The following is a 144,179-nucleotide window of genomic DNA, read 5'->3' as shown; positions in this document are numbered from 1 at the left end:
CACAGAACTGAAGCTAAATGCAATGATTCAGTTTCTAATGAACTAAGGCCATTTCTGAGACTTTAATAAGTCTAATTATATCAGGTGCTGATGCAGATGACCTTTTATTCCACACTCTGTAATGAGCTCAATCTAATAAATGAACTCGTAGGTGAAGCCATTATCCAGGATTTGCTGCTTCAGAATATTATATCGGATTAAAATTTATTACGTTCATACCTCTAAATCAGCATTGCCTAATTCTAATATTGACTTGTCTGACTTGCATATTTATAATTTGAAATTTCAGCATGCATTGTGGCGTAAAAGCCACAGGGGCCGCTTTTGGCAGTGAAGAATTGCCAGAGTGCATCATGGGGTATTTCAAATCAGTTCACATGGAACAGTTAATTATACCTGAAAGCCATTTCAAAAACAACCTGCACTGCACTGCTTTTTCCCATATGTCCATTACTGAGAAATTGGAAACTCAGCAGGAAGAGCTAGCTCATTAAGTGAGCTTCTGAATACGAAGGCCCTAGCTGAATATGCTGTTCACACCCTTTCAGTGTTGCACATGGTGCAGCACAGTAACCTTTGTTTGGTAATGCAAAATACTTTTTTAAAAAGCCATTTGTTTTGCACAACTGCAGCATGAGAATGTGCTTTAACATGCTGTGACAGGGTAACATCACGGCCAAGCTGTTATCAGCAGGAAGAGGAAGCTCACTGTTAAGCCATTGGCACAATTTACTCCCCTTGTTTCTCTAGAATGTCTAATTACTTTCCCTCATCACAGCAATGTGGGCATCCTCCCATTGCCTCTTTACACCCAGGTATGACAAGCACCATAGAGAAGTGTTCTATTCACTGACTGTTCCCTAATGACATCAATTTAAAATAATTTCCAAACCATTAGATAAGACACTCAAAATTATAATAATGTACAGTAGCTATCTCGGTTAACGCGGACAAGCTCATCACACAGGGCGAGGCAATCCACACACAGGCGAAGGGCGGGCATGAACCCAGGACCTCTCGTACTAAAGGATAGTGCCGATGGCAGCTTCTTTGTATGGAGATTATAGAGATTATGTCTTTGTGTGTGATTACGACATCTACTAGCCCTGCTGCTGCCTTCCCCTGTGCATGCTATAATATAGTCATATTTCTAATTTAAAATACTTTTCCAAATCTTAAAGCAAAATTGGTATTTTCAAAGATGTCAGCTTATTTTCATAAAGATAGTGGCCATAGAATACAAAAGTATATTAATAAAAGTACAAAGACAATCATTTCGAGAGTCAAAATGTTATTGAAGCTTAAAAATCGTATATTTCTATTTCTAAAATCTGCATTCAGAAGAAATACAATAAATATTTATGTTCTTCAATACAAATTGATTTTTGTAACCCTTTTGCCTATGCAATGGTGCTCCCTGTGACCCATTACAAAGTCATTATAGTCCAGGCTGTGCAGTCAACATCAGCCGTTTCCTATTTCCACACACTTTACTTTTGGTGCAGTTTTTGTGAAATAACATATTGAAGTGTCAACCCATGCATTTTCAATGTGACTCAAGCCAGCAATTATCAGTATTTTTTCTATAGGGAATAAACAGAAGTGCTATGTAGTTCCTGTTTTCTGTTAATATGTTGCAGATGGCTGCAACATGAAGTATATAATTATTGCAAATAAACTAGCTGTGTTTTAGCATTTGATCTATTTGTGAAATTACAGAATAATGTGAAAGTAACTCATCAGTATGAGAAAGGAGAATAAAGAGTATATTTAAAAAAAAATGATACAGAGCTTTTCAAAAGCAATCAAATATATTTATTAAGTATTTTGCATTCCCATTATGTTTGTGAGAATATTTGATTTCACATTAGACTTCAATCTTGAATGTTAAAACTGAAACAACATTTCTCAGATGCATATTAATTATGATATAAAAACAGTTATCTAGTGTCACTCAGTTCCTCAAATACCATCAAAAATAAAGTGCAAGTAAACCACTTTAGTCAGGGTTAAAAGTTCACATGCTGCAGGTTCTCGTTCTTTATGGTTCTTAAACAACCTCAATAGCGGTGTTAAACACAACTGACTGTAAAGACTGATCCTGATGTAGAATCTGATTGATTATTTTTTCGATTCAGAAATGATTAATCTTGGGGTTGCTGGCAATCCCTTTTATATTTATGATGGCAGGTATTTTAAACCATGGTGATATTTAGAACAAAGGGAAAAGATAGATTACTGATGTAACACTGGTTCCATGAAAGAGAAGACAACCAACCTCAATACTTTTGGGATATGCCTACCACAGGTCAGGTATTTATTGAGCATTTTATGTCAGAGCTGATAATAGACCCCTCCAAGGAGTGACGTCCTCATCCCGCCAAACGAGGGAATAAGTAATCACTCTACGGAGATCACATTCTCTGTTTTGCATCGAACCCGCTAATGCGAGTGATGCAACCTTGGTTTGTTGGTCATCTTCTCCTTCAGGGAACCGGGGTTACATCTGTAACCTATCGTTTCCCTTTCAATTCGAAGATGACCAACAACAATACTTTTGGAAAAATATATCAAAGCCGTCTCAAGGGAGCATGAGCGGAGACAGCAGACGAGTGACATTTGTGGTGTAAGCGTAAAACTTCAAGGACCTAACGAAGGCACTGAGGAATCTACCACGTTGAGTTGGTAGAACGTGTTGAATGTATGCAGAGTAGCCCAGCTAGCTGCAGTACAAATCAGTCAATGATGCTCTAAAGAGGGCCCATGATATAGCCACACCTCTGGTAGAGTGTGCGGCCAGCCTCCCAGTTGGAGGTAGACCGGCATTGGTATATGCAGTCGAGACTGTGTCCACAATCCAGTGGGACAGTCATTGCTTTGAGAGGGCTTCACCCAGGGTCCTTTCACCATGACAGACGAAGAGCTAGTCAGACTGAACAGCGCTCTTGTCCTATCCACATAACCTCTTAATGCCCAATCTCTGATCCTCCTCCGAAGAAAAAGGAGGGGGATGGAAAGCCTCTAATTCCACTGATTTGGTTTAAGTGGAAAGCTGTAACCACCAGAGGGAGGAAAGCGGGATTCGTCCCTAACGATACCCTGTTTCCATCATCCCAAATATGTATACAGGCACTGTGCACTGACAGAGCCTGTAACTCACTAACCCACTTAGTGGAGGTGATGGCTAATAAAAAGGCTGTCTTCATACAGTGATATTTCAACTTTTTGGAATGTATAGGCTCAAACAGGGCCTTAGTGAGAGCCTCCAGTACCACGTCCAGACTCCACTCGGGACGAACTTCCTTTCTAGGAGGATGTAACCACTGAGCACCCTTCAAAAAACGTGCTGCCAGAAAATGAGCACCTGGGGACATTGAGTCAATGTGGACATGGCATGCAGATATTGCTGCTAGGTACACTTTCAGCATAGAAGGGGATCTATCCTCCTCTAGCAGGTGTTGCAGAAACTGTAAAATGATTGCTATAGGGCAATAAATAGGGTCATGACCTCTGGCCACACACCAATTTTGAAAATAATCCCACTTATAAGCATACAATGACCTTGTGGAGGGAGCCCTAGCATTCTGCAGTGTACAGACAACTGTGTTAAGGTGGACAGATGGTCTCACTTAGGGGCCAGTTTTTGAAGGAACTCAGCAGGTAGGTTGGCCCAAACATCTTGGTGAACTATCCACAGTTCTTCTGTGGATTTAGGCAGCCTCTCTCTTCATGTAATCCCAGACAGACTTGATGATGTTGAGATCAGGGCTCTATGAGGGCCATACCATCACTTCCAGGACTCCTTGTTCTTTACGCTGAAGATAGTTCTTAATTAATTTCGTTGTATGTTTGTGGTCGTTGTCATGCTGCAGAATAAATTTGGGGCCAATCAGATGCCTCCCTGATGGTATTGCATGATGGATAAGTATCTGCCTGTACTTCTCACAATTGAGGAGACCATTAATTTTGACCAAATCCCCAACTTCATTAGCAGAAATGCAGCCCCAGACTTGCAAGGAACCTCCACTATGCTTCACTGTTGCCTGAAGACACTCATTCGTGTATCGCTCACCAGCCCTTCGGCGAACAAACTGCCTTCTGCTACAGCCAAATATTTCACATTTTTACTCATCAGTCTAGAGCACCTGCTGCCATTTTTCTGCATCCCAGTTCCTGTGTTTTAATGCATGGTGTATGACTTTTGACAGTAAACTGTCTTCCGCAACCTCACCTTGTTAGCTGAGTTTGGCTGTTCCTCACCCAGTTTTATTCCTCCTACACAGCTGTTTCTGTTTCAGTTAATGATTGTGTTTCAACCTACATATTGAACTGATGATCATTAGCACCTGTTTGGTATAATTGTTTAATCATACACCTGACGATATGCCTACTAAATCCATGACTTTGTGCAAGTGTACCTAGAAGAATTTATGCTGTTTTGAAGGCAAAGGGTGGTCACACCAAATATAGATTTGATTTAGATTTTTCTTCTGTTCACTCACTTTGCATTTAGTTAATTGATAAATATAATCTATTAACATGTCTATTATTGAAAGCATTCTTACTTTTTTCACACCTGCCTAAAACTTTTGCACAGTACTGTGTATATATATATATATATATATATATATATATATATATATATATATATATATATACACACACACACACACACACACACACTGAGTGACAAAACATTAGAAACACCTGCTCTTTCCATGAAATAGACTGACGAGGTGAATCCAGGTGAAAGCTATGATCCCTTATTGATGTAACCTGTTAAATCCACTTCAATCAGTGTAGATGAAGGGTTTTTAAGCCTTGACACAATGGGCAAGACAAAAGATTTAAGTGCCTTTGAAGGGGGTATGGTAGTAGGTGCCAGGTGCGTTGGTTTGTGTGTCAAGAACTGCAACGCTGCTGGGTTTTTCATGCTCAACAGTTTCCTGTGTGTATCAAGGATGGTCCACCACCCAAAGGACATCCAGCCAACGGCAGGCCAGTGGTTGAAAACAGCTCATTGATGAAAGAGGCCAAAGGAGGTCGACACGAAGTGTGCAGAGCAACAGACGGACTACAGTAGTCAACTTACAGTCCAGTACAACATTGGTGCCGAAAGACCCATAAAAGAATGCACAACTCATCGTACCTTGACACGAATGGGGTATTGCAGCCGTCAACCTAACAGAGTTCCACTTCTTTCAGCAAAACACAAGAAACTGCATTGCAGTGGGCTAAGGAACGAAAACACTGGACACTGGAGGATTGGAAAAACATTGCCTGGTCCGATAAATCATGGTTCTTGCTGTTTCACGCTGATGGGAGGAGTAGGGTATGGAGAAAACCACATGAGTACATACATCCATCATGCCTCGTGTCAACATTGCAGGCTGGTGGTGGTGGTGTAATGGTGTGGGATGTGTTTTCATGGCATACATTAGGCCCCTTGATTAAAATGGAGCAACGTTTGAATGCCACAGGATATCTGAACATCATTGCCAATCAGATGCATTCCTTCATGCAGCAGTGTATCCATCTACTAATGGAATTTTTCAGCAGGATAATGCCCCATGCCACAAGGTTAGGATTGTCCAGAAATGGTTCCACGAACATGACAGTGAATTCAGATTACTGCAGTGGCCTGCCCAGTCGCCAGATCTCAATCCAATTGAGCATCTGTGGGATGAAATGGAACTAGCTAATCGGAGTAAAGATCCACTACCAGCCAACTTGATACAACTGTGGGAAGCATTGGAGTCAATATGAGCCAGAATCCCCCGAAGAACTGAGGCTGTTCTGAGGGCAAAAGGGGGTGCAACGCAATATTAGGAAGGTAATCCTACTGTTTTGTACACTCAGTGTATATATATATATATATATATATATATATATATATATATATATATATATATATATAGATGGATAGATAGATAGATAGATATATAGATAGATATAGATAGATAGAATTTAGAAAAATAATTGAAAATATTTTTATAACACGATTTTAGCTTAATTTCAGTGTTAAGAATAATAAATACGTAACTCGCCTGCCTGTCTTTCCTACACACATCTGGACTGCATGCAGTCGTTGCTTCTTTAGAGCGATGTTTCTGCGCATGCGCCCCCGAACAGGACAGTGCTAGGGAAATAGCATTTTTCATAATAATTACATATTCGTCATAATTTGCTAATGTTGCTATTTTCTTCAAAAAGCCTTGGGCAAATGTGAAATCTACTTCAAAAGTTTGATCCATTTTTTTTAACATGGCAAATACCAGCACAAACCAGCAAAATTTATTATCTCCATTGACTCTTCATAGAATAAATTCTGCCGAACTCTCTATATACTGCAATGCTTTGCCCGCAGTGAGACAGAAGTCTCCATAGAAAATCAGTGGAGTCGAGTATCCTGTTAAATAGAATGTCTTTGATTAAATCACAGACCAAGGATAATCGACCCGGAAGGGAAACGACGTGGCAGCCATAGATTGGAGTAGTGGTTGCACTAGTTAACCAAGGGATCATTTAAAAAAAATAAATAAATCATAAACACAAAAATATACCAAGAATATAAAACAAGAGGATTTATTTTATAACATATATAAATAAATTACATCAACTTGATATATTGCCAGGGATATTGCATTCTGACTTTTTGAATTAATCAGAAATACCAGATGTTTTTTTTTTGCTTTGCCATTTTTAATGGTCTTGATGGTGCTGATATAATCTTCCATCTCTATTTTAAACAGATTAAAATTTGATTTATGGCCTGACCATGTCACTTGATGAATATGATACCTCCCAAATATTAATAAAAGATCAATTATATATACCACATTCGGTTCAAAATGTGTTTTTTCTATATATTTTTTTTTTTTTTATAAAATAATATAGTGTCACAACCAAACTGTACAGTTTCACATTGTGTTCTTTTAATATAATGCTAATATAACATAACTTTGTATAAATACATTTATAAAATAAATTACAGTTTCTCATTCCATATTACAAAACACAGAATTCTGATCTATTTCAAGTTTAAATCTAGCCAGGACATGTTTTACAGGATAAATCCTATGAACAATTTTAATAACATATCTCTTTAACTTTGTTGATGAGACAATATCTATTGGTGACCTTCCATACTTTCTTCCAATTTTTATGCTCAAATAATGCATTCCAGTAAAATCTTGAATGAGGAATCTTACTATCTTTACTTAAATTCCTAATTGTGTTTATTGTTACAATTATTAATTAATATATTTATACCGCCTACAAACATGGCAGACATCAATTCTACACAACACACTATTTTGTAGCTTCTTGGAGTAATAAAGCCTTTCTGGGAATTGCACCAAAGACTATTGCAAACTCTCTGGTAGTAATTGGAATTTAAAAAAAAAAAAACTCAGTATAATTAAACAGTTGTCCACCTTCTTTAAGTAATTGATTCACCAACAAAATATTATCATACAAATTTTGAAAAAATAGAGTTTTATTTATATCTTATATTATTCCAAATGATGTATCTATGTGGGGAAAAATTATGATTTTATATTAGTGTCCAACCTAATAGTACTTGCTTATGAAAATTAGCCAGTTTAATAGAGATTTTATTCACATCAAAGTTACAGCTCAGTAAGAATTCAAAACCACCAACCCCCTGAAAAAATATTCCAAATACTATCCTTATTTTTAATATAGTTCTTTATCCAGCTTACTTTAAACATAATATTTGAAGTCTTAAAATCCAAGACATTAATACTGCCTTATTCTGTGTGTTACAAAGTATTTCCTTCTTTAAATAACAAGGTTTGTTTTTCCAAATGAAATTATATAAAACTTTATCAAGCTCCTTTATGACATATTGAGGTAATCTAATGAAAGTGATGCATAAACTGATCTGGATAATCCTGGATAAAACATGTCCAGACAGCCAACATACATCCCTCGACAGCCAAGAATTAAATCGTTTTTTTGTTTTTTTGTTTTTTTTTTTCTATAATGGTACTAAAGTTGAACCTACTTCATTCTTCTTGATCTTTACTTAATCTTAATCCCAAGATATGCATTTTTTATTGGAATATCACATATTTCCCTCAACTCACATTTTTTTTAAAGCAAATAACATTTTTTTTTTTTTTTATATATTTAAAGTCAATCCAGATACAGAAGATAACCTCTCTATACTCTCTATGCAATACATCTCTATAGAACCTTTACAACTTCCCCTTTATCTCACAAAAAGATGGTGGTATCATCTGCTAACTGACATATCTTCAGTTATTTTCCCAATATATCTGCTGCCTTGGGATGTATTTTTATTAATATAATGAGCCAAAGTTTGTGTGACCAACAAAAAGAGGAAAGGAGAGATGCCGAATCCCTGCCGAATCCCTCTAACAATATGAAATTTTGGGGTAGTTCCATTTGGTATTTTAATAGAACTACTACAACCATTATAAATAGTCTTAATAACATTCTGAAAATTACCAAAACCAAAAAAATTGTAGAGTCTTAAATATGAACTCCTGTTCAACAGTGTCAAAGGCTTTGTAAAAATCCACAAATCAAATCAAATCAAAATTATAAACCATATTAACAATATGGTCACTGTCATTAACCTGTTCATGATTAATGGTACAAAAGGGGTTGTAGCAAAGTGATCTGTTCCTTCGTATGGTTAGAGCTTAACTGGAAAGAGACCATGTATTGTAATCGTGAGTGTTTTTTTGTTTTGTCGTGTCTAAAGATTTACTGTTTGTTAGTATTAGACGGCTGAACACGATCCGGAGCTGTTGCCAAAGGCAAGCACTAAAACTGGACAACACTGCACTTTGTTTCACAAAGAACTGTATCTGCACCACGAGCATGAGAGCACGCACTCTGGACTGGTGATTGTGTCTTTGTTACATGTGGGTGTAAAATGATCAGGACTGTTATTATTTCAGGACCAAGCCGTGAATTACAACGAAGCAATACATGCCACTGTATTGCTTGTTACCATTATTATTAACTATGTTTTGTGTCATCAGACCATTGGATATACAAATAAAATATCGTTGCACCTGGATTATTGTTGTCTGTCTGTTCATTGATCACTGGTGCATTCCTGCACCTGCACACTGTTAACCACTTTGCCACAGTCACTAAAAAAATAAATAAATACATCTCCCTATTAAAAAACACTCAGTCATGACAATATGATTTATTAAATGTGATATTGCAGACTTTTTCTTGGGAGTTCTTGGCTGACAGATGTTTCTTGAATCTTTTCTTATGAACATATTTTGCTGCAGATTTCCACCCAAACCTGGCTGCTGTTTTTACTTTGGTAGCATTCCCAGCATCGGTCAAACTCAAATATGAATATTTATGTGTACTGGTGGATTCTGAAATTGTATTACATTTAATTTCTACACTCCTGCCTCAGTCACCAAGTTGCTAGTTTCCATGGCAACTCACAGATTTGGTACCACCCATTTAATTCACAAGGTAGGCATAGCACATAGAAGCAAATAAACAAGGATTATTCCAAATTTACATTTTATCATATACATCCTGCAGATTTTTTTTTAACAGAAAGTAAAGATTTGGATTTCTAATCCCTTCAAGATTGTTTCTATATTTGCACACGGGAAGACTTCAGTAGAACAGACACATCATACAATGTAGTAACGTGTAATGTACACATACAGACTGTATGAACACCAAAATGACAATCACATATAATATCACATATCAATCAAAATGCTACATTTTATGCTAAACATTCATGCTCTTCATCCTCCTATTTATTTCAAATTCTAACATCCCTTAAACAACCACTGTTTATTCTGATAGCTACTTTATTTGTAATAATATATGGTACTGTATTATAAGCGAGAATCCTGTAAGATCTCAATTGTGTTCACCTTGGTATGTGGAATAATATTCAAACCCAATCCAGAAGTGTTGTTCATATTTTCTTGGAAGACACTGCGGTTAGTTAATCTTTGTGATTACCATGGAAACATAAAGACTTGGTGTAGCAAGATTTACACTATAATTGTCATGTGAAAAAGTCCAAACATTTGAAAATGTTTGACAGATAAAACTAATTTCGTTACAATGCGTATGCTAAATATTTGGCAATACATGATGTTCCCAAATGCTATGTGACAAATATGTTCTCATAATTGCAGGCAATACCTTTTTTTTTCTTATCCTATGTAATGTGTATAATATACAGATGTTGACTTGATGTTGATGTCAAAATTAAGCTTTCTTGTCCTAGGATCTTAATGCTCATGGAGACAGCACCAACGGAAATATTTATATTGAGGTCAAAATCTTGATAATAATTTAACCATGAGCCAAAACATACATTTTATGAGATCAGTTGACAAAGCCTTATGCACCCTTACACATAATAGAATCAGGATAATTGTGAACTCTTAGACCAGTTGTTCTTCCATTACTTATACAGTTAAACATTACCCTTGCCTAACAGGATATGACAGCCTCTTAAGGAACAGTACATGCAAACCACAGCAACAGAAACTGCTCTTTTGAAGACAAACAAACTCCATCTCTATTAAAAAAAAAACTGTCTTACCATTGAGTGACAGTACAAGTTACCTTCTATCTTATGAATAATTGTTGCTTATCATAGCAAATAGATACCTTACTAAGAAGACATAATTTTACAAAAAATATATGTTCTATTTCCTGAAACTGGTAATATTATAGAACAGGGACCACAAGTGTCAAGAGCTGTGAGATCTGTTGAGAAAACCTCTTTAGCATTACAAAGCCCTTCCGCCCCAAACTTATTTTCATTTATTCGGTGCTCTGTTTATACTACATGGTAGTAAATTTAAATCCTGTATGCCTTTTTATTTTCATAAGACATCTTAATGACAAACAGCTTATTAACTAAGAAAACATCATTTCGCAGTGCAATCATTTTTTTTCTTTTTTTTTTTTGGAATGGCTGCCAGCTATTCAGTCGCATTTCCCCCACATCCTCCCACTTTCTTTTGTCTAAATGCATTCTTATAAAGGGGTTATGACTGCACTTGTTTTTGTTATGTCAGTTTACGAGGTATAGATTTAAAAGCAGTCCATGTTATGGTGGAGATGATTTTATTTTTATTTTTTTATTGTGGTGAACAGATTCAGATGTGTTCTGTTGTGGAACCGGAACAGATTTTAGCCTTTTCACAAAATCAGTTTGATGGATCTAGCATCTTGGCTGACAGTGATTTGGGGATGTGACATATTTTACACTGTTTTAACATTTATGGTCAGAATAAAACCAAATAGCGTGTTATTGAGAAGTAGCTATAAATATAAATTATAGATACCTAATATTACAGATATCTTATGTACTAAACTATAATATTATGGTTCAAAATATAAAATTTTCCATTATACCAGTACAATTTGTCATTTATTTTTAATGTTAGAATATAGAGGATCTGCAGTGCATGTTTGGACATTTTAAATTGCTCGTCAAGCGGGCCGGACTGTTCAATCTAACAAGCAGAACACACAGGGGGGTGGAATAGTTTCACCAAATCAGATTTTTCCGCTCCCTTTGTCATCTAGTTGCCTTGTACTAAGGTTCAAAATGAACGAACGTTGTAGATGCAGGTAATTTTAGCATTAACATGATTTTAGTAACTCTCAACACGAAAATGTAAAATATGAATAATCTAAATTTCTACATCATTTTAGAGGCAGAGAGGACAGAGTGGTCACAAGCAGATTAACTCCTTAAAGATTGTTGCTAGCTTACTCACAACAATCAGAAGATTGCGTGGTGGGGGCAAAGACAAACCCACTTACCATAGGGATAATTGGCATACACATTAACCTATAGAAAACAGAAACCATCCTTCTACACTTGTACCAAACAGAAAATATCCATTGTTGAATGTTGACTATAATATTACATATTATACAGATTGCAGCTCACAGTTTCAGATTAAAACTAGATTTATATGTGTGCCAATAATCTCCAAAGTAAGTGCCCAAGAGTATGTTATTGTTTTAGTTATGCATGCTAAACAGTTTTGCTTTAGTCCTTTAGTTGCTATGGCAACAACAGGGGTAGGGCTGTTTTTTTTTTTTTTTTTTTTATGAAAGGTAATAGGCAGTGGATCGCTGCGCCTGGTTATTTGTGGGAAGACGACAAGAGCCTTTTTGCAGTGATTTAAAAAAAAAAAAAAAAAGTGAGCTAGCTTTAAATAATAATAATAATAATAATAATAATAATAATAATAATAATAATAATAATAAATAATGTGCCTGACACCACATTTACAAAATTCAAGTGGTGTCACAGTTTCATACTGGTGATGTAATTTTTATTAAACTACTGACCTTGGTAACTCACTTTCTGTATCCTTCTTACATTTCCCTAACACAAAGAACCATGTAGTCCTCCAGACAGGGCAGCACGTGAGAGATTGCTCTTATGATTTTTACTTACTCTACCATCTCTTCAGTGGGTTCCCAGGTGGTTTTGTTACACATGAGCTCAGATAAGAAAGGGCTTTCATGTGAAATAAATGACTTACAACATCAGAGCAAATAAACATTTTTCATAACAACTCAGTTCAAAGGAATACCCCAAAAGTTGTGCTATACTAGTTTGGGCTTTAAGGATGATGGTTTGCTCTAAAAAGAAAAAAAAAAAGCACTTTGAAAGGATTTAGACTTGAAATGTGGAAAAATAAATGTGAAGTTAATTACTGTCAGCAAGCAAATGTAAAGCAATTAAAAGGAAAACAAAATGTTGGTTATGTAGTCAAAAGTGTAAAGTAGTGCATTATGAAGGTTATGAAGAGGTTGTATTATACACTCAAAACACTGTGTTATATTTTTGTCCTATAATTCCAAGTTTCATCTGGCAAACATGACCCTATACTTGAGTAGCTGTATATTGGAGTTCCTACACAGGCTGAGTTATGTTTTGGGGGTTTATAAATATGTAAATTCAGCTGCATCTTGAAACAACTTAAGATAATGTAGCATTTTAAATGCAATTGTCCACATATATCCAAATTACCATTGAAATTACAGTATGTATTTTTCAAAAGTATTTATGATTTCAAGATTGTGCTGATTGTTATTTTACTGCCATGTCTTGTATCGTTATTCTCTCCATCTAACCAAGTAACTAAATCATACTATCTCTGAAATACACCAGCACTATTGCAGCTGCACAAGCTGTAATTAAAAAAAAAAAAAAAAAAAGGAATAATTATAATTTGTTACCATGTATTGTATTATTTAAAAACAATAAAACATATTGTTTAGTGAACGGGCATAATCTGGCTACATATTATTGGTAATTCTGTAATAAACTTAATCATAGATGAAAACATGTTGGATTTTATTATTATTATTATTATTATTATTATTATTATTATTATTATTATTATTAGAATAATTATTATAATAATATTACTTGACTTAACTTGACAGCTACTGGTTAAAGTTTTACATCATCTAGAATTGTTAGATATAATAATAATAATTGTTAGAATTAGATATAAGTCGCTCGTGTCAATTCAACTCGCAAGCCCCATTTGTTCTCGTTTGCTTTTAATGCTCTTTAAGCCTGGTATCTGTTATTAACTGTTGTCTAAATTGCTATTTCAGGTTTTTCACTCCCTCTTATTCGTATGATTCTGTATGACACACGCATCTGCAATGTTTAGAATTCACATGTTAGCTTTGTACTTAATGTAATATGCCTATATTTAATGTATTTGCATTGTAATATGTTGTATTTAATGTATTTGCATTGTTTTTTAATGTTTGTATTTAATGTACTATGCCCTGTATTTCATTGTATTTAATGCATTATGCATTGTTCCGCACTATCTTGTAAAACACTTTGTGATGGTGGTCCACTATGAAAGGCGCTATATAAAATAAAGATTGATTGATTCATTGATTGACATTAAATGGTACATTTTCAAAGGTGACTAAGCTTTAGATGGATGTAACTCAGCTTTTTAGAGATTTGGACTGGTCTGGTGTAATAGCAATTTTCTAAAGCATCATATATTTGGACTTTATACACTTAGGTGTCTGTTGGCTTCTTTTTTTAATGTATGCAGGGGAAGGGTAGACCCCATTAACATTTTAATTAGCAGTTTATACATGAAAAGTTACACCTGCTTCAAAGCAGTAGGCACAATGACGGATTTATTACTAGAAATGGCTGCCATATGAGCTACATGAAGAAAAGCTAGTAGAAGAACGAGGGCATATAGTGAAAGGATCTACAATCACCATCATTGACATTTCTGAGCTTACCAGAAGATGAAATCATCAGTAGTTTCTGTCTCAATAAGCAAGCAAATTCAGATTTATGTAAAGAGTTAGCTACAGATTTGGAGAGCCTCACGAGACAGAGCCATGCTATTCCTGTGACTGTGAAGCTTAGCGTCGCCCTAGGATTTGATGCCTCAAGAGGTTTTCAGAGGTTGATCAGGGACATATGTGGTATAAGCACCCCCAGAAGAGTCAGGAGAGCAGGTCAATATATTTGTTTTCCTACAACGCCACAGCAACTAAACAAAACACAGCAACGATTTTATGACATTGAAGGATTTCTAAACATTGTGGGTGCTATAGATTGCATACATATTTCATTATGTACCCCAGCCTTAAATGGTAATGCGTATATAAAGCGTAAAAATGTCCATTCAATCATTGTTACAAATTCTTCAACTGCTCATCACAGATATAATAATGTGCACCGATCAACTCGATCTGTGATAGAAAGGCACATTTAAAATGTGTTTTAGGTGCCGTGATCATTCAGGTGATCTGATACACTATAGACCACAAAATGTATGTAGCATCGTCACAGCTCGATGCATATTGCACAACGTAACTCTCAGACGTGGCATTGAAATGTAAGACTGTGACACTGGAGATGGAGCGGAAGACAATGGAACTTTGAATCAGGTGCTTCAAATAAGTGCTAGGGTTAGAATAAGTGGGAACAATTTGTGTGCCAATTCTTTTTTTTAATAAATAGTATATCAATACATCAATTGACTTAGGCCTTCATTTAATTCAAAATGTGAGGTGATGATATTGTTTACATTGAGGAACAATAGATTAAAGTTATGGATTGAAGTCAATAATATTTTTGTTGATAAATAAACTCAATCCTTTTAATAGCAGAATTGTTTCCTCACTCGCATCTGCCCTCCAAATTAACAATACAATGACACTATACTGATAAAAAGATGCGATATTTAAAACAAGAGTCTTTTATTTTTTGTTATTAATAAAATATGTTCATGGTGTATAGCAGACATACTCACATTGTTTACATTTTCTTCTGTTAGAAAAATGACCTTCTAGTCTCAGTAACTAGTAGCCTATACATTCACCCTTCCGATGAGACCAAGTTTCTATTGTGAGTTACTCTGCAGCAGTAGTTATGATGCGTAGTTCACCCCAAGTCTCTGTGAGTCGATTTGCATAAAAACATCTGCTAAATGACAAAATAATAATAATAATAATAAATAATAATAATAATAATAATAATAATAATAATAATAATAATAATAATAAATAACAACTACGGCTCCCAAGCCTCAGTATCAATACCCGTCTAAGCGTGTTTAGTTCTGTGTGCCAAGTTTAAAATCAGCAACTTCAACTGTTCCACAGAAAAATATTTTCAAAGTTTTTTTTTTTTCAAAAATGTGTCAGGCAGCCATCTTGTCTAACGCAAGTTTCTTAAAAGTCAGTTGTAATGCTACAGTGTCAAGGATGATGCTTGTGAAGTTTCGAGTTAGTCAAGTAAACCATTTGTCAACTGAGGTAGTTTTAAATTGCAGACGTAAACATACACCTGACAGCCATCTTGTTTTATAAAACATAATCATTTTGACATATTTGTATTCCACTGTTACTGGGACAATAACTGCCATGTTTGGAGTTTGTTGGTCAAATGGTGTTCAAACAGCAGCAGTTTGCTGTTAAGGCAGCATTTCGATAAGATTTGTGACAGCCATTTTGACATTAAAATTTATCACAGAAACTTCTGCTTCGCAAACTTGATGCGGGTTTGGATGCTGATGATATATGCCAAGTGTCAGATTAATCACTTCAAAGGTTCCCAAGAAGAAGATTTCGAAAGGTTTGTAAAAGAATGTGTCAAACGGCCATTTCTGTTTCCGGTCAACACAATTTTTTAAAAGGCAGTTGTATTGATACAGTATCAGGGAAGATACTTGTGAAGTTTGGAGTTAAATCCTTTGTAAACTGACACAGGTTTAACTTTCAAATGTAAACGTATACGTGGCAGCCAACTTGTTTTATAAAACATAACCATTTTGACATATTTGTATCCCATTGTTACTGGAACGATAACTACCAAGTTTGGAGTTTGTTGGAAAACGGTTTTCAAACAGCAGCAATTTGTTGTTAGGGGCGCATTTCGATAAGATTTGTGGCAGCCATTTTGACATTAAAATTTATCACAGCAACTTCTACTTTGAAAACTTGATGCAGGTTTGGATGCTGATGATATATGCCAAGTTTCAGATCAATCACTTCACCGGTTCCCAAGAATATTTCGAAAGGTTTTATCAATAAATGCGCCGTGGCGCCAATTGCAAGGATGCAGCAGCAAAATTTTTCCATATCTGACAGCGAATGTATCCAGCTTGTTACCTGCCTAGTCAGAACCTGATCAGTCACATAGCTTCGAAGCAGCAGCAGTTTAAAGTTTTGGGAAGAAAAAAAATAAATAAATAAAAATAAAAATAAAAATAAAAATAAATAAATAAATAAATAAAAATCTTAACAGTAACGCTAGGCTTCTCAGACTTTGGCTTGGAAGCCGAATTAAACCTCGCTCTATAGTGCTGCTATCCTATCAGATGATAACAATTACATTTAGAAACCCTGGGAAATGTAGCAGAGCATTAGCTACAGGTCTGGTTTATGCATTTGTCCAACCATGCAACTAAACTGTAGATTTCAGTTTGCCCTTTTGTTATGAGGTGAGGGGCTTTTATCTTTAGTACTAAGAGAAGCACACTGATAAAACAGAGCTGTCACAATTGCAACCCTGCAGAGACAGCTGAAAGTTTGTAACAGCAGTTAGCTATGTGTGAGTTAATATTTATTTGCAACCTGCGATTTAAACACTGCCATATTCAGTTTGTGTGTAAACGATGTAAGTAAACAGGGTTTTTTTTTTTTTTTTTAAATAAGATTGCTTAAATATGAGGTAAAAAAACATATCTAATTATACAGGAAGTTCATTTTTAGCCTTCTTCCAGTTTTAATTTTGCCTTCCATTTATGAAAGTAATTATAGAGAATAGCCCACTGCATTACGTAACAAATTTGCCTTGTTAGAAAATGTGCTCCATTTATTGAATTAATGCAAGTCTGAGTCATTGCATCAACGTAATAAATTGCCTGTTAATTAACTTTATTCTGCATCTAGTTCATTAATATCTTTTTGCTTCTAGGGTTGAAACAGTCTAGATAGTTGAAACCTTTTTTTTTTTTTTTTTTACTGTAGTTTTGGTTGATATCCCCATGATTTAACCAAGCAATCAATAGTTTATTCGGTATGCCAAGGGCCATTGCCCATACCACACATACGTATCACACTGTCACATGTATAGTAATGAAGCAGACACAGAGCATTGGATGTTGACACACCGCACAGACACGCAGATTTAATTCAGCAGTGCAATGGTAGCCCTAGTGTCACAATTTGCCGCACAAATGGCGAAGGCTAGTCCCATTAAAAGAAACATCCCGCTCCAGGAACCTGCTACTCTATGCAAACCCTCTCTGTACACTGTTTGTGATCAACCTCCCCTAAGCTAACCTACAGAGTTCTGGTCTTCTCACGTTGACTCCTGCCTCTTCACACGGTCTTGGCTGGACAATGCCTTCACGAGCACTGTCTTGCAGGGTTCCATAGTAGTTAGTGCAGGCTCATAGCTTCAGCTACGGGTTGATACGAGTCTGCAACACAAAATGAAACATTACACAGCAATCTTTCGTTCAGTGCCCATTTGTATGGCTATGGTCGTGCAGTAGCCTTGAGCTGTAGTGCAGATGCTTTTTGAGTTCTGCATGCCTCCCAGCCAATCCTGAACTCCAGATCAGCTCAGCGCCAGACGAGACTACCTGCTCCATTATTTCCTTAGCAAAATGTCTCCTGTTGCGCATCCCAGCGGCTTGCATAAAGGCACACATGCACCCAAGAACCAGCGACAGGGTCTTCCTGTCACATATCCCCTCCAATCCCGAGAATGGCACCACTGGTCCGTTCGATACCTCCGGCTGGTTCATCTTCTGTTTGGGGTTGGTGCCGTGCTCATCTTTGGTACCATCTCAAAGTGCCCAAGAAACTCTGACAGGGGAACCGGCTGGCATGGACATGGCAACCGTAGCACAGGTTGGTTCTTCTGAAAGCGCATCCTGGCAGCCAACTGCTCTGTTTCTATCCTCCCTTGACTCAGCAGCACCAGTGATGAAACCATATGTAACATGGGAGCACTGACACGTGTGTGGGTTGTCACAGCATAATAACGAGACAGACAAAGAGCATTGTGTGTTAACACATAACACTAATACAAGTTACCAGCAACAGGTATCATAAAATTCATAGTTCTTTAAAAATGATGGGGCAGGAAATTTACTACACTTTCAGCAACGTGATGTTTTTGTGCTACAGAAGACATATAATTCACAATTATATATATATATATATATATATATATATATATATATATATATATATATATATATATATATATAGCTATATTCTGTCCATGGCAGGTACTCAACATGTTAAATTTCATTTTTAGTAAATACAATTTTTTCTCTTAGTGAAGCTACTTTAAATTAATGTGATATCTCCATCAGGGAACTGGTCTGAATATTTAATTAAAATCAGGTAGACTTGGGTTTGATTTTCATTCTATGAAGCCAAAATAGATTACGTAAAATGACTTTTTTATGAATTAATTTTAACTGACTACACGAAGAGCAACAATAGCATGACTTTAAAGCTTGATAAGTTAAACTATGTTGTAAATATCAATGTATTTAGTATAGTGTTGCATAAAAAAAGTAGCACACCAAAATATTATCAAATGATAAATCAAATGATAATGTGAAAGTCATTTAAAGCACTGTGTTTCTCACTGTTTTATCCAATAGGGTGAACATTTCAGTTGCAGTGGCTGGTGGCTGCCACTAGGGTACCAGCAATGGTAGTCCTAGTGCAGGAGGACATACACAAACACACTGTACATGAAAATTATAAATGCATAAAAGGCAACACAAAACATAGTAGAAAACAGATAAAACAAACTATAAGGGAGATCCTGCTCCAGGAACCTTCTCCCTAACACAATTCAGCGTACTTTTGTGGGATTAAAATCCCCTAAAACCCTTTTTAAAGACATGTGGCCAAAGTCAATTGATAATCAATTAGTTAATCAACACCTGGCCACATGCTGCACGTGAATGCCAATTAGGTAGATAGAGGGAATTCTAACCTCCCAGTCCTGCCATATATAACACAAACTTTATTTTTCAAATACATTTTATTTTCAAACCAACAAAATAACACGTTATTTACACGTGCAGGGGACTCATCCACAGCTGGTTATAAGCATTAGGATTACGGGTTAGGGTTAAAATTTCCTTGAAAACTGAGAATGCACTTCTAACCTTCTAACAGGTGAAAGCGGTTTTCTGAACTGCAAAAAATGATTAAAATAAGCTTTAAAAATTCCTTAACAGAATATTTCTTAAAATATTTTTGGGATGTTGGACTGCAACATGAGTTATATGTCTAAAGCCAAGGTAAGATCACTAACAAAAGTCAAGATCTACTTCCACACTGCTGAGCCTTCATCAAGAGAGCACTATTGCTTTCATTTTCATTAAAACAACATTTTAAAACCTAGATTTTCCTTGAACTTGTAATGATTAATCCAAGGATGATTTTTTTTTATTTTTATGTCAACCCTCCTAGCGTGCACAGACAGTGAAAATTATATCATAAAAGTCCTTGTTACATTGTAAACATAATGTTGGGTTACTTACCGTAACCATGGTTCCCTGAAAGAGAAGTTAACTACCAAAACAGTATGAGATGTGCCTGCCTATTGGTACATATTTACTGAGCTCTTTATATCAGAGCTGCCTATAGACCCCTTCCTGGGGTGACGTCCTCGGTCCCGCCTACCGAGGGATTAAAACCCAGAGAATTCAGCCCACAGAAGCCTTTTGCATTGAACCTGTGAGGGTGACCGATGCAACCTCGCTGGTTGGTGGTTGTATTCTCTTTCAGGGAATATTTTATAATTAGGGACATTTACATATGAAAAGCAATAACTTACTTTAATTTAGTGGTGCTTTGCTTCACAATATCCATGGAGAAAAACAAGGTATTTTTATATTGTTTTACTATTCCATCATCAGCCACCTCAAAACCAAAATATTATGGTACCTAAACGCCAAACAATGGTTGTCGCCAATCAATGTTGCCCCACCCCTGTGTATTTCTGTGTTGTGTGTTGTGTGCTAATGTTGGTGTATAGTCATTGGTACATGGGATGTAATATGGGAGATGCGCACAAGTGTTTAAAATGTATATTTGTATTTAGGCAGGAGGACTGCACAGCAGTTCACGTGCAGGTAAAATGTAGTAATATGTGAGCACGGGGAATTGCACTTATTAATTCAAGTGCAGTTGTACTTCCAATTGAATAATTGATTAGCAATCGAGCTGCATAAAAGCAGGATGTTTCCACTCACTTGGGGTTGGATGAGTTGAGAACGGGTGTGAAAAGGAGAAAGTAAAAGTAACATAAATAATTGATTTCAGCTCACCATGTTTGTCTGTGCAGTCCGTTTTCTTTGTCTCTTTGTGCAGTGTCCTGTGTTTTGTTTGTCTTGCAACCTTGTATTTTCTGTTAGTTTCATTATTAAATGCTGAGTGCAAACAATCACTCAGCTTCACCAAACTCCACCTCTCTGTTGTTTATTTGTTGGTTCCTGGTTCTGGTCTGATGTCACCCACTACAGCCGTCTTTGTGACAATGGTATAAAATGGTAAATAATACTTTAGTGTGCGATGTTTGCCTAAGAGACTGACCATGATTGGTATGTAAAGGGTTTGTTGTATATTAATATAAAATAAACTTGATTGTACTGTGTTTATATTTTTGGCAGTATTAGCAATAAAAAGTATGCCTCTGCGAGCGTACGTGTTTTTGGTTAAATCCCACGTTATTGCGATATGGAAATAATTATTGCTATAATCAAAATATCGATATTGGTGCCCATCCCTAAATATATATATATATATATATATATATATATATATATATATATATATATAGTGAGTAGCGAGAGGGTTAATTCCTCCCTGTTAAAACAAACCAACAAAAAAATGTCCAGATGCACATTTATTTGTTTAATTGTAAATTATCACCTGCGCCTGGCTAGCATTGTAAATTAGAGCCACATGCAAGGTATTTAAGGAGAGCAGTCATTCTGCTCAGGGCTGCAGAGTGAAGAGCTTGGTTTTAAATGTGTGAAATCATGGCAAAAAAAGGTAGTGTGAAACCTTTGTGTTAAACTGTGTTTTGTTTTAGGATGGGAAAACAGCTTAGCTTAGAATTGTTTGGAGAAGGCATTTCTCTAAAAGATGCATGTAAAGTCAGAAAGACAGCAGCCAAGAGCAGCCAGCACAGCAAGCTCTGGGTAACAGAACACAGCAATTGAAACGTGTATTCTGTGTAGTTGACCAATTCCAGAACATTCTTAACCAGATCTACTTCAAAGCTTGTTGATTAGGCCAAGGCACAGGCCAAACGTAGTGTTAATTCTTTGAAGCTAGCTTTCCAAAATGCTATCTGATTGTCTGGTCTCCTAAGGTGTCACAAAATTTATCAAGCCAAGCTACAGTGACTATGCAGTTGTACCATTATTGTGATAAAAGGTTAGTTAAAATGCTTTAAGAATCATTTTTAATTACATAACTTGTAGACACACATTTAATAGTTATTTTAAGTAAGTTTCTCAATAAACCTGAATGGTTTATTGTGTTTTAAATGAATATTATAAACGAATAACTATTTTTGAATATTATCCTTTGATTGTATTATGATGTGTTTTATATGCTTATGATTTTGTATAGAGAATGAAACTGAAATGTATATGCTTATCTAATGAATGTAACTAAAGTTATATTGAATAGGAGGTTTAAATGATAAATGTAAACTCCTTGAATAATGCAATAGGTGGATACATTCAATATCTAATACACCCTGTTTGTGTGACACGCAACTGTCTATCAGCTGTCTACTGTGAAGCAATGGAAGGACCGACAAGGACTTTTTTTTAAACAATATAAGGGAACGCCTATACATTGTGTTATTTAAACTCAAAACAAAGATTTTCGTAGCTCTCTGGATTCGCTCTTTCTTTTTTCTTAGATTTCTTTTTGTCTTAAAACAAATATACATTTATGAATATTTTGAAATACTTCAACATACATAATATTAGTTGTTTTTCATCATGAATCTAGGGATGATTATGCCTGAATCGTTAGTTCTTATTGAGGTATTGTGTTTATTATGGTTAATAATTACACTATGAGCTATAATGTTTTTTTTTCTTTAATGGTAATTGTCGAGGACACAGCTGTGACATAAATACTAGATATACAACGTAAATATGTATGACAATGTACTTTATACTGTGATATTAAGGTTACCACGGTATTTGTTTTAACAGTTATCATACCATGCAAATTTTATACCGTCCCATCCCTGCTTTGAAGAAGGCACTGTTCCCACTGTTACAACAATTATTCCTGAACACACATGCTAGCAGCATGGTTAAAATGCTATGTGCTTCATTCATGACAAAGTAACTGTTTAACTTGGTGATTTTTGTCACAGCCTCTATGTCTTCTAGTACAGGTATTGTATTTTGCCACAGCCGTACAATAAACCTCAACTCTGGGTCAGAGTGATGTCAGGGACATGCTTGTTGCATTGATGAATAACAACAAAACTAACCACTTGTCAAAAGGCTTGTGCTATGTTCAGCTACAGAAAAACAGCCCCGCCAATGCTGGAATGAAACTTTCTCCATATCAGACTTTTTTTGGATCCACAGCAAAGGCTATTTTCACAACTTCCTGCATAGATCTTTGACTCTTTGGCATCTGAAAGACCATTTTGCCATGGCATCCAACACAACAAAGATACAGTCAGAATTCCAGGTGTTCACTTCGCCAAAACTGTATAATGCAAGAATAAGCTGGGTAACACTTTATATTACAAGAAATAATAAGTTGGCAATTACCAAGTCTTCATGCTTTACATGGCAGCTACCAGTGGCATTGCTGTGCTATTACATACAAACAACCTGTGCTATGATATTAACATGTAATCACATCAGGTAACAAGATGTTGTTCATAAGGGATCTACCAATTAATTACATATATGTTACCATATAAGATCAAGAACCATTGTTAACTACTGAATTATTACAATGTAGTTACAGGGCTGTCCATGTCCTATAGCCTAAAGTGTTGTTGTTAGATGTCTACAAGAACCTCTTTCTCTCACTAGAGTAGGAGCCAAAAAAAAGAAAGCTGAGTTACACTCAACAGTGAAAAAACAGGGATTTGGAAGGCTAGTTTTTCAGAATTAAAATGCAAGCTGAAGATTGTTACAAATAAATGTTCCTGCAAGAAGCAAGTGTAATGTAATTGTGACTTCATTGTCTTGTGTTAGCCTTTATTTTTTCTTTGATGTCAAGTTCATAAAACTACAATACAGTCAGTCATACAACAAATAATGTGCAATAAGTTAATTGATAGGTAAGTCCAGGACTAAATATTAATCAATCAATCAGTCTTTATTGTATAAAAAGCCTTTCATAGTAAACCACCGTCATCAAAAAATTCATAATACATTAAATACAGTGAAAAACAATGCATAATAATACATTAAATACAAGGCTAGGATGTGACAATTTGTGGATGTGTATGTCATATAGAATAACGAGAATAAGAGTGAAAAATCAGAAGTAGCAAAGACACAACAGTTAATAACAGATATCAGGCTTTATGAGCATGAAAAGCAGAAGAGAACAAGTAAGTCTTGAAGTTGATTTAAAGCGGACAAAGGCTAAACGGACATTCTCAGAGTGTGGTGCACGTCTTCTTGGGGATAACAAGCAGGCCAGCTGGAGGACCTCAGCTTGCGGTCAGTGACCTAGTGGGTCAGCAGCTTGAAGAGGTACTCATGACCTGTGTGATGAAGGGCATTGTATGTGAAGTAATCTAGTAAGGATCCTGGCGATGGCATTCTGAACTAGCTGCAGTTGGTTGATGGTGCATACCTGAAGTCCACCATAGAGAGAGTTTCAGTAGCTGAGTCGAGAGGAAACAAATGCATGACAGAGTATCTCTGCATCCAGGAGGGAAAGATAGGGATGGACTTTGCAGATGTTTTGAAAGGTGGTAGAAGGAAGATTTGACCACAGAGGAGATGTCCAGTACCCCAATGCTTTGTACGGTGGGGGAAGGCAACAACAGACAGTTTTCAAGGTTCAGGGCAGCTATATTGAGATTCATATGTATAAGGGTCTGCAAAACCTTCACTATGAGTGTTAATACCACTGATTGCTACAATGCTGAATGAATTTATATCTGCTCATATCTGATTATTAATAATGTGATATTCACAATTGATTTCAGCAGTGCCCCCAAAATGACTTTTTTACCGTTACATGTTACCCATGATGTTCTGAAAAGCCAGCATTTTGTGTAGGTTGGAAAAGGCACAGTATGTGTGGATATACCAAAAGCAACTTTATACCTGCCCTGTACCTGTCACGGGTCAAATTTATTTGACTAAAACAGTTTATCTGAATAGACACTGAAGTGCTGTAGCAAACCTAAAAGTCTACAATCAAGTATAAAATAAACACACAAAAAATTGAAAAAAAAAAAAAAAAAAAAAAAAAGCCATAAACTTAATACAACAAGACCGATTTTAATGCCAGCTTTTATTACATTTAAGTATTTTGGTAATTACAAATATTGTAAGTAACAGAATAGAGCTCAAACAACAGTATTTGTAAAAGCATGGCAGAATGAACCATAATTATGTTACTAAATCTGTTAACTGCAATTACTGTGGGATTTAAAATGCAGCACATGTTGATTTACAGTACTGCCTTGTGATTGCAACTTCAAGACACAATGATAAATCATAATAATACTTTGGCTGCCTTCACATGCACCAAGATGCAGCACTATTTCCTTTGTTACCAGAGAACTTAATGACTTGGATTTTAGAAGGGAACAAATTGACTGTATATGCTCAGCATTGTTTAAGAGAGAGAGAGAAAAAATAGAATATGAGAAAATCAACTAGGAACATTCTAGCAGTGACTTCCCGTGTGCTTAATCCACTGTCAATGGTCATACATTGGATTTTGGTCCAAATAAGAGAGTTAATAAACAATGAGAAACTTTCAAACTTAATCACAGCATTTTTAACCTACATAGATTTCTAACACAGAACAATAGTTGAGATATATACTAAAAAATGGTATAAGTTTGCAAAGCCTCTTAAACCTTCACTCATTGTTCTGTGCAGAATAGTTATGATGGAATTCTTTAGGTGCAATATTTTTTGAAGGGACCAAATGATTAGCAAATCAGAAGAGGTTATTTAAATAGACAATTCCATATATGAAAGGGTTAAAAACAAGGCCCATTAGACATTCCTCATTGGCATTCTGCAACAGAAAACTTCTCTCCAATATAAAGAATAGCTTTTTACAGATGCCTAATAACACTGTGCTACATTTACAGCAACATAGATGTAATTATGTCAACCAATATAATTGTGGTTTGTCAAATGTCAAATGTTTGTTTTGCATGATGAGGTCAAAGTAATTGAGAAGAGTGCAAGGGACCAAACTAACAAAAAAATACGGCATGGCAGTCATAGGTTCATCTTTTTCAACCCCCGGGGGCATAAAATACTTAATAACAAGTGTGCAACAGAAATACATTTAACAAGAAAAAAACATTTAATAAAGCCATTTGATTCCAGCCATCTAAATATATACTAATTACTGTTTACAAATCATAGTAGTCATTTTTCAGGTGTGGTAAAAATGTATTAATTTAATGAAAGACAAGTAAAATACTAACAAAAACAACAATACCACAGGAAAAGATTACACTGTTAACAATGAAGGCAAACACAGATTTTTCCTTTTTATAAACAAACTACACTGAATAGAAATACAACAGTTCATTTATGATGTGCTTCATTTCTTTGGCTATGAGTCAAAATATCTAATTCCTCAAAAAATGCTTCAGGGTGCGAAAGGATGTGGAAAACAATAAAAGTTTGACAAGTTGAAATTTCTTACCTTGAAACCTTCCACACACAAGGGGTGGGTTTATTACATGGCTGTGCTACTACAACTGTTGTAAAGGAAGCATGGCATCATGTGACAGGAAGTTATGGGTGGCGTCTCAACTTACCCTGTGTCTCAACTAGCCCCTGTATCCCCTACTAGAGTAGCAAAAATATATTTCGAACTTTCCACAGCTGTAAAAGAAAAAAAAAACACATCTACAACCTGTGTACCCTTTTTCGTTTGTCCTACTACTGCTTCTTCACCTATTTTCCCCTCTGCCTGGCTACTCCATTATCGGAAACTACATATCCTGTTTCTAAAAATGCTTGCATCCACTCATTAAAAACCAAGAACATCTTTCTTAAAGGAATATACACCTAAACGCAAATAGAAAGACAGACAGATAAACAAACATTTTTAAAATATACTTTATTAACAAGTATTCCATTAAATACAATACACATAAAAAAGACATAACATTTGCATTGTTTTCATTGTTTAAATTCAACAGGTCAGTTTAATCGTACTTGTAAATATACTTACAACAATATTATTTGTGGTCACAATCTGAGACCGCACTCAAATCTTTCATTAGGTATATCAACAATACCTATTATGCTTCATCTCTCTATTAATAAAAGGAATACCACCTGTTGAGGCAGTAGCCTATTTTCCATGTTTGTATTTTAGTTAACACCCCAGATGGCAGAAATTTTCTCTAGAAAATATCAGCCTGTAAAATGTATTAAATTGAAAACCCTTTGCACAATTTATTAATACAGTAAAACCTGTTTAATCCACCCTCTCTGTACACCAGTATTCTTTATAAATCAACAGTATTTTTGGTCCTGCCTCAGTCTCTATTAAAATGTATGTTGTAACCCCTATACAAACCAGCATCTGGAAACCCCCACGATTTGACTGTCCTCTGTTCTTTGAATAAATGTAAGCTCACCAAAAAGGATACCTTCAGCCATGACTCTTTTGAGGAAAGAGACAAAATCTGAGACCTGCACCAAACAACATCTGGAAGGATATTAAATTGAAAATGAAAAGCTAAAGTTGCCAGACCTATTTTCCTTCCTGACAGTTTATGCATTTCAGTAATAAATGCCTCTGGTCAATATCAGTCACTTTTATTTTGCAGATTGAAACGTGTGACAGTCTAATTCCCATTTGGTTCTCATAATGCCAAGAAACTGACCTGAATGATTTCCTTCCTGACACTGCTACATGTGTTAAAGGGCCCTCAAGTCTCGTATGTAACCCGTAAACTATTTCACACATATTTCTATATAGTGTGTGTATATATATATATATATATATATATATATATATATATATATATATATATATATAAAACATATACACACATATATATATATATATATATATATATATATAACACACACACACACAATATATATATATATATATATATATACTGTATCATTATTTCCATTACATGAGAGTAGTTGTTAAAACTTCATGCTGATATTGGATTCAGCTCTCGCCAAGACAAGCACCAACTAAGACATAGCTTCTTTTACTGTAAACTAATGTGATCCATCTGCGTTTCTTTCCATTTTATGATGTAGATGTCCTTCTGTCTGGTGTTGATGGCTGAAGTGTAATGCTGGCTCCACGATCAGCCTATTTTGCCTCCCTGGCGCATCAGCATGACAACCATCTGGACTGAGCTGAGTAGAGTACTTGTGTATTTATGTGTAGGTAAAAACAAGCTACAATTTATGTGAAAGTGTTTTAATTCAGCAAACAGGCATAAGGTGAACAGATTTAAAAACATAAGACCTGTTCATGGACCTTTCAAAATACAACAACAGTACAGTCATTTTACTCCTGCAATGCATTTGAAAATTCACATATTTTATTATTCATTTATACAGGAAATTAACCCATTGAGGCCAAGGCCTTATTTACAAGAGGGTCCTGTCATACAAGGACACAATCATACATAAAACAACACAATTAATATTTCTGTGGTCTAGCCTTAGACAATAACAACAAATACACAAAGGAGCAGTAATGCCGCATTTTTCCCCCAATGTGGACTAAAAGAAAAGCAATGGAAAGGAGTTTTAAGCAAATCTCTAATATGCTCTTTATAACAAAAACATGAGAGGTTATCTGATTCCATTCTTAAACCGTGTGAAAAAGTGTTTCAGGTTTTTGTGAGCTGATAAGAAAAAGCCATTTCTCCTAATCGTGTCTGTATCCTTGGGCCTAACAAACTACCAGAATCATGAGATCGCAACCTACAGCCAGTATTGATCTTTTTACCAGAGTACTAAGATTATCAGGAACCATACCTTTAATAACTTTAAAAAAGAAGCAATACCAGTGATAAAGCCTTCGATTTGTCAAGGAGAACTGTGGCAGGCTGGCGAGTGGATAGAGGCCCAGAGACAGACTGCAGTTCAAAAAAATAACTGTTTTATTATAAATAAACAAAAATAAAGTGCACAAGGGCAAAATAACAGATACTCAAACACAAATAAAGCAAAAATAAAACTCACAAAAATAAAGTTTCCAGGCTGGGCAATGCCTTCACTGGATTTAGAAAATTCAAAAACCACAAAACAAACACCAACCTGCTTCCTCAGCTCCCTCCTCTCAAATGAGAAGCTGAGGCCTCCTTTTATATCAGGTGGCTGGGCGCTGATTGATCGTTAATCAACCTAATCAACTAATCAACCCCAGCCACCTGAACATAATAAACCCAGGCAGGCAGGGGAAGTTAACCCCATCCCTGCCAATTTAAAAGGGCAGAGCTTTGCTCTGCCACACACCTCCCCCCATGTACAACGTACACCGGCCGCAATCGGCCAACTCCCCCCCCCCCCCCCCCCCCCCCCCCACCCTCCCCCCCCCAAGAGTCCAATTATGTCCCTTGGGTGGGCTGTTATGGTGGGTGGTGGTGGGCGGGGTTGATGTCGGAGCCCCCAAGCCTTCTTTGGTTGAGGGGGCCCCGGATCTCCAAGGTAGCATGGCGACGGCGGCCCGGCTCCCTCTGGTGGCGGAGGCGGCGGCGACGGCGGCCCGGCTCCCTCTGGTGGCGGAGGCGGCGGCGGCGGCCCGGCTCCCTCTGGTGGCGGAGGCGGCGGCGGCGGCCCGGCTCCCTCTGGTGGCGGAGGCGGCGGCGGCGGCCCGGCTCCCTCTGGTGGCGGAGGCGGCGGCGGCGGCCCGGCTCCCTCTGGTGGCGGAGGCGGCGGCGGCGGCCCGGCTCCCTCTGGCGGAGGCGGCGGTGGCGGCGGCTCCCTCTGGCTCTGAGGAGGACGGCGGCTCCTCCCTCTCGGCTCTGGGAGCCGGCTCCTCCCTCTCTGGCTCTGGGAGCATACGGCGGCTCCTCACCCCTCTGGCGCTCTGGGAGGCGGCGGCTCCTCACTCCTCTCTGGCTCTGGGAGCGCGGCGGCTCCTCATCCCTCTCGGGCTCTGGGAGTGACTCCTCCCTCTCTGGCTCTGGGAGCGACGGCAGATCCTCCTCCCTCTCTGGCTCTGGGAGCGACAGCAGATCCTCCTCCCTCTCTCTCTCTGGGAGCGACAGCAGATCCTCCTCCCTCTCTGGCTCTGGGAGCGACAGCAGATCCTCCTCCCTCTCTGGCTCTGGGAGCGACGGCAGCTCCTCCTCCCTCTCTGGCTCTGGGAGCGACAGCAGATCCTCCTCCCTCTCTGGCTCTGGGAGCGACAGCAGATCCTCCTCCCTCTCTGGCTCTGGGAGCGACGGCAGATCCTCCTCCCTCTCTGGCTCTGGGAGCGACAGCAGATCCTCCTCCCTCTCTGGCTCTGGGAGCGACAGCAGATCCTCCTCCCTCTCTGGCTCTGGGAGCGACAGCAGATCCTCCTCCCTCTCTGGCTCTGGGAGCGACAGCAGATCCTCCTCCCTCTCTGGCTCTGGGAGCGACAGCAGATCCTCCTCCCTCTCTGGCTCTGGGAGCGACAGCAGATCCTCCTCCCCTCTCTCTCTCTGGGAGCGACAGCAGATCCTCCTCCCTCTCTGGCTCTGGGAGCGACAGCAGATCCTCCTCCCTCTCTGGCTCTGGGAGCGACAGCAGATCCTCCTCCCTCTCTGGCTCTGGGAGCGACAGCAGATCCTCCTCCCTCTCTGGCTCTGGGAGCGACAGCAGATCCTCCTCCCTCTCTCTGGCTCTGGGAGCGACAGCAGATCCCTCCCTCTCTGGCTCTGGGAGCGACGGCAGATCCTCACCCCTCTCTGGCTCTGGGAGCGACGGCAGCTCCTCACCCCTCTCTGGCTCTGGGAGCGACGGCAGCTCCTCACCCCTCTCTGGCTCTGGGAGCGACGGCAGCTCCTCACCCCTCTCTGGCTCTGGGAGCGACGGCAGCTCCTCACCCCTCTCTGGCTCTGGGAGCGACGGCAGCTCCTCGCCCCTCTCTGGCTCTGGGAGCGACGGCAGCTCCTCGCCCCTCTCTGGCTCTGGGAGCGACGGCAGCTCCTCGCCCCTCTCTGGCTCTGGGAGCGACGGCAGCTCCTCACCCCTCTCTGGCTCCCGGGAAGGCGGCTCACCCCTCTCTGGCTCTCGGGAAGGCGGCTCACCTCTCTTTATTGGAGTGACCGGTGGATCTCCCATGTCTACCGCCAGGTAATTAACCACCATGAGGGCAACCTCTGGGAAGGAGGCCGGGTGGTGCTGTTCCTCCCACTGTTCCCACCTCTCCCCATCTCGATGCCACAGCGTGTTGATAACTATGGGGAGATCGTGGACGAGGTCTGCCTCAGGGTGCATCAACCAGTCCCAGATCTCCTGGGACGGTGGTGAAGGTGGTGGTGCTGGAGGTAGTGGGGTGGCCCCTGATGCCCGGGGTGAACACTGCACCTCTTCCTGGGCCTGGTTGTAGGGGCATCCTGCCCAGTTGTGGCCGTCCTCCTCACACCGGCCACACCAGTTTGCCGGTGGCACGTCTGGGCAGGACCGCCAACGATGGTCCTCCTTCCCGCACCAGGAACACCAGGGGAAGAGGCTGGCCGGGTCCTCCAGCGGTGGCTGCAGCAGCTTACATTTCTTCAGCTGCTTTTCCTGCCTTTGCCGCTGTCTGCTCTTCTTTCCATTTTTTTTTTTTTTTTTTTTTTTTTTCACCAAAAAAAAAAAAAAAAAAAAAAAAAAATTATCCCAAAAATTCCACCAAAAAAAACAAAAATACTGCTCTGAGCCTCTAGGTGGCGCTATCCCACTTCTGACACCAAATGTGGCAGGCTGGCGAGTGGATAGAGGCCCAGAGACAGACTGCAGTTCAAAAAAAATAACTGTTTTATTATAAATAAACAAAAATAAAGTGCACAAGGGCAAAATAACAGATACTCAAACACAAATAAAGCAAAAATAAAACTCACAAAAATAAAGTTTCCAGGCTGGGCAATGCCTTCACTGGATTTAGAAAATTCAAAAACCACAAAACAAACACCAACCTGCTTCCTCAGCTCCCTTCTCTCAAATGAGAAGCTGAGGCCTCCTTTTATATCAGGTGGCTGGGCGCTGATTGATCGTTAATCAACCTAATCAACTAATCAACCCCAGCCACCTGAACATAATAAACCCAGGCAGGCAGGGGAAGTTAACCCCATCCCTGCCAATTTAAAAGGGCAGAGATTTGCTCTGCCACAAGAACCATCTTAGTTTTTTATACATCTGACAACGACGTGCCAAGAAAGGACACCCTAAAACAAAGAAGCAGCTAACTTTAATCTGCTAGCCTTAGAAAAAACTCTTATTCCTTAAAAGGAAGCCTAGTCTAGGTCCTAATTTCGAAAGTAATTTATCAATGTGATAATTAAATGTAAGATGCTCATCGATCCATATACCTAAATATTTTTAGGAGGAAACTTTCTTAAGTGATTCAACATACAAATTAGTAGTAGCCCAGCTCTGATTCCTAATTTTCTTTCTGTTAAAACAAAATAACATGGTTTGAGTCTTAGTCGCATTTAGCAATAATTTATCTCAGAGTAGTTGTTTTGGCAGAATATAATGTATGTAAGCATATCATTTAAATCCAGCCTCGATTTAGAGCATTGCCATAGCAATTCCAACTGCTATTCTCTGTACAATTAAATTATGTTTCTGTTTCTGCACAGTAGAAAACATTTTATATGTGTGACTGTTCAAACAATAAAGTGGGAAAATGGTGGCTTGTGGCAAAGTGATTAACAGTGTGCAGGTGCAGGAGTGCTGTGGTGATCAATAAACAGACAGACAACTATAATCTAGATGCAATGGTGTTTTAATTTTATAATCCAATGTCTGATGACAAAACAGTAAACAATAATGATAATCTACATGTTGGTCCTGATATAATTGTCCCGATATTTATACACCCACATGTTAACACAAACACAATCAGAAGTCCACAGTGGGTGCTATAGTGCTCGTGGTGCAAATACAATTAATCGTGAACAATGGTACAGTGTTGTCCGGGTAAGTTCTGGCCTTTAGCGAAAGCTCTGGATCATGTTAGCCTTCTAATAACAACAAACAAGTGATTCTTTAGAAATGACAAAAACAAACAAAACACTCCCGATAACAATACAGGTTCTCAATCTGGTTCAGCATTATCCATAACAAAGGAACAGATCACCTCGCTACGTCCCCTTTTGTACCATTAATCATGACCCCTTGGTTAACGAGTGCAACCGCTCCTCCAATCCGTGGCTGCCACATCGTTTCCCTTCCGGGTCGATGATTTAGTGTACCTTAGCTCCGTCCCCTTTATAGATAACTGACTTCCGTCTAACCCTGGGAATGACCTGTCTGGTCATCCAGTCTAGGGCACTCTGTTTCCTTTACTCAGGGCCCTCACAGGTTGGGAAGGGGATTTATCACCAAGAATCATTCTGTCTCTGTCACATGGCTGTTGCCAAGATATTGAACCTTGGAAGAGAGTGACCTGAGAGAGTTCAAGTTGACTCACCTGGCACCTGGACAGTAGCACACTATTTAAACCTCCCTAGCCAGTGGGAGTGCAATTGTTATGGAGGCAAGTGCTCATGCATTTAATACTATAGCATAGGAAAGAGGTACAGTTCTCTTTAGATGAATTAAAAAAAATGTTGTTGCTTTTGACATGCAAATGGAAACCCAATTTTGCAAAAATATTAACTAGAACGTAGCTGCTGAGGAATGAGATCAGTTAATAAGAATCAATAAACTTAAAATTAACAATGTGCTATACAAGGAATACCTTACTGAGTTGTGTCGCACAGTGAAAAACTTATCTGAAGCAGCAGAAAGGAGCACTGGCTGTGGATGGAAGCACAATAGAAAGAAAGCAACGCTGTTGTATGGGTAAGCTGGGCTGAGTTGAGTGGGGGACAGAGGTGGGTGATGCTGGGATGCCAGAATCACTGTTGAGCTCTCTTGAGGTGTTGTGGGCTAGTCGACAAAACACCCAGGTGACCACTTGAAAACCCCAGAGGTGTACCCTACTTAGCTCAATCCAGATGGTTGTCATATTGATACGCTGGGGAGACCGCACTGTGGTTGATCTCCGGAGCCAGCATCGCAGCCGTTGTGTGTGCTGGTGCGCTGGGGAGGCAAAATGAGCTGATCCCTGGAGCCAGCATTACACTTCAGCCATCAACACCAGTCAGAAGGATATCTACACCAACAGATGGAAAGAAATGCAAATGGATGGAGATGCAGATGGATCACATTAGTTTACTGTAAAGCTACGTCTTAGTTGGTGCTTATCTTGGCGAGAGCCGAGTTCAGATCAGCATGAAGTTTTAACATCTACTCTCATGTAATGGAAATCATTACACAAGTAAACACGGTAACATAAGCATATCATGAGAGGGGAGAGTTTCCAGCTAAACACCAACAAAGAAATGGGATATGGTTGCTGTAGACACATTCCACTAGCTTTTAAATAAATACGTAGCATGGCAGATGCTAGGCATTATCTGAACTGACAACCACACACTCCCCAATTGATTTAATTACTATATTAAACAGCCATGCTTGTTTAAAAGAGCAGAGCAACACACAACACTGCTGGTTATATATGCTGTCACATATTTCCTCAGACTTATATTGACTTCTGAATATGTTATTATATAGTACCATGCAATAATCCATCAATTCTTCTTTCACCTAATGAAAACCTATTTTGCCCAAAAAGCTTTTGTAGTCTAATAAAACACATCACCTGTAAACTTGACTTCCTGAACACAGTAAAAGTGCTGATTCACAGATCACCGGGCTTCTAAGCTTCAGAATAGAAACATGAGCAACAATTGAATTTTCTTCTATATCATTTTGGTGGAAAATGTACCGTAACATTTTGGAAATTGCATTCACAGCTGATCGGCTTCAGTATGATAGAGAAAGTTACTTAGCTGTAGAAAAAATAAATTGCGTCTGTCATGGCAACTAAAGCATCTTAGGTTACAGTATATTATATTGTACATGGGGGGCTATGTTTTATATCAAACCAGGACACATTGGAAAGCAGTTTGAAGTGGCTTTTTTTTTGTTTGGATTGATGTATTTAAAGTTACCATCAAACAGTACTTCAGTATATATATATATATATATATATATATATATATATATATATATTATATATATATATATATATAGCAGCTTGTTTTGATTAATTTTACATCATTCTGGCACCCAGAATTAAATATTATTTTTTTAGAATTTGAATTTCAACTGTCACCATACTATACTTTTCCAGATTTTTGAAATGCACTTTCCAAGCATGGAAAATCTAGAGGGAGTAGGATAAAATATTTCCATGGGTCAAATTAAAGGGACAAATTGAAGATAAATCATCTTATTTAGACAGAAATGCACTTCCTTATCTTCTGTAATCCAGTTGCAAATCTCATGTTAAGAAACGGTTCACAGGGTGGGAGCCAGGTTACCTGTAGAGATGTTGCCTGACTTCTTGGAGAGCTGCCCACCGTTAGGACCAAGCCCTTGGTAGGACAAGGTCCACATCGTGGTGAGGTCACCGCTGCAGATTATGAGAGGGCTGCATTGTGATGCAGCTTATTACAAGGCTGTAGTCTGTAGCAGGGGAGATCTGTGCTGACTCTGCTGGCGTGTTCACAGTACTGCAGGAAGAGTGCGGCAGTTGTCCAACAACCACCTGTGAATCATGGCAGTGACACGGGGGGAGGTGGGAAAGTGGGTGTGTGGACTTTCCCCCTCTCTGAATGGCTGAGAGGCGAGTCTTGGGAGATTGCTAGCCCTATAAAAAAATGCTCTGCTGTTTCCTCAGGTCTGCCCTCTTAGATACTCTGTGTGTACGGAAGCACTGGTCGAGGACCGAGAAACCAGCTGGAAGAAACACGGCAATGAACAAGGCAGAGAGTGACAGCGGGGAACCCTTGGGCAGACCCCGAAGTATTGTTTAGAGCAGGCAGGGAGCCACCAGAGTAGGTCGTGATCCGGGTCGTGCGGGTAGCGGAGACTGGGATAGCGCTGCCGAGTGCAGCACCTTTTATTTGTAGTTTTATTATTGTGTTATTTTTCCTTGTTCTTTTCACCTTCTGTTTTCATTATTATTTCTTTGAGCACCTGCGAGTGCGCCTGCTGTGAATTCATTTACCAACTTTGGTATTTCCGTGGTGCTGTCTATCATCGTTGATAGGCAGCCCACGGACAACAGTGCTCTCTGCTGGTGAAAAATAAGAACTGTCCTAAAAAAAAAACTGGCACACATAATACACTGTTCTGTCTCGTGTGTCAGTGAATTACCCACCACCCTTCCCTTCAACAACCAGTCCCTGCCGTTTGGAGGACCAGACACAAAGTGGAGATCTCTTGCACATAAAATAGAAGTTTGAGAACCTGAAAGGAAGAAAGAAAGTGGAACTCTGCCTTGTTGAAAGCTGCCCTCAATGAGGTGAATTATAGACTTCTGAAGCTGGGGCGAAAAGGCACCCCCAGAGAACCTGAAACGAGAAGCTTGTCCCGTGGTACAAAGGAAAGCTCCTTCTGCGAGGTTAGCTAGAATAAGCTTAGATCCTCGGATTGCGATTGAAGCGATAGTGCATGGATGCTAAAAGGTTGGGTTTGTCCGGGGGTCCCCTCTGACTCACTGAGAGAACCCCTTCCTGTAGGTAAAAGAAGTGTAGCTTATACAAAGGTCGGGGAAGTGCGACTCACTAACACTCCAAAAGGATGGACCCCAGGCTCCCCGCTAAAGATTCCTACGAGTGCATACAAACAAAAGAAGAAGAAGGTTAGTAACTGGCTGCCTACTGTCTATGTGAAGACCCTCCGTTCAGGGAAGGGTTGTCCCCATTCGACATGCTAGCAATAGACTGTTGTGCAGAAGATACCTCCGATAGGGAAGAACACATGTATGATTCAACTGCTGATGAGGTCCAGCACCCCATATTTTGAATTAGATGCTGGTTAATCTTTGCTCTTGCTGCTGATGTGGCTGCCCCAATTCTGAATAAATTAGGAATATAGAATTGAGGGGGAAGTCCAGCTCTGAAGGAGGAGACTGACAGCTGGTATTGATATGAGAGTTGGGGAGGTAATGGACATCAAGCAAAATTGGTATTGTATTCCTGACAGATATGATTTGATTGTAGCTGGTGCACGATGTAAAGAGTCCTTTGTGTGCGTTATAAAAGTCATAATCCAGCCCTGGTTGAATGGGGTCTGCCACACAGACATATTTTGTTTGGTTTTTTTGTTTTAACCTGAAATTCATTTTACAGTGAAGCTATTGATAAGCTATTAGTGCATTATGCTTTTTTTTTTACTGTGTATTATGCATTTCTCTGTATTTTAAGTATTATGGATTTTCTTGTATTTATCGCATCTTGTAAAGTGCTTTGAGATGGTGTTCCACTATGAAAGGTGCTATATAAAATAAAGATTGATTGATTGATTGATATGGCATTGCTGAAGAAGGGTAACAGCATGAAACACATAAATAGAACACAGTTAAAAAAATAAACTCCAATGGAATTAGTAGTGTTAGCCTAATCACAGAACATTAGCACAGCACATTAACATATTTATTTAGTGATGTTAGGGAATCTTAATGGTACATTTTTCTAAGATAAAAAAGCAGAAATGGCCCTCCAGTTACATTTATTATGAATCCGAATAACTACGATTAGGTAAGTAAAATTGGAATGATTCTGTAATATCACTCTTACACATCAATCTTACACATTTGCATAAACACCCTTTTTAATGCAATGGGCGTTTAACTGATGGTACATCCTTATGATGTGTGATATTAGCATAGCCCCTTCTAAATTATCATAAAAAGACACCCCACTGGTATGGCACTTGAGTAAACCAATGTGTGGCAAAGTGGCTTCCAGTGTGCAGGTGTAGTGAGGATACAGTGCTCAAACAACGGCAACAAACAGTGTTCATGGTCAAAACAGTTCTTTATTTTCTTTTTATACAGTCTGGTACCCTTCAATAATAAACTGGCAACTACACAGCAATGTGTAGTTGCACAGCAAAATAATACAAAGCTCGGTCCCGAAAAAATAATAACGTACACTATATACAGGCACGGATCTGCATCCTTTTCCTAGTTCTCCAGTGCCATAACTACATAGTTATTGTGACACGTGCAGTGTTGTAATCTGGGTTTGGTGTTGGCTTTATAGTGACAGCTCTCGGGTGTTAGCTGACTAACGAGTACAAAGTGCAAACAGTTAGTGAAAACAGACAAACACAAAAACACTCGCAGTTTATTTACGGTTACTCTGCACGCCGTTCGTAACCATAGCAAAGGAACAGTTTTCTTCATTACATCCCCTTTTTGCACCCTTAGCCTCGCCCCCCTGGTTAGCAAATGCAATCGCTTTTCCTTCAATCCACGATTGCCACATCACCTTCAGTCTGGGGTGATGACTTGATGCACTGTGACTCTGCCCCCTTTCTAAATGGCCGACTTCCACCTTTCCCTGGAATGAATTGTCAAACCATCTAGTCCGGGGCACACTGTTCCCTTTACACAGCGCCCTCACAGGTCGGGAGGAAGATTTATAACCAAGATTCATTCTTTCTCTGTCACACCATGCAATAATAAAAAGGAGAGTGTCAAAAGCATTTTTTTTCAGGAATAATAACACTACAATCATAGCTCTGTTTGTGTTGTAAATGCAGCCAATATGCATTAGGTACATACAGAAATTGTGTCATTTTGTCAGAAAACAGAATAATAAACTGCCAATTCACTCTTAACTTCTGCCTCAATGTCCCCTCTGATTCTGCTAGTTGGCAACTACATTAAAAACTGAACAGATCGTTCACAGCACATGCATTTTACTTACTTAAATTATGATAACAAATTCTAAATAACAGTGAGAACAGGTAATACAGTGATGTGTATTGCTCTGTTGTTAATCCACAGGTTGGTCCCATAATAATAATAGTCCCATTCCTAAACACCCATATGTAACACAAACACAAGTCCACAGTGTGTGCTGAAGTGCTTGCGGTGTAAATACAGTTATTCGTGAAACGATGTTTAGTGAAGTGCTAGCCTTTAGCGATGGCTCCAGATCATGTTCAGCCATCTAATAACAACAAACAAGTGGTTCTTTAGACCCAACAAAAGACTCATGATTACAATACACAGTCTCATTCCAGTTCAGCTCTAACCATACAAAGGAACAGATCACTTTGCTACACCCCCTTTTGTTCCTTCAGTCATGACCCCTTGGATAACTTGCGCAACCGCTCCTCCAATCCATGGCTACCACGTCATTTCCCTTCCAGTTCGATAATTTAGTGTATTGTATCTCCACCCCCTTTCTAGGTGACCGACTTCCTTCTAACCCTAGGAATGAATTGTCTGACCATCCAGTCCAGGGCAGTCTGTTCCCTTTACACAGTATCTTCACAGGTCGGGAGAGAGATTTATCACCAAGAATCATTCTGTCTCTGTCACAGCTCCACAGTTCAAGTTAAGAACCTGCTTATTTTTTTTTTTTTTTTTTTTTTTTAGTTTAGGCATAAATATATTAATGTCTGTATTGATTAAACCACATTTTTGGCTCAGGGGTGTCTCCCAGCAGAAAGATTCCCTTAAGAAATTATGTTTACATAGTAGTTTTCTCTTTCCACTGTAATACTTTTGGCCCTCTGAACCCTATTGGCTTGCAACTAGAGAAAACTGTTACTTAATGGAAAGACATTGTGTTCTGAATGTAGTGCATGTCTCAAACCACAACTTAAAGTTAAGAGCAGTTCTAAAGTGGACAGACACATCACTGCCAAGATTAAAAGAGCACAGCTCTTGAGCACTCTACTTTGCTGCAGTAAAGGTGCTCATCAGTTTCATAAGACAGACAGCTGAAAATTTCCCTTCAAGAAGCACTTGATTGGCTTTCAAGCTCATTGCAGCCTTGTGACACTGGTCTTTTTTTAAATACAGCTTTATAGTTTCCACAAGATTTAACTCATGGTGTCTGTGGGCCATTGGTTTTGGCACAGAGCATTTGTATTCATTATGTGTGGGCCTTTTAAGCAAGAGCCATTTTTACAGGTCAAAGATAACATTCACTTGTCCACTGTTCATCTGTGAATGTTCAGTACTTCATTAAGATGTGCAATGGTGTATAAACCACCAGACCAAATCATCTTGACTACAACCATCATCATTGCTGTTTCTAGGGGTAGATTGCTTTGCAGCTCCATTTTCTTTTGCAACTCAGCTAGGAGGATGCATATTATGGTCTTCTATAAAACATTTCTTTGACATCACCCTTTGTTCCTTTGATGGATTAATTCTGTGAATCTTCTAACTAAAAGTGTCAGTGTGGCTTTTAGTTGGAAGATTTAAACAGCAAGAACTACATTTCTTTTTTTTCATCCACATTTTTTAATGCCAACCTTACATTTCAAGGTAAAAGTGCATATTATTCTGGGTCCCATGGATCTCTCTTCTACAGTGTTACCATCATTTCCACATATATTTATTTCACATATCTTCTGGACAGATTCAGTAACAACAACAATTTCACTGTCACTTGATAAATTTCCATCAATTACACGAACATTAGATTTAAACTTAGCTGTTGCATGTCTTTCCTGGCTTTAACTATTGTTCAGACAAGCTTACAGCCCACTTACATGTTGAAAGCTGATTGCTGGCAATGATATTTACAGTAGGTTTTGATCTGTTTTAGGTTTGGCAAAATTATCAAGAACTTTACTCTCTGTTCCTGGTTCACATTTGTTTGTTTTTTGCATTTATTTTTCTAATATCACTTTCATGTTCTAAATCAAAGTCATCACTACTATCTTTACTTACAACAGACAATTGTGTCTGTGTAAATGGGATTTCAAACTCAAACTCAAAGGAACTCATGGCAACATTCCCACAATATGAGATAAACATTTGAACTGTTTGAGCTAAGCATAACAAAAGAGCAAAAACCAAATCCAGTCAATTGAGTCTTGTAATCAAACGAGTATCAATTAGGAAGAAATGTTTTAAGTGGCATAAACAACCCAAAGTGTTGAATCGGTAAGAATATAATCCACAGTGAAATATTTGTATTGATTCAAAACATTATTTATCCCTTACTTAATGAATTGGTGATACCCTATAGCTTGTACTGGAAGAACCCTTACCCCATTTTCAAAGGCACATGCAAAGTAATTCCTGGTTGGTTCTGGTGATATCAATTTATCATCCACTTAAAGATTGCTAACCAATAACTTAATTATCCAAAACCCGAAATTTGCTTTATTTACAATAATTATTTTACTTTATTTGTTTTTGGTACCACTTTTATTGCCTAATTTTTTTTTCCACTTGTTTTATGCAGGATTTCCTATTTCCGATTTTCCTAATATTTCAGATGCAACACTACAGATAAAATTCTGCATCCTGGTACCCTTGCTGTAAGTCTGGTTCTGTCTATGACTACAAGGGCAAGATTCTTAGAAATCTGTGATATTTTTTTTTTCTAACTAGATTTTGTTGTAAAGAATGGGTATTTGTAGAGCAAGTATCAAAGCGTTTTTAGGTAAACAATGGATCCCATTAAGTTTGGTGAGATTCACTTAGATAATTCATTGCAATATTGTATAATTATCTCCAGTGTTAACAGAATTTGATATTCTCAAAAACATATGCTAAATAATGTTAATGGGTTTCAAAACAATTAGATCATTGGTTCTCCGGATGCAGACAAAATGTATGAAGTGTGACTTACGAATGGACCGACGATGGTGGCGGCGCACGATATTCCACTCGATCCTGCAATTGCATTTATGTAATGTATTGTTACAAATAAATAAACCCTGGGCACCTGTGCTGGCATCATCAACCACATTCTGTCTTTCTCTTTCTCACTCTACCAGTGGATACCCACAAGGTTTAGGATAGCAATGTAGTGGTGAAGAATTCATTTTTTAAAAAGAATGTCCTTTATAAGAATATGAAAAAAGGTCCACAGTTTTTTTCAAGTTTCATAGGATTATTATGAAACTTCAACAATCTCCTATTTCACAAAATTCAGGATAACTGAATGAACCTCTGACCTCACAAGACAGCAATTATTTTGTAAGTTGTCATGTCTATGTTAGTTATTCAAGCTATGTCATTCCATTTAAAATTTATTTTGGGAAAGACATATGGTAGGATCACAAGTAGACATACAATACCATTGTATTAGAAACGTGCTTTAACCTATATTTAATTATCATCCTAGATTTAACTCAAAGCTGCCAAATGTTAATTATCTACACTAGACCCTGAGTGTTTTATTTCAGTTCTATGACCATTTCAAGACTTGCCACTTGAAAGTGCTAATCTCACTGCTAAATAAGGTTGTGGTTTTTAAAGCTTGAAGGCTTGGTAACTATACACCTTGCTGGTAAAGTTCTGGAACTATAATGTTGAATTACAATATATTTTGTCCCTACTTATTTAAAACAACACGTGACAAGGCTATACGCGAGCCCAAAGAGTGCTGTCCAGGGTCCTGAAATGATGCCTGCTTACTGAACGTGATCCAAAATGGGTCATCAGTCAGATTTGATTAATTTTAGTTAATGAATATTTGATTATCTCCAATACAACTGTTTTAAAAGAAAGCTAGCAGTCTTGAAATACATACATTTGTATGCATTGTGCCAGTGAGTTGTTTGATGGAGTAAAGCTGTGTTCTGTACATTTGGTGTAAAATAAACCACAATGTCTATGTAATTTGAACAACAACCAGTGACAGGATGACTGAAAGAAACAGCAAAAAAGATAGGGACCTTTATAAGAAGGGAGTGTTCATATCAGGAACATAACATAGAAAATGCGAAAAGCTGGTACAGAACAATATGCTCCACGACGTGTTTTTTTTTTTTCCTTTAATCCTTTTTTTTTTTTTTTTTTTTACATAAGTGAGTGTATCGCCCTTTGATTTTGTTTTGCCCTCACAATGCATTGTTCAGTGGCATGTATTGGATTTAAAAAGTCAAAGGCAGAGACAAGAGGGGCGACTGCATTGCATACACAACAATCTGGATCTTCACGCAACGAGCAAAGGTAACTTATTTTCCTTAGAAGAAGGGTGACATCTAACCATAATCTTCAAAACAGAATAGAATAAAGCTGGTCCAACAATATCATATGTCACAGTTCCTCGAGGTCGGCTTTATAGTTTCTCGCTGACAATGCACTAGAATGTATTATGCAGCCAATGAAACAATGCCATTGTGAAGCTATTAGCACAACACCGCTTCTAAATACTACCACCCAAATCCTTCATTGGTAAAGCAATGCATCTGCCTACTCCCGCCTACACCACATTTTCAATATTGAATTAAGCAATGGAGCTGGATTTGGTTGGCTACTGCCTATGAACATCTGTTTCGGAGGCGTGCACCGTGTGCAGGACTGCTAGCTTTGTATAGTGTATTTTCTGGGGATGATGGGGGGGGGGTATTTATTTTTATTTTTTAACCAGACTGTCTTGGTCAGTAAATATCACAAACTACATGGTTATTGCTTCGTTTTATAATCGGCATTGAAAAGCAGGGTTTTTTTTTTTTTTTGTTTGTTTGTTTGACTAAATCATCCCGCCAGAGAGCAATTTTGGCTGCATAGCATCTTTCAGGGCAACATTCATTGTCCCAAAGCGATAAGGTTAACCAAGTGGATTCTGTAAAAGATAATTGCATTTGCAATCATGAAAGTTCGAGCGAACATAAAGCAGCTTGAAGAGATTTTAAAGAACCAAACCTCCCACGTATTCCTGTATCTGGAAAATACCCCGACAGTCATGCGGTGGTATTTTGTTTAACTAGGACCTGGTTATATATGAATGTATTGAATTCGAAGCTGGGAGGTGTTTAACAAATGTCATTCTGTGAAAGATTACTGCTGCAACGGTAAGATTGTACTTATCTCTTGCTATTTAAACACTATAAAGCAATGTGTGTAGTTTACTTATTTTAAATACAGTTTTGTGAATACAACTTGTTTTTTGATTAATTTGTTTTCATGTGCAATAGTGTTTACGAAGCAATGACTTTCTTAGTGCAGATCTGGATTTTTACAGCTGGAGCTCAGTATAGGGCTTGCATGTTTGACGGGACTGGCATATGACAACTCAAGTTAAACGAAGTGTGTTTGTGGTGTGACTGTGTGTCTGTGTGTGTGTGTGTGTGTGTGTGTATATATATATATATATATATATATATATATATATATATATATATATATATATATATATATATATATATATGAATCAATATTATTTCAGTAATAACATTGGTATACGTGGTATAGAATATAAATTGGTCATACAAGTACACGAGTAAATAATACGAAGTGATATATGAAACATTGTGGTATTGTATAGTGTACAGGTTATCAATTCATTCTGCATAGTGGTTTACGCTTGCTGAACCAGTGAGTCTAGAGTCATTAATTGCGGGTGGCTTAATCTCATATTCCAGTAGTTTCCTATATGTGGAGTATAGCTATATAAGAAAATAAATACATATTCTTTAAAATGTTATGCTTGTGGTATTAATTATTATTATTATTATTATTATTATTATTATTATTATTATTATTATTATTATTATTATGATGATGATGGTGATGATGATTGGGTAAAATATTCTGTGTGCATCTCGTAGTAAGTGGTTGCAGTTATTCACGAATCTTCAGGACGGTTAACACGATTAGTAGTATTATAAGCAGCCTTACATATTTTCTCTTTTCACTGAATACAGTACATCATCGAAATTGATTTGGAAATTCACAACATTTAAACACGTTGTTCTAATTGAATACAAGATTAAACAGTGATCTGTAATCTTTTAAAAGATGCTGACCCGATGAATGCAGATGCTTGAAGCGTGTTTTTTTTTTTTTTTTTTTTTTTTTTTTTTTTTTTTTTTGGTATTTTGACAGTAACTGTATTGTAGCCCCCCCCCCCCCTTCTCTCTCTCTCTCTCTCTCTCTCTCTCTCTCTCTCTCTCTCTCTCTCTCTCTCTCTCTCTCTCTCTCTTTAAAATCAATATTTTGAAAGAACATACCACATGATTTCTGCACGTTATGTTAAATAAACCATTCACATTATTTTTAAAGCATAATTAGCATATATAAAAAGTCAGTTTTTTTTTTAAATTTGTTACTTTTTAAAAAGCTTCTATGGATTAAAGCTAATTCAAACAACAACAAGAAATAAAAACAACGACAGTTACTGCCTTTGAAACATTACATTTGAACAAATAGCTATGGCTGCAGTGTACAAAGTTAACAACATACCCAAAAGCATTAAGTTAACATGATCTGATTTGTTCTGTCTCAAGATATTACAATATTTAATAATAATCATCTTTATTTTTATACAGCACTTTTCATAGTGGACCACCATCACAAAGTGTTTTACAAGATATGAGACTAGGGTGTGTGAACTATGCATCAGCTACAGTCACTTACAAGAATGGCTCACCCAAAAGATGGTGCACAAGGAGGTTAAGTGACTTGCTTAGTGTCACACAATGAGTCAGAGGCTGAGCTGGGATTTGAACTGGGTACCTCCTGGTTACAAGCCAGTTTTTTTAACCACTGGACCACACAGCCTCCTATTAAAGATATTAAAACAATAGATTTTGTGAAGAAATTCACAAAGGACTGGTAATTTGAAATGAATCCAGAAATCACTATTTTGAATGGGATATAATTGCATTCTTATTTAGGGTGATGTACACAAGGAGGTTTTAGCTTTTTCACTTGGAATAGCTTTCCTCTGGGAAATTGGATTGCACGAATTGGGTAGATACTGCATGATTTATTATATATATATATATATATATATATATATATATATATATAGGATATATATATGAATAATATATATATATATATTATAATCAAACAAGACAATCATTATACTTCCATTAAAGAGGAATTTAGGAGTATATTTTGTTATTTTACCTAAAACAAAGAAAATATACTGAAGCATAGGGCTTTTGGGACCAGTAAGGTTGGAAACTAATTCATTTTGACTTTATATGACCAAGAGATGCATTGTTTAAAATACGGGTGACTATTTATCATAGTCTGTCCTGTTAAACTAGGATATGGTGAACCAGGTCTTTAATCCATTCGTTATTATGTTTGTGCCTTGGGTGATGTGTACTTGCACTTCAGGCTTTGATGGTTGTCCTAGGCAACTGGACAACATATTTGCATTCTCTCATCTAGTAGTTAGGACAAAAAAAATACATAATTTGGTAAATAATGATGCTACATGATACCCAGTCCCTTTTATTACCTAAAAGAATTATAGAATAAAAAACAACATAAACAAAGGCACATACTTATTAACCAGTGTTAATAAACATTTTTTTTTTTTATTTTGCTTGGACCCCAGCTTAATGATTTAGACAGTGGCTGATCTAAATACTGCTTATTTTGAAATCTTTACAAGTAAGACTCTCTCTAGGTTTGCATCATTTAACAGAACAAGTGTATTAATTGCTGCCTCCTAAAACTGTAAAACGCACCATGGAGGGCCCTAAAATGAAAGAGGAATGATCATTTAGATTTTCTAAAATTTAGATAATTAATTATAATGATCTAAATAGCTGCTGGTCTTATCACTAGCAGATAGCATACATTTTAGTGATATGAGGGTCAATAAATCACCTGCTGGGGAAAAAAACAAAAAACACTGGGAATAACGTTGATAGCATTGTGGGAATACTAGAAATATATACACAATATTAAATTGCAATATGTGTATACATAATATAGTGTAAAAACATGTAGAATGAACACGACAAAGGCAATATAACAAAACCACTGTGATGTTTCTGTTTGTTATTGCATTGATCTTTTACAATTTTATTTTTTTAATTGTTATTGTTGGTCTAACAATAAATTGAAAATACATTATTTTCAGAGGTTGATTCACTGTGCAGGAGCAATATCAGTATTGTGCTTGAGCGGTTTTGTACTTAAGTGGTTTGTATTGGTGATGGCAGAGTCCTGCTCCACCTTGCTGAGAGATGCCCTTCAAGGTGGGGTGGGCTAGATTCACCTGCCCTCCAGATGTAGATACAGTCACAAAGGTCATGATGGGGAGATACGATGGGGCAGATGTGCAAACGAAGAAGAAAGGGGGCTTTAAATAGCAAGCCAATTAAAAACTGGAAGCCCCTTGAACCGCACAATGGTTACAAGAAATCTCAATAAGAGTATAACGTGCTAAAACAAGGCAGTTCAACTTTGATATTAAACTTTTGCAGTAATGTTTTGGAACTTTATTGTGTTCATTACAACTTTTTTTAATGACAGCAATAAAAAGGCCCTGTGTAGTTTGCAGTATAAGCCACCAATATTTCTCATGATGTTGAGGAATAGAGTCTGGTTGAGGTGGCTGGCTAATTCAGTTAATAACACTGTCATGTGGTTATTAAATCAAATATTAATTCTAAGAAAGGCTAAACTATATTATTATACATATTGCAAGTGTCTTGTCATGTCTTAATAACAAAAAAAGAACTCTTGTTTACAGGGTCTTTAAAGAGTACCATTAAATGAAAATATATAGGACCCATACTATGTTTTAATTAATTTCTGGAATATTTACCAGCCCATACTACACAGAGTACAACAAGGTTTCTTAGTTGATGGATCTCCTTGGTGACAATACATTCATTTTGAAACATATGCTTTTTGATAGCCCTGCAAGGAGTTTAAATTCTTAATGTATCATCTGAGCAGCTCTGCTTTAGTTCTCATTTCTCACACTATGAAAGTACTGGACAGCTTTTACAAATTCACACTGAATCAACATTAGTCCTGTGAAAGATATTGATGTATCTGGAGGAAATTTAATATTTGCTTTTACTATTTTTTTTATTATTTTAAATATTCATTTAAAAAAAACATACCAAAGATACACAAAATAGAGAATTTGTGATGTTATGAATTGGTTTGTTAAAATTTTACGATGTTTAGTTGATTAAATCAAATTTTATTGAAATGTTTTTGTCTCCAAATCTTGAACTTCAGTGAAAGTAATTTATAAAAATCATTAGCTACATATTACAAAAAAATAAAAACATTATCTACTTCTAAATTTGTATTTTAGTTGATAGAAATGATAGATATGGATGGGCTGATTTAAAAGCTCCACTTGAGAATCATAAAGTAGGACAGAAGGGGAATGAATGCATTGACTTACCTACAGTGTTGAACTGCTGAATCATGACCCATTTATAATAATACATCACATGTGAGAGGGCTAATAGGCACTATACGTATATTAATGATAATCAAATATGAACAAATCTTAAATATATCTTAAAGTATGTCAGGATGTGAATGGTGCAGTAATAATAGATTTTCCAGAAAGAGAGTGTATTTATAAATAACAGGCTCATTTTTAATTATCAAAACTATACCAGCAGTGGTATCAGAGATTAATAGTGGACTTACAGTCTCAAACATAAAGGTTTTCAAAATAAAACCTCATTGTAGTTAACCACTTAAGAAATGCATAGTCCATAACGAGGAATAATGAACGTCCAATAAAATGAGATGTTCTACTCTATCTACTTCTTGTGAGAGGACAGCCCCCAGACCAACTTTGGAGGCGTCAGTCTGAAGGATGAACGCCTAAATACTAAATGTTCCTCTCAGTGACATCAAACGAAGAAAAAAAAAACTACCAGAAAGTGAACATCAGTCCCTCCCCTATCCAATGACATGTGTTTCAAGCCTGTACTGTAAAGTGTGGTGGCCCTGAAAGTCATCAAAATGAAGTGTGTTTTTGTATCGTGTTCACATGATAATGTTAATATGATCCCAGGCCCTTAGAGGATTAACACTACTTCTGGAAATAATGTGCACCATCTGTTCATGATGCTTTAATTATCATAAAATGGGTACATAAAATTAGTTTAACAGTAATACCGCCACGGCAGTCATTTTGACTGTTTGAGGTTTTCAAATTTAACTTACTCTGCATGTCTGAAAGTTAGATGTATTAAATACCCTGACAGCGTTTGAATGGCAGGATCGTGAATCAGCATATATAGTCTGATGTCATATAGCATTACAATTTTACTCTCACTGGTACATTGACAAGAGACTAGGCGAAACTCAAAATGGCTCAAAGAAGACACATGACCACTCAAGAAGTGATTGATATGCCTACCACTTTGTCCGAAAATGATTCTGATGCAGGGAATGTGAATGATCACGACAGTGATGAATCCTGGATTTGTGAAACAGGCAGTTCCACCACTGAAGTGGCACAACCACAAAAAGGGCCCTCTAGGCACAGAAGAGGTCGTGGTAGAAGCAGCAGTCCCGGAGAATCCTCTGCAGTGCCAGACGCTTTGCCTGTATCGTCTTCTGCAGCAGCAGCAGGCGTGCCAGCCATGCCAACCACTTCACCCGCAGCAGTACCAAGGACAACGACTCCATTCAGGAGACTGGGTAGGGTGGCACACTGTGGGAAAACAGGCTACACAAAATGTTTCGACTGAAACCTCAGGTCCCATGCTGTACCCAAAACGCAACATCAATAACACTCTCAGTGCTTTTTCATTTATTGATTGATAAGCAAATGCTACACCACATTCAACACTGTACCATAGCAAAGGCACATAGGATACAAAATGATGATTCCTGGGCAATGTCGTTGGAGGAATTAGAAGCGTTTATTGCAATCCTGTATATTCGTGGAGTGAACATACCACTGATAATTGTTTTTACTTCACTGCAGTTGGCAGTTGAAGAAAAAAAAACAGCCTGGTTGGAACAGTGAATAAAGCAAGAAGAGAGCTTCCACCATCTGTGCAAAACTTTCAACCACAGCTATACTCCAGTACAATTTTGAAACACAATGACTGTGCTACGCTAACCATTTACAAGTGCAAGCTGAGAAAGAATGTAATTATTATCAGCTCCCTTCATATGTCCGTTGCTATCGGGACTGTTGACAAGAAAAAAAACAGAGACTGTGGATTTCTACAATGACATAAAGTACAGAGTACAGACCAGATGGCACGTCAGTACTCAGTGAAAGCCGGTTCTCGTTGGTGGCCAGTTGCTGTAATACAATGTACTGGACCTGGCAGCCATCAATTCCTTTGTTTTGTACAAGGAATGCACCGGGTGAAGATATCAGCAGGAGAGATTTCATCTTGAAGCTAGCCACAGAGCTTAGGTAGAAACATTTCGATCAGAAAACTGCAAAGCAGCAGTCAAATGTAACCCGACCTGGAGTCAGTGCTGCACCCAGTGAAACATGCAAGGTAAAACAATGCCAGGTAGCTAAATGCTATGAAAATAAAACTTCTAATATCTGTGCCCAGTGTGAAAGAGCAGTATGTGGTAAATGCACAGGAAAAGTTGAGGAACATTACATCTGTGTGGATTGTGTTACTTTGAAGTCCATTTCCCTGAAAGCAAATGCACATTATATAATGAGAATTTAGTTTTTTTTTTTTTTTTTTTTTTTTATGTTACTTTAAAAAAAGTTTTTTTGTTTTTACAGTTTTGTATATACATATATCTATTTACACACTAGTTTCTTTTGAAATGTTTAGTTTATTATAGTTTTTCATTTTTGAAGTAGTGTTTTACATGATAAAAAATGTAAAAAATAAACACATATGTTTAACAATTCATTTAAATACAGTGTTTCGGCTGTATCCGATAGTTTGTCTTTCATTTTAATATTGAGGTTGTTTAAAATGTAACTGTCGTAATGACTTCTGGCGGCAGTTCTAGGTATGAGTATGACCGTGGCGGTTATAGTGTTACGTAGGGGTAAATGTACTAAGATGGGTCAGTCGCATTACAAACATACTGCATTTTGTATTTTCATTGCGACAATTTGCAAAGTATACATTTTTTCGTAGGTACTAAGAGAAAATTATGTTAATGAAAAGAGCCGCAATGTACTCATTTAAATATTTGTTGTGTCATCTTATCGAGACCTCTAGCATTGCTAGTATCACGCAACATTGTTTCAAATAAATATTGAGAGTTGAGTTGTGGTTTGCTGAAGCAGAGGGTGCCCAAAGGATAACCTCTATACACGCAAGGGTGCAAGAATCAAAATAACATAGTTTTTATTAAATGTAAAGGTCATCTCTGCATTCTGTTCTGTCTTCATTGTACCTATATTAATACACATTAGTACAGCAGTAAAATCAAATGAAAAGGAAGCACACTTTCTTTTTACTTTAGCCTGCAGGCTACCGGTAACACAAAATAAAGCGTGCTGCTGCATTGCACACAATAAATGCAAATAAAAGATTATTTTAAATTGAAACTAAATGATTTTAGGGTTTTTTTTTTTTTTTAATTACTATTATTTTTAACTTGGCCTATTTGGTAGTCTAGACAATTACCACACAATAGATTATGGTCCTATACAAATGCTCAGAATGAGCTGGAGGAGTTAGCAGCAGTCTATTGCTCCCAACATGTTGGAGAAACCAAAAATGTCATAGAAATTTGTTTTCAAGGCTAGTTCATATTGCCTATTGTTATTGCTATTGTTAGCGAATTTATGCAGGAACGCCCATAATTACATATTCTAAGGCTGAACCGCAAAGAAAAATTGCTGCCACAAAGCATTCCCAAAAAGTCGCTAACTGCATTGTGCGTGTTTAGTACATTTCACCTTAGACTTTCGACTAGTTTGCAACTGCTTTGCAACTATTGCAACAACCTCAACAATTTAGTGCATCTACCCAGTAGTGGTCTATTTAATTAATATAAATAGAGGAGGTGGATGGTAATACCACTGCCCTAAAATTGATAAACCTGCCATTGTGTTTAATGGTCTTAAAAAAGTTTGTGAATAAATCACCTTGGTGGAAAACACCAGAATGATTAATGTAGGCTTTAAAGGTGACTGTATTTAGATACATTGCTATTTAGATCATTAAACTAGACCCCATAATGAGTAACCAAATAAATTAAACCATTAAGGAGATACATGACTGGCTGACTATTGTGCTTTACTTAGATAATTATATACAGTCGCAAGAGATCACGTGACCTTATCACTGAGATGGCTGCTTGCTGTTAGAGCTCCTGCTATTACCACAATTGTCATTTATAATTGAACAGTTTAAGCTACTTATTTTATTTTCTGATTATTTTATATATATATAAATTGTTTACTCGCCAATTTAGAATGGCTACAACACGCAAGGAACCCATTGTTTCCCTTAATATCCACACCATAGGGAAAGCGTATGAAGAAGTCACTGGGCCCGATGACTGGGACACCCACCTGGCAGAGGTTGCACATACTTTCCGTGGATCAGTTCAGGAAGCAATTGACGAGGCTTTGCGGTCTGTGATTCAAAATGTAACCGAAACAGCTACTATCCTCAGCGCCCTTAAACAGGAGGTTGCTGATATTGCTTCCTCTATGAGACAGCTAACGGCCAGACAGGATATTACTGCTCTTACTGATATTACTGAGCTGATCTTTGCCAACAGAAAGATAAGATTAATCCATGCAATGCCTGTATTGATGCTATGCAAGATAAAATGGCAGATCTTCTGGACAGAAATCGTTGTTGTAACGTTAGAATGGTGGGGCTTTCTGAAGGGACTGAAGCAGAAAATTCCACATTAGTATCCGATCCTGAAATCCTCCAAAGACCACCACTTTCTGGAGTTAAATAGAACACATTGTGTAGATGCAGGTGGCCCTCGGGATCCAATGCACCACGATATTTCAATGCCGTCATTATACTGATCAACAGCGGATTCTCCAGGCTACTCGTTAATCTGCTCCAGTCATCGTACAGGGGCAAAAGCTCTCGTTTTATGTGGATTACTCTGCTGTCACTGTCGTGAAGAGGAGGGCCTTTGATGAAGGGATGAAGTTTCTTTGTGCATGCAGCTGTTTTGAATGTTAGCCATGGAGGGGAGTGTCTGTCTTTCCCTAATCGTAAAGAGGTTGATTTGTTCTTGGCTCAATGCTTTCGGGATACGCCTCTAACATACAGGAGCTGCAGGAGGCTGTTTGTGCAATGAATAAGGGTTGTGCCCCGGGATTGGATGGTTTACCACCAAAACTGTTATTAATTTGGAAACAGGTTGGCCCCCTTCTCTTAAAATCAATTAACTATTAGTTAGAAATCTGCTCCTTCACAGAGACCAGAAGTCTGTGTTGATCTCCCTTCTTTTGAAAAAGGTGAAAGGTCCTTTAGAATGTTCTAGCTATCGTCCGCTGCCTCTCTTGAATGTAGGCATAAAATGTGTGCCAAGTGCTTAGTCCATCAACTTGACTCATGTATTCACTCCTTAATTCACTATGATCAGACAGGATTTTTTTTTTTTTTTTGTTGCTCATTTTCAGGTTACACCATCAGCTGGTCTAAATCCGCATTGCTAACCTTAAATCTACTTAAGAGAGATCCATTACTTGTAACCTGAGCACCTATTCTTACTTGCACAGACAATATTGCATATATGGACATGAAAATTTACAAAACACTGCTATCAATTAGGGAAGGAAACTTTGGTAGTATGTTGCCTAAAACACAGTTAGAGTTGGATAGGTGGTCACTGTTTCAGCTTACCCTTCATGGCAGAATATCTGTGATTAAAATGAACGTGTTGCTGCGTATCACTTTTGTGTATGTATAACCTTATGCAAATAAACAAACCTGCCTTACCCTTGATGAGCCAAGATGATTTGTTTTACAAGAAAATGTAAGAAATGCATTAAGCAGACTGTTACATTTCCTCTTGGTAACCCCACTGCTTCCCTTTCATTAACACATTTTTGACATCTGAAGGCACAATGACAGTTTTAGCAAACCCACAAAACAACTATTGAAGCTAACAAAGTAAATCATCTTTAAAAGGAATATGTGCTCTGTGCTTAATACGTACTTCTGTGTTTTTGTGAAAACCTCACGTCTGATGTAGATAATGACTTCCTCTTAATTTCCCTTTGTAGTAACTTTTACAGTTTTCTAATGGTGTATGTTATTAGAACTTTAAAATAAATAAAAACAGCTGTAGGAATGAGCCGCACTTCGTTAATAGCAGTGTTTAAATGCTTGTAACTATAACAGTAAGTAACCCGTGAAGTCTTTAGTTCTGTGATTAATTTGGTTGATGTTATTTATTTTCTCATTTTTCATTTTTTGTTTGCATTGGTAGTTGAAGTATGAGTGCTGTAAGTGTATAAATATCCACACATTTCTATTTGTGATTCTCAGGCATAATACAAACACTTTTGCTAAATGAAAAGACCAGTGATATGGTAAAATATGCAAATTTATATTTAATCTAAACTGAAGTGTCTAGCAAGAGTACTTTTTTTTTTTTTTTAACATTCAAACAACATCTTGCATCTTGTGAACTTCAATAAATATTACTTTTGATATGTAAATGCCAAGTAGCCCATGGCTACAAAAGTAGATGTAAGGCTATCACATGTTGTATTCTCCCAAAAATGCCCAAACATGGAAATCAAACTGCCACTGAAGAATCAGTACTATTAATAAATTCATGGATATAAGAAACATGCTTGTATGGAATCTTTAATGAACAATATGAAATAGAAATGGTGTATCTAGTACATTAACTGCACATTGTTACACTGCAGTTAAACAGCAAACAGTGGGTTCCAAAAAATATAGCGTCACACATCCTTACAGGTTGCTACAACTGTTTAAATACAGTGATTTTTCTTTTCGTTGTGACATCATGACAACATTCGGTTTCAAAGCTTTTTCAAAATGTCCACTCTAGTGCATGGATTTGTGCACATATTGTCAAACAGGTGACACATTAATAACGATCCGCGAGGACAGATCTCAAACCACAGTGCACTAGAGCAGGCATTTTGCAAAGAGCTTTGAAACAGATTTTAAAGTTATAAGTGTTAAAAGTTGTCAGGATGTTAACACTGAAAATGAAAATGACAGGTACGTTATTTAAACTGTTGTAGCAACACGTGGAGACATATAATCCTATATTTTTCAGAACCCTGCTACTTACTGTTTAACATGTACTATTGTTTACTCCACACAAACTGTTCTTTGATTGTAAGAACAGAACTCAAGACATTAATTCAAGTATTTAACAGATGTATTTTCCAATCCTGTGATTTTGTTGTAAGTAAATATATGAAATAATGTAACACGAGATACAGATAGACTGAAATATTAGACTACGGTAAGGATAGTATCCTTTTAAATCCCTTAACTGAAATTCTCTAGAGATTTGTCATTTCTTATTAAATTTAGAGATCATAAACTAAGTAACATCAAGAATTATCACAATACTGACGGTAATAAGAAGTATAAATGGGCTCTACAGATTCGGTTGATATAACTAAACAGCTAATATGGCGTTGACATATGTATTAATCTAGAATTTATTTAGCCATCAGCTGGGAATTATAATGTTGACTCAATGTTCTCCCATTCCTAAATTAGTGTGTGTTTTGGAGGCACACAGGACAGAACAGGAAAATAATATAAGATGGTTTTGTTGAAGTGTCCTGTTATATTGATTTGGTGATTATAATCATGTGTTTTTATGCACCGGTATTTCTATTTTTCTTAAAGGTGGAGCATATCTCCCAGGAGCCAAAATGTTGTGTTTCCCATTATTTGATAAAATATCAGAGTGCTGGTTTAAAAATAATTAGATTCAGTACCTGAGGAGAGATTGTACAAGTAGAGCCTTTATGATTCATTCCATTTATTCATGTACTGGAACCTGCTAGGATGACTCATGCTGAGGGAGAATTTGGTATATGAAATCCATTTTTTCCTATTATGAAGCTCGGAGCAAGAAACTGCAGTTATACAGGGTTGGTTGTGGAAAAAGCTATTGGATTTGGTTAATTAGGCAGCATGTATTTTGAAGAGTGTTGCATCAAGTAATTGCTGCAGAAGAGAGATTGATTTTCTTTTGTATCCTCTGCCAATTTTATTCCAGAAAACTAAGACATCTGTTTCCACTTCTTCTACCAATAAATGCTAAAAAAAAAAAAAAAAAAAAATTCATATTACTATATAGATATACCACGGTACGCAAACATTATATATATTGTTTCGATTAATATACTTTTTTACAATACACAACTGTTTTTGACATAAAACATACAAAAATTATATATATATATATATATATATATATATATATATATATATATATATATATATATATATATATATATATATATATTTTGTCCTTCTTTTGCAGATCTGGAGATGATATTTGAAACCAGTCCAGCTTTCTTATATCTGTCAATTCCCCAACCTGCAGGACTCTAAGTAAATCCTCTTGGGTGAAACTTGATTGTTACAACGTGTCCATCAACATGAAAGGGTTCCAGCCTTTTTTTCTACTTGTTCTTCCCCTGGTAAGAAAAACAGCACATACTCTAAATCTGCCTCCAAAATCAATCCAATGTAATTAATGGCATTTCAGGGAAAAGAAAATAGAGCCATTTTTAGAAGCTCTCTTGACATTATTGCTTCTGTGCACACACAGTGAAGAGGTATGTTAAGGACCCTTTGCAATTTCATTTTTAAGTTTTCTGCTTAAAAGCTGCGGGTATTCTGTTTTTATTCACCATTGACAAAAAATAAATTAAACCGTATGATTATTGAAAGCCTTGCAAATATATTTCACAAATACATAATAGAACTACTGTTTTCTTTATAATTATTATAAGAAATCTAAATTATTAATCTGTCCAGTGAAAAGTAATAATAGATAGAGATTATACTGAAAAAATCCATATCTATTTTGTTTATCACGTTTAAATTTCTGTCATGTGTGGAAGTAATTCGCAATCATGACAAATGGGGTTATCCGTTATAATTTGGGTTATAATGTATCCTTTTGAAAGCTAGTTTTAAAAGAGAAAACATATTGACAGTAGGAAGTACATTTTAAATAAAAATAAATAACAGTATTTATATTTGAATCTGTTTAGAAATATGTTTACTGTATATGTTTGTCTTTTGAGAAGTTTCTGAAATAATTAGGAGGGCATGTAACAAAAAACAAACCAAACAAAGGGCATGGTTAACCCTGAGTATTTTCAGGTTACAAATCATCTGTCAGATAGCCTCTGACAATGACAAATGATGCCACGTGATTGACAAATGTTGATATTTCTAATATGGTATAGCTAATTGATTTTAAAAACAAAGCAAATTGTCTCTTAGTTAATCAAATGGTTTATACAAGCTTTCAAATGACAGTTATAATGTTGATGGTGTTTAAAAAAATGGTACCAGAGAAACAATCAACTTTTTTTTGTACCATGAATTAGCATTTTATTACAGTCCCTCAATGACTGTATTAAGTAAACTATGTTATATAATTACAAGGAAATCTTAGTGCACCCCTGAGATCTGTGAATGGTGTGGTATCCATTTTATGATTAAAAGCTGGCTTGGGTTTACCTCTTATTTGCATTAGCAGCGTTATCTGCATATTCTGTTCTTTGCTTGTTTGCTTTTTTTGGTTGTTGTTTTTTTACAATATATTTTGGGCCATACAGATTTTGATTTTCAGATCATATGATTCAGATTTTATTTTTTCAGAACCATCACCACAATACACCATTGGAAAAGTAAAAGGGAGGGTGACCAAAGTAGCCATTTATCAGTATTTTATTTGATGTGTTTAGCCGTTGAATGAACGTATTGATATAAGGGCACTGTACACTCCATGTTCAGGAAAACATTAATCAGGTGCAATATTCAAGTGAATATTTAGGTACGAAAGTGTAACAAAACAAACCTTAACATTGTTTTGTTTACAATTCCTCTTTAATTTTAGTATGGACATTATTTTAAGCATTTCTCGTCAGAGATTGTAAACACAGTGGTCACGTGTCAATTGAACCCTGAGCTATCGGATGTGTGAGCACAAAACTGAGATACCATAAAGATTACACCGTGTAACAATTTTTTTTTTTTTTTTGTTCCTGGGTAGTAAGTGTTATTTCCTAATTGCTTATGCCTCAAAAGTATAGAAAATGGCTATTATTCCCCACAAACTTTGCTTTTGTATTTACAGTATAATTGTAAATCTGGAAAAACTACTCACTTCTAAATCTTTTGTAGTCATTTTTGTATTACTTTAGTATAAATACATGTTAATTTGGATTCATATGTTGTTTTTTTCTGACTTTATGTGAACGAAAAGACACACATTTGCCCGTTTTCCCATTGGAAATAGTGATATTTTGAAATATCACTGTCTTGGTCACAAAAGCAAAGTTTGTGGGGAATAATAGCCATTTTCTATACTTTTGAGGCATAAGCAATTAGGAAATAACACTTACTACCCAGGAACAAAAATTGTGTTACATAGTGTTATTGATGGCCGTGTGTCTCTTTAAATCTTTAAATGTTCTTCCAATAGGTTTAGTATTTTATAAGATAATAGGGGGGTCGAAACACTAACATTTCCCCTGTGTACAATACAAATTATAATATACTCTAATTTTTTCAGTAGACCTGGAGGACAAAACTGTAATAGATACAGTTATAGTACTAGACGCAGTGGTAGCGGTCTCTGCTGACTTAATTTTCTATGGTGGTTAGAATTTGATTGATTTTTGAGTCTTGTACTTTGGAGTGAATAGTTTATTTTGTTCTGATTTGTTTGTTTTGAAAATAGGTTTTTCAGAACACTAGGCTTAAATTCTCTGAACACTGGCCCTGTCGGCAGGTGATATATCGGCTCTCTGCAGCTGACTTCCCAGTGTAGACTTCCGTCCCCATTCATTTCTCTCTTTTCTGCTGTTTCTGGGTGTTTTTTATTTACAGATCTTTCTGTGTCCACAGCCTTCTTAGAATCTTCTGGCATATTATTCTCTGCATCCTCTCCCATTTTAGACCCATCCCCAGACATTTCTACTTCAAGAACTCTGGCTGACTGTGGCAGGTTGATATTTTACAGGGCTCGTGTAAGGTTTTAGTTGGTTTATACTGCACGTTTGCTTTAGAGTGTCACAATATTTGTTAATTAAATTAACTTTTTTGCCAGTGATGGACTTAATTATGCAAGGGCCCTTGTACTCAGGCTCTAATTACCACCCTGCTTGGTTCTATTCCTGGCATTCAGGAGCAAAACGTGTTCTCCTACTGCAAAGGAATGTTTTTTTTTTTTTTTTTTTTTTTTTTTAAGCACAATTTGCTGTTTGCTGTACATTGAGATTTGCTGATGTTTTCAATAGCTATCTTGTTGGTTACATTTTGAACTTCCGTATCTGCAACTACAGCCGCTATAATGCAAAGTCAATGAAGATGTTTCATTATTAACTATATCTGACTATAAAAGTATTTATTTAGGAAAGAGGAAATTGTACAGATCAATGGATTAAGCTATCAACCAGTTACAACAAAGCCCAAGGATATGTTATCAGAGGTCAACACAACTTGAACAGTTTGTGACCTACTATTTAATGTTTCATCTAAATGTCTGCCAGAGCAGTAGGGGCACAGAAAACTAGTTATATCACAGCAAACAACAAGGATATGGTTTAATGCCAGCTTCAAAGAACCAACATCCCATTACTGTACAACCAAATCAGATGTTGCAGAAGAATATATATATATATATATATATATATATATATATATATATATATATATATATATATATATATATATATATTACTACAGTATATTCTACAGTATATTCTTGTTAGAGTCACACTAGCAATGTCTGGAAGCACTTAACCTCCTATATCATCAAGTAGTGGTCGATTTCCATAACATGTCCTGATCTTCTTACATTTTGATTAAATCAAACACATAGATGCTACTTTCTCATCTTTTCCTTAATCCTTTCAACATATGTCCGCAATGTATTTGTATGACAAGTGCAGCTGCAAATATGATCCATGGAAAATGCTCAAATATATATGTGTGTGGTTTTTATTTTTTTGGAAGCAGCGACAAGCCTCATGCTTTCAAAACACTATTTATAGTAAAGAACTTCCTTCTCTCCCCCTGCAGAATATAGGTTTAGTTGGAATCAGGCAACAGTGGTTGACCCTAGTCTATTCTTCAAATATTGCTGCTGCAACAAGTGATTGAATTAGCAGTGCCTGCACACAAACTGCATTGCAGTCACATTTAAATTATGTTAAAATACTGCATGGTCATTTTATGGGCCCAGGAACATATGGTTACTGCAGTCCATGGACAAGCATGATTGATTTTTAAACAATTGCTACACAAATAAAGCTGCAGTAGCTATATTTATATTTTACATGTTTAATGTAACAGAACTATAATATTGTTACTACTTGTTAGTAAGATTCTTACGTACATATATATTTGTGAATTTTACTATTATACACTACTCAATAAATGAAAGGAGCAACAAGAATCAAATCTGAGTATTTCAAGTGAGCACTCTTTATAGATTGAAATTAACAGATACAGTAATTGTATTATGTGCAAAACATCACTGACATACATCTAAACACAAGACCCATGGAAATCAAAATGACAATAGGTTTGGTCTGTGGGGATAAATATTTCATGTAGTTTGAAAAATAAATGTCTCAGCAGCGAGTATGGGCTCCTCTGGTGTTGATGCATTCTTTACATTGATGTGGAGGTTACATCTCTAATGACCATGACATCCTAGAAGGTCCCAAAGATGTTCAATGGGATTAAGGTCTGGACTATTTGCTGGTAAGTCTATGACCTCTATAGTCTCCTACTGTAAATCTGTGCAACCTTCAATGCAGTTGTCTCTCTATAGCATAAGTGAGTCCCCTCAAAAATGGTCACATTCAACAATGTTGAATGTTGAACTTTGCCCAGGATGTCTAATTTACAACCCAGTGGTTTGATAACCTGTCTACAATCTGGAAACAACCGAAGGGGTCACACTGAATTGACCAGCTACATGTCTTTGTGTATCACAAAACTCCAGCATTTGAACAGCTCTGGCAGTCTGGACTTCAGTCAGAAATCTTTGCCTGACACCATCTGGCATCATTACAAGTTATGTTTACCACAACAACAACAGTAAACATTATTATCACTTAAACAGCCACTTGCAAAATGCATTTCAACTGCAGTGGCAATTTATTGAACTATACATAAAAGCATCAACTTAGCAAATGCCTTAAATTTTTATGTTACATTTTTAAGTAGTGTTTAAGTTCATTACAAAAAACAGTATCCCTTCCGAGGACGGGGGTGGGGGGGTATGGAAATGTTACTGAAGCTAATGAGGTTGCAAAATTAATTTTAAACCATCCTTTATAAAATATATTAACAGCATTCAACACCACATGATTAGGGAAGCAGTGAAAATGAAATTGAAAATGGATTTTCACTGCTCCAATTATTTTTGTTTAGTGGAACGTTTACTTCTTAAAGGTGCTGTTGCTAAGGTATTTAAATGAATGTTCTTACCTGTTCCATTTTCAATGCTCCCCTTATCATTGAATGCTACCCTGCCAATCACATCAGTGTCTATTTTAAAAGTCTAACCTGGATGCAGGTGAGTTATGGGTGGTATAGCATTTCTTGACTTATGTGGCTTCAAGCTGCATCATTGAAGTTCATTTAATTGTAATTTTTTTGTGAAGAACATCCTGACTTTTGTAGCAGTAAGACATATCTTACCTCACACCTGGGTGCATTGTGAGGTCCGAGGCCCTAGGTGAGACATTTATTTCAAAAATAGCAATTAAAGATGTTACTGACCTCTATGTATATATTATATGAGGTGTCCCCTGTCACATCATTGGTGCTAAGCATTTGCTATCAAGTGCCCAATACATTTGACATTGAGAAAATATACATTAAATAGGTTTGAGGACATACCCAGGGCAGTAAAGGGTTAATTTTGTGTTTGGGTGGTGGTTTGGCAGTCATTGTGTTAAAATTGCTTCTCCCTGCAGGAAAAAAGTTTTTTTTTCTTGTCCCCTTCGATGCAACCTTGAGAATGTGCCTTGAAGGGAGGAAAGAAGCACCCTGATTGGTTGGCCAATAAAAACTTATTCAATTAATCAAATGAATTAATTTGAGCCTGCAGTCAGGCTAGTGTGTGTGAGAAGTGGTGACACATATGAGGTGTGCTACAAGGTTCTGCTCAGTAGTTAAATGGCCTATTATGTTGTAAGCAAAATGGGACAAATGTGCTAAAATCTACCGCTTAGTTGCTGCTTTTCAAGCATTTACTTGTTGATCATCTGCTGACCTGCCACTGGAACATATCTGCTTTAAGCTCTATATATCATTCAACTGTAATGAAACAATACTGAGAGTAAGCAAGTTATATGTCAATCATATGTTATGACTCAAATCTTAGATGTGTGTGATATATTACAAGAACCTTGGAATTCTGACCCTTTGAACTCAACATTAGTAGGGGCCAAAAATGTCACTTGATATAGTGCCCCTTCCTAATGCTATTGTCTGATGTCAATAGGTGCTAAAAATATATACAGTCATTATAGAGCTTTTACACCCACCCCCCAGGGACAGAATCTGTAACAGCCAAATATTGTTTGAGTTTCATTTACTTTGACTTGAATGAAACAACCAGCCATTGCATTGTATGGGAGATGAGAATCATGTGATCATGTGTCTATATGTAACTTGTGCCATGTGTACATTGTTTCAGCTGTTTCAGATATTTGTCTAATAGTATAATTAACAGCCCTCTGTTCTGCTTAAATCTTTTCTTTTTTTCCTACAACCTCCAGTATAGAACCATTGCATTACATGCTTATTAGGTAATTTCCTCTTTCAGAGCTACTTGGCTGGAGCGAAGTCTGTAAATATTTCAAACTTGTACTGTCACAGTCCCAGTTCAAGACACACTTATATTGATTTGCTGCTGATAGAAAGGATGAAGATAAATATCAGATCAATGTTAACAATAAATTGAGCTGGATGAAGCAGGCCCATAAAAAAGTTTTAAAACCTGTACATTATAAAACTTTTTCTCACAAGTCTCGTATTGTTTTCGTATAGTGTTTTGTTTTCCAAAATGTATTTCCTCTCCCTGCATAGCAGGTACTGTATTGCTGTTGCATACTGAGTGAATCTGTGGCAAGACCAATGGACTTCAGAAAGTCGAAGTCAAAATAATATCAGGAAAGCTCAATGATCTAAAGAAATCTGACAAGAAGTTTTATCGAGTTGAAGTTATTAGTTTAACAAGGGGTCTGGCTGGGCTATTCCCCAATTATGTATACATCTTCATTTTTGTATTTAATGGTATGTTGTCGGGGAACATTTTCACAGTAACATAATTTTCTACTGTTCCCACTCTTACTTTCTGTCATTTTTAATTATTATTCTTGCAAGGCTAAATTATAGTAATTTGGTCCCCGGGAACTCAGGCAAAAAGGCATTGCTGTAATTATGCAAAAAGCTGGGATTTGTATGCAACAGATATAGAGTGGTGTATTCAACTGATCTAAACAGCTGCAAATATTAATGCCATCCTTATTTAAATCATTAAAATAACAACCTTCCTATTTTCTTTCCATGTTCACCCAATTATTTTACCCCACTTTCTCCCCAGTTTAGAATATCCAATTACATGTACATTCCCTCTCCACAGCAACTCCCTACAACAGCTCTGTTTACCCTTTTTATTTAATTTTGATTTAATTTTGTTTAATAAATGTGCATGCCAGCGTCTCAATAACCCTTTGACATCCTGTCACGCATGCTTTCAAAAGTTCTTCACAAATTGTTGCAATTGTAAGTGTCGCAATTGCCGGCACTTTTCATACAACTTGTTGTAATATTTGCGAACCCTCATTTGCACTATCCCTGTCCCCTTTTTGCTAATTTATGCAGGAATGCCCATAATTAGATATTCATCTAAGTTTGAACCGCAAAGAAAAACTGCTGCTGCAAAGCATTCTCGAAAAAGTCGCAAATACCATTGCACTTGTTTAGCATATTTCACCCAAGACTTCCGACTCGTTTGCAACTGGTTTGCGATTATTGCGTCAGGCACAACATTTTAGTACATCTACCCCTAAGTCTCCAAAATGGGTTAATATGACTACATCTAATATGCTAACCTTATTTCATATATTTATTTGTAGGTGAGCACCATGCATTCTGATTGCATGATTAAAAGGGACCAGGAACTTTGCCTGGAGAACATCCAACAAGAAAATGGTTTTGATGATCCGACCATAGGTAAGTTTATATTTACCTGTCCATATTTTGTGGTCATGATGAGACAGAGAAAGACAATTCATACTGTGGATGTAGCCTGCATGTAAATATGAGGCTGGGCAGAGCCCTGCTAAAAATGTATAGTTATGATTTGAAAGAATGGATTGTTTGATGTATTTAAAGCAAATTTGTCATGGTGTTATAGTTTGATGTGGTTTGGCAAGCACGGTGTTTGCAGCTCGTCTCTGCCAGACTAAATCTCGTGAGAATGCGTGGTGGGTAGCTAACGAATTATTGACAAATTGTCTGTCGACCACGCATAGTAAAAGTCTCCAGATTGATTAACGTATTGCTAATTTGGAGATAGTCATGTGTATAAAAACACACAGCTTTGGCTGAACAAGGTGGGTGATCAGAGTGGAGGAGCTGAGAGAGCAAAAGAGAGACGTAAAGAAAGAAAATACAATTGCTACGTCATTTTCAGAAGTAGATTGCAAAGGAGTATAAATAATGATTGTGGTTGGATGTGTGGGTTTCCTGACTTAGTTAAGATTTGTATTGATAATAATAATAATAATAATAATAATAATAATAATAATAATAATAATAATAATAATAATAATAATAATACTGCTAAAACGTCTGTGTATCACGATCACCCATCGCCACAGAAAAGGTGTATGCCATTAGTCTGATATCTGTGATTTAACAGTATGACTAATGTACCATTTTCATTGCTACGATAAAGCAATAAAAAATGTTTTTCTAACTAATCCCAACAGCAGGTGGTAAACTTATTATTTTATTTTGTTTTCTTTTTGGATTTTAAAAAGGATGATCTTCTATAAGGCATCTTGTAAAAGATATGGCACGTGATTTTAATACATTGTTATGCTGAGTTAACTGAAGAAAGTGGCAGAGATTCTGCCTTAGATAGAACTATCATACTCTGTCCAAGGTCAAAGTTGGATGCACATATCAGAATAAAAAGATGGCATCTGCAGCATTAGAAACTTCAAATGATGTCAACTTGAAGCACAGGAAATTTTATCGGTACAAATTGTGTTAAGCAGTATTGGAATTTGTCCAAGGCATCTGCTGTTCTTGGAAAGATTTTAATGGCAACTTTACTGTCCTGTGGTGCGGTAGCCTCCTAGCCAAGATGGTATTTCCAGGGAGAGAGACTCAGACACAAAAAGTTTAATACTCTCTTTAATTTAAATAAACACAAAATAAAAACAGACAAAACAGTAACAAAAACACACTTAACAAAACGGCACAAGGTCCAAAACAAAAGATTACATAAAAACTCATGAATGTAAACAAGATGGACAGAACAGCACTGCACACTGTCACAAAACACCAAACTGACACAAGCACACATGCAGTCATAAGATTGGCTTCTTATCATCAGTGTTCATCAGCAGGCACCAATTGCCACCGAACCAGTGACTACTCGGGTCATTTTTGTGCTAGAAGAAGTCACTCTGAAATTATGCAAGTCTTGCCAGAGAAAGAGGAGGACAGAAGACCTCCTTCACACCACATGTCAGTTGATAATCAGCTAAATTAACAAGTTGCCAATGTTTGTTTGTTTCTGAACCAATTTCATGTAATTAAAATCAGAATGTTTGCCTCAACAATGCCTTGAAAATGCCTCAGTAATGCCATGGGGTGGTGGAAAATTAAAAGATGAAGTCCAAATAAAATCTTTATTAATTCACTCATGATCGTTCAAACATAAGAGAAAATGTGTATACAATACCTATCCACAAATTCAACAGTGCAGAAAATGATTAATAACAAACCCTGGGTTGAATATGTTTATTAGTTATTGATTATATTCCCACTGGTGCAAACTTGTTTTGTTTTGCTTGTTCCCTAATTTTGTACTGCCCCACTTTCTGAACTTTTCTCCAAAATGCTATTTTCAAACGTCTTTAACATAGAGCAATCACTTGCACCATTGCCACCTGCTCATATGTATTTCCTTATTTTAGTGCACCTGTTGCTGAGGTTTCATTTTCAGTCTGAAACAAGGAGAAAAATAGTCAATTTAGTCCATTAACAACTAGTTGAGGGAGGTATAAAATGAGGAGCAAGCTATGAAACAGTGTTATGAGTGTGAAGCAGTTTGGACTGAGCACCAAGGTTTTATTTTTAATTTATAAATCACTGCAGTGTTTAACGAAGGACATGAATTTGTTTTCATCTGTTCTGAAATTAGTTTCTGCACGGTGATAGGGAGGGAAATTGGGAAGTTTTGTTAAAACATAGAAACCTCTTTAAGATCATTTTAAAAATAGCACATACGTTGTTTACGCTTTTCATATATCATTTTAAATGACCATATTATATAAAATAATTAATGTGTAACCTTTTTATAACAAAACAAAATATAACCTTTTAACTGCAAGAGACGGTAAAGCCTTGTTATGAGAGTTATATAGCTTAAATACGTTCAATGATAATCGTTTAGACTAGATATTGTTTTCGGTCTTCAAATGTTGCAATGGTTACAGGTATATTATTTTGGAGTGTGGACTCCACTCCTGATTGATGCATTGCAGAGCTTAATAGTCATGTAAGAGGATAAGGATGTGCTAATTATGCACTAATGTCTAGGTAAGTCTGGCTAGTTATTTACATAGGCAATACAATATAATACAAATATGAGAATTAGAAAAGCTGGTACAAGATGGAATACATTTTTTTAATTTTTTTTTGCTTTAAATCCCTAACTTGGTCCCAAACATGTTACCTTAATATAGCCCACTGGTTACTTTAACACAGGCATGGCCAAAGTTGTTCCAACCCTCTTCTAAATTGTTTAATTAAACCTCCATCGAGACCCTCTATTTCATCCTATAATTTTAACTGTTAAACCTGGAGTGGAATTGACCTCCAGGACTGTGATTGTATACCCTTACCTTACCATAATGGTTGCTAATTTGGACTTACACGAAGAATTATTAGCAATGGAAGTGTTACTCATTTCCAGTTTAATAAAGAAAACAAAACAAAGCAAAGCTAAAAATAAAAGTTTACCACACAAATGTCGAGGGCTAGTTGCACTAAAAGGAACATCCCGCTCCAGGAACCAACTACACTACGCAAACCCTCTCTACACTGTTTGGGATCAACATTCCCTAAACTGACCAACTTCTGGGCTCCCAGGAGTCCTAGCATCCTCACAGTGACTCTGGCCTCTTCAGACAGCCTCAGCTGGGCAATGCCTTCACGAGCACCGTCTTGGAGTGGAAGGGTGTCATGTAGTAGTTGTCTCCATGGAGCAGGCGCTCTCCTCCTCGATGTAAACACCTGTTTTTGTAGCATGGCAGTGCGGTCACCTCGAGCTGTGGTGTAGACACCTTTTGAGCTCCGCTCAGCTGCCCAATTAGTTCCTTAGCAACACATCTCCTGTTGTGCATCCCAGCTTAAAAGCACACATGTACCTAAGAACCAGCAACATGATCGCCCTGTTACACATGGTAAACATATAGATATGGTACTTGCTCTTATATCTAGAAATACACATTGTCTCTTCTAGCCAATGATACATTTGACTAAGAAAGGTAACTAAAACTGAAAAGCAACTCCTGAACTCAGTTGCATCACATTACATAGACTAATCAAAAAAATGAAATACACGATTTGAGTTGTATCAAAAAGGAACACGCAGAATTATTATATATTATAAAAACATTGGTTAGGGTTGTATTTTTTTCATGGTAAAAATTACTTATTCCACTGCATTTCATGATCTAAAAAATAGATATTTCATGATTAACCTTAATATGTAATAAAATAGAAAAATAGCATTTACATATTCAAAACTGAGTTATTATACAGTCAGTGTTCCTAAATATTTAAATGCTTACCTGATAAACAGTAAATGTTCAATTGTAGAATGTTTCATTTTTTAAAGACATTCTGCTTTCACCATTTGTGAATTATCAAACAAAGTAATATCATAAATACATTTAAAAATAACATACACATGAAATGTCTCCTTGAACTGGACAGAACAAGCTTTAGCACAAATATTTTCAATCTTGGATGCAGCTGGTATCTTTTTTTGTTGAGGATATTTTAAATTAACTGTGCAGCTCTGTACAATGTGTTGAATCATTTAGTGGATGCAAACTGAACCAGATTAAAGCCAGGTTCCTAGATGGCAAACGCTTGTTGTACTTATGTAATAGAAAATATGTATATTTACACTAGTCTATCAGAAATTGGAATTTTCACAGGGAACTACATATTACACATACATTGGTTGATTTCAACCGTGAAAAAAAAAAAAAGGTGACATGTGTGTGGTGACATTTAAAAAAAAAAGGAAAAATCCAAAGAACATGTCATTTGAAGCCACTTACTCTTTGACACATTTTCATTCAAAGTAAAGACCCTTAAGTTATTAGATCTGTGCTTACTAAATGAAATCTTATAAATTATAGAATTATAAATACAGTAGGTATGTTAAATCTCTAGCTGCCAGATGTATCCCCTTTAAACCTTTAGTGCTAAGTTCTTTGACCACTTTGTTCAATACAAAAAAAAAAAAAATATTCACTGTAAAGCATATGCAAGGTGAAGCTCCTCTAAACGAATGTAGTAATGTGCAGGTGTAGTGCAGATGCTGTGCAGATGCAGTAATCCAATGAAACAAACAGACAACAAAGTACGTGTGAAGTGGTTTGTTTATAACAAGGAGCTTGCAATCCACAGCAATGTGTATTGCACAGTAATGATAAAGAATTGCAGTCCTGTAAATAATATGCACAATAGCAAACACAAGCAGACACAAAACACGGTCCCAAGTCCAGAGTGAGTGCTGTAGTGCTTGTGATGGGGTACAATTTATTACGTGCAACAATGGTGAACAAGTAGTGCAGTGTTGTCCAGTTTTAGTGCTGGCCATGGGCAATAGCTCCCTGTCTAGTCTGATGAATAATGAATGCAGACAGACAAAACAAACAAAACACTCACATTTCTTTATAACAACAATACAGGTACTTCCGGTTTCAGCATAACCATAGCAAGGAACAGATTATGTTGCTTCGTCCACTATTTGTACCGTCACGCATGTCGTTCAATGAATGAATATGTTTCAAAGTGTGGTCTCCCATATGTGGAATTGATGCTAAATCAATGGTGAGGGGCTCAGAAGAGTCTCAGTCCTGCAGGGAGATAGACATACAAATTGAGTCACGTCTACAACCTTTTGCAAACACTATCTAATTGATAAATGACCATCAAAATGTAATTATGGTAATTTCTACATAGACGGTTCACAGGCAGCTTCATGAGAAATGTACTCTAATATAGTCAGATTTTGTTTAAACATACTAATATTGTTAGAATCTTCCCATCCATTAAAAAAAAAAAATTCTTGGGCGCTTTTCTTCACTGAGTGTGACAGACTCTGGTACTACGCTGAAGCATCTCTTCTCTGATCCCTGTCCAATCCCACTCAAAAATCCTCACTGCTACTTGGCTACAGAGCAGCTATGTGATGCATGCCTGCAAAGGCAGTTTCTTGCGCATCATTGGTGCAACTCAGTCTTGAGCATCAAACAAGTCCAAACTACCCAACCATGAAAATGGGTAAAAATATTCTGAAAAATAATAAATATGCATAATATAAAAACTGACGTCCATAGAGTACCGTGTTTATTAATACTTGTGAGGATGGCTGTAAATATGGCTTTGAGGGCTTGTGTGTTATTCAAGATTCATGGAGTATTCTTGTTTTGCTGTCTGTTAATAGACCAGATAATGAAAAGTTTGAGTCTCGTGAATAGTAATCATGGTTCCATTACTGTTGTTTTTATAAAGTGTGAAATAATATAATTCATTGAGATATGACTGCAAAATTACATGTTATTAGAGCATACTAGGCAGCATTTTCTCTCTGAATTCTAGGGATGTTTGCCAATTTACAGATTAGATTTGCTTACTTTTATTTATTCCTTCTTAGTATATGCAGACCTGTATTTATGGTGATGAAACACATCTGGATTCCTAACCTCGCTCATGCATGGTATCCTTTGCTCTGTGGAGGAACCTAATATTGCTCTCTAGATAGGATAAGAAACAGAGCGTTTAAGTATAGATAATTATTTGCCAATTTCAACATGCCTAGGGGTGTTGTTCGTGTTGTAGTGTTTATAAAATGGCAGCTTTCTCACACCCCATCCCTACCGAAGTGTATAGGTGAAGAAAGTATCACATCACCACAGGATCAACTCTATATGATGATTCTATACATTAGCTGTCAGCCACCATACACCTTCGATTTTCAACCAAATTTTTCACATGGTTAGTTTTCAAGGTTGATTATCATAGAACATATTTTAAAATATCTGCAATAAATGATACAGTGCTTCTCCCCAGATTGTAATCACAATACTCTGCTAGAAACGTACCCTTATTTTACATTCCCCAAAGATAGATAGAAGGAGGGCATTGAGATGTTTAGAACTGTCACCTTGGCAACAGGTCAGTAAAGAAGGAAGTGACATCAATACTTTCCTAGCGTATTGGCTGTCAAGTGATTTTTTCACAGACATTTTATAAGTGTGGCAAAGTGGTTTGTAGTGCACAGGTGCAGTGGTGATGCGGTGCTCAGGAATGTAGTTCATGGTGAAAAAGCAGCTCTTTATTTGTTGACAAATAGTAATACCTGGCTCTACACAACGATGTGTATACAGCTCCCGGAGGTTAGCCTTCTATAATGACAAGCACAGACAGTTAGAAACAAACAAATCACTTAACACTCATGGTAATTAATTACTTCTGTTTCCCAAATGGGTCTTTTCAGTAACCATAACTAAGGAACAGATTACATCGTCACATCTCCTGTTATACCCTTAGTCATGCCCCCTGCAACAGCTAGTTCAATCATGTCTCCTCCAATCCATGACTGACACATCGCGTACCGCATTAAGGTGATGACTTCAGGGATTGTGACTGTGATTGTGATTACTAGCAAAATAACACACGGTGTGGTCTTAAATGAAACTTTGGAAGGAATAACATTTGGAAAATATTTGAACTATTTACTAATTACAGCCTACTGCTTAGCAATGGTATATATTTATTAAATGCGGCTGTAAATGAAAAAAAAAAGTTTGACACTGTGATACTGGAACTTGTATATGTATACCTATATGTTTAACCATATAACTAAAATTGTAGCAGTAGTCATTTCATACCTATACGTTTATAAAACAAATTGCACATCATTTGTTTTGGAAAACCAAAGCATCTTAGGCTTTGTAATGCTGTGCATCCATTGTTATCTCCAGGTCTGATCTGGAGCAAAAATGCATCTAATAAATGACATAAGGACTAAACACAATACTAGGAATTTCTCATTTTAAACAGATTTCTGAGATGCATATTTTCAACCATATGTAAGTAACAGATGCAGAGAGGAAATGTATCTTTCAAAGGTCACATAAGAGCACTGAAAATACAAGCAAAATTAACATGCAAAATATTATAGGTAAATCACAGGAGTAATTTTAAGGAAAAAATAATCCTTTGAAAACAGTCCTTATGTCTACAATGGATTCATGTCGATTTTGTCAGAGAATTTGATAAGTTTAAGTAATTATTACAACATAGACCGCCTTTCTTTTTTGACAGTTTTGGTTTTTGGCATATCCCTGCTCGTTAAGAAGTCTGACTGAATAGCAATGGGGCTCACATGCTAGCTGTTACCAAATGTAATAAACCAGAAGATAAAATGAAAATGATCTAACCCTTTGATGATAAGGAGTTTGCATTGTTAGCCTTTCTATAGACAGCCATCAATGTCATTCCTTGTCAAAGTATCATACTACAAAATAATATGTAGGGTATTACAGTCAGGTAATCATGGACCAAAAGGAATTTCTTGACATATTACATATTTTTCTATTTACTGTTTCTAAGGGAACTTGACATCCTTTTTTTATAATTCATTTACCTGGCTTTGTTATTATTATTTTTTTATTTCAACTCAAACAAAGGCAGACAACGTAACACATTGGAAGAATGTACAATACTGATGAATGCTTTGTTGCAGTGTTTTAGGTAGAATTCAGTCAGCGATGGAATGATTTACCTTCTGTTTGCTATTCTATTCATGGCAAGAGAAAAGCTGACATGCTATCTACAATGACTGAACTAGTCCTTGGGAAGAACACACACTACTTGATCTGAATAGCAATGACAATGAATCCTTCACCAGTGCTATATACTCCCTGCTGCACAGGAGGACAAGTTAAGCAATGACTTACTGTAACTGCTATAAGAAAAACACACACCACTAACATGCAAAACTAGTAAAAATAAGGTGTAGTTTATTGCAGTAATATAATCCAAACAGAGTAGCTAGTTCTGGTCTCAGTACACCTAAGCACTGGACACGGGGTTGTGTCATCCTTTACATAAGCGTTTCATCCCTCAAGCACAAGATATGCGCAGCATTTCAAATACAAACAATTTCCATGTATATGCTATTATTAAGCAGATAATAATATGCAGATAAGAAGCAGATAATATAGCATGAGAATGGAAGACAGGACGACATGACTCTAGTTGTTTTTGTCCTTGCACGAAAAAAAAAAATGTTTTCATCAGCGTTATAAAAGTTTTCACCAGAATTATAGGTTACTGTGAGATTCTGTGCAGTTCTGTCTCTGCTTATCCCATGCCCCTGACAGTAAGCTCAGAATAGACATTGTCAAAACTGCACTCACCCCTGACTCACAAGAATAAGAAAATACAGAAACTAATACAAAGATCCTCCACTCTAATGGGTTTTTATATAAACCATTTATTACAGTATAAAATAATCTTACAGTCCCCCCTGAAAACTTTTAAAACCTAACAAAGAAGTTTTCCACATAAATTCACCCACGGATAGCGTTCTATTCCTATCTTAGGTTGTCTGGTCTGTAAATACCAGTTTACCCGTCTTCAGAATATAACCTACTTTCTAACCATTGTGATCGTTCATACATCTGTCGTCTTCTCAGTATTGTCATAGCTTTGTAATATCCTTGAATTAAGCATTTTAGATAGCAAATCATTATGCATATGCACAGTGAAGTAAGTAAACACAGCACTACAGATGCTTTAAACAAATAGTCCCAATATGTGTTAGCAAAATTAGCCTCCATAGTCTCCCCACTGTTTACATAAATCCAAATTTGTTCTTCTAACATCTACTCCTTTCTCATCACTTCAATCAAAGTCAAACCAGTTTAATAACAGTTGCAGATAAAGGGCGACCTAGAACAGAGAACTCGAAGTCATCAGTTGCATTAATCTAAATTTCAACTAGTACGTATGGTAACTGTATATTCCCAATCATGATTCATTGCAAGTGAAATTGATACAAAACGTCTGCTTTGTTATGTTACATTTTAACCAATTTCCCCAATAATATCTGTGATTACTATTCTGGGCTTGAATTAAACATTTACCTGTTTTATTTGTATTCCACTGATAAGTACTTAAAGTACCTATTATTCTGTTAGCTGGGCACATGATTATTCCTACTGACTGACGACACTGTAAGCAAGGACTTACTGTAACTGCTCATTTTAGAGGTGCATGGGGAGAAGAAATATTTATATATAATCCCTTTATATAAGAAATGTCACTTAAAAAGCTTTTTTGTTTTTTGATGATCATATTTTTAGTACTCTAGTCAGTCAGCTACCAAAGTACTCTTTGAAAGGCCATGATAGTTTTATAATGGGGCAGTGACTTAATTCCAAAGCTTTGGAATGCTTCAGAGGATTTCAGCTTCTATCCGTTACAGACTGCTTAGCGGTCTTTCTTGTTTCCTCTTTGCTGATTATTGGGTTTGTTGCATTCAATTTGCTTATCTGGACCTTGCTCAAGCTCAGCTGTTCCCGATTCAGTAAGCAAAAGACTAGCTTGTTTGAATGCCGCTGGTCCAGCTACTTTTTGTTCACTGCAGTACCTTGCTTACTTGCACATCTGCAGTAGCACAACATGCAACCATAGACTTCAGAAAGCTACGATCTAAAATATGCAAAATTGTAGTAGAAAAACAAAAAGGAATACAATATAACATGATTGTAAGACACTGCAGCTTGAACTATTTTTGAAGTAAACACTGCCTAGCCACTTTATTAGGACCTGTATCTAATAATGTCTTGACACAACAACAATACTCTACAGTTTTTACTACAGTATATAACCAAGCATTCTATTTTAAATTGTCTCCTCGCATTGCCTGGGTACTGACAGTGATAAGTCCAGTACAAGACCAATTTTTTTTCTTCTCCATACTGTGCCAGTTCTAGCTCCGTACCTTTGATTTGGTATTTGTATCCTATACTTTTATGGCCAGCGTGCAACACTTTAGAGTTGATGATCCACCTGTTAAAGCACCTGTTAAAGAGTGTACATGCTGAGGATTCAGAAACTGTAAATAACAGCAGATGCTGCAACAGCAGTCTGTTTCTAATGCAGCTCATGCACACTGCTAAATAAAATCATTTGGGATAGAGCCTTGAATCTTCTGAATTGGTCTTGACCATGCAATTGCTGTCACTGCCAAATGTTTCATTACAATAGATTAGATGGTAAATAAATTGTAAATCACCAGCAGAACAGTTCAGTGGAAGCATTGGGGAAATATATATATATATATATATATATATATATATATATATATATATATATATATATATATATATATATATATATATATATATAAAATCTGGATATATATATATATAAAATCTGACATTGAATATAGAGGACTAAAAGGATCGATAACTAAAATAATGCAGACTTCGAATAGTTACAAATTTAAAAAGAAGGACCCTGTAGACATACCAAATTTAACATGCCCACAGGATATCAGAATACCTAACTAATGGCTTTGTTTAATATTATTCATTTTTAGTTATTTTGTTTCTCAGAAATTCGCAGCATGGCCTATTTACGATCAAGGTAGCCTTGATTTAAAACTGCCCTCTGCTGTTCAGACGTGGGAGTGACTGGTAGTATTCCTGAAAGATAAACATTTTAAATGTTATTGTTAAGATTATGATTTAAGTGTTTTTACCAGACAAAGTTTTAACCGTTTAACCACCTTTCCCCAAAAATGCTATAATAAATTAGATCTCTGCTCTCAACAAATAAGCAGGAGTCTGTTTGAAACAAATGTCACAATTTAATAGTTTAAGGGAACCTGGATTAAAATAAGTACGTTAAGAGTCAGGTTTGACGGTTAAGCTTCAGGTTTGTATTACTAAAGCTTTTTTTTTTTTTTTTTTTTTTTTTTTTTTTTTTAGGCCATGTGTTATTACCAGTAGGATTTTTACTAAGGAAGCCAATTGCACTGTTGCCAGTAGGCTGCACAAAATAAATGCCTGATATAAATACTTGTTTATCTTTCTCTAAACTTAATGCCAATAAAGTATAAATATTTATCTTTCTTCAGCCCTGATGTTATGTCTTTTGAGGGGGTTGTTATTGGCAGCAGAATGTGTATTGGTAATACGAAACTCCAAAATGTTGCTTTCAGTATCTTTTCTACTAGTACTAATCACTCCAGTTTGTTTAACCCAAATTAAAATAAAACACAGCAATGTTAACCCCTACTGACAGCGAGCAAATGTTTCTCTTTTTTGGTTTGCTACCTGCATAGGATGTCCTGGGATGTGGGATAACATCACCTGTTGGAAGCCTGCTAAGATTGGGGAAGTTGTTGAAGTCCCTTGTCCAGAGTTCTTTGGAATTGTAGGTTCTGAAGATGGTAAGTAATTAAGCAATAGAGCCTATCAAGGGCGCTAGCGAAAGTCAAGATCATCTACCACACGGTAGAGCGCGCATTGAGAGGGCTCTATTATTATTATTATCTAATTATTTTTGCTAACATTTATTTATTGGGGTCTTACTCTCAGAATAATTTATCTGGACATGTACAATTGTTGAAAAGCCCGTGTAGTATTGAGTCTGACTGGAAACTTGTTGTTGGAGGCGGGGCGTCATTCAAGCAAGCAGGGAATGGATTGGCTGGTGCGGAAAGAACTGAAACAGGGTTGGCAGTTTGACTGGCTGGTTTTGAGGGAGGGTGTTGTTTGGATCCAGCCGATGACAGAATTGTGGACCAATCATGTCTTTCCTGTTGATTTGCTGTCCAGTAGCTGAAAACTGAGTCCCCATTACTGTGTCCTGGCACAGACATGATTTCCCTTGTTTTAGACTAGCGTCAGAAAGTATGTTTAAGTAGCTTTTTATGTTATTAGATTAGTTGTAGATTAGAATGTTAAGGGGAAAGCCGGTATTTATGCGCAGATTATTTTAAAAATGTAATTCACCGTTAAACATTTCAATGTTGCAGCAGGCATCTACGCAAAATAGAAGCCTGCTAGATCTGGAAGCTGATTGGCTGTTTGCACTCAATTGTTTTCTAATACATTTTAAACTGAGAGCTTATTATAATACGTTTGAGATAAACTTTACTTCTGCATCTTATGCATTATGATTTGTTTGTTTTGTTTTTGTTTGTTTTGGAAGATATAGTAACCAAGATTCTTTGCATTCTACAATATATTCACAGCATGGTAGCTAAAAGGAATATTTAAATAGAAAGTGAAGGTATTTACAGAATGATCGTAGCAATTTAAAATATCTGTACATCCTGTGAAATAAGCACAGCACATGTACGTTCAGTAGTATCCTGTTAATATAAGTACAATATGTGGAAAAGAAAGTATACCAAACCTACATTATATCTTTGAATTGTAATCTGTGCAGGTAGTTATAGCTATGGAGTTTGAATAAAAAAAAGAATATTCAATGAACTTCAACACATGCTGTATAATCTATATCTATAACACAATCATAAGACAATATCCTAAGGTAGGCAAAATTGCAGCAAAATGTCTTTATGTATTAATATTTGTTAACCATGGTCAAAAACCAACTTGCGCAATTTTATTTCATTTTTTGTCAGTAAAAGTACAATATTCAGATTTCTGTAGATTAGATCATTTAAATATTGTATGGCACATTATCTTCCCATTACTATATCAAACGTACACTAATTATTATTCTCCAGCTGCCTTTTTTAGGTTACTTCGTCACGTTATGCAGGAGCATTTTGAGTCATATTTAGAACTATTTAAGGATCTGCACCCAGTAATATATGATCTTTGCCATTCAGATAATATCAAACCCCTTTTCAGTGTGTGTTTATTTTGAGCTAATGATACAAGGGGGTTACATTATTTAAAACATGGCCACAATGTATTTTATTTTTTAAATGCATAGAGCCTAACACAACTTTTGCTTGTTTCCCCCTCAGTTCTATACCCAAGTGGATAACTAATACTAGCAAGACATGTTTATTGCAATTCTCTCCCTTGGAAGCATAGTGTCTTTCAATGTGTTTAATGGTTAAATGTAGCTAAGAATAGCAATAACCAATAGTATTCATTTGTGAGTCATGCCTTCATCCAGGCCATACTTAAAATGACTTCACTTTGCAGTTATAAACCAAAGGTAAAAATGTATTTATTATATAACCAAAATATTTGGGATTAGTTAATTTCAAAATAATTTTTATTTATTTATTTAATTATTGCAGAGCCCAGTATTAAATATAAAGGTTAAATCTAATTCAGGTTACATTTACCTAATTTACCTGTGTTTCTATTGCAGACTTTGTACATATCAGCAGGAACTGCTCTGAATATGGCTGGTCAGAACCTTTCCCACATTATTATGATGCGTGTGGTTTTAATGAGAATGAAACCATTCATGAGGTAAACACGCACTTCTAAATGAATCACACTAAATGATGGCAATAACTCTTTTGTCAATCATTGTTAGATATGCCTATTTTCATCTCCAGTACTTCACTTGATTAAAACAGTTTCTCTCTCTTCCTGCATACAGCCTATTAGTTTTCTGAATGTGTCCATGAAGAGATTCTGGGGGTTTTAAATATGTTCTGTATAATTTAGACAGGGAAAAATAGTTTATTTCAATTTCATCTCTAGTGTGGCTAGTTTTCAAAATGCAGAGGGAGAAAATCAAAACGTGTTAATGCATATGAAACGTCTTTGAATAACTCTAAAGGTGTGATCAATGGGCTTGTGTTTTTACTTTTTAAACAAGTTGTGTTAAAAATGCCCCTTCATTTAAGTACTGTACTGTGTCACAGTTTAAGGAACATGCAACAAAAAAATTAATTAAATTTAACAGTAAAAGGAAACATGAAATAAGTGTATATGGAAGTGTGGTTATAGCATATTTTGACCTTAATGAAATAAGTCATGGCTTACCATTACATTACAAATTACAGATGGTATACTTGTTCTTGAGAAATGTAGAAATCATTTGAACTACACGTTCCTTTTGTTTATTTAAAGGATCTGTATTTTGTGTCAGTGAAGGCTCTGTATACAGTTGGATATAGCACATCCCTAATCTCTCTCACGACTGCAATGGCGATTCTGTGTCGTTTCAGGTGAGTAATATATAAATATAGGGGGTATTTCAACGCCTGGTGGTAGGATTGCTACCATTTTTTTATTTATTTTTTTGTAAGGCTTGACCAGAAATCTATAAGATATCCGTTCACTGTGTTTTTAAGGAGTTAACAATTAGAGTATCCCCACCATAACAAATGTTCATTTAATGTATTTCTAATATATTTGTAATATGTAAACTAGGATCTATATCAGCCAAAGTGTTTTTACAGAATTAAGAGCCTATGCACCGAGTTTCACTTATTTGTTCTTGCAGTACACTCCTGTGCATTGGATGATGCTGGCACTTCTAATGTAAAGACACTTTGGGTGATCTAGCCAACATTACATATGGCTATGATAGGCAACGATAACTGAAAAGCTGCTCCTGAACTCATAATCAAGCCCCCTTACATTAATTTATACTAAACTATAATTTTTTTAAATTGATAATGGTACAAATTACTACAGTAACATCTTTAAAGATATCTTCAAAGTAATTGTATCCTATTTCAATGATATGATTGCTTGGGATCTGATTAGTAGTGGCGTCTGACTTTAATAAGCAGGAAGGCTAAATAACAAAAACCTGCTTGTACAGTGCTTTGCAGAATTATTCACCCCCTGCAGAGTTTTCACATTTTGTTGGTACCGGAGCGTACTCCACACTTTCAAATTAGATTTTACATGTAGAATCTACACAAACTACTCCACATTGATCGAGCAAAAACATGCATATAGAATATAAATAAGTAAGATTTACAGAGAAAAACAGATTAATCTCAGTTGCATAAGTATTCAACCCCTTTGTTATTGCTGCCCTAAATCAGCTCAGGTGCAAATGATTTGTTTGAAAGGTCACAAAATTAGTGAAATGGTTTCAGCTTGTGTGTACTCAAAGTGGTTTAACTTGTAGATAATTTCCCTCAGGTATATAAAGACTTTCAAGCTGCAGCTCGCATAGTGATTCATCAAAGGAACCATGAAGACCAAGGAGCTTTCAGAACAAGTAAGGTATAAAGTGGTAGAGAGGCACAGAGCAGGAAAAGGGTACAAGAAAATTTCAAAGGCACTGATTATCCCTCTCAGCACAGTGAAGTCCATCATTAAGAAGTGAAAGATGCATCATACAACCCAGACACTACCCAGATCAGGTCACCGTCCCAAACTGAAGCCAACAATGACATTGATAGATCTGCAAAGTTCTGTGTCTGAGATGGGAGTGGGGAAGCCAGTCCCTACACAAAGCTGGCCTGTATGGACAGGTGGCAAGAAAGGAGCCATAATTCAAAAAGCTTCATCTTAAAGCATGTATGGAGTTTGCAAAAAAGCATGTAGACATGTGGAAAAAAGGTTTTTTGGTCAGACGAAACAAAAATTGAGCTTTTCGGTCTAAATTCTAAGCGTTGCGTCAGGCTCAAACCCAACACTGCACATCACCCAGTCAACACCATCCCAACTGTCAAACATGGTGGTGGCAGCATCATGTTATGACCTGTTTGAGTCAGTCAAGATTCTGAAACTGGGGAGAAAATTTACATTTCAGCAGGACAATGACCCAAAGCACAAAGCCAAAGCCACACTGGAGTGGTTGAACAAGAAGAAAATTAATGTTCTTGAGTGGCCCACTCCAAAATTTATAGCGAGACTTGATGATTGCAGTCCATCAATGATCCCCAACAAACTTATCAGATCTGGAGCAATTTTCCCGTGAAGAATGGGCAAAAATGTCACCATCCTACTGTGCAAAGCTAGTAGTAACCTATCCAAAAAGATTCATAGCAGTAATTGCTGCAAAAGGTGCTTCTACCAAGTACTGACTTAAGGGGCTGAATACTTATGCAACCAGTAAATTTCATTTTGTACATTTTCTTTGCAAGTTTTGCTGACATTAGCCAATATGATTACGTATGGTTTGAAGATGCATGAAACAGGCACTAGAAGCCACAAGAGACAACTGGTTAACACAGATCAGTACTGTTATTACGCTGTGATTATTTTTTACTTTTACAAAAATTACATGTTCACTTAGCCTCCACAGCCTCTTAGCCACAACTGGATCTGATGTTTGTTGAACTGAAAAATATACCAAAATATTTGCATTCCTAGAAATCCATATGATGTTTTGTTCTTCTTTTAGAAAACTTCACTGCACCAGGAATTTCATTCACATGAACCTTTTTGTGTCATTTATTTTACGAGCCATATCAGTTTTCATTAAAGATGGAGTCCTCTATGCTGAAGAGGAGAATAATCACTGTGTATCAACAGTAAGTAAACATGATCCAAATGTACAGCAACATTTGACTGTGTTACTGTGTTCTTAACCATAACTTATTTATTTTTTAATTTTTTTAATAAAATGGCCTTAAGGATTGGTAGCAAATAATGAGAACAGCCTTACCCCTCTTGTAAGTCGGTGCTTCTGTGGGAGAGTAAAAAACAGCAATACTTCCCCCAGAGCCAACTGAAAATAACAAAATAAGATATGTAGGAGGGACAGGTACAACATTATATAAAAGAATACAGAACCACCTATCAAGCATAAGAAATAAAAACAGTAAATTAAACAGCAGTTCAACACTTTAAAGAAATGTACATAACATGAATGACCAACAATTTGTAGCTTAGAAGAAATGTAATTAGATAATGTGCAATACAAAAGCATAAAGGAAAATAAATGGATGCATAGACTCAATACCATGATGCCTAGAGGTTTAAATAGTAAGTAATAGTAGATAATTACATAATGAACTAATTAAATGACATCACAAACAAATTAATATATAAAAATAGAAATAATTGAGTGGAGTTGCATTGGCATCAAAAGCCTATAAGTTCCTCCAGTTTGTTTTTAAACAGACTTTCCCTTGACAAAGGTATGTTAAACATACTGAAACATTGGGAAGTTGTTCAAAGTGACATTACAGTTAAAAAGTAAGGCTGTATTTAATGTATACCCCATAATTTACCATTAAAGTAAGTACAGTATTTATTGAACGTACTCATCACTTTAAGGTAATGTTGCATTTTGCTCACCCAAAATACATTTTACTCACATAGTGTCAAGGAGTGCTGGGGGTGCGGTAGTAGGCCTCCATCACATACAGGGGTTATAGTTTTGTTCAGTGGCTTTCAGCACCCCCGCTATAAAAATTCCTCCAGCGCCTCTGATAGTGTCTACATTGGAAAGTAAATTACTCAATGACCCAAAACCTTATATGGAGCGCTGTGTGTGTAATATGTGTGTGTGTGTGTGTGTGTGTGTGTGTATATATATATATATATATATATATATTATATTATGTAATATATATATATTATAGAGGATATAATATAAATACATTTTTTGTCCTCTGGTATTTCCCTCAGATTGAATGTAAAGCAGTGATGGTGTTTTTCCACTACTGCGTCATGTCAAACTACTTCTGGCTCTTTATTGAAGGGCTCTACCTATTTACCTTGTTGGTGGAGACCTTCTTCCCTGAACGGCGATATTTTTATTGGTACACAATCATTGGATGGGGTAAGACAAGAAAGCTGTTAACATTCTACTTGAGAAATATTTGAAGTGGGAAACATCAGCATTATATATTGTGTATGCTCATGTTTGATTGAAACAATTTGAAACATAAATTACTGTACTGTAATAGACAAACAGTAAAGTAATTTATGTTTCAAATTGTTTCAATCAAACATGAACATACACAATATATAATGCTGGTGTTTCCCACTTCAAATATTTTAATTTATGTATGATTATTTTATTTTACTGTCCCCTTGCCTTTGATGTTTGCATGTATTCTGATTGGTTCAAACTGCAATTACTCAAATACTGTTTGAAGATACCTACACTTTAACTGACAACAAACCCTTAAAATAAACGATCAATTCTATTTTAATGATCTATACTGTATTCTCAATGCTGCTAGTGCTGCTCCACATGAGTGAACCTTTTACCATCACATACATACATATATATAGTGGTTCAATCCAGGGAAGCTTGGGTGGAAGCATTAGTAACAAACTGATTCCAGGGCATTGGTATGCGCCTTGTGCACTTGCGTCCGTCACGTCAACCCAGCGTTATCAAAAGCAGTGTGAAATCAGGTACCCGACCAGCATGACACCAGGTCCTGACCCGTGTAAGTTTTGACCTGGGTAGAGCATGCCAATGTAAAAGGGGCTTTACTTATCCGATCTTGTAAAAGCAAAAGGAATTCATCAGAAATCTGTGTTGCATTATTTTATTTTAACCACAAGAGGGAGCATGATGGTTTGTTTTTCACAGTATTCCCCACATAAACGGCAGACCCTGTTGACTTATTAATGAAAAAAAAAAAAAAAAACTTATATTTACAAATTTTATTTGATAAATGTGCTTAGTCTGTTTTGGTAAATGTAATGATGTTTTGAATACATAGCACCTCTCTAGACTGTTGACTGTTGTTCAAGACAACAGCAGCAGTCTAAAACAATTTCCTGAATAGTGGCTGATTTATGGATACGGCCAAGCGTACAAATGGCTGTCCCATACATTAGAATGCATATAATATGTGCATTGTAAAGCATAATTATCAATATTAAATCTGTGTTCACAGGGACTCCTACTGTTTGTGTCACCACCTGGGCTGTGCTTAGATTACACTTTGATGACAATGGGTAGGTACTTGTTTAGGTATTTTGCCATTGAAAATAATGTATTATATTGTTTGTTATGATACATTTCAGTTTAATAGCCCATGTATCAAACTTAGATAAAACATATAATACTATTAGAATAAATCTTTGCAGTGTGTCACTGCATATGTGTCACTTCTAAAAAGAGAATATTACAGAAATGTGACTGGCCATATTAACCATGGAATCGTGTTATACCATATGACTTGGGTTTTCAATTGTTTTTTTCTCAAAGCACCCTCCAGGCGGTATTGTGTATCTTAAAGTTACAAATACAGTATACTGTGCATTAACACATGTCTCTTGGAATAGTACATTTTAAAAAGGGATAATTAACCAGAAGAAATAATTTACTAAGATAAATAAGATGTATCTTGTATATACATCTATTCATACAGTAATGTGTTGGAGGTGCAATAACCATGCTAGAAAGAGTTAGTTCCAGTGTGTTTGTCAAGTCACTCTTATTGCAATGAGCTGGCTAACGGCTTGCTAATAATAGACAACCCCCCATCCCCACATTGCAATAACACTAAACATACCCCAAAGCACAACAAGAATGATGTACTCTTCTCCTCATTTCTAAGTTGTGTCCAGGGCTTCCAATCAGCTTTTCTTCATTTTTATTGACTATAGTAGGGTGTCCTGTACTGCCACCTATCATCTTTGCACTACTTTCTTTCCCTATATGTGACAGTACATAAATACATACATAAGATACCTGAGGCATCTTCCACTCCAACCTTTGGCACTGTTTTGCTGACACAAGAATTTTGTCCAGTCAGCGCCAGTCAATAGCTGAATCTATGAATAAAATGCTGTGGTTTTGAGTTTTTAAAAAGGGGGACTAGAGACCAGTGAAGTAAAACTGAAAGGGCATTTGAAAACAACATAACCATTTGAAAATAATATAACCATTTTAACCGTTTGATTTCTTACTGAAAAGAAAGACATCATACCTTTATTGTACTGATCTGGTATATTTTTAGCATATACCGACTATACTGCTAGAAGTGATAGAACTTTTTCTCCTGGCGAAAGTATCCAAGTGAAAGTTGAAAAAAGCAACTCCCTTGTTGAGTCATCCTACAGTGTGATGTATGAATGAAAATACCAAAACAAATCAGGATTATGTTGAATATATTGCTGCGGTATGGACAATATAGGATATAGCAAAGGTTAAGTATGTGTTTGTTGTAAACAGTGTAGGGGGATATGTAACAGTTTAACCATGTTTAGTGAAAGACATTTGAAATTTAAATTTTATATTCCATTCCATCACCTCAGACTGTTTTCTTTTTTTAAAGGTGCTGGGATACGAATGAGAACACTGCTCTGTGGTGGGTGATTAAAGGACCTGTTGTTGCTTCGATTATGGTAAGTAATTTAAGAAAAAAAGAAAGAAAAGATATATAATTATTATATAAAATTAATGTTCACTTCTCTGCAGCATAAATTCTATTTTTGAATAAAGGTTAGTTTGTTGTTGAGGTATGTATTTATTTATTTATTTTTGGATAACTTTCTACAGCTAGTGATAGAAAACAACATAATTTAATTACATTAAGTGTTGTAGCTATGTTTATAAAGACAATTTGGAGTATACAAAACCATGAATATAGATTTTTATCATGTTTTCTTTGACAACTCTTATAACGGTTTACTATGGTAAATTTGCACTGTAATTTTGTAGTTTTCTAATGCTTTTCCAGAGTTTACCACTGTTTACTACAGTTTACCATGGTTTGAGTCTGCTTTACCATACCTCTCTTGGATTTACAATGTTTACCAATTTTTAACATGCTTATTACACTTTGCTATGCTTTTACTATGGTAATATTGTTTAAATGAACAACAGCTTTATCTTAATTGTTTTACTTTTAACTGGATAGAGATCACAAAACAACAGCTGGTGACTATGCATGCATTTCTTTCTAGATAAACTTTGTTCTCTTTATTGGAATTATAATTATTCTTGTGCAAAAACTACAATCACCTGACATTGGAGGCAATGAATCCAGCATGTACTTGTAAGTATGACCTATCCAATATTTTATTGTTTCAGGACAACATACACATGAGAAAACTGAAAATACTGTTTATGGAATTTCAGAATTGGTACACAAGGGCCTCATTCACTAAGCATTTTCTACACCGTTTCTTTCTACACTGTTTCTTTCTACACCGTTTCGCAGTGTTTTCGTTTTCTTCTGGTCGAATTAAACATATTTTTCAAATTAACCTTAGTCAGCAATAGCTGTCAACATTTGTTTCAATGAGGTTTAACATATATACTAATGTTGTGCGATTATCCTCGTTACATGTAGCTCGTGAATAATTAAACCTTGATTTTTTTTTTTTTTTCTCATTCACAAATGAGTTCACCAGAGGAAATTGAGTCACTTTCTCCAGGTTGGTTTCACCTACTCGAAGCATGGGGATTTTTGCGAACATTTACTTAAAGGGTTGTGTTTTATCTTTATGTTGCAGTACTTACCATGGCTTTTATGTACTGTACCAGAAGAAGACTTTAGCTACCAAAATTGTGCCAGTAAAGTGCACCTTTACCAAGGGTATTTTTTTTTTTTTTTAAATCTAGAATTAGCACTTTAGACAATAAAATAATCGATAATTATAAACTAAACAGACATCGATTTTAGACTTATGTCAAGAATTAGCTGAGGCCTTACAGTGCCAGACTAGAGAAGCCATGCTTTGTCAGTGAAAAGCAAAGTGATTGAGCAGGTGTCTAAAACCGATACGAAGAGGAGGGCCTTTGACGAAGTGAGAACAATGCTTCGATCCCAGGGAGTGGACAACTTTTTGGTGTATCCAGCTGTACTGAAAGTCAATTATGGAGGGGAGCATCTGTCTTTCACTACTCCTGAAGAGGTCGATTGAAACCCTCTGTGCGCAGGGCCCTGCGCTTCTCATTGCTTAATCCAGATGAAGCGTCGGTATCGATGAACTAGCTTTGCTGCAGATTACTATTTTTCAAATCTCAATGTAGGGAGGTGGAGGCTGGGATTTCGGGGTAGATAAGGCACGGAATTAGTGAGTGAGAGGGAGTACAGATTTTAACTGTGACTTGAGATTTATCATATGCAGAGTGTTCCTTCTAACTCTTTTTATTATCCTAAATTTTTGTAACCATGCTCCCCTCTGTTTCTTTTACTGATTTTGTCATTACTATCCTACTGTCCTATTGGATATTGCTATATGACGAGTCCCGAGTCAGTGAACTTTCTGAAAAAAAGATTGACATTGCATGCTTGCAGGAAACTCATTTGGTTTTAAGTGATGTTGCTTGTTTTCAAAATAAACTACAAGGTAATTGCATATTCCTCTGCTCAGAATAAACATAGTCCATATTCTTGCCAAGAGACAGCTATATCTCAAAATTCGTCTTCAAGTTAATGACTCGGAGGGGAGATTTTGCTATGTGACTACACTGTTGAATAACGTTGAGGTCTGTATTGCTGTTCTCTATGCACCAAATATCTGGTCTTTCAACCAGATGAAACATGCATTTGCCTCACTGGGGAATATCCCTGTTATATTTGGTGGGAGATTTCAATTTGCTGTTCAATCCAGTGTTAGACACAACTTGCCCTTCAGCCACACATTATCCTAAAATTGCTTAATTATTAAACTAATTTATCTCCTTTTCTTATATCTGGTTAAACTGTTTACATGATATTATTTCTTTGGAAAGATGTACGGCTCGGCTACACTTATTCTTTTTTTTTTTTTTTCTCTAACTATTATGTTGTATTTCTGTATTAATGTGACATTTTATTTACTTGTACTGTCTCCCCCTTTCTGTAGTCCCAAAGGGTGGGGAAAACAAAGAATAATAATAAAGATAATTGTTCACACAAAAAAAAAAAAACAATGCTGCTTCCTTTTTTGTTGAACATTAAGGGCAGGATTTTCAAAAAACAGTGTTATTGTATCAAACTTGTGGCATAGTAATGAGAGCTTTAGTAGCAAGTGATTTTCAAACAAAATGTGTTAATTAAATCAATCCATTAATGCTTTGAAATTGAGTAGATGAGGCCGCTAATGAACGCATTTCTCGTTAAAAAACATAATTGTCGCATGTCACGTACATCATTTCCTGTCTCAACGACTAAATAGGGAGAACTCATTAATCAAATTGCATGTTAATGAGATCAAGAAAATTGAATGGAAGCATAATTCGCTGTTATGGAAACTACTAGTGTACAGGGAGGCGGCTCTCCCACCAGCAAGCAGCAGCCAAATGGAAATAAAAAATAATGGGGATATCTATATTGTATATAATTTGTAAACGTCATTTAAAATTGTGCATTTTGTCATGCAGATGGTACAATTATTTAGAACACTTATGAAATGTTGATTTGTGTGGCTTGTGGGTAAAAATCGAACGCAAGCCTGGATTAAATAATAATAATAATAATAATAATAATAATAATAATAATAATATAATAATAATAATAATAATAATAATTAAACCCCACTAGTCATTTTCATGGGATAATTTGACTGTAATCCATCTGTGTATATTGGTTGGAATTTCTTATGTTGGCATCTAATGTTGTATGTATTTTATTTTTAGCATGTACAGTTGTAGGCTGTAAATAAGTAAGTTTGAAGTGCCATTTGTGCCTGCAGTTGTTAGTTATTCTACATGTATAAGATGTATGTAACACTTCCTTGTGTATTCATTAAGCTTTTAAAATTACCATAGAACTCCAGGCTTAATCCAATACGTAATACACAATTTTCTTTATAAATAAACTCGACATGATTACAGTATTATAAGAAAATGTCCCATGCAGAGAAACATGTGAAAGTGAACACTGTACGCAGTGTGTGCTGGTCTGACAGCATTTAGGCAAATTCCATGTCAGTGATCTCGATCACATTCCTAGTGTGTCTGTGTGTCCTTGTATGTTTGTTCTTTGATCTTGTTTGGATTAGACACAGGTGTTAAAGCCAAGGACGCATTACAAATCTGAAATCACCATAAGAAACTTTATTGTAATATCTAATGTGCTTTTTTTTTATAGCAAGATTTCAGTTGTATAATTCAAATAACATCTATAGTAAAGATGAGCTCTCATATGTTTTCAAAATTCAAATAAATTCAAATTGCATTGATAATTTCTTGGTAGTAATATTACACTGGGTGCAAATAACGGTATATCATTTTAGCAATATAAGAATCATTCATGTCAAATGGTTAAAAAGAGTGAATAAATCTCATTCATAACCACAAGTATAGAAAAGGCTAAAATATTTTCATAACTACAAATATTGAATTATCTAGGTAGCCTATTAACTCTGGTCCTGTACATTCTCTATGTATCATTGGTGTCACAGCTGCGGTCTGTTAAATGTCTGTTTCAAGGTGAGTTATGTACTCTTTCATTAATTAAAAGTCTCCTTTTCCAAGTGCAAATTAACTCCTGATTTAAACTATGACAATTAACACAGATTCACTTTTAAATTCCCACACAAACAAAAGAAATAGTCGCAAGAAGCATTGCTCGTTAAGATATTAACATTATTTCGTAAGTCAACATAATTTCGGAAATCACATTAGGACGATTATTTAATAACGAAATAGGCACGATGACCACTCGAAAATGCCAAAATCAACGCTACACACCGATTTCTTGATTACCACTGGAGTTAACATTTACAACCTTTTGAAAATCCTGCCCTTATTATCTTGCCATCTTTTTTTAACTTGAGTTATGTTTCTTTTCATACAAGACACATCATTACTGTTGCTTGTGACCGATTATTTTTCTTTTTCCCTTGGTTCCATCCTGTGAGCCTTATACTTTCTGAATCAATATATATATTTTTTATAATAAGGGACAAGTTCCCCAACCGCACTACAGATTCTTCCATTATAAACCTGGCATCACAGGTTTGGCCTTTTCGAAATATTGTTCTTCCTCCACCTTTTTTTTTTTTTTTTTTTTACCAAAAACTGATAAAAATGGCCGAAAAATGTATATTTTGCCACATTAAATAGAGTAATTTAATTTAATTACCTGCAGAAAATCAGATATATTGGGTTTGTGAATTAGAGGAATTAGGTATGTGAACATTTGTTGAATAAATTGTTAGATTTTTTACAAAGTGAATTTCATTTTAGTGAATGAGGCCAATAGTGCTTCTCATTTAAATATTTATGATTTGTACTAAACATATACTCACAGTACATGTAAATGGGTATTGGTATTCTGGAAAAATAATATATTTATTACTACTTTAATTTGATTATCTTTACAGCATTTGCCATATATAAATATCAAACAGTATCAACAAAATGTTTTTTCCATGTGTATGGTTTTAATAGAATAGGCAATGTTGGTTTTTTGTGGGTTTTTTTTTTGGCTGTTTTACATGTGTATACAGTATAATAGCTTATGTATGTGATTTATGAAAGTGGAGTGCTGTTCATCAGAACTGCCCCTGTAGTAAAATATATTTAGAATTTTGTAGGATCACTTTTTTATCCTTAATTTCAAACACCCATGTATACTTAATAATACTCTTATTTGAATCAAATCTTATATCAGATATGTACAAATTATTCAACTTGTATGCTGCCAAAGCTTACAGTATGCGAAAAGTTGCCTTATATGTATAATTAAAACTATAACCTGTGAAAATTGTAGTGTTATTACTTTTATTATTGATACATTATACATTGACGAGCAAAAAAATATAAGTATTTGGAAGTAGAATCTGCATTCTTCATCATTTCAAAACACATAAAATGATTTGCTAATATTTCATCAACAGGCTGTGCATGACAATGTTGTACTAATTTTAGCTCTAATTTTAATGTTATTACATGTTTGTATATGTTTCAATTGAAAAAAAAAAATATCCACAGTATATATGTCTATAAATGAAAATAATAGCTTAAATGTGTTTCATTGTTGTCCATGTTTGTTTGTATATTGCCCTGAGATATACAGTATGTATAATTATAAACACATGATCTGGGTTTATTGAGCACTTGGACACTATGTCATAATTCTACTCTGTGCCTCATAGAATTAACCTGCTCAATGTTTTTTGAGCCTAATAAAACTTTTGGCAAAATTAATACATTATTATTTTCATTTATAGACATACATACTGTGGATATGTTTTTTTTTTTCAATTAAATGTTAAATATCAAGAGATTTTTTTTTTCAAAAATAATAACTATTATTCTTATTCTTATTACAGTGTGTATGTGTGTGTATATATATATATATATATATATATATATATATATATATATATATATAATTAAATAGTCCCTCGAGTTGTTTGCTGTGTTGCATTTGCTGCCTCCCATTAACAGTTAAAATGTACGTGTCCATTGAACAATGCACAGTACATGTGTATCACATGTACTTCTCAGTGCTGCATCGTACCCAAAGACGGCCCCCGGAACTGAAATAATACTTTTCTCCATGGTGAGAAATTAGCTAGATAACTGCAGAAAGTATTGGACTTGAAGAATAACTCATGTTTATTCTTACTCTAGTCCTGTAGTTTGATGAAAAAGTTTTTTTTTTTTTTTTTTTTTTTTTGCAGGTTATTTTTTAGTTGCTGTAAGCCTACTTGGCATTTCTTCTACAAATTTAGCAAGCATAGGTAGAAAAAAACAGAAACAATTGTATACGACAAAAACCACAGACAAAATGACTGGTTTTGCCTGACAGTTAAACAATCAGTATATTAATGTACTTCACATTATAACACATATTCAGCTGGTTGAAAGAGTTTGCACATATTTCAATTTGTGGAGCTGCCCAATTAGTGTTTGAACAATTTCCAATACTTTCCAACGCAGAATGCATGATATCACCACTTTTTGAAGGTGCTTTAACCTTTCCCTTGCTATCGTTATGAATCTCCATCACATCATTCCACCTGTGCATCCTGTTTTAGTCTTGACAAATGACAATAAAATAAACTCATAAACATGCATTCGGCTAATTTGCGTCATTCCTCCAATCAGTATCTTGCTGGAAAGAAGGGAGAAACATGGGATAGATCATAGGTAGGTATGATTTTCCATATGTTACCAATTAAGGGAGGAAGCGAACGTTGCTATATTGCACTGTCGATGCTGCGTGTTCTGATAAACAGCACTCCACTAAAATGTTCATCAAATGTGCCTCTGTGAAAGAAGAACACACCTCCAGGAATAGCCATTGTCTTGCTGCAAGCATTGTGCCCTGTAGTGCTACAAGAGGTGAAAAAATAATTAGCCCCATTTACAAGAGAACATGAAATACAATGATATCTAATTACTTTTAGCAGTGGATTGCATTAGTCCACATTTCAATTGCTCTCGATAGATAGGTTTGCTCACTTACACAAGTCACTTAAATTAGAAAGACTGACAGAGCTATGTTAAAAGCTAGGGGTGTGCCAAATAATACTAACGAGTATATATAACAAGTAATTTTGCTACTACTTGTTGTTCTGAGATTTTTTTTTTTTTTTAAATCGGCTCCTGGATTCAATAGAGCAGTGATGACTGTCAATCTCAGGTCTCAGAGTCTAGAGTCTAGAGCCAATCCGGGGGAGGAAGGAAGAGGTACCAGTGTGATACAGTCTCTGACACAGTGGAACTAACCATCATTCTGAGGTCAGGCAGACCAAATGTTAAGCTCAGGATCAAATTATTTTCAGAAATATATTACTTTCACTTTGGAAAAGGGATTTCCCAACAACTTTTTTTGAAAAGAATGTTATTTATTACATTATACTTTAAAAAATAATAATAATTTAAGTTGATATTGGGTAAGGTAACTTGGTGATTTTAGCCTTTTTAAAGGTTAGTATATGACTAGTATATAATTTATTTTATCCTCTAACTCCAGGTACTGTGAGCGTCCGTCCTTCATATTATTAGAACGCCCGCCAGCACCGGTGTCTTTTTTTAGTTGTGGTAATCATTATCACATCAACATATTCAAATCACTCTTCCTTATACACAGAAGGGATTCTCTTGACCTGGAAGTGGAAATTATATATGGTTATGTTTGAATCATTGAAGCTGTCCATCTTTGAAGTACACCAAAACAATAATGGCTGTGCCTAAGAGAAGAAAAGTTTTATCGGTTGAGACTGTTGCTCAGATGGTTTCAGAAATTGATAATGAATCAATCTTGTCTGCCTCGGACATCAATTCGGATGAGATACAAGAGTTTCAAGTAAGGGAAATATTGCAAGAACAAATATACTGCTGATATGCCAAACGTATATCCTGAAAGAAAACGGTATGCTAATTTCTTTTACAACCCCTTATATTTGTGGAAGTAAAACAAGAAGTTTTACTTTGCAAAAACTGTCAAAAACGTGTAATTATAGTTTTTGCTTTTTTTTTTTTAGTTATGCTTATTTTAATAAAACAGGCAAAATCTAAATTTTGGAGGTCTAAAGGGTTACAGGTGTCTGTGATGGACTTCACATATTTTTCAATGCTTTTTGGGATCTTTGTCTAGCAAGAACAATCATTTTGTGTGCGGCTAAAAGCTTCTGGAACTGCTCTTGAAAACTGGCTGTTTCCTAGGTGATGAGGATTTCGAGTTGTGGAAGAGTAAGCTGATTCAGGTTGTGAAACTTGCAAAGGCTGCAGGGGGCAGTGGCAATGTGAATGAGGGTGGCGATGCTGCTAGTACTGAGTCTGACACTGATGGTGACAGTAGTTCTTGCACCTTCAGCTTTGTGTTGATTTTTCTACAGAGCAAAAAGAAGTCCACCATCTCAGCAGCAGTCCAACGCAACACGGCCCTTCTTCTAAAAGCTTGTCAGAAAACAAGATTGCCCAGTAGGGTGATCCTAAGCTATATTGGTCACGAAAGGTATCATGCTGGCCTGCACTGGCAGATTTGACCTTCTGATTTATGGTATGTCCACAACGAGTGTCTAGTCTGTGAGAGTATGCAGAACAGCAGGTTATGTTTTTAGTTCACACTGTACCTCACTGGATCCACATCATGTGGAGCAATTCGTTTGCGTAAGAGCACTCACTTTCAAAACATTGCATCATTAGTACAAGTACTGCAGCATCGTCACACCAGTTATTGTTCATGAAAATAGTACTTAGTAGTTTTGTTTGAAAACAGTTAGACAAGACTCATCCTAAAAAAAAGTGTGTTCCTGTCTTCTTTAGAACTGCGAGCCTGTCACCAAAGTTCATGTTTTTGTGAGGCGTTCATTTAATTCAAAACAAATGAAAAACTTTCCAAATACAAGCAAAAACAATATTTCACTTGTCTAGTGCACAAATATTTCTCTCTACATAAAACTCAAAAATAAATGACACATTAGGCCTTTGAAATGCTCAAAATCCTTGTTAAATAAACATTAAACCACTTTCTGGGTGGAAATCAGTGCCAGAGAAGCAATTTAATGGCACTTCTGGTTTTACCATGGTCTATCCGATGATAGCATCCAAGTTAAATCTGAGTATGAGTATTTGTATTGGTTTCTGTGTACGAGTAATGGGTTCTTTGCACACACCCATTAAAACCATTCTTGGAATGCAGAACAACTCGGGCTGAGCTGTTGTAAACTATTCAGATTACTCAAATTACTAATTTTGTTTTTTAAAAGGAGAAAAATCGCTGCTAAAATACAAAACTATATAAAAAAAGTCACAGAAGGTATTTAATATAAGGCATTTTATATTGGTTAGGGGTTTTATTTTATCTTTGGAGAAATTGAAGTTTCTTTTAATGTTAGCTTGCGTAGTTCAGGAGGCGTGCAGCAAGGGGGTTTCCAATTTCTTGTCAATTAGTTCCTATTTACTATTTAAGCCCTGATCACTTACACCTTTGCTGTCTAGCGTTTCGTTTTCCTCCTCCTCCCCTCCTCCACCTTCTCTTACATGCCTTCTCATCGGTCGTCTCTGGGGGGCAAGTGATCATCACTTCCCCGACCTCAGGGCAGGCTTCAGCCTCCCTTGACCTTCAGGGGGGTTCTCACTGTGTGAGTCAGAGCGGACCCCCGGCCACACTCTGTTCTTTCGAGGCTCCTGCGCTTATCTTGCTTCACTCAAGGCTGTTCTATACTCTGTCTCAGTTCAGGACATGGCTACTCATGCTCGAGTCCCATACTAACCTCTATGCCTTATTCTTATCTCAGGTCCCAGGCAGCGTGAAGTCTCTGCCAATTGGGGGTCTAACAAGCGCCCCTTTACAGAAGTCTCAGATGCTGGGTACCTCTCCCTCTCTATCTCTTTTCGTGTCCCAGTCTTTCAGGACAATCTTCCTCTGAGGGGCGGCTCCACGAGTCATAACCCTCGTATATGTTTTCGGTTGCTAGGTCCGTCGGCCCTGAGCTCGTGTCGGCATCGCCGCCCTCAGTCAGTGACCACTTTCTATCCTAGCTTTCATGTCTAGCTTCGCTGGTCTGCTACTAGAGTGGGCCTCACCTGCTCTTCTATCCTAGGTCCGGTCCTTTCTAGCTGGCACTCTGTCCTACTAACCGTTCCCTTCTGCTTCTTCTGCCCTCAGCTCACGCCTCGTGAACCGTTTGAGAAATTGAAGCATCACAAATGGCTAATCAAGCTAAAATGCAATGGTTTGACTGAAACCTTACTGTTACTTCCACTGTAGTAGACCATCATGTTTAAAATGTCCTTCTGAGTTTCAAGATACATTTCAACAATTACTTTTGCAACAAAAAATGTACTCAAAAAAAAAAAAAAGGTCAGTAGCTGAACCTAAAACACAATCTTGGTAAATTTCTTCTCCACTTTGATGTATGATAGTTTAAAAAATATTGTAATAGTTATTAATTGTGAAATGCATTATTTGCCTCCTTGAAATAGATTTAAATAAATACATTTTAGGTTATGTAAATGGGGTTGAAGTGTTTTGGGCTTATGCACTATATATTATATTGAATCATGGGGAATAATTCTGACATCTTAAGAATTCCTCCCAAACATATTATCTTTATTTTCAGCTTGCAGCATAACAAATATACAGCATTTTATTCCTCATTCCATGCCTTTTTAAGAGGGCAGTATATTTTCCATACAACCAGTGCCTTCAAACAAATGTTAACAACTAGTTTTTCCATGTGTTTCTTAATTGATTTGAGTTAACACAATGATCAAAAATGCGATTAATTGATTTTCCACACCTACTAGTAAACGAAGACGGGGAATATAATATATATCATATATATATATATATATATATATATATATATATATATATATATAGATAGATAGATAGATAGATAGATAGATAGATAGATAGATAGATAGATAGATAGATAGATAGATATATAGTCTTTGTTTTATTGTGTTATATTAGCACTTACCTCTGTGTAAAACTTACCTTTTGTAGTTATGTCTTTCATATGTTTATTTACCGGGCTGAAATTTTGATTGAAACAATCAAGCATAACAATCAATGCTTTTAGAATACTGTGAATCAATGTTTATGTGTTCATTTAACACATATCCATCTGTTTGTGTTCACTTTGACCTATTGCTTCTTCTTTCTTTGTTGTTTAAAATAAGGACCTTCTGTCGTCTGTTGCAAGGATTGTGTCAATCAATTTGGTCTCATTTCAGTATTATGTATAATCTTGAAAATGCTAACCTTGTCATATTTAGCAGCTGTGTTCAGAAATGCTACTGTAAGCCTAAGAGGGCTAACCAGCATTCTTGCAAGATGTCAGAACTATCTACCATTACCCTGTAAGTGGAAGTACTTGTCTAACATTTGGTGTTTTTGTGAAGCATGATTATCAGGTTACATTTTCCTGACATTTCCCTTTTTCAATTGCTCATTCTTCACAATGACATCCTTTTTTGTTTAGCATATTTTACCCCCGTTACTATATATGAATTTGCATTTGTCAAAGCACCTATTTTTGAAGATGAATACATGTCTTCCATGTATCATTTCAAAGATAGAGATGGCACTAACAGGCATGGCAGCGTTGCTGCAGATCATCTTAATGATGGTTTCCATCAGGAAATACATTGATAACCAAGAGAAAGAATGCATGATAAAAAGTGAGAGAGATCTGTGTTGCAAATATTGTAGCCGTTCTGTGGTGTGTTTGTACAAATGTGGACTCAGTCTCAATAATGTGAAATTTGGTTGACAACAAAAAATGTTAGAAAAGCATATGTTTATCCACAACATATAATTTGTGGAGACTTGATTACATTTAGATGTACATATTTTAACAGTTATGCCCATATTCTGAATTGTCAAGTTTAGTCAGAACCCCCCCCCCAAAAAAAAAAAAAAAAACAAGAGCACATCTTTAATGCAACCAAATATGTCAGGTTATTTTAGGGTCAATCTCACCACTTATGTTACATTTCTATCTTCTGCCTGGACTACTGGTAATTTTAAATCAAATTGGAATCCAGCCTGTTTACATTAGTAACAGATCAAAAACAAACTTGTTCTAGGACTCTGTCAGCTCTGGTTAGGGGTTGTCTGGTAGGTATTGAAATCTCCAAATTCTTTTGATCGAGAGAGTGACCCTTTCATTGTGCATGTGCAAATGATTTGTAGAGACAAGTGAAACAGAACCTGTCAACAGCCTGCTATCTAGCTGTTAAGCTCACTTTTTATAGTATTCACAACCAAGTCAATGAATACCGGAAATAATCCAGTTGCATAAGATGTACTTTTACAGCCCTGCTCCAGATATGACATCCCCCTCTCTAAGGGTACACCACCATGCCTTTCCAAATCAGACCATGACATACACAAGCTAGAAGTGCCTGCATTGTCCTTTAATTATGTGAATCTTAAAATGTATGTATCATCTTCTATTGCCTTAAACAATCCTACCCAAGGTCTTGTCATGTCCCCTGCCATTATCATCCTTTTATATTCCTGAAAACTTTTACATTTTGTCTTCGATATTGTGTGTGACCTTTGTTAGGTACCCATCCACAACCTATAAAGTATTTTTTCAATGCAAAATCATAATGCATATTGTTCCTATGAATATTATATAAATGTTTATTGTATTGTGCAGTCCTCTTGAAGTTTGTCATTCTATTCATCTTTGTCAAATTGAATGTGTGTGTACATATAACAAAATAATGCCTACAGATAATGCAACACTCAGTCCACATGGTTAGATTATTATAATTTTAGGTAGTATTTGAGATGATAATTTAATTCTTAGACTATCTCATTAAGTGTGAATATCCTGTGTAGTTTTATTTCTTTAGTGGTTAAATGTTATTTTAAAAGCAAGAATATTGTTCATATTATTTTAATATATTAGAACAGTGTTTTAATATAATGTTACGTTTTCATTGATAAAGGCACCATCACAAATGACAGCCTGCTTCACAAACCACAGAATATATATTTTTAATCACGAAGGCTTGTGCCCTGTTGTCACATATATGAAACTTAAAACTAAGAATTAGTGACATGCAAAACCACTGGTATCAAGTCACTGGTAAAATGATTTTTGTAATCACAATATAGCCCTCAGAGGACATTAGTCCACATTACAAAATCACCTCACAATTCGACAGACATGTAATGGGCAGTCTTGGCTTGAGACTGAATGGAGCCATTACTGTATGTGATGTTTGTTCACAAAGCTGGAAGGGCTCTTGTAGGCTGTCTAGACAGCGCCATTATTCCCCACCTCACAAAAAAGTTGCCATCAAGTTAGTGTTGATTGACAACGAATGATTGGCAAGAGGTATACTTGTCCTATTGTTGCCTGTGGTTGAATGGATCACCCATTTCCAAATACCCATTTCCATTTTTATCATCCTCTCAAAGAGAGAAAAAAAACACCCCAGCTGCAAGCCATTCATTTAATGTGATTCTCTTGTTTTACCAGGAGACTGGCCCGCTCAACTCTTCTGCTGATCCCACTTTTTGGAATTCACTACACAGTGTTTGCCTTTTCCCCCGAGAATGTGAGTAAAAAGGAACGGCTCGTCTTTGAACTTGGTCTCGGATCATTTCAGGTGAGTACGAACTGCTTTCAATAAATGATGTGAATAATACTGTAAGTAGGAGTGTGACTTTAATGTACACCATTTGTATACTACCATTTTTGCTGGTGTGGAGTTGACTTTTCAGTAAGAGTAAAGAGGAACATTCTATTGACAGATTTACACCTTTGTTGCCCACGAACAAGCAAACTTATATTATATATGAAAAATGTTTACTATTTAAAACCGAGTAGGAATGCAACAGACCACACAAAATCTAGAACTAGGCAATTCTTATAAGTGTATAATTTACCACAAGTTATGCAAATTCTCGCTGAGACTAGAACTAGTGGTCTTGGTCAGCATGTCCTGGTTTTAAAGTGAATGTACCTTATACACTAGGCCTTCTGTCATATCTCTACATTTTTTTAATCGTTCCCTTGATGAATTGATGGTTCGGAAATGCTGGTTGGGCTGCTTAAGGATCCTTCACTAATGAGGAGGGTAATTTTAACATTCAGAGCATGGTTGGGGTCTCCAAGTGTTGTCCAAGGCATTGTACACAGCGTTTGTTGTCCAAGGCATTGTACAGAGTTTTAAGCTTTTGAAAAATAAATCAATACTGTTTCCAGTGTGTGATTTCTGTTTTGTTTTGTTTAGGGGTTTGTTGTTGCAGTTCTGTATTGTTTTCTGAATGGGGAGGTAAGACCAACCATTTATCTTCCTTTGTTTTACCTACAGCAGGTTCACAGTTGAATCTCTACATTGATCAAACAGACATCTGCAGGTTCATTACTGGTTAATAATGAGCCTTAGACTAGTCAGAGTTTCATTACCACACAAACACTCAATATTCTGTCTGAAGTCCATTTATGGAAACAAAGAGGCTTATAGCACTACAAAGCCTTCATAGCAGATCAATTTATAGTGTTTACCTGACATTCTCTTAATTCAAAATCCATAGTATTGTAATCCCTATTGTATTGGTATATCTATAACAACAAAGTGAGTGTTTTTGAGTTTACTGTTTACAAATGTGATCACAAAGGGTTTGAATATTGATTTAGATAAAAATGAAAATAAACATGTTCTAAATTATTCTTAAACAAAACGTATTAAAAGTGACAGGGATCTGTTTTACAAATAGTATAGCTATTCTGAAGTATATTTGTAGTTCACAAAAGTAGATTTAGTCTCAATAATGTGAAATTTTGTTGTCTAAAAAAACTTAAAAATGTGAGAAAAGGAATTAGTACTAACATTTTGTTAATGTAGTTTTAAAAAAAATGAAATTGCAAACATTCGCATAAGGAACCTTTTATTATTCGCCTCATTCCTTAGTTTGGCAATGTTGACAATTGTGAATCAGCGTGCACCTCTACAGCTAAGTACATTAAAAAATGACCTTTTCAAGTTTCTCCCTAAAGGTGCAGTCAGAAATAAAGAGGAAATGGAGGAGCTGGAAAGTCAACCGGTACTTTGCTGTGGATTTGAAACATCGTCATCCGTCACTGGCGAGCAGCGGAGTGAACGGGGGGACGCAACTGTCAATTCTGAGCAAGAGCAGCTCTCAGATTCGGATGTCGAGCATAAATGCGGAGAACCTGCCGACATGAAGTGTTAAAGGGTTCCACTGTAAATCAGTCCTGCAAGAAGTAAAAGCTGGCAGCACCACAATCCTGGTGCCTAAGAGTGAGATGAACAAGAAAGAGTAAAGAAAGGATAATTAATGTATATATCATACTATTAAAAGATACATCTCATTTTATGAAATTCTGCACTCAGATTAAATTCATCTAATTTCAGGTGATGTAATGTGTGTAAGAAATTAATATTGTGTGTTATGTGGTGTGCAGTCATCAAACACTAGCTTACATTCTCTTAAGATGCAGAATCAAAACATTTCTGAATGTTTCTACAAATGCATATTATGAATTTACAAAAATGATCAGAACCACTAAGTCTGGTAGACATAGCCAGTTTTGTTTTCAAATGTGAAATGAGAAACCTGTTACCTAAATATCAGTGGGTTAGTTTGTTTGCACACCTTAACCTTTCTTGCCAACATAACCTGGACCTTAGCATCTGTAAATACATATTTCTGAAGGGGAATTGCTTAATTATACACTGCTTTCAATATAAACAAAATTTGTTTTTTTGTTCTCCTTTGTATGTACTGTGGATAGAAGTGTTAAAGAAGAAATGTGTTTTTTCTCCTAGTTTCTAGAAAAAAAAAAAAAAAAAACACACATATTAACCTGTCTGATTAAGTAGTTGGCAAGCTTGCAGTAAATGTTCTGACTTTAAGACAGTTGTAATAAATGTACTGACTTTAAGCCATGTCTAGAAAGACTACCATTTTCAGCTTGACTATAGCTTGGAGCCTATAAAAATACAAAACCAACAACACAATTGTATGACAGATCAGCAAATAATTTTTACGGTGATTTGTGTGTATTTCTACAAGCTACAAGAACGACAAACCCAGTCAGAGAAATGCTTGTTTGCTATTGAAGCCAATATACTACAGATATCAATAAAGGTATTTGAACAGTTAAAAATATCAGCTGAGTTTATTGTGGATATGACCATATATATATATATATATATATATATATATATATATATATATATATATATATATATATATATATATATTACTATAAAAACGTGTACATACTAGTGTCATTGTAATAATGTAGCAGAAACAATTTCTGCTTATGATGTTTTATTCAACAGAAGCAACAAACATTCAACAATTTTAAATGTATAGTTTTGGTCTTTGCAGGGCATATCTGTGCAGTATATAGCACTGTGTCTAAATGACTAACAATGTGCCTGTTGAATGTGTTATACTGTATTAATCAGGAGAGAAAAGTAGCAGGAGGCTGTGGTTCAAAGTGCTGACTTTAAGTGGTATTGGACTTGTAGTGATCTATTTTAATGAACTAAACGGTGGTGGATTTAAAAACCACCCCCAATTTAAACCAGCTATATAACGAGGGTAGTGAGATCAGACACAGAAAAAAATAAGTCAACAAATAATGTAACTGTAAAATACATTTGTTGTTCAGTATTGCTTTACAGATTTTGTATAAAAAAGGGCAAATACTCGATGCTGCAGGGGAAACTAAATAACGCACCAGCAGTAACTACTGTATTGCAAAACAAAATGGTATTAGCAAAGCAAAAGTAAAAATAAAAAATAAAAAAACAGTGACTTACTTTTGTTGTTAAATACAGTAACATACCCTGCAGACAGCCAGTTCACCTCTGGAAAGGATTCAGTTACTTTTTCCTGCTTCTTCTTATGCATGTCTATGTTCTGAAAGATGTGCATCATACTGTGACTTGCCAGCTTTCAAATCACATGCAACATTCACTTGTTAGCTTCACTATTCACTCGCTCAACAGCTTTCAGCTTTTCTTCAAAAGACACATCCTTTCATTTCAACATTTCTGTCCTGCAAATGTATGCAGCCAGATTACATTTTTCATTTATTCACATTAAGCTCCAAGCAGCAAAATGTTCAACTGTCAAAAGTTCACAATAGTCTGATGGAGGTATTTCTTATTCCGAGGCATGATCAGTTTGTTTCTAGTGATATTTTAAGGACTGTTGAAAAGGGCAGCCAATTCCAGGACCACAATACATCTCAGTTTAGAGGCACTATATATCGAGAGGCGGGTGTATTAGCACTTTAATTATATGTTTATCCAGCATGGATTTTATAAACTTTGCTGTATAAAATTCAAATACAGTGACATGGTTTGAAAAATCTGGTTTACACATTTTAGGATGTAAATAATGATCTGCAACTGTTAAAATGATTCAAATAGATTTCAGTGTCTGGAACAAGCTGTAATGTAAAGGGGCGCTTTGCCAAAAATATTTCTTATGATTATTGATCATGAGATCTTCTGTAAATAGTATGTAGATGTGTGTGTTTATGTGACATCCATATGGCACTCTGACCTGACTTTAAAACAAATGCTACTGGAGTCCAATCTGTAGAGTTGGTTTCAAGCAAAATGTGTTCTGCATTTTCTTTTAAGATAATAGTGAGGTAGCTGCATATAATTATTTACCTTTAGTATTTACTGTTTCTTTTAAACTTTAAATTTAAAGTAATTTAGTTTCTTTGTATGACTTTGTGAATGGATTCTTTTCTGTAAGGAATGATAACCAGAGCTGTGATTTTAGTAATTGGTGATTGTTTGTTTATTTGTTTGCTGTGCGCATTGTTTATTGAATGTGGATATTAATGTTTTATTTTACCAAGGGGAAGTGCTTTTTCTCTGTGACATTAGTAAACAGTTACAGATAACAGTAACATAGCCTCGCAGTGTTTCACAGATATTACTAGAATGAATCTTTACTGCACATATTGCTCTTCATTCTAAATTCCTGGAATGGAAGAATGTATAGAAGTGTGTAGGCCATTAGAATGAGGATTTTGCTCAAACTAGTCAGAAGATTTAAGTTACTTCCCATTGTGTTTATACAAATGATTTTTCCCTTTCAAACATTTTGCCCAGAAAATCGGTCATTTTCTTAATTTTCTTATTTTAGTTCCCAAAGTGCCTTTTGGTGAAAGTGTGGAATTCAATGGTATTCGTTAAGTGTAATTTTGGTGAATATTTTGGTTTTCTGAGTAATATGTTAAACCTAAACCATACAATAGAGCCAAGTGATTTAATATACTTCAACAATATAATAAACCAAGAGGCCTTTCCAAATGTTTCAGACCATAGCTAAAGAACTTGACTTTCAACAGCCTCATACCTCCCTTTTAATTGATAAAGCTGATGGAAATGTGTCACCATGTGCATTTATACATAATAATGTTAAACTGCATTTAAAGACAAACATTTGTAGAGCATGTTGTGATAACCCTTTGCAATGTCAATGTTAGTACCTTTTGATTACAAAACCTTTTTGCTCACTTTGTAAAATCCAGAATTAGTTAAAAAAGACAAGTCCCTGGGCCAAATTGTTACAATAATTCTACTAATTTAATAAAGCCTTGTCTCTCATGCATTAATAAATCTGTTGTCTCGTACAAGCATAGGGATTATAAAGCATGGCAGGTGGAGGTTGGTTTATAGGCAGATTAACAGTCACAATATATGCAGAATGCATACAATTTTATTCTTTCAATGGTATAGGGACACCTGGTCATAGTAACAGAAGTAACAGAAACTATATTCATGTAATAAATATATTTTGTTTGGTTGAAGTAAATCATGACTTGATTTGGCCTGTGATGAGGTCAGATGCTTCTATTGGGAGCAATTATTTATTTAGAGCTAGTTTAATCAGAATTGAAGAGTTTTCATACCAGTCAGGCGTTTTTTTTGTTGCATTACTCAGCAAAGGTTGTATGTTGACATTGTTGTATAAATATCCTATATGAGTAAATGTGACTTCTATTATTTAACAAACACACACACACACACACACACACACACACACACACACACACACACACACACACACACACATCGGTTTCGTGCGCACTAGTACTATCCAACAAATGTAATTGATAATGCTTTGTGGAATGCAATATTCTAAAGAAGTAAAGTGTTATTTATGCTTTTATTTTACTGCTTGTTGAAATAAATTGGTCTAGTACTAGTGGTTTTGTTGCTGTATGTGAATATTACAAAAATGTACATATGTCAGATTGGTCAATACAAGTTAAGGCCAACATTAGGCTACTATTTCAATGTGTTCAATAATGGGGTGACAATAGATGCAGGTAACTCAAAGATGTGATACTGTTGTAAATCTACAGCCTAAACGTTACCATATATAGACAGCAGCATGCATCTATGGTGTTCTACTGACTTTTCTGATAACTGTGCTGTCTTAATTACTAAATTGTGTTTACAAAGATTTTTAACAGCAGTTGTTTACATTATTCTTTTGTTTGGATATGCAAAGGGGACTCATTTAATCAACATATATTTAGTTATAGAAAAACACAAATCCATGCAAAAAACATAAAAATATGGATCCATTTTACTTATTCGATTGATGCTGAAAGTGTTGGGGAGCAAAAAACACATCTCTTGTATTTTAGAGCTACGATTCAGGAGTCCAGATAGGAATGTAAACCACCAGTGATGCACAGTAATAACTAATTACTGTGTATGCATTTAATAATTCTGCTGTACATTAATTCTTGTTTATTCACGATAGTACACACAAACCAGCAACCATAGTAAGTTTAAAACCATAGAAAATGACCCGTGTTCAAACTGTTCAGTTAAAACTACAATAGTTAGGCATCATCAACTGGGTGTTCTGTTTTGATAAAAAATGACAGATAAGTCCACTTGCATATTGCATGATTTCATACAAATAAACAGATTTTCCCCACAAATTACCAGGTATTACACAGTTCTGTAAATGCACTTGACTGCCATCGCTGATTGTTAAAGGTTGTTGGTTCTTGAGAATAGAGTAGGGAATCAAAATCCAAAATATTTAGGTTATTTTTTAATTGTATTTTTTAAACTTTGTTTCTCCCTTTTTATAAACAGTACAGTCATATTTAATAATAAATGGAAAATAACATTGATTTTTGTACTGTGAATATAATATTTACTTTTAACACCACAAATTTAATATTATTGTGGTTCCACTTCAATTGGCTCACCTTGAGATATGAAAACAAAACAGCATTAATCAATACTGTATTATATTTGAAAACGAGCATTAATCCATTATGTACTAGATTGCTTGTTTTTAATTAAAGTACAACTGAATTGAAAATGTTGCTAGTGTAATATAAACTTGGTAATACTAAAATAAACATAATGAATTCAATCACAGACATTTCCACTAGAAGTCTTTCCCCAGGTCTTCAATGCTACAATAAAGATCGTGGCTACATTTACAACAATTTCAGGCAGCTAAAGCGATATGTTCCTTTCCCATAATTCATTATGTTGTCACATGCGTATTCAATTTATTTATTTATTGTTAAGTGCGTGATAAAAAGAGGTACGACCACGTTTTTATTTTTGTTTTTATCATATTTGCTTTAAAAATTGTGTACTGCACCATTCGCAATGTCACACGATAATGACACAAAATCTTCATATGACTACAACAAGAACACAAAGAAATTTCATTCCAAAATCCTCACTTAACTTAAATGCGTGCGCACACAGGCACTTGACAGGGTGATGTAATTCATGTTTATTTAAAACAATGCTCTTACAGTTGTAGGTTTATTTAAATTTTCTTTTTCTGGTAGTACAGGCTTTCATTAACACTCACTTTGCAGAGTTTTCTTTTTTTTTTTCTCTGTAAAATATATAACAGTAATGATGTGCTGATCTAGTGTTTGCATACCTTAATTGAGCATTGGATCCTAAACAGCAAGTATTTAAATGCATACAAATATATCAGTGAGGTGTTGCCAGATAGTCATTTTAGATTTCTTTTGTATAAGTCTTTTACACATGAAAAGGAATCAACCAGCGCCTTGAAATATAATTGCCCAGTCATAAAGCCCTAATTTAAACATTTAAAAATTGTTGTAATCTAAGTAGATTGTTTGCTCAACTTGTTTATGGGGTTGTAGCAATGAGTGGTATACATTATCTTAGAAGCTGCCAATGCCTACAGTACCCCTTCCAGATTGATGATATTCAACCTGCAATCTTCCTGTATGATGTCAACATTTGTAACAAGTAGGATTTTGTACATTTTATAAGGAGAACAGGTGGTACAGTTGTAAAATAGGTGCTTTATAAACCCAATGTTGAGCATTCAATTCCAATCTCTACCTTTCCCCCAATAATAATCATTTTAACACAGGCAATGCAAGCTTGAACCTTATATATAATATATCCAAAAAGCAAATTTGTTCTTATTTGTCATTTTATTTAGAAGACTGTGCTGTACTTTTTGTTTTGCTATATGTTTAACAGTGCAGTTTTTATATTTATTTTACTGTACCATCAACTTTTACTTGTAATCACTGTAGAGTTGCATTGCCCCGCCTGCACAACACAGACAAGTTTGTTTTAAACCCTCCAAAAATGCATGAAATCGAACCTTTCATCGTATTAAAAAGATACACCAATAGCGTACCACTCCATTTTTTCCATTGTAAAAGACAGATTCTCCAAGAAATTTACTCCAAATTGTCATTAGCACATTGTTTCAGGGTGGACACAACATTGATCACAATTATTCTAAGAAAAAATAGTTTAGAAACTTTACTGGGGTGCGTTCTTTCTTTCTGAAAACAACATGCTGAAGACCTTTGGCAATCTGGTTCTTTTAGTCTAAACTTTTGTCATTAAATGTACTATAAACCACTTTAAAGAAACCCAGAATTAGAAAGCATACATTTTAGCAACAAAGGACTGTAAAAATGTATTTTTTGCATTGTATGTAATAGCTATTTAGCAATACTATGCCTTTGTACTGTTTCAGATTTAAGGACTGAAAATCATATTGTTATGTGTATACTGTAACAACGTCTGTATAGGCTAATGTTACTAATGATTTTAAATACAAAGGGTGCTTCTTCATATACCATTTTGTTCATTTTGATTGAAGTACATTTAAACATTAAATATTTCCAAGCAGTTGGGCATAAATGCATGAAGCCGTTAATTGAAAAGTCTATTTGCATTATGTACTCTAATCTCCCCTTGTCAAGTGTCAAAATGGTAGCATGTTTATTCAGATGTTTGTTAAGGTTAGGGACTGGCTGGTATAGAACAGCAAATAATCACCTACTGTTGGGCAATGAGGCCCTGAATCTGTCTCTACACTGTGTATGTCAGTTTATATTGGTTGTATCAACTGTAACTTGAATATGTATATGTAAGCAATTAACCAATTAAATTAACCATTTCTACTGGTAACAACCAAACAGAAACACAAACAGTGAATGGTAATGTGGATAATTCTTGATGTTATATTTTAAAAGTTGAATGTATTTCATGAATAGACAATGAATTTAGCAATGCTTTTCTCTGTTACGCAGGGATTGTTTGCCTGCTGTTTTTTCACCGTGATGTAAATGTGTATTTGTTTGAGGTATCTATTACAAGTTTTGTACATTATTTAAATTATGCCTTCAATTGCATTAAATGTTTTGACAGTGGAAATTTGACTCGCAGTTCATTGTTTAAAGGAATGGCCTGCTCACACTTGGTTAATTTGGGTTCCCTTTCAATTCGAAAATAACCATCAAGGTATGGGATATTGCCGTCAGGGACTAGGATTGGCTGAGCTTTATAGCAAAGCTGCCGATAGTCCTCCGTGCGAGCTGACGTGTAAGCCTGCCCCCCTGGGAGCTTACTATACACAGCGCATGGAGACTCTCTTCCTCTTTTGCTTTCAGCCTTTGTAGGACTTTGAGCTGGTAAGTTCTCTCTGAGAGATTTACTTCCACTGATTGTACTCGACAGCCTTGAGCTTGAGCAGCTGGCTACCGCCCCTTCTCTGAGTTTATTTCGGTGTTCGCTCCTTTGAGCATATATATATATATATATATATATATATATATATATATATATATATATATATATATATATATTATGAGAATTTCACTTAAACGATATGCTTCGAGTGCTTCATGCTTTGCTTCGGCATTGCGTTCTTTCTGCGTTGGCCCTCCGTCTTCCTTCTTCTTATTCATATTATTATTATATATATATATTTTTTGTTGGGTTTTTTGCTTTGTCTATTCTTCCCCAGGTACTGAATAGAATTTAGAGGACAAGCTGCCCGCCTGTAAGGCCACGCAATTTTACAGCCTCGGTCTCGCTCCACGCCAGACAAGGAGTTTAGCCTGCTACTGCAGCCACTCCTAAAACTACCACCCGCGGATTGTGTACATCTCACTGCATGGTCGCTATCTTCGGTAGCTACGCTACAATATTCTGCACTCAGTGCAGCTGCAGTTCCTCAAAAAAAATAAAATAAATAGTACTCTTTTTACACTCGCTTTGGCGTTTCTAGCGTCAGCGCCTCGGCGCTTTGGAGTAGCACTTCGGCGCTTTGTGCTTAGTGCCTCGGCACTTGGGGCTTGGTGCACGCACCTCGACGTTCAGCGCTTCGGCGCTCGGCACTCGGTGCATCGACGCTCGGTGCACGCACCTCGACACTCGGCGCTTTGACGCTCGACGCTCGGCGCTTTGACGCTCGACGCTCGGTGCTCGATGCACGCACCTCGACTCTCAGTGCTTCGACGCTCGACGTTCAGCGCTTCGGCACACGACGCTCGGTGCATCGATGCTCGGCACTCGTGCCTCGACGCTTCCGCGTTTGACGCTTGGCGCATGCACCTTGACGCTCCTGCGATCGATGCTCAGTGCATTAATACCTCGAAGCTCGGTGCACGCACCTCCACGCTCGGCACTTCGACACTCGGTGCATGCACCTCGACGCTCAACGCACCCGCGCTCGACGCTCATTACATAGACGCCTCGACGCTCTGTGCACACACCTCGATGCTCGGCACATCGACGATCGGCGCACGCACCTCGACGCTCGATGCTTCCGCGTTCAACTCTCGATGCTCCCACGTTCAACGCTCGATGCTTCCACGTTCGACGCTTGGAGCATCAACGCCTTGACGCTCGATAGACGCACCTCGATGCTCGGCTCCTCGATGCTCTGCACACGCAGCACACGCACCTCGAAGATCGACGCTTCGCCGTTCGACGCTCAGTGCATTGACGCCTCGACGCTCGGTGCAATGATCATGGCACACACCTTAATGTTCACGACGCGTCCCATCATTGACATGTCTGGGTTTCGCCGTTGCCAAAATTGCAGGCAAGCGACCAGCATGAAGACCGTGTGGCGTGCCTGGGACCAGAGCACGCCGCGTCTGCCTTGGCAAACAGATCATTTTGCACACTGTGTGCTAACTTTCAGCAGTGCAGTCTTCGCCAGAGGGCAAGGAAAGCAGTGGGGAGCCACTCTCCCTCCTCTGGATCGTCTTACACTATGTCTGCTCCACTGTCATCTACAGCGACTCTGACTGTAAAACTGCAGCTATCCAGGAGCCCCTCCCAGCTTACAGCTGGTCAGAGATCCCCAGATCGTAGACGTCCTCTGGGACGCTCTCGTAACCTGTCTATCTGACCCAGAGGCCCCTCCCCTCGCAGGGAAATCCCTCGTCGTTCACGGTCTTGCTCCGTGTCACCCCGTCATAGGGGACGCTCTTGTTCCCCTCGTCGGGACAGACATTATAGGGAAAAGTCAGGCATGGCAGAGCTCACGTCTAACATGTCCCAGTGACGTGATGATAGGTCAGCAATCGCTACTCATGTCACTGACAAAGATGGCACCACAGGCCACTGATGCACAGGTTGGGCCGACAGCCATCCAACCTGCTCTGCCCGCCCCAGTTGCCCAACAACCCCAAGGGGTTTGGGACATAGATGCCATCTCCAGGGATGCTTCAGAAGGGGAGCCCCTCGTTGAGGAGGACACTGTGAAAACTGAGCTAACCTCTCACAACTCAGAACAAGACAATGAGTCGGAGGTGCTAGACACCAATGATCCCTTGTGGTCACTGGTGGATTGAGTGGCCAGCCGTAGAATTACCTCGGTGGTCACTGTTTGAGTCGCCGTCTGTGCGGTCTCCACAGCCCAGGACGCTCCCAGCCTTCCCTGATTTTATTAAGGAGGTGCAGTCCACCTGGGGGGCCCCAGCTTCTTCACTGGCAACTTCGCGGAAGGCTTCCGCATTTGCCATGCAGGGAGCGAATGAGGCGGGACTGGCATCCTTCCTACCAGTCGATGTCGCCTTCACGGCCCTAGTGAAGACACCGATGCTCTCGGGCCTAACTAAAGACCCTGCATGTCCTAACAGACAGTGCAGGACCACGGAGGTTCATTTAAAGAAGGGCTATTCAGTGGCTACAGAGGTAGTTAGATTGTCCAACGTGGCCAGCCTCCTTTCAGTCTACCAGGCGTCTCTGGTGAAAGATCTTCCAGAACACCTTTCGGCGTCTCTGAGGGCGGAATTGGCGCTGGTCGCTCAATTTCTCGTCAAGATAGCCCAGCTGAAAGCTCAGGCCCAGGACAGGAGTATTGTGTCCCCGGTAGTTGCCAGAAGGCAGCTCTGGCTCTCACAGGTGAGAGTTCAAGAGTCTGACAAGGCCCCATTATTAGATGCTCCCTTCACACTGGGGCACACGTTTGGCCCAGCGGTGGAGGAGATGCTACAGCGCTCTGCTAAAGCCTGGGAGGCATCTCAGAAGATGGCGAAGATGTGGCCACATAAGCCCTTCCAGCCTAAGCGCCAACAGGAGCATCAGTGACATAGAACACCACCACAGCACCTACCGCGGCCATGGGGTGCTAAGACACCTCCTTCAGCTGCAGCAGCACACGATCAGCCTCCTTTTACCGGACCGCAGCGCGGAGGGTGGCGCCCTAAGGGAGGTGGAAGACCATGGACCCGCGGTTCTGGTCAGCCTCCTCGCGAACGAGCGCAGCCAAAACAGCCCTGATATCTTCAGGCAGCTGTTAACCCACCCCTACAATGTCCCACAGCTCCAGTTCTGGCAACAATGCACCAATGACATCTGGATGCGCAAGACTATATCCACCGGGTACACCCTTCAGTTCCGGTTAAAACCTCCCCCCTTCAGGGGGGTGGTCGTAACTGAGGTGAAGGACTCGGTTCAGTCCTCAGGCGTTGCTCAGGAAGCGTGCCATTCAACAATTAGACCCTGCTCTGTTCGACCAGGGGTTCTACTCCAAATACTTCCTAGTGCCCAAGAAGGACAGCGGGTTCCGCCCTATTTTAGATCTGTGAGTACTGAACAAATACCTGCGGGTGTTAACATTTAGGATGCTTACGCACAGGCACGTCATCCAGTCTGTCCGACACGGCGACTGGTTCACCACCGTGGACCTGACAGATGCGTATTTTCACGTCCCCATCTGCCCGGGTCACAGGAAGTATCTGCACTTCGCATTTCAGAGCAGAGTGTACAAGTTTTGTGTCCTCCCATTCGGCCTGTCACTAGCTCCTCGAACCTTTTCAAAATGTATGGACGCTATTCTAGCTCCTTTGCGGGCTCAAGGCGTCCGACTGCTGAACTATTAGACGACTGGCTCGTCTGCGTGCAGTAAAAAGAGCAGCTGGAACTGCACACAAGGATGGTTACAGACCATCTTCAGCGGCTAGGTCTGAAGATCAATTCAGAAAAGAGCCGCCTCGTGCCAAGCCAACAGACCGAGTTTTTGGGTCTGCATCTGGACTCAGTGTCCATGGAAGCGACCCTGTCAACACAAAGAGTTGCCTCCCTGCAGCGATGTCTCTCCCTATTCAAGTTGAGACAAACAGTCAAGCATGGAGCTGTGCCAGCGCATGCTGGGGTTGATGGCTGCCGCCTCGCAAGCCCTTCCCTTGGGCTTATTACACCAGAGACCTCTACAGGCCTGGTTCAATGCCTTCGCATTGCATCCACGGAGAGACAAACACCTCAGGTTGATGGTATCCCGAACCTGCTGGGAAGCACTACGCTGGTGAAAAGTTCCGTTAAACATCCACCAGGGCGTGCGCTTGGGTCCCATCTTCCAGAGGGAGGTGGTTACGACTGACGCTTCCAACCAAGGTTGGGGAGCAGTCTAGAATGGCTCAGGGACCCGCGGAGTGTGGTCAGGACCCTGGAGGTCAGCCCACATCAACGCTCTGGAGCTCAGAGCAGTGGACCTTGCCCTTCGACACTTCTTGCCAGTACTTCTAGGCAAACACATGTTGGTGCGGTCAAACACCATGGTTGTGGTGTATATCAAATGCCAGGGTGGCCTACGGTCACCTCTTCTTCATCGGATGATAGCACGACTGTTGCTATGGGCACAGCCGCGTTTGACCTCTCTGCGCGCGGTTCACCTACCGGGCAGAGTCAATTATGCAGCGGATCTCCTATCCAGAGGAGGCCCTCTTCGCGAGAGACCACGCATTGCCCTCTATGGTTCTGGGTGAGGGACCTCGACAGCCCCCTAGAAGTTGATACATTGGCTCACGAATGGCCGCCAGGGCTCCTATATGCATTTCCACCGATTCCGATGCTCCCCGCCTTCTTAGAGAAGGTCAGGGTAGAGCAAGCGACAGTGATCCTGGTTGCTCCTCGGTGGCCTCGGAGGATATGGTTTCCAAGCTTGGTGCAGTTGTTACATGGTCAGCCGCGGTAGCGTCCCCTGAGAGCAGACCTACTATCCCAGGCCGAAGAATGGCTTTGGCACCCGAACCCCAAACTCATGCAGCTATGGGCTTGGCCCCTGAACAGGAGCGACTGTCAGCCTTAGGGCTTTCGACAGCAGTGATTTCGACCATTCAGAGTGCTAGAGCGCCCTCTACTAGGTCTCAGTATACAAGTGGCAGTTGTTCCAAGATTGGAACCTAGATGTACTGCCTATGCAGTTGCGTTATGACGTAAGCCTGTCCTTCTGCCTAGAATCCTCCCTTGCGACGGCTTGGGTGCACTGTTCCCATACCTTGATGGTTATTTTCAAATTGAAAGGGAACTATAGGTTGCGGATGCCTGAAAGAGAAAATAACCATCAAGCTGCGAGGTCGAACTCTCTGCGCGGTGCATATTGTAAGCTCCCAGGGGGGCAGGCTTACATGTCAGCTCGCGCGGAGGCCTATCGGCAGCTTTGCTATAAAGCTCAGCCAATCCTACTGCCTGACGGCAATATCCCATGCCTTGATGATTATTTTCTCTTTCAGGGAACCGTGGATGCATTCACAACCTACCGTTCTTCTGTAATTGAGTGAGGTTTGGTTCTTTTGGAACCATACTGTATATGAATAAACTCTGTTCTCTTCAGAATTAAATTAGACTTAAACCTCTTCAAACAATGTGATCCTTAAATGACTCGTCTTGGGTATCTATAATTACTGAACATTTCTATTTCTTGAAACAGCAATTTTTATCTTATCAAATCCTACAGTAAGCAAGGTTGTGCTTAGCCAGGAAATAGAAGAGATATTTCCAAAGGCACATTAAGCAAGTTATACTAAGGAGCATGATCCTACAGTAAAAGGCCACAATCAACCTATACCTGAATATACTACATGCTTAATTATACCACGGCACAGTCCAAATTAGTATGGTGATGCGGGTTAAACAAGTTATTGGTACAGTAATATACAATGAGGCACTACGCTTTGCACTGTTTAGTTTAAAAACGTGTTTTTATAGTTTTTTATACTTGAGGATATTTTCACTTTAAATACATGTTTCCAAATCCCATGTAAAACCCTGGTTAATCCTCTTAAGTGGGTGTTTTCTTTGTCTGTTCTGCCAACATTTTAATATTGAAAGAATATCCCCCCATTTCCTGTCAAAATGTGATTATAAGGAAAATTGAATAATACAAATAAATAAATACAAATTAGCGATTCATTTGACTTTAATAATGCAAATAAATACAAGTATCATGGTTAAATTGACAAATACCTACATAAATAAATCACAATGTAATTTATGTAAATACTTCTCACATTACAGGAATAGGAAAGTGTTGTATTCATAACATGTTTTTGGAAACAAATGAATCAACTGCAGAATCGCCATAGCAAGTTAATAAAATAACACTCACTTCTACAGGAGGAAAATATAATTTTATCATAAATATACTGCACATATAGTCACAAAAAATATCTTCTTGCATTTCTAGTTTATTATTATTGTTTTTTCACATATGTAACAATTTTAACAAAACAGTCAGTTTGCTAATTTCCCTACAATACTTACACAAATACAAAAGAATAAAGAAGGATTTCTCAACAGCTGTTCATGGAATGGTACCATTTTCCCTTTTATTAGGTATGTTGGAAACTAAACATTATACTGGAAGATACATTTGATCACTGAAGACTGAACACTAGCAACACTAACATAGACATGTAAATATCAAGCCAAAACAGAAAAAAAAAAATAGGAAAACACATTTGCTCCATCTTGTTCACAGATATGACACAAGTTAGAAACTGTCCTACTTTATAACATTGAACTTCCTACTGTACCTACTGAGACCCAATATAGCAGAAAAAGGTTTGGGAGAGCTTTGTTGTGATTTGATTGGCCGTTAAACGTCACATTGTAGGATGGGGTGAAGAATAATACTTACAAATAGATCATTTTAATGTCTGTGTAGTGTTGTGTGCCAATACAATTTAAATATGTAACTTGCTTTAATCTAGATTATTAACAGAAAGATAGACTAAGACATATTCTTCTAAATATATTTTTGGTTTTCTGTTGCTCTAATACTTATAACAATCGACTATAGTGTCACTGTTTTCAGATTCCTAAGGCTTTGCAAACTAGTTTATATTATAAGGTAATAAGTTATGCGTATTTTACCTCACTGTTTTGGCAAGTGGGCTGTGCCTGCTCCAACTGTACGAACTCCCTATATAGAAGTGATATCCTTATTATATAACAAAAACAAAGATTGTACTTGTGAACGTCTATTAAATATAAAAAAAATAAATAACTTTTACTATTTCAAATGTTAAATAAATATGATGATATTTATACACAGCAGAAGATGTATTGGGATTTTGACAAATCTTGTGTGATTGAGAATCGTTTTTTCAAATTGAAATTACTTGCATACATATCTGTTTGAATAGACCCTTGGCCTTGTGTAGACCCTACTCCTTGTACCCGAACTAAGCCTACAAAACATTTTCATTCTCTCTATGTGAATATACTTTTAAAATAAGTTATAATTCTGTGTCCTTGAAAGCCACCTTATTGACAACATGGGACACTTACAGTATGTATCTACAGTAGTAGCATTGCCAATGTAAAAGTACACCAGCAATTACTGGTGCTATTGTAAACAAGAAAATGAGTGGATGAACAACCTCCCTGCTATTATATTAATAGTCATGGCTTGTTGCTTTTTTTTTTTTTTTGCTATTTTTGTGGTCAAGCATAAATGATACTTTTACAAATAATTAAAACAGAACAAGCTTCCCACACCTACTCACTGATGTCTTATACAGTCTTTTCACATCAAGTGTATTTAGTCATTAATCATAAGCTTGCATTTCCACTAACAAACACATTCTTCCATGTACAGTAGCACTGCTCCTTTAAAAGAAAGGTCACAGCACACACAGCGACCAAGAAACCTGTACTGGAAATGTGCATTGCAATGTTTCATTTCAGAGAAAAGAAGAATTTACTTCAACAGACCACTTAGGAATCATTCATTCATGTTGGAAGGTGGTGATCAGGGTACACCGTCTGTTGAATGGATATTAAACTCTGCTACATGAGATCACAGATTTACTGTTTTACACACGCAGTATGGTAACAAGAAATCTGGGTTAGGAATTCAATCAGCCAATCAGCACTATAACATAACATAATCACAAAGATATTGGTAATTGTGGTGAGTATGTCTGTGTGCAAATTGGGGGATCTTAACTCTTTCAACACCTGCAGGCCTGGCTGTATACTGGCACATTGCTCCAGTGATGTGGGAAATAATTCCAATCAAGTCAGTAGACTAATCAAATATAAAAACAGAAACATAATCTGAACTACGAAGGCAATTGGTGTGTTCAGTAGTGCTTCAGGATGGTGGCACATTTGGTATGAAAGCAACTTTGTGCTTTGATTTAAGGAGTCCAGTCTCCTCTCTGATCCATTGCCGTAAGGTAGGCTAAGGAAGGGTTGTGATGAATCAGTTTTGCGTCATGTTTTGTATCATTTACGGTACTAACAGCACGCGCAAAGAAGCTGTCAGCGCGCAGAGTGAAATTAAAGTTTGCTTGCAAATGCTTTTTTTTTTTTTTTTTTTAAACTCTTTAGAAAAACTTCCTTGATAACAGCAGAGGAAGTTCAGGTGATAGCAATGAGCGATCATATACTGTATATGCAAAAAAAGACTACAGCAGGCAGTGAGCGATCATATACTGTATATGCAAAAAAAGACTACAGCAGGCAGTTTTCAAAAATCTGCTATGGTGTCAATAGGAAAAGTTGATTCATTGTAAGTATACAAAGTGTTCAGAAATGATACACCGAATAGGCTAACACTGCTTCTAAAACAGAAACTATGAGCAACACTGACATAAAGAACATTTCTGAATTCCTAAAAATTTCTTGTAGGAAATCGGTGTGCTGACTGCCCCTTACTCACGGGTGCTTTTTATTGCATGCAATTTGTTTTAGCGTCATATATTTTTAAAAAAAATCATGGTATTTTTATTTTGTTTCAAAGAGCATTATGTAAAGAAATGTTTTAAAGCTAAAAACTGAAATGCACATCATACAAGACTAAAAAGTGCGGCGGTGTTGTTTATTTTTTGACAAATATTTCTGTTTTTTCTTGGATGTGTATGCAAAAACAAATGAGGTACATCCTTCCAAAAGTCCACAAAACAAAATTCAATGTACAGTCATATTTATCAGACCACAAATACTGGTTAAGAACACGCATTGCCCTAAATATTTACCTTTTTTTTTGTTCCAGAATGCATATAAAATGACCCAATCTTAATAAATTGCTGGTAATTTACTTTAGACATTTAAAATAATATTGATTGGTGGGAAAAATGGAAAAAAAAATCTATCTTTTAATTATTTTTAAAGCCTTTCCTTAGCCATACCTTAAGACCTTAATGAGTTTGTTATGTGCACACGTGTCCACTAGGAATTGAACTTGGAGCCCAGAAAACATTTCACAAAGGCACTCAACACAAATTTTGTCAAGAACCGCTGATTTCATATAAGACATACCAATTCATGCATCCACCTGGTCCCCCAAACAAGTAATATCTTAAAAATGGCATAGCACAATGCGTTGCACATATAGCACATGGCTTTAGGTGGCCAACCAAATGTACGTCACACAGAGGAAATACAGTTGTGGTATCTAGATGGTCTTCTTTTAGGGCTAAGTTTTTCAAGTTCAGTATGCTGAGACACGAAATTCACAGTGCTGCTGTCTGAGGACAAGGTTCTGCGTTTCTGTTTAAAACTCAAATGTCCCTCGCCGTGCCACCTTTCTAAACGTTTCTTCAGTTCTGCCTGAACCTGAAACAACATAATAAAGTATTCTACTGATGGACCCCTAGATAAGATAAGAGCATTGTTCAGTTAACTGAGTAACATCCTGATTTTATTTATACAAGAAATCATATTTGCAGTGAATTTGTATTTGCTCTACAGGTCTCCAATGTGGTGTTTTGAAAGATATTCATAATAAAACATGACATCTGAGATTTCAAGAGCTAAAAGAAAGTTGTCAGCGTTCTTGTCTGTTACACTTGTACTTCCTTGGTTATTTCACTTGTGTCTTCTGGGTCAAAGCACATTCCAGGCCAAAAACACCACAGTCATTAGGGGAAGCAACTGGTTGGTTACTAACAGTAAAGGGGAGAGGGGAGGGGAGAGGAGGAGAGGGGAGGGAGAGAATAGGAAGGGAGGAAGGGATAGACGGGAAGGGAGGGGGTTCACTCTATCGGAAATGAACATGAAAGTGCAAGACAGAAAACATGGTCTGAAAACATCAATTTGAAAAATGAAAATGAAATGACGTGTTTGCTAAAAGATTTCAAAACTAAAAGGTCTGAGACCTACATAGTGAACAGATGCTCATGACCTGGGAATTTCCTGTAATTATTTTGTCAGCTACTTTAATTCAGGTTGAATTGCACATGTTTAAAGTTGCAGTGCTTTTCTATCTGGAAAAGTGAAAGGAGGGAAGCTGTACAATTATCACTGGGTTATGTAAAAGAGTCTTCCCACAGCCAGGAATTGAAGAGTGCAAGAGTGCCTTGTTGTAAATTATTTAAATGCCTTGTAGTGAAAAGGTTTAGTCACTAGGTGTCACTGTTTACAGCTTAATTAGCAGCAGCACAATAGTAAGTACTACCCATCAATTCCCCAACTTTATAAAGACAATGAACAACAGTGATGCCTTACAGCTAATTAACTTGTCAATGTATGAAATTATCTAATGCATTAATATTGTTGTTTAGATTTGCTTTGTATCATTGTCTGTTTCAATCAACACATCCAAGTACACATTTCAAATTGTTTCAACATATACTATAGGCAGAAAACAAAATAATAACACAAAATTGTGTTTACAGTTTAGTACACTGATTGGGCTAGGCCAATGTATATGAACACTGGTACAGCTATCTGGTTACTTACCTCTCCGTTCAAGAAACAATAAAGTAAAGCCACAAAAAAACCCTGAAAGAGAAAAATAAAATAAGCAAACCAAGAATATCTCCAATAAATACACTTACTAGAAATGCCTTACTACAAAACAACTTAATCCAACGCACTTAGGGGTAGATGTAAGGATACGCACAGTGATGGCCGGGCGCAAAACCCCCATAATTCGGCGTATGTAACGAACCATGTTCACCTGCCGTTCTGCAGCCCCTATCAAATTTTCACTTTGCCATCATTAATCCAGTAAAATTATATTGAAATGCATTCAAATTAGGAAAACAGCATGGAACTGGGTGGGATCATTATAATTATAAACATATTATAAACATATTATAAACATTATAATTATGTAAGGATGCTGAGACACTTGGCTCTTGTTGAGGAGAGGTAGGAACATGTTCGAAACGAAGAATATTAATATGACCCCTCATATTCAATGTTTGGGATGCCGGAGGATGCTTTGCTAAAGCGTTATCGTCTCGCTCCGCAGGTCATCCAAGAACTAATAGCTGAATTTAGGGATGAGCTAGACCTGTTAATCTAGGGACTGCTATCCCTGCACATGTGAAAGTGCGGTGTTCTCTGCACTCCTTAGCCTCTGGTTCCTTTCAGACCACAGTTGGAATGTCTGGAGGGATAGCCCAATCCACCTTTTCCAGAGTGCAAAGCAAATGTCTGGATGTTATGCTGAAAAGGACAGACCAATATATATATATATATATATATATATATATATATATATATATATATATATATATATATAATTTCCTAAAGACACTAGCATAACTGATGTTTGCTGAGGCTTTTTCAAACAACTCTGATTCATGCTCAGTGACCTCTAAAACTGTTCATTTCTTTTCCGTGCCAAGAGAACCTTGCTGCCCTTCCTCTGACATACTTTTTTTTGTTTGAATTTTCGTGCTCCACAAATGTCATACAGATATTACTGCTCTCTGTACTCCTAACTCTTCAAATGCGGCCGCTAAATAGACTGATGTGCTCAATGAGACAGATCATTATTTGTGTGTGCTGAGTAATTTGCATTGCTCTTAAGCTTGCATAGGTTGCAGTGCAAAATAATTCCCTTGCCACAATGCAATTAGAACTGTGCATCTGCAATTATTTGCACTGTGCCTATATTTACATCTACCCCTTAATGCATTGCAATATTATCAGTGGCCCACTTTTATTTAGGTTTATGCTCCAGGTATTTCATATGAAAAGTTGCTGTTGCTTCCTGGCAGTTCCTCACTGTAGCTGTTGTAGTTCACACTAATTCTAATCATCTAACTGCAACCAGACTTACAGAGCTGACTTAATTTACAATAACAGTTTGTAAACTAAGTAATACATATTTTTATTTTATCCACAAAGATTTTATTACCAACAGACAAATCATAAAACATGATTCTGAAAACAACTAGATTTAAACTATTTTGCAAAAACAACAACAGGTATTCCGGTTTACATATCTTTAAAGATAAACATAGCATTAAAGCTTCAGGATATTTATTTTATTTTTTAAATTTTGACAACAGACATTATCTAATACTTGTGAGTCATAGACCCATAACAGGATGCAATCATTGTGTGGGTGGATATGTACCGAGACTTAATACAAATATTTTCTTAATTAAGAAAATCACGCTGTACCTTGTGGCACAAGATTTTTAGAGTGCAACAATTATCTTTTCTACTCATCAGTAATGAGTGGATGCTAATATACAAAGACATGCTCTCCTGGTTCAGCTTTCATTCATTCTTTAACTGCAATATGCACATACTTTAAATCTGTGAACAACTTTCGTGTTGTTTATTGAAAGTGACTGCTAATAGGTTAATTATACCTTGATTATGACTCCCAACACGTGTATTATAATACAAGAGGAAGTTCCTGTGTCCTGATTTCAAAGTTCCATAAACTTTGCGTTTCATAAGGTTTTGTTTGTTTGTCTTGTTTTGGGTTTTTTTTTACACTTTCTTATTTTTATTTTTTTACACATTCCTGCTTTCCTTCAACACTGAAGGATTGAGCTGGTTCTGGTTGGAAGAGCAGTGTTTGGAAAACAGCCAGAACTGAGGAGCAATGTAAGTTAACCCAGTATATAGTGTGGGTAAAATGGCCTTGGTTACCTGAAAAGAGCCTAATCCAAGCTCAATATATAATCTTGCATCTATTCCAGTGTTTTCTGGGAAGAATGCGAAGACAATATAGTGAACTCCAAGCAGTGGAATGAGAAGCAGAGTTGATTTTGCAAGCCTCCTAAAACAACAACAAAAAGGATTTTCTATATTAAAATGACCATAGCTCACTACAGTATTGTACCAAACATAGATTTCAGAGTCACGCAAGAAACAAGAAAGTAATTAGTAACTTGAGACTGGGTTCATTTGAATTACCTACACAGTAGAATTCACAACATAATGTAGGGATCAAGATGCTCATTCTAACAGGATACTAAAGTCAAATATGCTTGCTGCTGTCTGTTCTTTGTTAAATAATCTTGTTAGCATTGTACAAAACAGCACTTTGTCACCATAAGTCAGTTTTCTTTTGGCCTCATAGCTAGCAAGAATCAAGCATCCACTGGTCGAACAGCTTCTTGTTCTAAGATTTATTATGTGCTCAGGAAACAGTGAATAAGACTTATACAGCTTCAGTAAAAAATGAAAAAATGATTTAGCTCTAATTACAGTTTGTCTTGTGTGTGAGTAGTTTTTATTACTGCATTTAAAAATAGTGTAATTAAAAGAGAATTCAAATTGCATTCAGAAACAAAAACAAGATCTGAGCCCAACTTTGTACAAATATCCTTAGGAAATAAAAGTATACTTACATAAAGTGGCTTGAATCATTCCCTCCCACAGCTGGTGTCTTCAGCTTCTGTACCAGTATTCTGATAATGTTCACAAATATAACAAAGTTGACCTGGAGAAAAAAAAGAGATACACGTAAGACAAGTAAAAGCAGATCTAACAAACTTGTATTGAAGGCTGATCGCACGCTGCAGGTGCTTCCATATCTAAGACTGCACAAATGACTTTAATTTCCAATATTTAAAACATTGCAATGGAATGAATGTCAGCAGTATTTTACTTTACAGTCACAAACATTCTTACAGATGATTACCTGCCTGTTGATAACTTCTTTTTTTTTGAGTTAGACAGGGAAAGAAGATTATTTAAAAGTAGTACTTTAAAATGACTCACAAAAACTGCAAAAAGTATTGGGCACCTGATGATCCACCAAACTGTAATATCTTCATTGTCATCCCAGCATCTACAAAAGGGGAATCAACAAAATCCAGTCACATCAACACTGATCACAACACAATCAGTAACATTTACTGCTCTAAAAACAAGTCTAATAGGAACACTTTTAGTAGCCACCAGACTTTACTGCAGGAGCTGACTTAGCTACCAAAACACACAAACACAATCATACTGTATAGCAGTATTATGTTATCCCCGCAGTCTCATCATCTGAAAACTTATTTCTTCATGAAATTGTAGGCCGTTTTTAGATGCTACACAAATCTAGTTGTTGTTGTTAATGCTAGACAAAAAACTCAAATGACCGTAAGCATTTATACATTTTTTTTCTTTAATAAAATAATGTCTGAACAAATCCTAGATGTAATTACATCAAGCCTGAAAAGACTAGAATAACTGTGTTTTCACCAAAGGGTCAGTTAATATTACAGTTACTGTAGCTTTATTTTTTGTTCAGATTTATATCACATGGCTCAGTTCAGACCATCATAGCAGCATTATTTAAACATGTTCAAATGGTTTCGAAACAACCAAGGCTTATTAGAAACTTTTCTATAAGGCGAGGCAAAGTAATAATGTTAATTAGAAACAGGTACATATCAGCCTAATAATAAGGAATAATGCATTATCTTGGTAGCCCACAGTTTAGTGAACCCAGCTTGTTAATCTTCCAATTGGAAGTGGCTTGTAAACTGCAGTTTAGAGGTCCCATACTATTATTATCACTTTAGGTAGATTAGGCTAATACACAGTTGAAATTCGGCTGATAAACGGTTGTTTCGTGCATCTTGAGTCAAGCAGTGTGCAGCTCGACATACTGGAGCCTTAAATTGTGTCTATTTACTTATGTCGAGTCTCTGTATAGCCCCCACTTCTCTCCTTTCGTGAGTGTCAGGTAGTGTATATAGACAGTTGCTTTGATTTTAAATTTAACATCAGTATTTAAATTATATCTGTTTTATGGGTTTTGTTTTTGTTTTTTTTTTTTTTTTTTTTCTGTAGAATGTACCTGCCTTTAAATATGTTTTTGCAGACTCCATTTTAATTAAGTGAAACGAGCAATTAACTAAGACTGTTCTAGTCCAGTGAATGACTTACGGAATGAAGGTAGCAGAGTAAAATGAATGGCTCTGCATTTTAAGTAGTGCTCTTATAATGCAAACACATAATTAAGTATCACAATTTTTTTTTTTTTTTTTTTTTTTATGCGTTTACCCAAGATGATGTCTTTGTTTTATGAAACATGCGGTTTAGTGTTATAGCTACAACCTCCAAGCAGTGAGAGTAAAGCGATCATCACTGTGGTCTTAGGAATGTATAGGTAGAACAATATTTGAGCTTGTTTTGTTATTATCATGTTTCCATGATAAAATTAAGAAACTGAGATAGTTTAATGACACTAATTACAACATTGAGGAGGCAAGAGGAGTACTCAGAAATATAATCCAAAAACAATAAATATATGTTCTGGTGTATTTAGAAGCATTTGAAGTAAGTGAGATACTTCAAGGCTTATTTCAGACAGTGCGTGATTCACACTGGTAGTTCAGTTGAGGGTTGTGTCAAGTTCATAGTTCTGCGGTTTGCAGTATGCTTTGCAGCTGGCCAATCACATTAATAGAAGTCAAATGCATATTCATGAGTATAAAGTCAGAACACAGACAAACAGCCTATCAAACTGAGTGGTCAGCCGAAAAGCTGAAGCACTCTGAACTACACAATGGTTATGATGTGCTTAGAACTCAGCAGCTAAACTCTTTCCATCTTGTAAATCCACTTAATCTCACATTATTGCAAGGTCTGTCTGAATAAACACAATATCGACACGCTGAAAGTGATTTTATTATTAATATCACATAAAAAGCACCCTTGGTTCCTAAATCTTTGGATAAGGACATTACTTTTAGAATTCAAGTTTTACCGGTGTTGTTGAGTGCCTCTGTGATTTGTCATGGCTGGCTACGGTTCTGGTTTTAACTATACCTTCTATTTCAATGCGCGGGACTGAATTAAGGCACTGTTTATGTAAAACTTGTCATATATTTATGTAGAACTTCCAGTTTATTTAAAGTTAAAAGGGTAAAAGTGAAATGTATTCATTTTGGCAAAGTCGTTTTATTTAGTGCAGTATTTAATATGAGATAGGAAAGTTTGTTTATATAAATACATTGTCAAAATAATATTTTGTTGCAACAATAACTGAGCACAACCCATTTACTGGGTGTCTAAAATATCTGACCTGAGTCACAGTGTAACTCCTGTGTCCAGTTTGCTTTACTGCTAAAGTTTATTTGTTGCAAGTGACCTTTACTAATCCCAAACTAGCAGGAGTAAGTTTTTGGTTGATTGATTGATGGTAACCTCTCCAATATGTCATACATGTAGCCATTCAGATGTCACAGAAGTTCATTAATTTGCAGAACAGTCCTATAAATCACTTCAGTACATTCGGTTACTGAAGAAGCTTACAATGCTAAAGCTTGGGAAAACGCTCTATTTTCTTCTGCTTCTACACAGTTTTCTATCACATCAAAATAAGATTTCTAAATGCTTCATATTCTGTAAGGCAGGTTTGTGTTTCATTAATGTTCAATTAGAAGAAGGAACTAGCAGGCTTTCATTTTGATCAAGAAAACCATGCACATAAAGCTACTTTATTAATCAAGGAAACAGGAACAAGCTGTCATCATGCACATCTAGCAGATACAGCAGCACCAATAAACCTTCATTAGGCTAAAAATAAATAGCCCCCCTCGGACAAACACAAACACTATGCCTACTCGTTACACTTACCCATGGTTATCATGATAGATCTTAGTGAGTACCCATGTAGTCATTACTGTAACTGGAGCACCTAAACAAAATGCATATTTCACATTAATTATTATATTATTTATAGAAATATCACAACCTGAATCCAGAACTTAGCTAGTATATTTTCTAGACCGGCACATTTACCTATCGTTACAAGATTTATGTCCTAATTCATTAACTTTTAGCTTGGATAAAGCTTATAGATTCATACAATAAACAGCGTATGTGTATAATTTGGTGTCTTAGTCGAGGTGAGGTGGTTTAAGAAAAGATCACTAGAGGTGCAGCTGTCATTTACGTCCCTTCTGAAAATTATTTTGAATTTACTTTCCATTTACTAGCTTGCAGTTGCTGCAGTCAAAGAGGGGCTGAAATTAGTTTCACTGACCTAGCTCTCATTTCAAAAATATGTGTCAACAAGGCTGATAACAATAGTCTAAGCATCAGCGTCAATGGAGAAATATACAAAACATGATGGAGAAATATACACACAGTATCCATTAAATGAGTGCTAAGCTATGCTGTCAAATCTATTTTATTTGCCCATTTTTATCATGAGGAAATCTGCATATTGCAAACGTAAGTACGAAATACAAGCAACAACAGAAGACATTGTAATACAGTATTTTCATTCACATAATATTTAAGGATTTACAAACATGTTTTTTTTTTTCAGCTGAATTAATCTAATCTAATTAGGCCCCTAGTAAGATCCCAAATCAGATCAAAATATGATTGTCATTCAGCCCAGTATCAAGAATTGTATACTGACCCCATCCCACCAAAAAGTACCACCAGAAATATTTTTTCTCTGAAACAAACGTTAGTGCCAGAAGTGTCTGGAGGTACATGCCTTCCACCAGTAACCAGAAGAAATTGGCCAGAATGCTGAATTGAAAGAACACAACAGCAGCTTTACATGAAACCTGTAAGCAGAAAAGATGACAATATTGATCATAACTTTCCATATCTCATCTCGAATCATTTGAATTATTTGACAATTATTGAGTCTTCATCTTGAAAGTGTAATTCAAAATAACACCTCATTTGGTAATGTATGCTTTATATTTCCTTAAATATACTCACTGAATACGCTCCCTGGTATACTTTATACTTTATAATAACTATATATTACATATATATATATATATATATATATATATATATATATATATATATATATATATATATATATGAGTATATAACTAATATATATATATATAATAATATATAAAGCGGTGAGTGTTGAAAATGTTAATTACATAGTCGTGTTGCTGCTAAATCGAATGAAAAGAAGCAGACGCTTTAATCTACAGTATGAACCTAGTAGCTTTGTAAGATGTCGGAATCTCTCCATGGAAACACTGCCTGAAATTCCGTTCTGTTAGATATTTTATTTTTAAATACTGAAACTTAGAATCAATTATTGTAAGGTGACACTGGTTTTATGTTGGGAAATATTTTCAAGAAAAATAAAAACAGAAATATTTTGCTTGCATAAGTATTCAACCCCTGTGCTGTGGAAGCTCCCAGTTTGCACCGATGGAAGAAATTGCCCTAACGAGGACACAATTACCTTACCATTGGCCTCCACCTGTGAACCATTAAAGTTGCTGTCACATTTTCTGGATAAAAACCCCACTGTTGAAGGATCATTGGTAAGGCTGGGAATCTGAAGGAAAATGAAGACCAAAGAGCATTCTACAGAAGTTAGAGATAAAGTAATACAAATGCATAGATTAGGGAAAGGGTACAAAATAATATCCAAGTGTTTGGATATCCCAGTGAGCACAGTTGAATCAATAATCAGGAAGTAGAAGCTGCATCACACCACCCAGGCACTGCCAAGAAAAGGCTGTCCCTCAAAACTCAGCGCTCAAACAAGAAGGAGACTTGTGAGAAAAGCCACAGAGAGGCCAACAATCACTTTGAAGGAGCTACAGAGTTCAGTGGCTGGGAGTGGAGTCATGGTGCACCAGTCAACCATATCAAGATCTCTGCATAACACTGGCCTGTATGGGAGGGTAGCAAGAAAGAAGCCGTTACTCAAAAAAAGTACCATCTGAAAGCACGTCTGGAGTTTGCCAGAAAGTATGAGAGTGACCCAGCAGAGATGCGGGAAAAAGTTTTGTAGTCAGATGAGATCAAAATAGAGCTTTTTGGCCAAAACTCAAAGCGCTATGTGTGGCGCAAACCTAACACTGTCCATGCCTCAAGACACACCATCCATACAGTGAAGTATGGTGGTGGAAGCATCATGCTGTGGGGATGCTTCTCATCAGCAGGGACTGGGCATCTTGTTACAATTGAAGGAAGAATGGATGGAGCAAAATACGGGAAAACACTGCAAGAGAATCTGCTTCTGTCCGCTAAAAAACTGAAGCAATTGGGAGGAAATTCACCTTTCAGCAGGACAATGATCCCAAGCACAAGGCCAAAGCAACATTGGAGTGGCTCAAGAACAAAAAGGTGAATGTCCTACAGTGGCCCTGTCAAAGTCCTGATCTCAATCCCATTGAGAATCTGTGGCACTATTTGAAAATTGCAGTCCACAAGCATCGTCCAACCAACCTGCACAACCTGGAGCAAATCTGCCAAGAAGAATGGGCCAAAATCACTCCGACACTGTGTGCAAAGCTGGTACATACTTACCCCAAAAGACTTACAGCTGTTATTGCTGCGAAAGGTGGCTCTACCAAATATTAATCTGTGGGGGTTGACTACTTATGCAAGCAAGATATTTCAGTTTTTTTTATTTTTCTTAAAAATATTTCCCAACATAAAACCAATGTCACCTTCAATAATTGATTTTGAGTTTAAGTGTTTTAAAATAAAATATTGAACAGAACGAAATTTCAATGTACCATTTGTAATTCAGTAATATGAGAGAATTGGTCAGGGGTCTGAATACTTTTGCAAGCCACTGTGTGTGTGTGTGTGTGTGTGTGTGTATAATATATATATATATATATATATATATATATATATATATATATATATATATATATATTATATATCAAGGCAGTGTTTTCATGGAGAGATTCCGACATCTTAAAAAGCTACTAGGTTCATACTGTAGATTAAAGAGTCTGCTTCTTTTCATTCGATTTAGCAGCAACACGACTATGTAATTAACATTTTCAACACTCACCACTTTGTTTAAAATTATCTTGATCCCTGTGCTGTACTTACAATTTAAAGGCCAAATTCTGTTAATATTTTTTTAAATTAATACAATATTTATATTTCTTATTGTTCTTGGATGCCTTCCTGGTTCTAAAAAGTACTGTGTTACTATCAAAGCAAGTGCCAAAATGTATGCATGGATTATGAGTCAGAGGAAATGAAAGCCTAATCAAAAACAGTTATGCATTCAAATTCAAGACCTTTGATCTGTTAGTAATGCATCCTCCTGAGTCTATTAGATTAATATAAAATAGTAATTTAAAGTGTTGTTTCACTACAGTAAAGATCCACGGCAATTATGGAAAGCACGTACCAGCTGTTAATGTTTACTGTTTTATTTGTAACCTCATTTAAATGCAGCTGTTCCTAAAGAACGACAATATTGACTTATAGTCTCCTACCCACAGAGATTAAAGTGTATAGTTTGTGGCTGGAGTAAATATCATAAAATCACAGACATTCTGCAGGACAAGTATGAAGTCCATAAACCACATGCTAGACAGATGCAACAGCACACTCTCTAGTGTCTCATGCAGGGTTACAACACTGTTGAACAAGGCATCCTAGAAGGTTCCAAAGTTGTTCTGTGGGATTCAGGTCTGCAATTTTTGCTGGTCAGTCATTAAACTCTGTTGTCTTCTGCTCAAGATAAACCATGACAATCTTGGCCGTATGACAACAGGCATTATCATGCATCAGAACACACTCCGGGCCAAATGCACCAGAAAACGGTCTTATTACAGGGTCCAAGACTGTTTCTATATACCGTAATGCTCGAAATCTAGCACAATAAGATCTGTACAACCTTCAATCAGTGTTTATAGGGGTTTGAAAAACTTGCCAAAAACAACAAAAATCAGTGGGAAGGAGGTTGGGTGATTTTACCACATTTCAGCTAGCTAGGGATTATGTATAGTTTTTAAGTGCCATCTACAATATGTTACAATTTCTTTATTTTTTAAAAGGGCTTGTTAGTGTTTTAATGCAATACAACGAAAAAATAAAACTGGTTTTACTATCAATCGCATCCGAAAAGGTCTGTATAAATTAAATCATCTTTTTTTTTTATTTTAGTGAGTGATGTTGAAGTTTTGGGGTGCTTCCAAATTGAGGGGCTCATGTAACACCTTGAATAGACTACTTCATTTATTTGCATCATGACAGAACCTTTCAGAAACAGCTATTTATATTTCATTGCATTCTAGATATTGTTGGTTTACCCCAACAATTAGGGTAATCAACAGAATTGAGAGTGTGGGAGAGTTTCTTTGCTCTTGTCCAGATATTGAAGATCCTGGCTGATGAGAAGTTTGCTGATTTAGTTCGTGTTTGTTGCTAACTTCTTTTTGTAGGTCTGATGTTTGTGTTGTCAAAACTGTCGTTATCGTCGTTCGGTGATTGCTCAGTCTTAAGGTCCTTTCACACAAAGCGTGTCGTGTCAAAGCATCAGCAACACATTGTTTTTTTAGAACGCTGTACATCTTATGAAGGCTTTTACACCAGACGCGAAGCGGTCAATAGACACCATCTGAAATTGTCCATGTTCTTATTTGTCTGTGCGATATATTTTATATTATTAATATATGTATATATATATATATACATATATATATATATCTATATATATATATTATGTATATATATATATATATATATATATATATATATATATATATATATATATATATACATATATACACACACACACACACACACACACACACACACACAGGCAGTGGACAAAAAAATGGAAACACTTGGGTAAATGAGACACAGAGTATATTGAAAGCAAAGGCTTCCACACAGGTGTGGATCATGTGTTACTTAAGCAAATGACTTCCCAGCATGCTTAGCGTCATGGACAGGCCTGGTTGCTTATAAGTATGGCTAGAATGGCTGCAAGAGGAGAGATCAGCGACTTTGAAAGAGGGGTGACTGTAGGGGTACGTTTTGGCAGGAGCTTCAGTGATCAAGACAGCTCAACTTGATGTTTCACGAGCAACGCTGTCTAAGGTGACGTTGGCATGGAACTCAGAGGGAAAGACATTAGCAAAGGGCAACAGTGGTCGGAAGCGCATACTCCAGGATTGTGATATCCGTGCATTACTTCGAAGTGCAAGGCAAAACAGACGAGCAACTGAAGATCAATTGACTGCAAATTTCAATCTGGGGCACGAGCAGCCAGTTTCATCAAATGGTCCGCCGAGAACTCCACAGAGCGGGATACCACAGTCAGGTTGCAGTGTACAAACTGCTCTTCACACCTGGCAATGCACGTTTGCATGTCAAGTGGTGCAAAGGGCACAGGCAATGGACTACTGAGCAGTGGAGAAATGTGTCAGATGAATCATCCTTCACCATGTTCTTGACAAATGGACGAGTGCACGTGTGGTGCCAGACTGAAGAACTCTACAGCTCTGAGTGCTTGGTTCCAACAGTGAAATGTTTTAGTGGTTCCATAATGTTGTGGGGCGCAGTCATATAATATATATATATATTATATATATATATATATATATGTCATATATAGATATATATATATATATAATATATATATATATCTATACCCTTAATCTATAAATAATACAAGGATACAGTAGAGTAATGTAATATTCATATTACTATGGTTCCAAAGTCTATAAAACAGTACTATAAAATGGAAAAAAGCTACATTTACGTCACCATTGAAATCATAACTGTACGAAAAACACAGATTTAAACATCCAGGAAAACTTGGGTTAACATTGTGCTTGTTTTTAAACAAAATGCATTCATGCAGCTTGTCGGTAACACGTTATATTAAGGTGATGCGTATTAATGTTTTATAAATATTTTTTAAATATATTATATGTGCTAAATAACTATGTTATATAATGTTAGTAACACATTATAGATTGTTTATAACTGTGCAATAGCCATAGATGGAATTCCGTTTTTATAAAGGGGACAGTTTTTAGCCACCTATTGTACTTTGGGATGTTTAAACGTAATTCCGTCTATGGCTATTGTATGTTTATAAACCATCTATAATGCTTTATTAACACTCTATAACAGTTGTTAAGCATCTATTATATATTTATAAAACATTAATAAGCAACACCTTAATATAAAGTGTCATCAGCTTGCCGCCTTTGGCTTAAAAAAAAAAAAAAAACCCTGCCCTTTGTTTCTAGTAAAATTGCCTGTACTTGCTTTGAAATCTGCCTCACATTTCTGGATACATTTGTTGGTACAGTAATTTAGCCTTCTCCAAGACCAACACAGCGCTTATTTGCGCCTAGGTGGTTGCATTGCACTCATGACTGAGTGATTGCATACTTCCGATTGAAAGTGTGGGTTCGGTAGACCGGTCAGTTTATAACTTTGGGTTCGTAAATATACTTATGCACAATGAAAACACAACAGTCTTTACATCAATAGCTCATTGGGCACATAGATAATGTTATTTATATTTTAAATAGTGAGCAGATAGGTTTGTTGATTGTTTGAGTAGTATTGTTCCTTGGGATAACAAAATAATGAGCTCAAGTCATGTGATTTCATAAAAACAGCAGGTGCCCAGTTCACTCAGGGTATTTGAGTTGAGTTAAAATTGCCAAAGTGAGTTGATTAAGAATCTGTATCATTGAGAACCTTCCACTACGAGGGAAATGAAGCGTCTCTTAACAAAGGGATGGAGAAAGTGGAATCACTAACCCCCCAAAGAATGAACCTCCAGCTCTCCGCTGAAGACATTTGAGAAGAAAAAGGAGAACTGCCAGTGCATATAGAAAAGCAAGAAAACATTTAACACAAGAAGGAAAGGAAACACTTAACGTGACAAAGGGGTTAGTAAACTATACCCTACTGACTATGTGAAGACACTCCACACAGTGGAAAGGAAAAAAAAAAAAAAATTAATTTATTTTCTATGAGGAAACCTGTTCAGACGGATAGGTCGTCCCCGCTCCGGACATACTAGCAATGGGCTGATGGGCAGATACTATTTCGGATGGCGAAGAACGAATGTAAGCTTGACTGCTGACGAGGTCCAGCGTTCCAATTTTATTCATTTATTTATTTATTATTAGATGCTGGTTAATCTTTGCTCTTGCTGCTGAAGTGGCTGCCCCGATTCTGAATGATTAATTGCGGGGGAAGACCTGCTCTAAAAACCTGAGCTGAGAAGTAAATCAATGCCTTGATACAACAGACCCGCTTGCATTGATGAACAGAGGGTCAGAATGTGATTTGGGTTTAAGATCAGCAATATATTTCAATAGGGAAGCATATGGGCAAGAACAGAGTCAATTTTGAAAGCCAAATACATTGTCCTTGTCCTTGATCTGTTTTTGAAATGTGTAGGAAGAGAATAAAATGGAAATCTAGCATATGCGTGAGATCACTGCAGCAAATACCCTGAGTAGGAAAGCTGGCAGAACTGATATTCTGAACATCTCAAAAAAAATGCAGATAGAGAAGCAGCCTTGATGGAGGATTGAAATCAAATTGCTAAGAATGACTATAGAGAAGGAAGAGCGCTGGAAAGCTTAGAGATTTTACACAGGAGGAGACGGACAGCTGAAGAGTTGGAGAAGCAATAGACATCAAGTGAAATTGACCTTGTACTTGGCTTGATTCATGCCAAAACTGCCCGATTCCAGCCTTGCTGAAGCACCCCCAGATCATCACCGATCCTCCACCACATTTCACAGTGGGTGCGAGACACTGTGGCTTGTAGGCCTCTCCAGTCTAACCATTAGACGACCAGGTGCTGGGCAAAGCTGAAAAATTCATTCATCTGGGGGTGCTTCAGCAAGGCTGGAATCGGGCAGATTTGTCTTTGTGAAGGACGCATGAATCAAGGTTGTCCTGGAAGAAAACTTGCTTCCTTCTGCTTTGACAATGTTCCCCAACTCTGAGGATTGGTTTTTCCAGCAGGACAATGCTCCATGCCACACAGCCAGGTCAATCAAGGTGTGGATGGAGGACCATCAGATCAAGACCCTGTCATGGCCAGCCCAATCTCCAGACCTGAACCCCATTGAAAACCTGTGATCAAGAGGAAGATGGATGGCCACAAGCCATCAAACAAAGCCGAACTGCTTGAATTTTTGCGCCAGGAGTGGCATAAAGTCACCCAACATCAATGTGAAAGACTGGTGGAGAGCATGCCAAGACGCATGAAAGTTGTGATTGAAAATCAGGGTTATTCCACCAAATATTCATTTCTGAACTCTTCCTAAGTTAACACATTAGTATCGTGCTGTTTAAAAATGAATATGAACTTATTTTCTTTGCATTATTCGAGGTCTGACAACACTGCATCTTTTTTGTTATTTTGACCAGTTGTCATTTTCTGCAAAAAAATAAATACTCTAAATGACAATATTTTTATTTGGAATTTGGGAGGAATGTTGTCAGTAGTTTATAGAATAAAACAAAAATGTTCATTTTACCCAAACACATACCTATAAATAGTAAAACCAGAGAAACTGATAATTTTGCAGTGGTCTCTTAATTTTTCCCAGAGCTGTATATGCTGCTGCTGCCTGTTGGGTATATCTGAAGTAGAGCTGTGGATTTTAGCTGTGGTGATAGGTTTTCAATTTCTAATGGCCATGCACTAGAAAACCATTGATTGTTTAAAAACCTCTAAAACCCTTAAATGAAATGAAGCCATGTTGAGAGGTGCTGAAATGAAATCATCATAGAATATAGACAGGCCATGAGCGCCGATCACATTTTAATGTCTATTGTAGCTTTGGATGAAATATTAATGTAGGAATCCAAAATTGTTGTTGTTGATGACAGAGATATAAATGTCTGACCTTGGGGAACATGTGAATTGCGGAATTCAAATTGTCCAGCAAATGGAGCAGTTTGTTTCTTAATCATATTACTGATCTGAAAGTTCTGAATAAGGGAACGAATACGATCGAGTTTAGATACAGGGGACTTGTTTAAAACAGTACGATTCCGAGAAATTCCATTGGCTAAACAGATAGTTTCCAACACTAGATACAGTAAAATGGCAAACAAAAGGAAAGGCAGATGAACAGTTCTCAAAGATCCCACACAGGTGAAGACCAACACCTGGAATGGAGTGATGTTGGATTCCAGATAAGTAGGCTTTGATAGTGAAAGAGTCCTTGGTATGAACAATAAAAAAAAAACAAGAATTACCTCTACAGTGTCCTAGAAACGGGGATCAGAAAGCTCAGGTGGAAAAAAAGAACAGTCAAATCGTACAGTACCTAAATACAGTTTTGAGTCAACACGTCTGTTATGTTTTGCATCCCAGATATAATAGATTTAGTTACATTGTTTACCATCAGCAGTTTAAGTATGATTTAATTGCACACATTTCCAAATGAGTTTTGTACTAAAGCAGAGTCAGCTGTTGCAGGGAAAACAAAAATGTGACAACAGAACACACAGAAATACTTGGAAATGTAATTAGGAAGTGTACTACGGAATGCAGCTTTTTGCAACAAAAATAAAAGTTAGAACAAGGTCCTGCAGTGTTGCCACAAGTGAGTACCACTGGTCTGGAGCATCACGGCAGGGAACAGGGTTTCCTGTAGTATATGGTACTCAATAGAGACAATGAATGCTGCAACTTACCACCATTAGATTTAATTTGCGATTGTAAATGGATATGTTGTACATTTATAATTGATCTTACAAAACCACACTGAGATTTTCCATTTGAATACATATCCACTCGTTCTCATTCATACAATATAACACTGTCTCTTTCTGAGATAAATCTATCAGAAAACTAATTAAAGTAGACAATGTTTAGGCTTACGTCATCGTCAATAATTTTGTAGTGAATGAATATATCACTTTTTTAACTGCAATATACAGTATTATAAATATATAAGGAATTTGAGAATACAAACTTGAGAATTATATGAACCAGTAACTGGAACTGGCAAATAGTACAGCTCCAAAAACAGACATGTAACAATCACAGTGAGGCAGCGCAACTAGACCAATACGTAAATCCCTTTACACCTAATGTGGGGCCTTATAATGTGAAGAAGCCAAGGCTAACTCATTAAATAAATCCAATATTTTCAATTGGGGTCATGGCATATCCTCAACATATTATATTGTTACTCCAGCTAAGGAAGCAAAACAATATTAAGGAAAAGCAACAGAAAAAAAGCAATTACATAGAAATTCATAGATATAGTGCAATTTTAGGTAAAAATCAAGCTCTCTGGGAATATGATGCTGTTATTATACAACTGCCAATTATGAAAACACAAACCGCCAAAAGTAAAGGAAATGTAAATATGATCTGCATAACAAATACAACTTTGGTGCATTGAATTTGTAATCATATATTTCAAATGATCACAAAACAGACGCGATTTAACACAGATTAATTATGTTAAGCTGGATTTGGCATGCAAACCATTTGATTACATTCAATATAAGAGTGAATACAATTCAAGCAGAGTGAAATAGCTACATTAGCATTTAAAATCTAGCTTCACAATGTCAGGTGATCAACCAACTAAATTACATGACTAAGTTTTACCTTAAATAAAGTAGTAACTCATGTTTTATTGTCTTCCTTTAATTAGCTTCAGAACTTTTCATTTAAAATGTTTTACCAGCTGTTGCACAACATTGCATTAACCAGTGTGTTAAGGGGAGATAACAGAAAAGGAACTTTCTACCCAGTGATGCTCTCCACTCAACATGGATTTAAAAAAAAGCAGAATTGCTGTACCTTCAGAGCAGTACAAATGACACTGAGGCTTATAAAAGGTAGAGAAACTTTTCTGACAACATACAAAAAGAATGTTTATCAAGTGTAACTGTTCCCCTAAATGGTAACCCTAAATTTGCTAATTAAATGTTATTAACTGAAATTATTAGTCCCCACTGAGTGTGTTGGACCGGCTTTTCCAGCGCTAATCAACAAATTGGTAAGTAGAATAGATTTGGGCATTTTCAAGCGGTCTATTTCGTTATTAAATAATCGTCCTAATGTGATTTCCGAAATTATGTTGATTTAAGAAATAATGTTAGTATCTCAACGAGCAGAGTATTTATTTTGCTTAAGTGGGAATTTAAAAGAAAATCTGTGTTAATTGTTTAAAAGGGTTTTAATTAACAAAAGAGTACAAGACTCACCTTGAAACAGAAATTGAACAGACCACAGCTGTGCCGCCGACGATACAGAGAGAGTGCAGGAGTTCATTTCTTACAGACTACCTAGATATTTCTATTTGATTATGAATTTGATTATTATTACAAATTCAAGTTACAGTACTCATCACCTTGTGTTATATGGTTTGGTTGGCTGGCCCTCTTTGGCACTGCGAAGGTTGAAGCTCTGGTGTATTTTTTTATACAAGGCTATTCTATTCAAGATATCTCCATACATAAATAAATACTTTATAGTCACTTGTAGTAACTACTATCTTAGAATCTAACGTTTTTTTTCCATTAGTATTATTATTATTATTATTATTATTATTATTATTATTATTATTATTATTATTATTATTATTATTATTATTTATTATTTCAACCTTGTGGGCAATTTATAATCAGAAAAATATTAGTGTGGTTACTGTTGTATGATGCACTGTAAGATTAATGTACCCAAACACACAACATATATGTGTATATGGAAAAAACGGATTATGTCATCTTAATGTATTAAATGCATATTGTGGTTAAAAAATGTGGATTTTTTTTTTTGTTACATTTTTAAATCTTTAAACTCTAAACTATTAACAACCCTAATAATTAAAAAAAAAAAGTTTGCAATTTGAATTACTACCTAATTAGCTCATTACATAAAACACTGAGGCCCAGATTTGTAAAAGAATTGCGTATGTTTTACGACCGTAAAACAGGCGCTGAGGGTTCTGAATTCTTGGACGGGATTTATAAAACACACACAATGACATAAACACACAATTAGAACGTGATTTGCGGGGGCAATGCCTCTGTGCGCTTTAGCCCTTGCTGAATATGTAATTTTGGGACGTTCCTGAAAGAAACCACTAAAATTGGGAGGGAATTTTGCAAATGCGGTCTATTAAATATTCTGTCTAATTTATTGAAGTTGACGGTAATTACAGGCCTCGTATTTGCTTGATAATTTGAAGAACGCTGAAAAACAGGCGTTAATTTGCCACAGTCAGACAGTAGGCTATATAAAAGGCAAGGTGTGTGGAAGAGTTGTCTGCAGCAATTAGGAGACATTGTTTTCAAGGACAAAGAAACATGTAATAACATTTTGCAAAGAGCTAATTTTTTAACCCTTCTGATCAAGTCAATTTGTAAATTACTGTATTGTTTTGCAAACTCCAATTTTCAATACATGTTTCATAGCTTGCATGACAAAAAAGAAAGTCTGCAAATACAGAATATAGAATCCATGTAAAAAAGGCTCTTAGAAGCACCTAAATAGGTCTCCCCACAGTGGCACAGCAAGGTTCTAACGAGAGCCTTTACTTCTAGAGTATCAGCATTATTAAAAGAATGGTGGAGGAGATAAGAAAAGATGGAACGATATTCCAAGTAGGGATGAAACGATTTTTCGATAGTACGATATATCGCGATTGCGAATATTTGTGATAATTGTATCGTTAACATTTTTTAATCATAGAAAATGATAGTCAAATACTCACTAAAACATGGCTGGAAGTAGAAGAGACGCTTTTCTCTCCAAATAAGGGTAAAATCATTGGTGGGTATTAGGGCTGCTAAGATTAAATCAAAAATATATTTTTCGATCGATTCCATTCCTCATTATATACATGGATACAAAAACTGGATAATCGATTCAATAATTACATTTTTGTAATGCGCATAGTTAATACAATTATTTAGGTTTATCAATTAAACTGTGCTGAATGCCCTACCTTGCCATTTACAGTATTTCTACCAGACAAACAGTGGGCATGCTTTTATTTTCCTGCTCGTGTTAACTAGCATCTGATTTGCTGGTCCCATCCTACCAGCGAATTGGTTTTGAAAAGTCTTTGTAAGAATGCCCCTCTGTGTATTCAATGTGCAAAAAAAATAAATCAACTTGACACCTTGTATCCAGAGCAGGATGACAGGCTTGTATTCCTGGCAAACAGCCTGTAAATGAATTGTGCACACTGAATAAAAACTTACTGTATATAGCATGCGCTGCTTTGGAGTTTGCAAATGAACTGTTAGTGTTTAACAATATTCAACAACGTTAAAAATAAATAAATGATCAGTGATGTTAAACGCAATTATGAAGTAAGGATCTGCTACTAGTGGGTATGCAATTTGTGTTAAGTAAATCAATTGTATTATTATTATTATTATTTATTATATTATTATTATTATTATTATTATTATTATTATTAATTTTGGGCCGGGATTTCCGCATTGTGTTTCACAGATAGTGGCGGTTAGGTGGTACAGTATTAACAAAATGCAATGCGTGATGATGCAACTGTCGCTGAATTAAAAAAAAAAAAAAAAAAAATCCCTTTTTCGTAAACTCATGTCTAGTTTATATAGCTTACATTCCAAAGTACTGTAATCTGTTTGGAAAAAATATTTTAGTAACACTCAAATAGTATGTTAAACTTGCTAGGCTTGTTGCGAATGTAGTGTTTTCTTTTTCTTTTTCTCTTGACACTACCAAGGCGTAATTACCCCTTGTATTCAGTTGTTGTGCACAAGCTTTTACTGAGCTGCAATGATATTAAAATGATAATCACGGGGAGAGGAATGCACTGAAAATGTGTGGTACAATCATCGATATTTACCAAAACGATAATATGTTTTGCACCCAATTAATCCATTGCTGTTTTGAGGCTTAACTGACAGCGCTAGTGTGTACTTTCACTACAAAAAATATATATATATATATATATATATATATATATATATATATATATAGCGGGGAAATACAGTACCATAGGATGTACGAATGTGGCAAAAGCACAACAATGAGAGTAGGAACAACTTCAAACAGGCCCTTCCGTACTCAGCACCCGGTGGAATTAAAAAAAAACATCAGCAGTCAACAAGCAAGGTCGCTTTAGTAACATACTTTTTTTTCCAGTGTGACGCCCTCCTTATGCTGTCTTCTGATCCACCCTCAATTATCAGTATATAATTTCAATACGTTCAATAAAATGTACACGTTATAGGCTATTATGCCACCAGAAAAACAGGCTACCACGGGCAAAGTTGATAATGGTATTTAAATGTGTTTTCTTAAATTATAAATGAAATAACGACAAAAAAGGAATATGCATAAAAAACATCATGCTCATACTGTTGTACTTCATACTTACAGGTTGTATAGTACAAAATAATTTATTTATTTGCAGACTATTTGAAAAAGATTTGAGAATAGTTAAAAGCAAGTTACTTTAGATGTATTAAAAGAAATACATATGCTTCATATTTTGTAATTATGTACTGTTTCTAAATACATTTAAATACATAAATAAAATGTGTAAATAAAGCAGGAGGAAAAAAGCTTGCAGTCCCATTTTGACAGACTTAAATAAAGGCATCATGTTTTGCAACTATTAGATGGTAATATAAGGTCCATTTCATTAAGATGATTTTTCTTCCTAGTAATTTTTTTCATTCTTGCTAGAATCTTGCTCTTTTTTAAAGTCTCTAGCTTCCTTGTGTTGCAGACCACATTCCACAGTGAAAAAAAAAGATATAACTTAACTTTAACATAACTTTTTTTCTTTTTATTCAGTTTAAAAAGTAATTGAAAAATAACCGCTACTATCGTGATAATCGGTGTATCGTGAAAGAGTGGGCTCGCAACTATTCATAGCCTGGAAATTTACTATTGTTTCATCCTTAATTCTGAGGTGTGCTAAAGAAAAAGTCTTATATACATGTGTGGCCATGTCCCCGCCCCTGTGCGTATTTATTTGTTCTGTGTTGCATATGGAGTGTTAATGTTGGTGTATTGATATTGCTGCATGTGCTATAAATGGGTCTGTGTAGCACGAGTGATTTAAAATATATAGTTGTATTTAGGCACAGGGATTGCACAAACACTTCACATGCATTTAAAGTATGTAATAGTATGTCAGCACTGGGATTGCACAAATTAGCTGACGTGCTGGAATTCAAGTGAATAATTAATTAGTAATTGAATCCCGGCACAACAGTATATATAGCTGCATGTTTCATTCACTCAGGGCTGTGTGTTCAGTGAGTGGAGAACGGGTGCGGAGAGGAGGTAAAAAAAAAACGAAAAAAAAAAAAAAAAAAAAAAAAAAACAATTGCTAAAATGTGCTGGCTTATAAACCAGCACGATACTACAGTTTATCGTTTGTTTGTTTAGTGTTCGTCTCCTGTTTGTTAGTGTCTGTTTCTTTTAGTGCTAGTAGGTCGTTATTCTGACGCTGAGTGTGGCCGTACTGAACACGCACATTACATGACTTTCTGTGGTAGGTTTCTCCCCTTTATAAATTTGGGCCTGAATGTATTAAATGTACTAAAACCAGTTGCTACAGAGGTTCTAATAAGGACTTGATTAAAAAAAAAAAAAAAAAAAAAACACAAATACTTTAGTGATTTACCATATCTATTAATCTTGTAGGTGTTTCCAACATGGGTCATTTGTTGACCCTCAAATTCATATTGTGAAATAAAAAATGGAAATAACATTTAAAAAAAAAAAAAAAAAAAACCTGTGATAGAGGTTTGAATATTTTTTTAGGGCAGTTTAATTAAGATCTGTCACTGGTTAGAAAATTAGAACAGACCACTTTGTCTTTAACCTTGTCTAGTATTGGCTAAACTCCAAACTAGGTTATTTTGTCAGCTGCTACTTTTCTTGTTTTGTTTTCAATTTTAGAGCAGCTATATTATTCAGGGGCAATCTTTATTTACTTCAGCAAAGGTGTTTACAATTCCCAATAATCACGATTTTCATATTGCATTAATTTACTATAAAATAATGCTATTTGTGGAAGTTTACCAGTGTTTGGTTCAAATATCTGCTGATTACACATTTATCTATTCATTCTTGTCGACATGCAGATAGGGTATAGCAGTTAAGAACAATTATTAAATAGATACATTGACAACCTTTGTGCCATAATACTACCCACGCTACATTCATCAACCTCCACAAGATTCTTAGAACCCCTGATTTTAACTTAGCTAGTTTCCATAGAAATGTGTCAACCTCTGGAGTGAATTTTGAGAGAGTAGTCCTGGGCAAGATTTAACCTCTGATTGAACTTGACAAACAAATGCATCTCATACAACATCTCTCATGGTAGGTGATATTACATATCTTGTATTACTTAGATCTGAAATGCAAATGTTCTTACACATGTAAGCAACAGAAATGTTCCAGTACTGAAATTATGCTGCTGTTTAAATGCACACATACCGTTGACATGGAGCAGTGATCCATGTTTTCATCTGCAAAGAGCACAGCGTCTTTTATGAAAACAGCACTGGCTCGGAGGATGAATGAAAGAAACAGGTTCATGTGGATATAATTCCTGGTGCAATGGAACTTCCTGAAAAAACGAAAATACAATGTGTGGGTCATTTGGCACCATGGGCTAGATTCTCAAACTCTTAGTACAATACAGTACAACGTTGCATATCCTAGAAGGCCATGCCACCCTGGTTCTTCTTTCTTAATATTTCTGTACTTTTCACTCATTCTTGTTATTGCCAACAGCTGATAAGAAGCTCGGTTTGAATATTTCTTCGGCTATTTTAAACAAACGGCCCGTAAGCATTGTGTTTATGAAGCTTGCTTTGTTTAACTCAAATACATTTAAAAGCTACAACAACATGCTGCCAGTATCTGCAAGCGTGCACTCCATCATATAAGCATGTTGCACAAAGCTTTCTTGACTGGTGTATTGAAACATCAATGCTACACGCAGCTGACTGAGACACGCACACAGCCCGCCTCTCTTAAAGGGGAACACACTAAAAGGCTGATTGCTATAATGCTTTCTTTCCGTTTCCATCGCGGAAGCTGCATTGGCTGCCAATGCCATTACTCTCGTAGGCTACTTTTAATATTTAATTATTTCTTTAGTGAGGCGGTTAATTGATCAGGGTGGTTATGTGATGGTCGGATATGTGATGTTCCACTGTATATCCTAAATTATATTCTCAACCTAATTTAGAAGTGGTTTCTAAGTTTGTCTTCAATTACTTTCAAAAGGTGATTTTTAGGTGAATACATTATTGTTATTTAAGTACACCTTAAGAATCTTTTGCACCATGTTTTGAGTGATAAGTAAAATCGGTATGAGAGCTGCTCCACTAATTTGGTTGTATCAGTGTATAATTTGCCCTTTTCCACGACCATAAAATTTGACTTATACACAGTAAGAACCAGGGGTGAAATTCTGCTTGTACTCGCACCCATACTAGGTACCAGGACTTATTTTATCTGCTTTTCATTCAACACACATGCACTCCATCCACAGTCCACTAGCATTTGGTTGGAAAGCAATCTCGTTACAGCAATTAAACTCATTAAAATATTCCCAAAATGAATTGGTGGATGAGATATTGACCTTCGTTCTTGGTAACAAGATCATAAGGTTATTTGGCAGTTTTGGTGCCAATCACTATTAAACCAATCAGGCAGTTTCATTTTGGCAAGTATCACAAATCATCACCCATTCTGCTGTGTGTCAGTGCTCATTGGTTGATCAGCGAGAGAAGCAGCAGGGTTAGGAACTAATTATGTAAACAAACATTGCTACACATGAATTTGAAGGCAAAAATCCATGTCTGTGCCCCCTCCATAAATAGCTGATCGATTTTAGAAATACATTTCTCAACTTGTTTTGTCTTGCACCGATTTACCACCTTGCCATGACTTGGCAAGTGATGCATGGGATACATAAACACAGGATCAACAAAGTGCTGCTTCAGATTCGGGGATACCAATGCATGGGCTTCAACAACATTACTGGGGAGTTGGTTCCAGACCCACAATTCTCTGTGCAAAAAAAGTGCCTCCTATTTTCTGTTCTAAAAATCTATTTATAACCACTAGCCCTTGTATCTTTTTTCAGGGTGAAAAAGTCCCTTTTTCAATACCTTTTAGAATTCTGAATGCTTGAATCAGATCACCGAGTAGTCTTCTTTGTTCAAGACTGAATAGACTCAATTCTTTTAATCTGACTGCATATGACATGCCTTTTTGAACCAGGAATAATTCCGGTCGCTCTTCTTTGCACTCTTTCTAGAGCAGCAATATCCTTTTTGTAGAAAGGTGACCAGAACTGAACACAATATTCTAGATAAGGTCTTACTAACACATTGTAAAGTTTTAACATTACTTCGCTTGATTTAAATTCAACACTTGTCTCTACATATCCAAGCATTTTGCTGGCCTTTTGTTTTTTGAGGAACACTTTGGTTTTATTCTAGAAATAAATGACAAAAAATAGACGTGCATATGTATCTATATCTAAACAGAAACAAAACAGAGAAGCAGGCCATATATATATATATATATATATATATATATATATATATATATATATATATATATATATATATATATATATATATATATATATATAATTCTAGAATAAATAACATTACAGTAAAACTGAGTGATTGAGTGATACATGCACAATGGTACAATGTTTTCAGCATTTACAGCTTCCTTGTTTATGGTGAACTGATTCCAATTTATCAATTACTTTATGTAAAAAACAAAAAAAGTACCAATATCTATACATTTTAGAAGTATTTATTCATTGGCACTCAGATTGTCTAACCCCAAGATAATGTATTCCCCGTGCTAACTGGTCAACATGAATGAAAAGTAAATAAGTTTATAACTTTTTACCCCAGATTGCATTGTAGTTAAGATTTGAGTTGTTTACAATTTATATACAGTATATATTAAGTATACCAATAATTTGGTTATGGCACTGCTGTTGCAGCTTAAAGAAGAACCATACTTGAACAGATTTTGTTATTTGTAAATTTAAAAGCTCCATTTAAAATAGATGCTTAGAATTAAAAAAACAAACAAAAAAAAACATCTGAACATTACCTGAAAACAGCAAAAACAACAATGGCTATAATTAATGAAACCAGTGACGTGGAGTAACCTGCAGTGTAGATGTGTTGAAATGTTGAGTAGTACAATTTCTACAAGAAGAAATACATTCAAAGATTAAAACATTGTGTAGACATGAATAAAAATTTGACAGAGTAAAAAAAAGTAACACAATTATTTACTATCAACACAAAAAGTCCAAATAAAGTAGGAAATAGCTAAACAGCTGAGGATCTGATTACTCTCACTGTAAAATGTAACAATCTTCTCTTTTATAGGAAAATCACTTATGAAAATGCCAGAGGGAATAATACAGAGCCTCTTAACAAGTTAACCAAGA

At 36.5% G+C, this 144,179-nt stretch overlaps 2 protein-coding genes across 5 annotated transcripts in view; one reads left to right on the top strand and one right to left on the bottom strand.

Annotated features, from left to right (window-relative positions):
• The first annotated feature begins 43,363 nt into the window (after window positions 1-43,363).
• Window positions 43,364-100,867, top strand: LOC121314304 (pituitary adenylate cyclase-activating polypeptide type I receptor-like). Of its 4 annotated transcripts, none has more exons than XM_041247412.1 (15): window positions 43,364-43,847; window positions 56,194-56,353; window positions 64,055-64,151; window positions 75,820-75,927; window positions 77,838-77,941; window positions 78,551-78,648; window positions 80,790-80,919; window positions 82,022-82,175; window positions 83,251-83,311; window positions 84,637-84,706; window positions 85,268-85,359; window positions 95,979-96,062; window positions 98,201-98,330; window positions 98,958-98,999; window positions 99,725-100,867. In XM_041247412.1, exons 2-15 carry the CDS (start codon window positions 56,312-56,314, stop codon window positions 99,911-99,913), a joined length of 1,401 nt encoding a protein of 466 aa, XP_041103346.1. In that variant the 5' UTR covers window positions 43,364-43,847; window positions 56,194-56,311; the 3' UTR covers window positions 99,914-100,867. The 4 variants fall into 4 exon arrangements, with proteins under 4 accessions (XP_041103346.1, XP_041103344.1, XP_041103348.1 ...); XM_041247410.1 differs by having other exon boundaries at window positions 99,712-100,867; XM_041247414.1 differs by lacking the exon at window positions 95,979-96,062.
• Window positions 100,868-113,907: 13,040 nt separating this feature from the next.
• LOC121313797 (vasoactive intestinal polypeptide receptor-like) overlaps window positions 113,908-144,179 on the bottom strand; it is a 52,063-nt gene continuing 21,791 nt past the window's right edge. Inside the window, exons 5-13 of the mRNA XM_041246592.1 lie at window positions 143,834-143,931; window positions 141,176-141,308; window positions 125,377-125,530; window positions 124,584-124,644; window positions 121,728-121,797; window positions 121,355-121,446; window positions 120,651-120,780; window positions 118,491-118,532; window positions 113,908-117,365 (exon numbers count right to left, since the gene is read on the bottom strand). Coding sequence (XP_041102526.1) covers window positions 117,177-117,365; window positions 118,491-118,532; window positions 120,651-120,780; window positions 121,355-121,446; window positions 121,728-121,797; window positions 124,584-124,644; window positions 125,377-125,530; window positions 141,176-141,308; window positions 143,834-143,931 — 969 coding nt within the window. The 3' untranslated portion in view covers window positions 113,908-117,176. The remainder of the gene's footprint in view (window positions 117,366-118,490; window positions 118,533-120,650; window positions 120,781-121,354; window positions 121,447-121,727; window positions 121,798-124,583; window positions 124,645-125,376; window positions 125,531-141,175; window positions 141,309-143,833; window positions 143,932-144,179) is intronic.

The sequence above is a fragment of the Polyodon spathula genome, chromosome 4 (genome assembly GCF_017654505.1).
Source record: "Polyodon spathula isolate WHYD16114869_AA chromosome 4, ASM1765450v1, whole genome shotgun sequence".
In the NCBI taxonomy this organism is placed as follows: Eukaryota; Metazoa; Chordata; class Actinopteri; order Acipenseriformes; family Polyodontidae; genus Polyodon; species Polyodon spathula.
Note: the sequence above shows the minus strand (reverse complement) of the source record. Positions and strands in the feature narration are given on the sequence as shown.

What these genes read in the sequence shown, in the direction of transcription:
- LOC121314304 (XM_041247410.1), top strand. Translation starts at nt 56,312, where the DNA reads ATGAAAGGGTTCCAGCCTTTTTTTCTACTTGTTCTTCCCCTG. An exon ending in ATAATCACTGTGTATCAACA is followed by an intron (nt 80,920 to 82,021) that starts GTAAGTAAACAT and finishes TATTTCCCTCAG; the next exon opens with ATTGAATGTAAAGCAGTGAT. An exon ending in GAACTATCTACCATTACCCT is followed by an intron (nt 96,063 to 98,200) that starts GTAAGTGGAAGT and finishes TTGTTTTACCAG; the next exon opens with GAGACTGGCCCGCTCAACTC.